Source organism: Microcaecilia unicolor, chromosome 11, assembly GCF_901765095.1.
Source record: "Microcaecilia unicolor chromosome 11, aMicUni1.1, whole genome shotgun sequence".
NCBI classification, from domain to species: Eukaryota; Metazoa; Chordata; class Amphibia; order Gymnophiona; family Siphonopidae; genus Microcaecilia; species Microcaecilia unicolor.
Genome location: NC_044041.1, coordinates 116809873 through 116954051, shown reverse-complemented (window position 1 = coordinate 116954051; position 144179 = coordinate 116809873). Strand labels below are relative to the sequence as shown.

At 44.4% G+C, this 144179-nt stretch overlaps 2 protein-coding genes across 3 annotated transcripts; both read right to left on the bottom strand.

The window, feature by feature from the left end:
- Positions 1 to 9923: 9923 nt before the first annotated feature.
- On the bottom strand, positions 9924 to 14393 carry LOC115479650. The gene is made up of 3 exons (XM_030217708.1): positions 14181 to 14393; positions 13387 to 13461; positions 9924 to 10558 (listed from the first exon to the last, which is right to left on the bottom strand). The coding sequence occupies exons 2-3, from the start codon at positions 13421 to 13423 to the stop codon at positions 9993 to 9995; spliced, it is 603 nt and encodes a 200-aa protein (XP_030073568.1). The 5' UTR covers positions 13424 to 13461; positions 14181 to 14393; the 3' UTR covers positions 9924 to 9992.
- Positions 14394 to 75434: 61041 nt separating this feature from the next.
- ATL3 (atlastin GTPase 3) lies at positions 75435 to 135439 on the bottom strand. Of its 2 annotated transcripts, none has more exons than XM_030217897.1 (13): positions 135351 to 135439; positions 131487 to 131704; positions 130766 to 130915; positions 126356 to 126460; positions 126094 to 126144; positions 124313 to 124369; positions 124080 to 124172; positions 123807 to 123945; positions 87611 to 87738; positions 86997 to 87053; positions 81960 to 82031; positions 81226 to 81657; positions 75435 to 77572 (listed from the first exon to the last, which is right to left on the bottom strand). In XM_030217897.1, exons 2-13 carry the CDS (start codon positions 131691 to 131693, stop codon positions 77483 to 77485), a joined length of 1581 nt encoding a protein of 526 aa, XP_030073757.1. In that variant the 5' UTR covers positions 131694 to 131704; positions 135351 to 135439; the 3' UTR covers positions 75435 to 77482. The 2 variants fall into 2 exon arrangements, with proteins under 2 accessions (XP_030073757.1, XP_030073758.1); XM_030217898.1 differs by lacking the exon at positions 135351 to 135439 and adding an exon at positions 135249 to 135344.
- Positions 135440 to 144179: the final 8740 nt, after the last annotated feature.

The following is a 144179-nucleotide window of genomic DNA, read 5'->3' as shown; positions in this document are numbered from 1 at the left end:
TAGATAAATGTATAAAAGGAATGGTTTATTACTACAGAAACAGGAATCTTGCTAGCACTGTGTAGCGCTTTTGCTCCAGGCTGATAATTCCTCCACAGGAACATAAAAGGAAAAAGACTTTTTGTATGTACTACTTATGAATTGTAATTGGCAGAGCAGCAATTAGATGTCTATTTTCCTATTTGTAATAAATAAGCTTCTATGATAAATTATGATTGGCTAATGGTGTATCTCTTCCTGTGTTCTTTAATTCAAATTATTTTATCCAGGGAATAAATGTCTGAAAGTTTAGCCTTGCATCTTGCAGCCTGTCTGATAAGGAGTCATAGGTATAAGGCTAAACACAGCCAAATAGTTTTTCTCCAAGCAAGGAGAACTTCTCTAAGGCTGAAGTGTATTCCCCCTCCCAAGGGGCAGGGGTCAGGATTACACTGTCAACTTAAATCATATATTTTTTTTTAATGGTGAAAGAGACCTCAGATACCCATTCGCAAAGCAAGAGTCATGCCAGAAATTTGAATACTGGAACTTTTTCTCTTTCATTGGTCTCAAAAACTCCAATTTTTTAAAAGGTGCTTTCCCATTCTTGTGCATCAAATATAATATCTCAAAAAATATTCTTCAAAGATACTTTGAATTTCAAGTGGTAAATCAGCACTTCTCTTTTATGTCCAACTGGGCCACCATTTCACTCAGTCAAGCTTCCTCAGGGGTTCCGTGCTGCTTTCAATCTCACCACTTGTTCTCAAACTGATAGTGGGGGACCTTTTGGGGGGTGGGGGTTTAAGCAGGAGCAGAGGGAAGCGATAAGGGGGTAGGGGGATGCCACAGGCCCTGCAGACTCCAACCTGGGAACATTAGTTCACAGCTTTGAGGCCCAATGCTCCCAGCATGGTAAAATAACCCTAGCTTTTGGCTGATGTTATGTTATCATCATTTTATGGCCATAATGTGACTTGCAGTGTGCCTCTGTTTCACACTGCAAGTTGTGTTATGGTTTTTACATAGTAATGAGCTGTTTTATGTACATTTGCATGTTTTGTATCTCATTACTATGTAATCAGTAGAGCAAGACAAGCTCTGTTTTAGCCCTTTGAGTTAAGGTACAAATAAGGGGGTCATTTTACTAAGCTGCGGGAAAAAGGACCCTGCAGTAGCATTGGGGGCTGTTTTTCCAATACACCAGGGCCCTTTTTACCACAGTGGGTAAAACCACCAGAACCTATTCAAAAACTTCACATGAGTTTGTCCAGGGTGGAAAGGAGACTGTAGTCCACAGTATTAACTATTAAGTGGAAGAAAGGCTAATGTATAACATCCAAAACATGTCCTTGCGACCCCACAATAAATATCCATGAGATAACTTTGCATGCATTGGAATTACATTGTATGCAAACTTTTCTCATCAATATTCATGATGGTTGTCCTAACTGGCTGTAGGTTTGGAAGCCCTCATTAACACACATGGAGGGGCATAATCGAACGGGGACGACCATCTCTAAGGGTGTCCATCTCTAAGGACGTTCCAGCGAAGGGGCGGGGTAACTCGTATTATCAAAATAAGATGGGCGTCCATCTTTTGTTTCGATAATATGGTCAGGGACACGCAAATCTCAACATTTACGTCGACCTTAGAGATGGTCATCCCCGGTTTTCGGCCATAATGGAAACCGAGGACCCCATCTCAAAAATGACCAAATTCAAGGCATTTGGTCGTGGGAAGAGCCAGCATTTGTAGTGCATCAACCGGGCACCCTAGGGGGCACTGCAGTGGACTTTACAAATTGCTCCCAGGTGCATAGCTCCCTTACCTTGGGTGCTTAGCCCCCAACCCCCCCCCCCAAACCCACTCCCCACATCTGTACACCACTACCATGGCCCTTAGGGATGAAGGGGGCACCTAGATGTGGGTACAGTGGGTTTTGGGTGGGTTTTGGAGGGCTCACATTTACCACCACAAGTGTAACAGGTGGGGGGATGGGCCTGGGTCTGCCTGCCTGAAGTGCACTGCACCCACTAAAAACTGCTCCTGGGACCTGCATACTGCTGTCATGGAGCTGGGTATGACATTTGAGGCTGGCATAGAGGCTGGAAAAAATGTTTTTTAATATTTTTTAGGGTGGGAGGGGGTTGGTGACTACTGGGGGAGTAAGGGGAGGTCATCCCCGATTCCCTCCGGTGGTCATCTGGTCAGTTCGGGCATCTTTTCGAGGCTTGGTCGTGAAAAAAAAGGGACATAAGCACATAAGCACTGCCACGCTGGGAAAAGACCAAAGATCCATCAAGCCCAGCACTCTGTCTCCGACAGAGGCCAATCCAGGCCCCAAGAACCTGGCAAAAACCCAAAATTTAATAACGATCAATGGACTTTTCCTTCAGTAATCTGTCCAGACCCCCTTTAAACTCAGCAAGGCCAGCTACCGTCACTACCTTCTCCGGCAATGAGTTCCAGAGTCTAAGCACACGCTGAATAAAGAAAAACTTTCTCCGATTTGTTTTAAACCTACCACATTCTAATTTCATCTTGTGTCCCCTGGTTCTATTATTGTTAGAAAACGTAAACAAATGCTTCACATCTGTCCGCTCTACCCCACTCATCATTTTGTAGACCTCTATCATATCACCCCTCAGCCGCCTTTTCTCCAGGCTAAATAGTCCTAGCCTTCTTAACCTCGCATCATAAGGTAGTCGTCCCATCCCTTTTATCATTTTCATTGCCCTTCTCTGCACCTTCTCCAATTTATATCTTTATATCTTTTTTAAGATGAGGCGACCAGAACTGAACACAATACTCCAGGTGCGGACGCACCATGGAGCGATGTAACGGCATTATAACATCCTCATGCTTGTTTTCCATCCCTTCCTATATATTAATTCTCACTTCCAACGTTCTGACTTGCTGCCTGGGACCGTGGCTCATTCCGAGTTGGTCAGGATGGCTCCGTAGATCAGGCTGACATCACTGTAGTCATTATGATGTCAACTTCAGAACCTGGGGGGGGGGGGGGGGAAAGAACATGCCTCACAGCTGATCCATGTCCAGAGGAGGGTCGCTGGACATGGGTGGCTGGAGGGGGAGCAGGGGAGAGAGGAGAGTCGCTGGACATGGGTGGCTGGAGGGGGTGCAGGGGAGAGAGGAGGGTCGCTGGACATGGTTGGCTGGAGGGGGGACAGAGGAGAGAGGAGGGTCGCTGGACATGGGTGGCTGGAGGGGGGGCAGGGGAGAGAGGAGGGTTGCTGGACATGGGTGGCTAGAGGGAGGCAGGGGAGAGAGGAGGGTCGCTGGACATGGGTGGCTGGAGGGGGGCAGGGGAGAGAGGAGGATCACTGGACATGGGTGGCTGCAGGGGGGGCAGGGGGAGAGGAGGGTCGCTGGACATGGGTAGCTGCAGGGGAGCCGAGGAAAACCTTGCTAGCGCCCGTTTCATTTGTGTCAGAAACGGGCCTTTTTTACTAGTTTCTAATAATACTCAACATTCTGTTCGCCTTCTTAGCCGCCGCAGCACATTGAGCTGAAGATTTCAACGTCCTATCCACGATGACTCCCAGATCCCTTTCTTGGTCCGTAACTCCTAAAGCAGAACCTTGCATGACATAGCCGTAATTCGGGTTCCTCCTCTCACATGCATCAAGTAAAGTCGGCCAAATGCTCATGAGGGACGGCCTTCTTTTTTCCATTATCGGCCAAGGACGCCCATCTCTTAACCACGCCCCTGTCCCACCTTTGGTACACTGCCGACATGCCCCCAGGAACTTTGGTTGTCCCTGCGACGGAAAGCAGTTGAGGACTCCCAAAATCGGCTTTTGATTATGCCGATTTGGGCGACCCTGTGAGAAGGACACCCATCTCCCGATTTGTGTCGGAAGGTGGGCGTCCTTCTTTTCCGAAAATGCCCCTGTAAATCTGAACAACAGGAAGGGAAAATCTACAACTGATTCTCCTTACTTCTTGTAAGGAAACAAACAGAAAGGGTTTATAATAGTGGATTAATATTAGATATTTAGTTAGACTTCAGGATTTCTGTTCTAGATTTTACTTTCTCATGCATTGCCCTGTTATTTCTGCAAACACATTCTGCTGCCTGTAACAGCTGCTGTTGCTAACTTATTTAAGCTGAGCCTTCCTTCCATTGGGTCCCTTCTGCTCTCCACAATTCTGCACCACACTTTATCCTTGCAGATCTCATGTTGTAAGGGTAGGGATTCTTCTCTCCCACTTACCCCTGTGTATGGAGAAGTAGCCTAGTGATTAGTGCAGTGGACTTTGATCCCGGGGAACTAGGTTCAGTTCCCACTGCAGCTTCTTGTGACTCTGGGAAATCACGTAACCCTCCATTGCCCCAGGTACAAATAAGTACCTATATATACTATGTAAACCACTTTGAATGTAGTTGCATAAACCACAGAAAGGTGGTATATCAAGTCCCATTCCTTTTCCCTTTCTTCAATCCTCCTACCCAGTGGCATACCGAAGGCAGGGCGGTAGGGGCGGTCTGCCCCGGGTGCACACTGTAAGAGGGGGGTGCAAGGATCAGCTGCATAGCTGTTGGCTCTGCTGGTTCCCTGCTCCCTCTGATGTTACTTCCTGTTCCAGGGCATAGGAAGGAGGAAGCCGACAGCCGCACGACTGTTCCCAGCACTCCAGGAGGTAAGAGCAATGCACCCTGGGGGGTGTTTGGAGGCAATGCACCATGTAGCACGATGCTGCAACTTGAGGATGATGAAGCTGCATTGGGGAGTGCACAGCAGCGATCCACCCTGGGTGCCAGCCGACTAAGGAACACCATTGCTCCTACCTCTTGTGTCAGATGGCACAAGTCAGATCTTGGAAGGGAGAGAGGTGGAGGATTGATGCTTTTTGGGTCCACTTGCTCAGTGCATCGGGTATTGCCTTAGTTTCTGCCCTTTGAGAAGGTTCATCTTGGACTGGTTGCTGGTCTCCAGAATTTGAAGCACACATAGCCTGGGATGACCTAGAGGGGCATAATCGAATGGTGCCGGCCATCTCTATGGGCGGCCATCTCTGGCACTAGCGCCGCAAGCGGGCAGAGCCAACCGTATTTTCAAAAAAGATGGCCGGCCATCTTTTTCTTCAATAATACAGTTGGGCCCGGCCAAATGCCTTGGAGTTTACCGGGTTTGAGATGGCCGGCATCGGTTTTCAGCCATAATGGAAAATAATGCCGGTGATCTCAAACCTGGCAAAATCCAAGGCATTTGGTCATGGGAGGATCCAGCATTTGTAGTGCACTGGTCCCCCTGACTTGCCAGAACACCAACCGGGCACTCTAGGGAGCACTTCTAAAAATGTTTAAAAAAAATAAAAAATAGCTCCCAGCTGCATAGCTCCCTTACCTTGAGTGCTGAGCCCCCCAAATCCCCCCCAAAACCCACTCCCCTCAACTCTACACCATTACCATAGCCCTTATTGGTGAAGGGGGGCACCTAGATGTGGGTACAGTAGGTTTTGGGTGCTTTTGGAGGGCTCCTATTTACCACCACAAGTGTAACAGGTAGGGGGGTAGGCCTGGGTCCACCTGTCTGAAGTGTACTGCACCCAATAAAAACTGCTCCAGGGACTTGCATACTGCTACCAGGGAGCTGGGTATGACATTTGAGGCTGTCATAAAGGCTGGCAAAAAGGGTTTTTTTTGTTCTTTTTTGGGTGAGAGGGGGTTGGTGACCACTGGGGGAGTAAGGGGAGGTGATCCCCGATTCCCTCCGGTGGTCATTTGGTCAGTTGGAGCTCCTTATTGAAGCTTGGTCGTGAAAAAAAAGGGACCAAGTAAAACCGGCGAAATGCTCCTCAAACCTCGCTTTTTTTTCCATTATCAGGCGAAGCCGGCCATCTCATGAGCACGCCCATGTTCCACCCCGTCCCATCTTCACTACCCTGCCGACACGTCCCCTTGATGTTTTGCCAGCTCCACGACGGAAAGCAGTTGAACCTGGCCAAAATCGGCTTTCGATTATACCAATTTGGCCGGGTTCAGGAGATCACCGGCCATCTCCTGATTTGTGTCGGAAGATAGCCGGGGATCTCTTTGGAAAATGAGCTTGCTGGTTTCAGCACCATGGACAAGGACTACAAGCGTTTCCCCCTTCCTGACTGTAAATCCTGAGGCTGAAATATTCAGCAGCTTTGAATCCAGGTAAAGTTAACTAGAATAGACATCCAATTAGCTTTAGCCAGATAATCAAAGGTAGAACCTGTTCTGTCTTTTGACAGCCTTGCCTAACTTACAGTGGAACCCTGGAATGGGTTAATATTTGTTATTATTTCACTGCTAGGTCATGTGAGCTAGGCATTGTGTGTAATCTAGTTTATGGTAATGCAACCACTCTTGCTACCTCATTGACAAGCTCTGTTTCTATTGGTCTTTACCTTCTCCTCTGGGCTTGTGTGTGCCCTACTTTCTGGCCCTCTTTCTTTCTCTCTCTCTATGATTCTGTCTCCATTTCACTTTGAGTCAGCTCATGTCCTGTTAAACGCTCTGAAGAGAACTTGTTTTTTTTACTTTGGACATATCTTTATGTTAAGATATAACATTTCCAGCAGACCATCTCTGATCCTCTCCTGTAAACCCAGCTATGTTTTTTCACCTGTTCAGCAAAGCTGGGTTTCTCAGATTTCTGTCTCCATCCACTGAAGCAACTGTCAGAATCACGAAGTCTCTGTGCCATGAGGCAATCCTTCTGAGCTACTGACTGAGAGTACATTCTTGTGTTTTTCAATAAAGAAAATACCAGAAAAGAAAGAGACTTCAGGTGTGCTGGTATGTCAAGGTTAACTGCAAGATACTGAGACTTTCAGGTAACAGGTCTTAGGAGACTTGTACAGAACCAGCTAAATCAATGCCAATGAAGGTAACCAGGTAAAGTTAGCCATATATCTTATCTGATTATTTAAACCTGCAAATTTGTGGTCTGATTTAAACTATTTTCTTGAACCATATTGCACTGAGTCTTCTCAATTCCCAGTATAAAGGAAACAACATCCCAGTTTATTCAGTTAATTCTCAACGTTAATAGGATAAATATATTTGAATACAGACTCCATGGGAATGTCTGTTTGTGTGATAGATAGATAGATAGATAGATAGATAGATAGATAGATAGATAGATAGATAGATAGATAGATAGATAGATAGATAGATAGATAGATAGATAGATAGATAGATAGATAGATAGATGGAAGGGCCCCATGGAAACTCTATGAATGAATGTGGCCATACCTGGGAACTTTTGAGTCTATTTCTGGTTAGGACTGAGGATGAAGCTGTCAGTCCCATCCAGAAACTGACATCTTAAATTTATCCACCTAGTGAAATTTATGAAACTAAATTTAACTGCTTAGCCCATCTAATTTTCAAAGGCCTTGATATCACCACTTAGGCTTTTTACTGAGTTGTATTATTTATTGCCATTAGACAGATCTGGGATAAGGTCGCTTGCACCAGATTTGGTTGAATGCCTATCTTCTGAGGTTGCCAATTTTGCATTTTTTAAATGAATCTTAATTGCACTCTTATGATAGGGGAGGTTTAAATTGTATTTAAGTTTTATGAAAGTTATTATTGAAATGTGTGATTTACTGATTATAAGATGTCTGCTATTTTTTTGTATATTATATAAATCACCTTGAGCTATCTGGTACAATATGGTATATAAATAAAAATTGTTATTATTATTATCCCATTAAATAATGAACAATAGTGATCACTCACTAATACAAAGCTGGCCTGGTCCATTGCAGTATCTTCCAGTAGGGGGTGCTGTGGAAACATGACACACTTTTCTAGCTTACTGTGCTCAGCAAAGCCCTTCCACAGGGAAACGCTGACACCTGGGAACTCTCCCTGTTTGATCTAGGGTGAGCTCAAACAACAGGGACTACATTTGGTAGCCACCGCACCTCTCAACATTTAAAAAGTCTCTGGTTGTTTGATACTCTTCTCCCTCCCACCTTGCATGCAAAATACACAGTGGTCCAGGCTCCAAATCTCCCCCACCCAATCTCCCTTTAAAAAAAAATGTACTGCAGCCTCCCTCTCATTCCCCTAGTTTCCTTTTTCAAAAAACTATTGTCAATCCAGAGTCCCTCCTGATCCCTCATTTTCTTTCTTTGAAATACATATCACTGCTCAAAAGATTCCCTTTAAAAAAAAGCCTTGCATCCTTCAGAGCTTCCCCCACCCCAAACCCCAAGCTCTAGAGCTCTCTAGGCCAAACTGAGGGGTCCTTTTACTAAGGTGCGCTGAAAAATGGCTTGCGGTAGTGTAGGCGTGGGTTTTGGGCGATCACTGATCCATTTTTCAGTGTGCCTGTAAAAAAGGCCTTTTAAAAATTTTTCCTGAAAATGGACATGCGGCAAAATCAAAATTGCCGCACATCCATTTTGGGTCTGCGACCTTACTACCAGCCATTGACCTAGTGGTAAAGACTCACATGGTAACTGGGTGGGAATGACCTATGTGCGTCAAATGCCACTTGGGGCACATCCGATTTGCGCATCTGAAAATAAAAATTATTTTTCAGATGCGCATATTGGACACACACAAAAAATGAAATTACAGCAAAAGCCACTTGGTAGCCTGGTGGTAACTCCATTTTGGCGTGTGTTGGGCACAAGTAGATGCTTTCGTGGCTTAGTAAAAGGGCTCCTGAGTGAGAGGCACTCACAGTCTCCTGATGCTGAGTATTTCTGTCATTTAATCACTGGCTGAGTTTGAGATGTCTATAGAGTACCTGTAGAGGTGGGACAGTTCACACATGAGTTTTGACTAGATTTTGGATACTGGAATCTCTTCCTGTCTGTCTACATTCAGGGTTGCCCAGGTATAGGATGGTTCTCTAGCTCTGTTTGGTTACTTAAAAATACAAATGAGTTTATTTTGTTGCAGATTACATCTATGTTTTATTATATAGAGAACATGCCATTTGCTGGAATACAGAAAAAGAATAAAGCACATGATTATATGGAAGAAGAGATACTGAACTGCAAGACTTGAAACAATACCAAACACAGCACTGATGATTTGTCTGAATTTCTCACAGGAAAATTACAGTTGTTAATTCCAAGTGACTTTAATAGTTCTGGTACTGGCAAACAGGATTTCAAGCCAAATGTGTATTTGCTCTGTACAGTACATTATTTCAGAAATGAATGAAGCGGCATATATACCTTTAACACACAGTTACGCACACAGATGCAAAAACACACACACTTTAAGCACACACATTCACACACTCATACATTAAGCACATACACACACACAAAGCTCAATTTTACATAGGTTGCCTAGAGCTGAAAGGGGACGTCTGTGTTGGGAAACTGAAAATTTGTTCTCTGTTTAACAAAAGGGTCACTGACTGTGGAGCCTTTTCTAAAATACATATCAGGACATTGAAAACGAAATGTATTTGGTGGCAAGTACAGCAGGAACAGCCATTATACAAGAAAATGTATTCAAAAGATGAGGGACATCTCTTGAGGCTTTAGCCATGTACATAGCAGCAGTTACACAGGTAGATGTGGATTCCCTAAAGTTATATACAGAGAGAGAGACAATTAAGGAATCAAGCTCTAAAAATTCAATTTTTGGCATTTTGAAGTGGTTTTCAAGATCTAAGAGGGGTGAACACAGTCTTCCACAAGTTCTCCCCCCAAAACCCAGTCCCAAAGGAGAAGTTAGTCCACAGATATGCAGAGTTGAAGCAGGTATAAATGTCCATGGGGACATTTTTGAAAATATATATGCCTTACCATTGCTAAGTATGAAATATAAGTACATTTTCAATCTTCACTCAAACCAGATCCAGAACACGTCCCTTTGAAATCCATCTGTGCCACTACATACACACATATATAGCATGTGTTCTAAAACCTCTATCATACATGCCAGCAGTGACTTTTTTTCACATGTAGACCTCCTAAAATCAGCTCTATGATCTCACACACACACAGATACACACTCTCCTAAGGGTGGCTCCTAACACACCAACCAGTAGTTGCAGTATCTGGTCTTCATTGTATTCAATAAGGAGTTCAGATTCTTCAGAACTGCAGCCGGGGCTTGTACCACAGCCAACACCTTCACCCTCTTTGGGTCCCAGACACAGTTCTCTGTCAGTCCACTGGCCACCATGCCTGAATTTGGAGGTACCCAGGCTGTATCGTAGCCATGAGCGTGCCATGTTCTCTGCAGGGGGTGGCCCTGCCTGTCAATCTTTTTCACTTTGCCCACACGAACCCGGACCTTGAGAATGACACGGTTTGCAGGGCTCAGGTTTAGTGGATACCGCTGAGCTTTCCGAATGTCCCTGCTCACATAGACTCCAGGTCCCAGCATGCCATCCTTGGAAGGTCTGAAGCCCGTCCGAATGATGGAATCTGCAGCTTGCGCAGTGGTCCCATGGTACATGTCATAGACCTTGCTTCCTGGAGCCCAGCGTTTCACAATATGGACAGGATCATGAACTTCATCAGAGGTCTCAACATTTGAGAGCTCTGGGACTACAGCCTGGGGGACTTCAGCAAAGGTAGAGGAGAGAAGCACTGCACAAGGAAAAAGAGAGAAGAAAGAGCGAGAGAAATAAACATGTGTATTTAATAATAAAGATATTTTGCTCTCCCTGTTATAATGAGTAACTGTCACAGGCCTTTCAAAGAAATTCTACACCTTTATTAAGAGAAATATTGGACTGGGTTGATGACTAAGTAAAAATACTGTGCCCCATTGTGAAGAGGGCCTGCATTCAGTTCATAAGTCCAACTTCTGCTCCCTGGGTGGGCCAGGAATGGGATGCTGACCGGGCAATGCTAAAATCCCCTTGGAGTTTCAACCACGGCTCACTGGGGACACTAAGGGACCCTTTTACTAAGGTGCAGGAGGGCTAACACGTGGGTAGCATGCACCAAATCAGCCCTACTGATGGGCTAGCAGGTGCGCACATCAGTAATTCTGAATTTGGCGTACACCAATTTTCTACTAAGGGGGTCACTCCTGGCCGTAATCAGCAGTTGGGCCGTGTCAGTGGGTGATGGTAAGGGCTCAGGCCGTAAATAGGCACATGCTAGTTTTAATTTCAGTGCACACCCATTTCCCAGCCCATTAAAAAAAAGCTCTTTTTTCCTATCACAGCAAAAAATGGCTCAGTGCATGCCCAAAACACACCCACACTACCTCAGGCCACTTTTTACTGCCGCTTAGTAAAAGGACTCCTTAGTGGCAAGAACTGCTGCACAAGTACCAGGCTCTGGACAGAATGATTGTCTGTGGACTGAGGCCTAGGAACATCAATACAATGGCAGAGTTAGGTAGGGGGGGGGAGGGCGAAGATAGGCTGTACAAATAGAAGGAAAGCCCATATCTAATATAATAATTTGCACTTCCAACGTTCTGAAGCTGACTCCGTGGCAGCGTGGCAGTGAAGCCGTGTAGTGTTCATAGGGGTCGTAATCGTCCCGCCCTCGAGGGAACTCTGTATAGTTGCCAGCCCCCGCGCCTCTCTGCCCTCCAAGCACGACCTGTCCTCTGGCAACCCCTCGCCTTCCTAAATGCTGGCTGTATTTTAAAAATTCTTACCTTGGGGTGCGGCGTCCACAGTGAAGGCGAGCAGCGCTTCACACTGCCTTCGCAAGTGTCTCAGCTCTGCCTCTGGTCCCCCCCTACATGTGAAGGCAGTGTGAAGCGCCGCTCGCCTTCACTGTGGACGCTGCACCCCAAGGTAAGAATTTTTAAAATACAGCCAGCACTTAGGAAGGCGAGGGGCTGCCGGAGGACAGGTCGTGCTTGGAGGGCAGAGAGAGAGAGGGAGGGAGGCGCGGGGGCATGGAAGTCGGAGGACGGGGGGGGGCGTAGACCTCGGAGGGAGGGAGGGGGCATCCTGCAAGTCAAAGGGGAGGGGGGTCACCCTGGAACTCGAAGGGAAGGAGGGGTCGTCCTGGAACTTGAAGGGGAGGGAGGCGCAGGGGTGTGGAACTCGAACCAGAAAGGGGGGCATGGAACTCAGAGGGGAGGGAGGGGGTCCTGGAACTCAAAGGGGAGGGGGGCCTGGAACTCAGAGGGCACACAGAGAGGTAGGGAGGGGGCCTGGAACTCAGAGGGGAGAGAGATGGAGGGAGGGGGGCCCTGGATATGGGTGGATGGAGAAGAGGCCAGGGGAGAATGCAGAGTTGATGCACATGTAGGGGGGGCAAGGGACAGAGGAGAATTGCTGCACCACGATGGATGGAGGGGGCAGGGGAGAGATGCTGCACATGGATGGATGAAGGGGGCAGGGCACAGAGGACGTTTGCTGCATATGGATGAATGCAGGGGAGAGAGCATAATTGGTGCACATGGGGGGACACACTACACTCTCTCACTCACACAGACAGACACACACATTCCCTCAATCACACTCTCTTTCTCACACATACTCTGACACATACTCATTCACTGTCTCACACATACTCACTCTCACACACACATACTCTCTCCTAACAGTTTCCTTAAAAACATAATTGCCATTAGAGGACAACCTTGCTGGCACTCGTTTCATTTCTTTCAAAAACGGGCTTTTTTTACTAGTATTACAGAAGACACTATTGCCCTGTAGAGGCTGGTTTTGATTATTCTGGGAGCCCAAAGGAGCAGGAAGAAGGTGACATGTCACAAAATAAAAAGTCAGAGCCAAAGTTAAACCTAGCTGGAAGATTCCTTATGACAGAACAGAACCTGGGCAAAGACTTTAAAGCTTTCCCTCCAGCAATGCAAGAACCCAGGGTGTAAAAGAAACCTAGGTGTGGCCACTCTGTGACCCCTATCTCCAGGTTCTTCACTTCCACACTAAAAATTAGGATATTCCTGTGTGGGAAAGCTGGAGAGCTGGGAGGTTCAGTAGAAGTTAGTATCATTTTAAGGTTGGGGGGAAACACTGAAAATTTGAAAAAAAATGAAGTGCTGTTAAAGAGACTGTATGAGTTTGAGACAAAAATGTTAAGGATTAGGCAACACTTTTCTACAAGAGTAAACACTGGACGTATAAGAGGAACTGTGTAAATTGCTATGTTGCAAATTCTCTGAAAATGTTTTTAAAAAAGGACACTTTTTCATGCGCTCTTCAATTTTGTACTATAATAACCTACAGCAAAGCCCATAATGAACTTTTACCCCATAAAACAGATGCTGAGAGACTTCAATGGAATGAAAAAACACCCTGGGCATTGGGTTCCATTTCCACACAGCAGTACACTGAGCATATGTAGAAAAATCATCTAACAACCCTCTCAAAGATATAAATAAATAATGTAAAGCAATTGACAGGTGATTTTTTTAACCAATGAAATGAAAACAAAAATCTGAACTGAATGTTTGCTTAGATTCTGAAATATTAACCTACCAAACAGTGCAAGGACTGTGGCAGTCAGGGATGCCATCTTCACACTTGTGCTTCTGTCCGTGAGAGCAAAGGGACCTGGGACAAAGTGAGAAAGACATCAACAAATGTGAAGCAACTAATGGCAATAAATGGAGGACTTTTCTTTTATAGTGGTATTTTAAATAGCCCTCATGAAAAAAACAATACAATGGTTCCTCATTATTATATTTATATACTGCTTAAATCCATAGTGCTTTCACCACTGAGATTCCTCTGTGTTTACTACAGACTTTAAATCCCCACCACTGAGACTCCTCTGTACTTTTCCCACGCTTTACCCTTTACTTCCGCACCACTGAGGATCCTCTACGCTTATTTCAGGCTTTACTGCTCAGTTTCCCACTACTGAAGATCCTCTGTGTTTGTCCCAGGCTTTGCCCCTTGTCCCTCACCACAAAGGATCCTCTGTGATTATTCCAGTTTTTCCACTCACTCTCCCGCTGCAGAGGATCTTTCATGCTTATCTCAGGCTTTACCACCCATTTGTCAATCTCTGAGGATCCTCTGTACTTATCCTAGGTTTTACCCCTCACTCTCCATACTGAAAATCCTCTAGGTCTGTTATGGGCTTTTCTTGAGTTCTGATACTCTCTCTGATTCTGCCTTTTCCTTGGGATGTTGTTTCATGCACTCACCACCCTTTAACATATAGTTTGTCTTTCTAAAGCTGCCTTGCATGTCAGCTCCCAGCTTTTTACACTGAGATCTCACTGTTCCTACAGTGTGTGAGAGAAGAAGCATCCAGTTGGACTCACCCTGCTGAACTGGACTTCAGTTGAGAAGTTAGCAGATACCTGTAGTTTCACCTTTGGAGGTCACCTGTCCAGAGAGGCACTGAGAAGGAAGTAGATTAGCTCCAGACTTGGATTCCTGGGTCCTTTTATATGTACCTTCCACTCACACACTTCCCTTTTCCACAGAACAGAGGGGTAGATGCATCAACAATACGTAGAACCGAAGAGTGATTACAGTCAGAGGAAGGGAGTTGACCAATACAACATCTGTGGGACGATAAGTGTTTCTGCAGGGGATGGACTATTGACTCAGCCCTAGACAAATATATGTTTAAAATAAATAAGGCTTCAACTGAAAGACTTAGCTCTCATATGTCTACGGTCCCACCTGTTCCCATTAGTACATAAGTATTGCCATACTAGGAAAAGCCAAAGGTCCATCAAGCCCAGCATCCTGTTTCCAACAGTGGCCAATCCAGGTCACAAATACCTGGCAAGATCCCAAAAAGTACAAAACATTTTATACTGCTTATCCCAGAAATAGTGGATTTTCCCCAAGTTCATTTAATAATGGTCTATGGACTTTTCCTTTAGGAAGTCGTCCAAAGCTTTTTTAAACTCCGCAAAGCTAACCACCTTTACCACATTCTCTGGCAATGAATTCCAGAGTTTAATTACACGTTGAGTGAAGAAAAAGTTTCTTTGATTCGTTTTAAATTTACTACATTGTAGCTTCATTGCATACCCCCTAGTCCTAGTATTTTTGGAAAGCATAAACAGACGCTTCACATCTACCCGTTCAACTCCACTCATTATTTTATAGACCTCTATCATATCTCCCCTCAGCCGCCTTTTCTCCAAGCTGAAGAGCCCTAGCTGCTTTAGCCTTTCCTCATAGGGAAGTCGTCCCATCCCCTTTATCATTTTCGTCGCCCTTCTCTGTACCTTTTCTAATTCCACTATATCTTTTTTGAGATGCGGTGACCAGAATTGAACACAATATTTGAGGTGACAAAACAATTAAATAAAAAGGGTTTTAATTTCCAAGCCCTGACATTTATTAATATGGGGCTCCATCAGCTGCGTAACTTATTTTAATATTCTCCAGCTTTCTTTCATTTCTTTTTCTCTCTCCTTGTTTTTTGCAGGTGTGTCTCATGTTTTAGGTCTTGAGGATTTGTCACAACTTATCATTCACTATTTAAAACCACAATCTTTATTTTTTTTTTTTTTGTTACATTTGTACCCTGCGCTTTCCCACTCATGGCAGGCTCAATGCGGCTTACATGGGGCAGTGGAGGGTTAAGTGACTTGCCTAGAGTCACAAGGAGCTGCCTGTGCCTGAAGTGGGAATTGAACTCAGTTCCTCAGGACCAAAGTCCACCACTCTAACCACTAGGCCACTCCTCCACTCCCATCTTTATTACAATATAATCCCAAACAATCAATTTAAAACTGCACCCCTTCCCAGCAGCAATTATGCTCATACAAGTAGTCCATATATCGATAAGGTTCTTCTTCAAACTGTTATTGAATAGTCTTTAATAGTCTTGAAATCTTCCAAAGTTCGGTAGTCAATCAATACTAAGACTGCCAGTCCCTTCAAAATAGAAGTCAAAACTTGCAATCTGGCATACAGCTCAGAAGAACCTTATGCCGCATGGCTTTGTGCTTTAGGAACTTAAAGATTGGGGTTTAAAGGAGGAATAGTAGGTTAGTGTTAGGCAAAATAAAAATATAAAAAAGCAAATTTTATCAACTAATCTCCATAGTCCTTTCCCCTTAGTTTTAAAAACTTTGTACTACAGCATTAATAGATAGACTCTAGCAGGCACTGCAGAATCTAGTTTAGTATTAAGGGGGAATAGAAAGAGAAGGAAAAGCAAGCAGGACCTAGTTTAGTATTAAGGGGGAATAAAATGAGAGAGAGAGAAAAGCAAGCATTATTAACTAGTTGCCGTTGAGGGGCATAATCAAACGGGGCACCCAAGTTTTCCTGGGGCCGTCCTCGCAGGACGTCCCTGCAAAGGGGTGGGGAAACCCGTATTATCGAAACAAGATGGGTGGCCATCTTTTGTTTCGATAATACGACCAGGGACGCCCAAATCTCCACATTTAGGTTGACCTTAGAGATGGTCGTCCCTAGAGATGGTTGTGGGAGGAGCCAGCATTCATAGTGCACTGGTTCCCCTCATATGCCAGGACACCAACCGGGCACCCTAGGGGGCACTGCAGTGGACTTCAGAAATTGCTCCCAGGTGCAAAGCTCCCTTACCTTGAGTGCTGAGCCCCCCAGACCCCCCCCCTAAAATAAACCACTCCCCACAACTGTACACCACTACCATAGCCCTAAGGGGTGAAGGGGAGCACCTACATGTGGGTACAGTGGGTTTGTGGTGGGTTTTGAAGGGCTCACATTTACCACCACAAGTGTAACAGGTGAGGGGGGCCTGGGTCCGCCTGCCTGAAGTGCACTGCACCCACTAAAACTGCTCCAGGGACCTGCATACTGCTGTCATGGAGCTGGGTATGCCGAACAAACAGTGGATCCAATAAAAGTCCTCTCACAATGAGTGTCTTCCTGAACAAGGTCTTTTTTCCTGTGGAGAGATCGCCTTCTGTGGGTGTTTGCTTCGATGGAGCTGGGTATAACATTTGAGGTTGGCAAAAAATGTTTTTAAAGTTTTTTTTTTAGGGTGGGAGGGGGTTAGTGACCACTGGGGGAGTAAGGGGAGGTCATCCTCGATTCCCTCCAGTGGTCATCTGGTCAGTTCAGGCACCTTTTTGAGGCTTGGTTGCAAGAAATAATGGACCAAGTAAAGTCGTCCAAGTGCTCATCAGGGACGCCCTTCTTTTTTTCATTATTGGCCGAGGATGCCCATGTGTTAGGCACGCCCCAGTCCCGCCTCCGCTATGCTGCCGACATGCCCCCGTGAACTTTGGTCATCCCTGCGACGGAAAGCAGTTGAGGGCGCCCAAAATCGGCTTTCGATTATGCCGATTTGGGCGCCCCTGAGAGAAGGACGCCCATCTCCCGATTTGTGTCGGAAGATGGGCGCCCCTCTCTTTCAAAAATAAGCCTGATAGTGTACAACCCTTTCCCAATAGTTTTAAACTGAAACCTTTTCTAGAGGTAGAAACTTAACAGCCAAAAACTTTCTAAAAGGCAGTTATTTTCTGTTTTTTGGCTACTGGAGAGGTAGCAAGTCCAGCGACCTCAATTAGGTGCTAACTAAGGTGTGGGGAAGTAGAATATTTGCATAGGTTGCTGAGTTAGCTTCAAAGAGCCTGTTTAAAAAAGGCCCCTTAGATTCAAAACTATATAAAGAGGAAAGGTCCCACTGTACTTTCTTTCTGAGAAGTTCTGAGAGAAGAGGACTTTGTGCTTTGGGAACTTAAATATTGGGGTTTAAAGGAGGACTTGTAGGTTAGTTATCAACTAATCTCCATAGTCTTTTCCCCTTAATTTTAGAAACTTTGTAACAGCACTAACAGATAGACTCTAGCAGGCAATGCAGGATCTAATTTAGTATTCCCGCCCACCCTAGGACAACTCTTCATTTATAGTCAGTTATTGTAATTAGGGTAATAAACAAGGAGTGCTCTTACAGAGTTTTAAATACATTTCATTACCATCTAACAAGGAAACACTAAATAAATCATACAACATACCGTAGCCAGGACCTGCCCACCAGGGGATGTACTATCCTCTCACACCAAGTGCTGCCCGGGAGGGAAGAGTTAGGACAGCTGTTGTAGCTGGTGATTCGATCATTAGGCCTATAGATAGCTGGGTGGCTGGTGGACGTGAGGATCGCCTGGTGACTTGCCTGCCTGGTGCGAAGCTGGCGGACCTCACCCATCACCTAGATTGGATTTTAGATAGTGCTGGGGAGGAGCCGGCTGTCTTGGTACATGTGGGTACCAATGACATAGGAAGATGTGGGAGAGAGGTTCTGGAAGTCAAATTTAGGCTCTTAGGTAGAAAGCTCAAATCCAGAACCTCTAGGGTAGCATTTTCTGAAATGCTACCCGTTCCACGCGCAGGGCCCAAGAGACGAGCAGAACTCCGGAGTCTCAATGCATGGATGAGACGATGGTGCAGGGAGGAGGGTTTAGTATTGCCATTGTGGGAATGTCATTAGCATTGGCTACAGTGACATCTACATCATACCCGGAGGAGAGTCCCGTCCAGATTTTGGCATCTGTCAGTGGAGAGGCTATGGAAAGATCATTGACCAAAGTCTTCCCTGCCAAGTTTGACCCCACTGCAGCTACTGAATAGACCAAAGGTGGTTCCTTTGTGGTCAGCCCTGGAATCTCTTCATAAGATTTGCTCTTCATTTGTGACTATTTCTTTGTCTTCTATGATTAAGATGTAGGATTTTGAGTTATCAACATAGGCAACCATTAAGACATGTTATTTTACCACTAACGTGCTATTTTAGTCTAGGTCCCATTTTAGGCAACGATACTTAATTACTAATAACTGGGATTAACAGTAAAATAACACATCTTTTAAAAGAAGCCCACATTGATAACGTCCCCCCTAAACTGCAGTCTCAAGTCTCCAGAGTAGATAAGCTGGCAAAAGTTATGGAGGAAGTGAAAAGTATTCAAGTAGCTCTTAATTCAATTTAGAGCTTTGTTATATAGAAAATTAGAAAACTTGGAAAATGCTAATAGGAATCTGAATTTAAGACTTCTAAATTCATTGATTTCATCTCAAGATGTATTCCATAGATTTTTTGAAAGAAATACTTAAGTATCCAGAAACTGGATGCCCCCTCTTCAAAAGATCTATTTTTGCCTTAAGCTGCCAAACCTGAATCAGAAAGGTCAGTAGCACTGGATGTTTCTGCTATTTTGGAAGTGACTGTCTGAAGTATGCTTTTGACTTCCTTTGTATTTTTACAAGATAAGGTGGCAGTTTGGAGGCTGCATTGCAGATTCACTGACTCTTCCTTCTTAGGAGGCAAAGTACAGGTTTTTCCAGATGGTTCTAAATGGACACAGTCTAGAAAGAAAACATTTCTTGAGAAGCGTCAGGAGGTTTTGGTGCTGGGAATAACCTTTCAGTTGGCCAAGTTTGGACAAGTTCCTAGAGAAAAAAGTCCATAGTCTGTTATTGAGATAGACACAGGAAAGCCACTGCTTGCCCTGGGATTGGTAGCATGGAATGTTGCTACTAATTGGGTTTCTGCCTGGTACTTGTGACCTGGATTGGCCACTGTTGGAAAGAGGATACTGGGTTAGATGGACCATTGGTCTGACCCATTATGGCTATTCTTATGTGCTTCCTTTGTTTTGAGAATGTGTTGTGTATTTTATGAGACATCTTAGCTGGGATTTTTTTCTGAAGGCAAAAGGGGCTCTTTAAGTGACTGAGCACGCATTTCTCTAGTGTGTCTGGCCATTTAGGGCTGCTTTTACCAAGCGGCGGTAAAAAGGGCCCTGCAGTGGCATCAGCACACGGGTTTGCCATGCACCGAGGCTCCCCTTTTACCGCCACCCAGAAAAAGGAAATTCCAGGCGGGGGACAGAAATGGCCATGCGATAAGTGAAACACTTGCTGCGCGGCCATTTTCTGGTGGAGACCTTACCGTCTCCTATTTAGGAGGCAGTAGGAGATCCGGCAGAAACCCACCGTTAGCCAGGCAGCACTGATTACCACTGGACACACCCCCAGCACTGGAAAATATAAAGTATTTTCTAGCACCCTAGTTGCCACGCACCAGAAGCCGGAACTACTGCCAGGTTCCTGAGAGGTACTGCTGCTTTGTAAAAGAGTCCCTTAGTTTATGGGTTGTGGGGTCACTACTCCTTTTTTCCTTTTTCTTTTTTCCCTTCTAGTTTCATCTTCCTATGGACAGTGAATTCTTGGCCTCCCATAAAAATATGTGGACTTATTACAGAATTATTATTTCCTAGTTTACTTTTGAAATGGTTTATTACTTCAAATTTTTTTTTCAAAGTGCATATTTTGATTTGGGAATATTTCAAAATGCAATAAAAAATAGCACACATAGACCATCTTATGTTCTTGCGGTATCCAGTCCCCTGGTACCTTAAATTGTGTTTTTCCATGTTTAACACCTTAATTAATCCCTCCAATCTAACAGTCAGCTTTCAGGAGTGGAAATATTGTACAGATTCCACTGGAGTCAGCTGCCCTTCCTATACCACTAAAGGAAAGAGATTGGCCCCCTTGCTGTCTGCAGAGTTTAAAGAACATAAGATCTGCTAAACTGAGTCACACCAGAGGACCGTCTCACCCAGCATCCTGTCCCCAGCAGTGATGAGTTAAAAGTACAAGGTGCCATGACTTAGGAAAGAATGTCCCCGAGAGCTCTGTTCAATACCCATGAAAGCATCATATTCCTTTCTCTGTTTTCTATTTGATTCTATTTGAGTCTTATATACAGTGGTTAACAGGTGAAGAGACTTTCAATATTAGAGGAATTACCATATAAATGTATTTATTTATTTGTTACATTTGTATCCTCATTTTCCCACCTATTTCCAGGCTCAATGTGGCTTACATAGTTCCGTAGAGATGTTCGTCAACTCTGGCAGAGAAAACAAATACATAGAGTTATTGTGGTCGGATAAGGTTATAAAGGTTCATGTGTTATAGACACATTGGGGAATCGTAGAGAGGAGGAGTTGTGCAGTGTCAGTTCAGGCTTTGTTTCGTTATGTTGCAAGGTTTAGGCACTTAGGTTGGGTCGTTGAACAGGTTGGTTTTTAGTGATTTCCGGACGTTTAGGCAGTCATACGTTGTTTTCACAGCTTTTGGTAGTGTGTTCCAAAGTTGTGTGCTGGAGAAGCTGGATGCATATGTTGATGTGTATTTGAGTCCTTTGCAGTTTGGGTAGTGGAGAATTTAGGTATGTTCGTGCTGATCTGGTTGTGTTCCTTGTAGGTAAGTCTATGAGGTCTGTCATGTAGTCCGGGGCTTCTCCTTAGATAATTTTATGGACCAGGGTGCAGATTTGGTATACATACTTTTAGATCCCTTTAAATACATACCCCCGATATTCAAAACTATTCAACTGGCCAGGAATGGCTCCTGGCCAGTTAAATAGTTCTTAACTGCCTAATTGTGGATATTCAGCGGGAGACAACCAGTTATCTCCAGTGGAATATCCCAATTAGCAGCTAGCCGCTAACCAGATATATTGCACGACATAGCTGGTTAGGTATGTTGAACAGTCAAAATACGCCACTTAAATACCAGACTTAGCCCTGACTGTCAAAATGTTAACTTTTTAGCAGCCAAAATAAGCCTGGACGTTCAATGCTGGTCACCGGATATGGATTGGCATTGTATATCTGGGTTTAATGCCAGCAGTGGACATCAAATGTGCTGCCCGCCTCCAGCTGAATATCGGGCCCATATACCCCACTTCCACAGTACCCATCTAATAAACTATGAGGTCTGGTTCAGGGGATGGGATTTGATACACTGCCTTTCTGTGGTTACAATCAAAGTAGTTTACATATTATATACAGGTATGTATTTTGTACCTGGGGCAATGGAGGGTTAAGTGACTTGCCCAGAGTCACAAGAAGCTGCAGTGGGAATTGAACCCAGTTCTTCTGGTTTGAAGGCCACTGCACTAACCACTAGGCTACTCCTGCACTAACCATTCTACACCCCTATTCTATACACTTAGCACCTAATTTCTATGGTGTGCTACTCCAAGGGAGCATGGACAAGTCAGGGGCATGCCAAGGAATTAGGCGCTAAGTTAGAGAATGAAACAGAGAAAAATGTAGGCAAATAAAGACCTCATGTCCTATCCAGTCTGTCCATCTATGCCGTCTACTCTCCCTATTACTACCTTAGAGATCCTATGTACTTGTCCCAAGCTCTCTTGAATTCAGATACTGTTTTTGCCTCTACTACTTCCACTGGGAGGCCATTCTACTACCCTTTCCATGAAGTATTTCCTCAGGTTACTTCTGAGTCTATCCCCTTTCACCTTCATCCTAGGCTCCCTTGTTCCAGAGCTTCCTTTCAATTGAAAGAGACTCGCCTCCTGTGCACTTATGCCACATAGGTATTTAAATGTCTTTATCATATCTCCCTTCTCCCGCCTTTCTTCCAAAGTATACATATTGAGATCTTTAAGTCTGGCTGTATGATGAAGACCACTGACCATTTTAGTAGCTGCCCTCTGGACCGATCCTATCCTGTTCATATCTTTTTGACGTTTGCGGTCTCCAGAATTGTACACAATATTCTAAATGAGGTCTCACCAGAGTCTTATACAGGGGCATCATCCCCTCCTTTTTCCGACGGGCCATTCCTACTCCCTATGCACCCAAACATAACTACGTGTAACTGCCAGTATTTGGGCGCAACCAGCTTTTGACATGGCATAAGATTGGGAACTACACACAATATTGCAGTTATAGAACTGGCATTCAGCACCCAAATTTTTTACGCCTAAGTTATAGCACCCTTTACTGAATTGAACCCTTTGGGCTCGATATTCGGGCCACGGGAAGCAGCCTGCATAAGTGCTGCAGTTGGTGCTTACCCTGGATATTCAATGCTGGGCTGTTTCTGGTGATCAGCATTGCATATCTGGGGGGGGGGGGGTTGACCAACTCAAACTTAGGGGCCCTTTTACTAAGCCACATAAGTGCCCACGTGCACTCAATGCCTGCCAGTTCTGAGTTACCACCTGGCTACTGTGTGGCCCAGGCGGTAACTTAATTTTTGACGTGCATCCACTACGTGCGCCAGAAAAAGTACAATATAAACCAAAATAAAACAAAAATACAATAGAAGCCAGACTAAATTCTTTTAAACCAAATAACCTATTATTTGCTAAAAATAATAATAATAATAAAATAATAATTAAAATAAATAAGTTTTTAACCCCTTATGAAATGATAAGTAGGATAATGAACCTTTCAATGATATTAGCAATTCATTCCAAATCCACGTCCCATAGAAAGGGAAAGAACCCATATAAATTGACTTTAACCTAACGTTTCTTAAAGAAGGAAACCCCAATTGCAATGTTTGAAGAAAGCAGAAACTGTCCAATAACTCACACAGTCTAACTCTGGGGCAAGGGAGTAAATATTGATAGTTTTGAAGAAGTTGAGTATAAGTGTTTCTTTATATTAGCTTATCTTTTATTTACTTTTACCAGAAGGCGTAGCTGATATCCCTGCAAAATAAACTAGGTGAGGAAAGGACTGAATCAGATACAGAATGATTCTAGCTCAGAAAGACAGCTGAGTTCCACATAGGTGTGTGGGGGGGGGGGAGGGGTAATGACTACAGATTTCTTTATTAATTTATCTTTTTCTCACTCTCAGCTCTGTCCTGAACAGCTGCAAGGCATGAGCTCTGCGGGCAGGCAGACAGGCACACCTAGAGCTGTGGAAACTTCCTCCTGTGCAAGAGCTTGCCCCATCTCCCTGTATGCAGCAGAAATTAATAATAACAAAAGCAGCACTATTCTTTCCCCTGTTTTCACCTCTTATGTTGAAGTATTTCTGCAGGCTCTAGCACCAGAAATCCTTTGCCCCCCCCCCCCCTTCCACTATCCGCTATGCACCCCCAAGGTGGCTGCATGCCTGATTTCCAAACCTCCATAATTGCTAAGTGAATTTTGAGCATCCCATGTGCATGGAAAGGTAGTGTGTCATGGCTCATGCCATCTGAATCCCATCCTACATAAGAACATAAGAGTAGCCATACTGGGTCAGAACAATGATCCATCTAGCCCAGTATTCTGTTTCCAGAGTGGCCAAGCTAGGTCACAAATACCTGGCAGAAACCCAAATCGTGGCAACATTCCATGCTACAACTCCCAGGGCAATCAGTTGCTTGGTTTTTTTTTTTTTTTTTTACATTTGTACCTCGTGCTTTCCCATTCATGGCAGGCTCAATGCGGTTTACATGGGGCAGTGGAGGGTTAAGTGACTTGCCCAGAGTCACAAGGAGCTGCCTGTGCCTGAAGTGGGAATCGAACTCAGTTCCTCAGGACCAAAGTCCACCACCCTAACCACTAGGCCACTCCTCTTTACCATGTCTGTCTCAATAGCGGACTATGGACTTTTCCTCTGTTCACGCTTTCCAAAAATACTAGGACTAGGGGGCATGCGATTAAACTACAGTGTAGTAAATTTAAAACAAATCGGAGAAAATCTTTCTTCACCTAACATGTAATTAAACTCTGGAATTCATTGCTGGAAAATGTGGTGAAGGCAGTTAGCTTAGCAGAGTTTAAAAAGGGGTTGGACGGTTTCCTAAAGGACAAGTCCATAAACCGCTACTAAACGGACTTGGAAAAATCCAAAATCCCAGGAATAACATGTATATAATGTTTGTACGTTTGGGAAGCTTGCCAGGTGCCCTTGGCCTGGATTGGCCGCTGTCGTGGACAAGATGCTGGGCTCGATGGACCCTTGGTCTTTTCCCAGTATGGCATTACTTATGTACTCAACTTCTCCAAACCTTTTTTAAACCCAGATACGCTAAGCACTGTTAACACATCCTCCAGCAAAGAGTTCCAGAACTTAACTATTTGCTGAGTGAAAAAATATTTTCTCCTTATTTGTTTTAAAAGTGTTTCCTTGTAACTTCCTTGAGTGTCCCCTAGTCTTTGTACTTTTGGAACAAGTAAAAAATTGACTTACTTCTACTCATTCTACACCACTCAGGATTTTGTAGACCTCAGTCATATCTCCCCTCGTCTCTTTTCCAAACTGAAGAGCACTAACCTCTTCAGCCTTTCCTCATACGAGAGATGTTCCATCCCCTTTATCATTTTGGTCACTGTTCTTTGAACCTTTTCTAATTCCGCTATATTTTTTTCGAGATATAGTGACCAGAACTGAACGCAATATTGAAAGTGCTGTCGCACCATGGAGCAATACAGAAGCATTATATTATTTTCGGTCTTATTCACCATCTCTTTCATAATAATTCCTAGCATCCTATTTGCTTTTTTGGCTGCTGCCACACACTGAGAAGATTTCAGCGTATTATCTACAACGACACCTAGATCTTTTTCTTGAGTGCTGACTCCCAAGGTGGACCCTAGCATCAGATAACTATGATTCGGATTATTCTTTCCAATGTGCATCACATCTTGCATTTGTCCACATTAAATTTCATCTGCCATTTGGATGCCCAGTCTTCCAATTTCCTAAGGTCTTCCTGTAAAACTTCACAGTCCACTCGTGTTTTAACAGCCTCGAACAGTTTTGTGTCATCTGCAACTGAAATCACCTCACTAGTCATTCTGATTTCCTTATCATTTATAAATATATTAAATAGCACCAATCCCAGTACTGATCCCTGTTCACCCTCCTCTATTGAGAGAAATGACCATTTAACCCTACCCTCTGTTTTCTGTCCAATAACCAATTCCTAATCCACACCAGAACCTTGCCTTCTATTCCATGATTCTAATTTTCTCAGGAGTGTCTCATGAGGAACTTTATGAAAATCTTTCTGAAAATCTAGATACACCGGCTCACCTTTATCCACACGTTTAGCTCATGTGCTAGGAAGATTGTCTAAGGAAGATACAGTAAACAGGAGAGGTAGGGGTCCCTTTACAGATCAGAGGGTGTTTTCAGAATCCTCATGTGTAGTAGATTTTGATGCATTCTGTATTTTATTTTGAGCTTTATTAGGCCACATCTAGCTTCATGATGGCATCTGTGGTGCTGTGGCCTAGTGGTTAGACCACCAGTCTTACAATCCTTGTGATCTTGGGCAAGTCACTTAACCCTCCATTGCCTCAAGTACAAACTTAGATTGTGAGCCCTGCTGGGACAGAGAAATATCCAGTGAACCTGAATGTAACTCACGTTGAGCTACTACTGAAAAAGTGTGAGCAAAATCCAAATAAATAAATGGTGCTGCTCATAAACTTGTAGCAAAAGCTGGAGTAAATTAATCTATAGTATGAGTTCTTAAATCATGTCCCTGGTTGGTGGCTTCAAGTACCCTTAGCTTAGAAAAAAGCAGAACTTTGACTTAAGAAGATTCTACTGCTAACACCAACCATGTGCTGCAATTTCAGTGTGACAGTGATGCCCTGCACCTTGTCCAAAAGTTGTGGCCATGATACATTTTTCAATGGCAGCAAACCCCTGCTTCTTTCTCTAACAAGAGAGTCGGGGGCAAAGTATGCATTTTCAACCATCTGACGACTGGGATGTGTGCTATTTTCACTGGAGAGTCATCCTGCCAGAGAGTGTTAACAGGAGCAAAATTATCTCAGTTTTGTTCTGTTACCAGCAGGAAGACTATGAACAGGTTCATGCTCAAAGGGGTGTAGGGGCTCACCCCACACCATCATTCCTGATAAAACCAATCCTATATACAAAAAAGACACATGAAACTAGTTTACAACATTACTCAAGAAAGATAACTTTATTATGCTATTAAAATAACATTTAAACACATAAATAGATAGAGGTCAGTTTTTGTTTTTGGCTCTGAAACTTTGGAATGACCTTCCACCCTTATTTTGCTCAGAAAAATCTTTTAGAAAATGTAAGGCTCTTCTTAAAACGTTTCTTTTTTAAATTCAGCTTTCAAACTCTCATTTTTCAGACAATGGTGTGTAGCTGTGAAAAGCTAATGTTCTTTGTTGACTGTATATGTTCTATCCTATTTATTTAATGGCATTCCTTTCTAATTTTTACTGATTTTAGAAATTGTTGAGGTTGGGTCAGCTCAGGTGCTGATGTTCTCCCGGTTGCCCAACACAAGCTCAAGGAAACAACTTGGACAACACAAATTTTATTATACTGTCCCATAGCAAAACAGTCTTATCTTGAGCTGCTGAGTTAACTCTGCAGTATCCTAGCTAGTGCTGAGAACACTTTGCCCATGTAGGCCCCTCCTCCCAGCTGTACCTTCCCACCATACGGTCTAGGAGGGCTAGTCACTTTTCAAAACCCCAAAAGTGCATTAATATTTTCCAAAAACAAACTCAGTCTCAGCTTCCAGAGATAGTTCTTCCTGCAGTACTCAGGTCTCAAAAGGCCCTCACCATGTTCCCCGGTCACTTATCCCTGGGTTCCCTTCCCCTCAGGGACCCTCTGCCGGATGATTGCATTAACGCGATATCCCGGGTCACCCCAATAGTGTTAGGGGGGTGTCACCCCCTTTTTTCACTTCTCTTGTGGATTAGTAGTGCCTTAGCAGTTTACAAAGTCCAAAATCATCTAGGGTCCACTGAGCTATTGCTATGGCATGACTCTGCTGCAACTCGTTTATTTGAGTTTCTTGCTCTTGTTGAGCCCTCCTTAGATCCTCTGTCTTCTCTTTAGCTTGCAGCAACTCCCTATAGAATTGGGTCACTAACTGGGTGATCGCCAGTTACAACTATCTCTATCTCTGATTTTGACTTTGTGTTATTTTCAGTGCTCCAGTAGTATCATATGCTCAATAGAACATCAGCATATCGACCCCTGATGAAGGCTTTATAGCCGAAACACGGACCGTGTAGGGTCCTAATAAAATCTATTTGGAGTTCTCATTCTGTGAGTTCTGACTGGTTTCTTGGATTGGATTTTCTTCCACTCTGCATTTGTTTTCCTTGTTTTTAATTCCCACCATAAGCAATTCCCTTATCCTTTCTTTGTTCTGTTTGTCTGTCTTGATTGGATTGTAAGCTCTGTCGAGCAGGGACTGTCTCTTATATAGTAACATAATAACATAGTAACACAGTAGATGATGGCAGAAAAAGACCTGCATGGTCCATCCAGTCTGCTCAACAAGATAACTCATATGTGCTACTTTTTGTGTATACCTTACCTTGATTTGTACCTGTCTTTTCAGGGCACAGACCGTATAAGTCTGCCCAGCACTAGCCTCGCCTCCCAACCACCAGCCCCTTGATTTGTATCTGTCTTTTTCAGGGCACAGACTGTATAAGTCTGCCCAGCAATAGCCCCGCCTCCCAACCACCAGCCCTGCCATCCAATCTCCGCTAAGCTCCTGAGGATCCCTTCCTTCTGAACAGGATTCCTTTATGATTATTCCACGCATTTTTTAATTCAGTTACCGTTTTCATCTCCACCACCTCCCGTGGGAGGGCATTCCAAGCATCCACTACTCTCTCCGTGAAAAAATACTTCCTGACATTTTTCTTGAGTCTGCCCCCCTTCAATCTCATTTCATGTCCTCTAGTTCTACCGCCTTCCCATCTCCGGAAAAGGTTCGTTTGCGAACTAATACCTTTCAAATATTTGAACGTCTGTATCATATCACCCCTGTTTCTCCTTTCCTCCAGGGTATACATGTTCAGGTCAGCAAGTCTCTCCTCATATGTCATAAGTACATAAGTACATAAGTAGTGCCATACTGGGAAAGACCAAAGGTCCATCTAGCCCAGCATCCTGTCACCGACAGTGGCCAATCCAGGTCAAGGGCACCTGGCACGCTCCCCAAACGTAAAAACATTCCAGACAAGTTATACCTAAAAATGCGGAATTTTTCCAAGTCCATTTAATAGCGGTCTATGGACTTGTCTTTTAGGAATCTATCTAACCCCTTTTTAAACTCCGTCAAGCTAACCGCCCGTACCACGTTCTCCGGCAACGAATTCCAGAGTCTAATTACACGTTGGGTGAAGAAAAATGTTCTCCGATTCGTTTTAAATTTACCACACTGTAGCTTCAACTCATGCCCTCTAGTCCTAGTATTTTTGGATAGCGTGAACAGTCGCTTCACATCCACCCGATCCATTCCACTCATTATTTTATACACTTCTATCATATCTCCCCTCAGCCGTCTCTTCTCCAAGCTGAAAAGCCCTAGCCTTCTCAGCCTCTCTTCGTAGGAAAGTCGTCCCATCCCCACTATCATTTTCGTCGCCCTTCGCTGTACCTTTTCCAATTCTACTATATCTTTTTTGAGATACGGAGACCAGTACTGAACACAATACTCCAGGTGCGGTCGCACCATGGAGCGATACAACGGCATTATAACATCCGCACACCTGGACTCCATACCCTTCCTAATAACACCCAACATTCTATTCGCTTTCCTAGCCGCAGCAGCACACTGAGCAGAAGGTTTCAGCGTATCATCGACGACGACACCCAGATCCCTTTCTTGATCCGTAACTCCTAACGCGGAACCTTGCAAGACGTAGCTATAATTCGGGTTCCTCTTACCCACATGCATCACTTTGCACTTGTCAACATTGAACTTCATCTGCCACTTGCACGCCCATTCTCCCAGTCTCGCAAGGTCCTCCTGTAATCGTTCACATTCCTCCTGCGACTTGACGACCCTGAATAATTTTGTGTCATCGGCGAATTTAATTACCTCACTAGTTATTCCCATCTCTAGGTCATTTATAAATACATTAAAAGCAACGGACCCAGCACAGACCCCTGCGGGACCCCACTAACTACCCTCCTCCACTGAGAATACTGGCCACGCAATCCTACTCTCTGCTTCCTATCTTTCAACCAGTTCTTAATCCATAATAATACCCTACCTCCGATTCCATGACTCTGCAATTTCTTCAGGAGTCTTTCGTGTGGCACTTTGTCAAACGCCTTCTGAAAATCCAGATATACAATATCAACCGGCTCCCCATTGTCCACATGTTTGCTTACCCCCTCAAAAAAATGCATTAGATTGGTGAGGCAAGACTTCCCTTCACTAAATCCGTGCTGACTTTGTCTCATCAGTCCATGTTTTTGTATATGCTCTGCAATTTTATTCTTAATAATAGCCTCCACCATCTTGCCCGGCACCGACGTCAGACTCACCGGTCTATAATTTCCCGGATCTCCTCTGGAACCCTTCTTAAAAATCGGAGTAACATTGGCTACCCTCCAGTCTTCCGGTACTACACTCGATTTTAGGGACAGATTGCATATTTCTAACAGTAGCTCCGCAAGTTCATTTTTAGTTCTATTAATACTCTGGGATGAATACCATCAGGTCCCGGTGATTTACTACTCTTCAGCTTGCTGAACTGACCCATTACATCCTCCAAGGTTACAGAGAATTTGTTTAGTTTCTCCGACTCCCCCGCTTCAAATATTCTTTCCGGCACCGGTGTCCCCCCCAAATCCTCCTCGGTGAAGACCGAAGCAAAGAATTCATTTAATTTCTCCGCTACGGCTTTGTCCTCCTTGATCGCCCCTTTAACACCATTTTCGTCCAGCGGCCCAACCGACTCTTTGGCCGGTTTCCTGCTTTTAATGTATCTAAAAAAATTTTTACTATGTATTTTTGCTTCCAACGCTAATTTCTTCTCAAAGTCCTTTTTTGCCCTCCTTATCTCCGCTTTGCATTTGGCTTGGCATTCCTTATGATCTATCCTGTTACTTTCAGTTGGTTCTCTTCTCCACTTTCTGAAGGATTGTTTTTTGGCTCTAATGATTTCCTTTATCTTACTGTTTAGCCACGCCGGCTGACGTTTAGTCTTTTTTCCCTTTTTTCTAATACGTGGAATATATTTGTCCTGAACCTCCAGGATGGTGTTTTTAAACAGCATCCACGCCTGATGCAAGTTTTTTACTCTGCGAGCTGCTCCTTTCAGTCTTTTTTTCACCATTTTTCTCATTTTGTCGTAATCACCTTTTCTATAGTTAAACGCTAGCGTACTTGATTTCCTAGTTTCACTTCCTTCAATGCCAATATCAAAACCGATCATATTATGATCACTGTTATCAAGCGGCCCTCGTATCGTTACCCCCCTGCACTAGATCATGAGCACCACTAAGGACTAAGTCTAGTATTTTTCCTTCTCTTGTCGGCTCCTGAACTAGCTGTGTCGGCTCCTGAACTAGTCTTGTAACACAAATCCCATACCATTCTCACAGCTTTTCTTTGCACCGCTTCAATTCTTTTTACATCCTTAGCAAGATGCTGCCTCCAAAACTGAACACAATACTCCAGGTGGGGCCTCACCAATGACTTATACAGGGGCATTAAAACTTCTTTTTTTCTGCTGGTCACACCTCTCTCTATACAGCCTAGCAACCTTCTAGTTACAGACACCGCCTTGTCACACTGTTTCATCGCCTTCAGATCCTCAGATACTATCACCCCAAGATCCCTCTCCCCGTCCATACCTATCAGACTCTCCCCGCCTAACACATACATCTCCCGTGGATTTCTACTTCCTAAGTGCATCACTTTGCATTTCTTTGCATTGAATTTTAATTGCCAAACCTTAGACCATTCTGCTAGCTTCCTCAGATCCTTTTTCATGTTTTCCACTCCCTCCCGGGTGTCCACTCTTTTACAGATCTTAGTATCATCCGCAAATAGGCAAACTTTACCTTCTAACCCTTCGGCAATGTCACTCACAAATATCTTGAATAGAATCGGCCCCAGCACCGATCCCTGAGGCACTCCATTACTCACCTTTCCCTCATCCGAGCGAATTCCATTAACCACCACCCTCTGGTGTCTGTCCATCAACCAGTTCCTAATCCAGTTCACCACTTCGGGTCCTATCTTCAGCCCGTCCAGTTTATTTAAGAGCTTCCTGTGGGGAACTGTGTCAAAACCTTTGCTGAAATCTAAGTAGATTACGTCTATAGCTCGTCCCTGATTCAGTTCTCCGGTCACCTAATTAAAGAATTCAATGAGATTCGTTTGGCACGATTTCCCTTTGGTAAAACCATGTTGTCTCAGATCTTGCAACTTATTGGTTTCCAGGAAATTCACTATCCTTTCCTTCAGCATCGCTTCCATTACTTTTCCAATAACTGAATTGAGGCTTACCGGCCTGTAGTTTCCAGCTTCTTCCCTATCGCCACTTTTGTGAAGAGGGACCACATCTGCCATTCTCCAATCCCTCAGAACCTCTCCCCTCTACAAGGATTTATTAAACAAATCTTTAAGAGGACCCGCCAGAACCTCTCTGAGCTCCCTCAATATCCTGGGGTGGATCCCGTCCGGTCCCATGGCTTTGTCCACCTTTAGATTTTCAAGTTGTTCATATACACTCTCTTCTGTGAATGGTGCTATATCCACTCCATTCTCATTTGTACTTTTGCCAGTCAATCGCGGTCCTTCCCCATGATTTTCTTCTGTGAAAACAGAACAAAAGTATCTATTTAGCAAATTTGCTTTTTCTTCATCATTATCCACATAGCGATTCGCAGTATCTTTTAGTCTCACAATTCCCTTTTTAGTCAATCTCCTTTCACTAATATACCTGAAGAAATTTTTGTCACCCCTCCTTACATTTCTAGCCATTATTTCTTCCACTTTTGCCAGACGTATCTCTCTCTTGGCTTCTTTCAGTTTCATCCGGTATTCCTCCCATTGTTCTTCTTCTTGAGTTTTTCTGTATTTCTGGAACGCCAACTCTTTAGCCTTTAGCGCTCTAGAAATGTTAAGTAGTAGTAGTAGTAGTATTTTCTCAGTCACTTGCTTGGAGAACCATATCGGTTTCCTTTTTCTCTTGCTTTTATTTACTCTCCTTACATAAAGGTTTGTGGCCCTATTTATAGTTTCTTTCAGCCTGGACCACTGCCTTCCACTTCTGGTATGTCCTCCCAGCCCATCAGCTCCTTCCTCAAGTATTCCCCCATTTTACTAAAGTCAGCATGCTTGAAGTCCAGGACTTTGAGTTTTGAATGGCCCCCCTCCACTTCAGCCGTCATATCAAACCAAACTGTTTGATGGTCACTGCTGCCAAGGTGGGCACCCACTCGGACATTTGACATGCTATCCCCATTTGTGAGCACCAGATCCAGCGTCGCTCCCTCCCTCGTGGGTTCCATCACCATTTGTCTGAGCAAATCTCTCTACTCTCTATGTTTAGTGTACAGCGCTGCATATGTCCAGTAGTGTTACAGAAATTAAGTAGTAGTAGACAGATTCTCCCTGCAGTACTCAGCTCAGTTCCCCAGTCACTTATCCCCAGGTTCCCTTCTCTCAGGGACCCTCTGCCATGGGGACTTCACTCCAATAGTGTTGGGGTGGGTATATCACCCCCTTCTTTCCCCTCTCTTGTGGATTAGTAGTGCCTTAGCAGTTTACAAAGTCCAAAACCGTCCAGCTTAACAGTTCCTTAGCATTTAAACAGTCCCACAATTATTTCTCCATGCATTTCAAGCAAAAATCACCAACAAAACAGCATCCAGCTCTGTGCTTTTATATCACCAGCAGAAAAGTAGGGACGGACAGTGTTCTTCCTCAAGTCAATAGAGAATTTATTGACAAAGCACCACATCTACTGAGACACGACAGTGGACCGTGTTTCAGTGGGAGGAACCACCTGCCTTAGGGATCACACAATCTATTGGAAATGATGAAAATATCTCATTCGAGTGATGGTGCATAAGAGCAGTAGAAACTGGTAATAGTTCAATAAATGTAGCCACACACAATTTTCTTAGAAGCAACAGCTTTGCTCCTCCATAAGCTAACTCTACCTAAAAAGTCACATCCAACAGATTGTGTGACCCCTACTTCCTTTCTGCTTGTGGTTTTCTGTCTAGGGATTTCTGTTCTGGCTTCTTCTTTTTGTTGTGGACTTTTATATCACTGCCACCAGAGCTAGGACGCCACCTCCTTTGCAGTGTCCAGTGCTTACGGCCATTTTCATTCTCTCTCCATATTACAAGATAGAAATCAAGTGTTATCTTTGGATGATCTTTGGAAAATCTAAATTCAAATCTGCCAAGCCCCTTCAAGAAAAATTATTTTGGCTTCCCATCAAGGAACGTATTGCCTTTAAAATTTGCACCCTGATTCATAGGATCATTTATGGTGAAGTTCCTGGATACATGTTAAATCTTATAGATCTACCACACAGAAATAGTTCCAGTGTTTCCCGATCCTATTTAATTTTACATTATCCAGATTGCAACAGCCTCAAATACAAATCTACCTACGCATCAAGCTTCTCCTTCATAGGAACTCAGCTATGGAATGCACTGCCTAAACCCATAAGCTCAACGCAGAATCATCTAAACTTCAGAAAATTATTGAAGACCACCCTGTTCAAGAAGGCATACCATCCAGATGTTACTTAGTTTCTTTCTTATCTGCTCAGCAAAATTTATGGACCCTAACGTTCTTCCATCATCTTTTATTATCTTTGTTGTCTCAGACGATATGTTAGTGATTCATTTTTTACTATGACATTGTTTAATGATTTTTACTGAATTGTAGCCTACTCATGTTATTGTGTAAGCCACATTGAGCCTGCAACTAGTGGGAAAATGTGGGGTATAAATGTGTTAAATAAATAAATAAATAATCTACAGCCAATTAGCTTAAATCCTTACCTGGACCAATCACAAACCTTAAAGCAAACTCAGTTGAATTCCTTAGCACAATGACTGACCTAGGTTTAGATCAGCATGTTGGTTTCCATATCCACACCATAGGACATACCCTAGACATAGTCTTCTCCCGCTTAATAGTGTGATATCCCCTCGTGAGTTCTGTTCCTTTTCTCTTTCCCAGACTGTCCATTTTTGTCACCTTTTCTGCCCCTCATCTCTCTTATCCCTGCACCCATGTTAAGATCTTTAGTCCACCTGGACTTAGAAGCATTAAGCAACACACTTGACAACTTTGCTACACTTTCTCCAAATGCCTTCTCGAACCAGCGCTCTCTTCCCTTTCTGCTTCCCTCCCTAATGTTCTGAAACAGATTGCTCCCCTCTGGGAGGTCAGTGCCTGTTCTCCATCTAATATCCACTGGTATCATGTTCTTTGCTCCTCTTTAAACAAGAAGTACATAAGTATTGTCACACTGGGACAGACCAAAGGTCCATCAAGCCCAGCCTGTTTCCAACAGTGGCCAATCCAGGTCACAAATACCTGGCAAGATCTTGCTTATCCCAGAAATAGGCAGTGGATTTTCCCCAATTCATTTTAATAATGGTATATTACTTTTCCTTTAGGAAGCTGTCCAAACTTTTTTAAATCCCGCTAAGTTAACCACCTTTACCACATTCTCTGGCAACGAAATCAGGCATCTAGAGCGCCTCTGGCATAAACATTACTCCCTGCTTTACAATCTGCCTTTAAGCTTAAATTCTCTGCAATCAGAGTGGCTAAATGAATCTATTATTCTCTTCTAATGACTAAAGCTACTGAGAAGCCTAAAACTCTTTTTTGCATTTTCAATAACATATCTCAGTCACTGCCCCTGACCTTGCCACTTCCTCATACTCTCTCCCTCCAGATCACCTAGCCAGGATATAGCATACCAAATTTGAGACCCTGCAGTGCTCTGTAACTACACCTCTGCCATCAGGTGTTATTGATCATGCTTTCACTTGACTGCCCACTAATACCTCGGAAGAGTTCCATGTTCCAACTGTATTTTTCAGTTACTAAATTCTCTTCCACCTTAAATCACTCATCCTTTTCCATTGATCCTGGCCACCTCCTCTTGTATCCCTTTATTCCTCCTACTATTCCAAACTAATCCTTCCCAAGACTATGTTTCTTCTGTTCGGAAACATGCAATCATGACACCAGTTCTCAAAAAAAAATTCCACAGAACTTAAAATTTAACTGTAAATACTGCAACACTCCCCCCACCACCACCACACACACACAATTTCTTATCAGTGATACTCTTTTAGTTCAATAGTAAGTGACTCAGAGGTAGATGCACTAAACGTTTTTCATCGTTAAATGAGCCCTCAGGGAAGAATTTCCTATCCTTTCCATGCACTTAAGCCTATTTTCCGACGACAGTAGCAGCTAACGAAAACGGAATGGAGATGAGCAATTAGTGTGAAAACCCCATTGAAACGACATGCACTAACCTTTTCCGATTGCCTTTACGCAGGAAAAAGGCAGGAAAACTAACGAGAGGTCTGGACCTCTCGTTAGGACAGCTCCGTGGCAGGAAAAAGTGTTAAGTGAAAAAATAAACAAACTTTGAGCCAATCCCAGCGCATTAGCAGAGCTAAAAGCGCTGTGATTGGTCCAAAGGACCTCAGAAAACACATAAAAAAATAAAAATAAAAATAAAAAAAGGATCGGGAGGGGGCAAGGGCGCTCATCAGGAGCGTCCTGTACGGACGGCCTTGCCCCCCCCCCCCCCCGCTGCTCCCCACTTTCCGCCGCTCCCCCCACCCCGAAAAAGCAAACTTCTAGAAGCCCCTGCCCCCCTCCCTTCCTCACTACTCTCTCACCTCAGCTCCGCCTCCCGACATCCTCCATCCGTGCCCCGCCCCCTTTTGGGGTCGTCGCCGCCATTCCCCTCCTCCATCGGGCCCCCCTTCCTCTTACCGGGCCCGTGCAGCGCCTCTCTCCTCTGTCCGAAGGCGCTGCACGGGCAAGAAGAAAGCTGAATCAGCTGATGCCTGCCTTCGCGATGGCGCGTCTTTCTTCTGCTGCGCCCGCCCCTGTCTGACGTCAGTAACCTACGTAGGTTACTGACGTCAGACAGGGGCGGGCCCAGGAGGAGAAAGACGCTCTATCGAAGCTAGGCGAAGGCAGGCATCAGCTGATTCAGCTTTCTTCTTGCCCGTGCAGCGCCTTCGGACAGAGGAGAGAGGCGCTGCACGGGCCCGGTAAGAGGAAGGGGGGCCCGATGGAGGAGGGGAATGGCGGCGACGACCCCAAAAGGGGGCGGGGCACGGACGGAGGATGTCGGGAGGCGGAGCTGAGGTGAGAGAGTAGTGAGGAAGGGAGGAGGGCAGGGGCTTCTAGAAGTTTGCTTTTTCGGGGTGGGGGGAGCGGCGGAAAGTGGGGAGGGGGCAGGGGCTGCTAGAATTTTGCTTTTTCGGGGTGGGAGGAGCGGCGGAAAGTGGGGAGCAGCGGGGGGGGGCAAGGCCGTCTGTACAGGACGCTCCTGATGAGCGCCCTTGCCCCCTCCCGACCCTTTTTTTAATTTTTGTTTTTATTTGGGAGCCATGTGCTTGCGATTTGACTGTGTTTTGACTGTTTGTGGCATGCGCAGAGCAGCTAACATAACGCTTGGCTGCTCTGCGCATGATTTGGGGGCCGATTAACGATGTGTATTGTGATTCTTTGATACATTGTACGTTTCACTACCGATCTCAGCATGTGTGACTTTTTTTTTTGGTGCATTTTTCGTTATTTTAAAATCGTTAGGGACTTTAACGATTTAGATTTTTTTACGTTTGGTTGCTGCATCTGCCTCTCAGTCTGAGAAAGGATATTTCCCAAACCCCTGTGAAGACTTTGCAAGTCATTTCTCAGATAAGCTCTCTAAGATAAGGAATCAGCTTGATGTGTAACATGACATAGGCCTCACTGAACTTCATGAATCCAGAGAGCACTTGCTAATGAATGTCAAGAAATATCTTCCCAATCTAGGTTTTGCTCTTTTAACGAGGCTGGGTCTTGAAGAAACTGAAATGGTTCTTAAGACTATGCATTGTGCAGGTATAAAATCTTCATTTCGAATAAACAAACTTTATTGATAAGGTAGACACCTCAATAGAAAATGCCCGACACAGACTGTGTTTCGCCCAACGGGGGCTGCGTCAGGGGCTCTACAACAATAAATAATATAAAAATTTTAATCATATACATAAAAATATAAATAAAACCATTAACAATATATACACATATAAAGACACCATGACAAATATAAATCAAAACATATTGTAAATATTTTAAAATAATACAAACCAGAGCTATAATTAGTACTAATAACTAATACAAAATAAATAATAAATATATATTATATATTGGAGCAGAAAACATACTATAAAGATAGCAAATCCCAAATATAATTTTGACATATAGAATAGAAACTGTATAAGTTGGACACATACCTATGAGGGCTTATGTATCTTAGTTGCCACCAAAGGTAACTGCAAAACAGAAGCAACAAAAGCACTGAATATGTGTAATTGAAAAACCAAAGTGGAAAGAAAAGTAAAAGAAAATGGCACTTATTAATTGGGCAAAAATCTAAGACACAGTTGCAGGTTAAAAAAAACAGCATATGACGAATAAGACAGTATTTGAAAATGCACATCTCTGATATCTTCAGATTAGCAACCCTGCAGGGGTCCAAGTGCATTTTCTTAAGTCATTTTGGATGTACTGCAGCACAGATTTTGATGGTTAGAATCAGGGACTGCAAATCCCACATGAATATGGGATAAGAGTTCACACTTGGACTGGTTGAAAAATCTCCCTTCTGGAACTGGATCACTTGGGAGCTCTATACATAGCTATTTGATAGTGGGGATATAAAACGAAAGATCAGTGCCAAATAGATGTAGAGAAGGAAAAGAAAAAGACAAGAGGAGAGAGAAGAAATGGAAAGGCCAGCCTGGAAAAGAATTTGTAAGGATGGCTCATGGAACATGGAAAAAAAGACTGGGACCAGCCAAATTCCCAAACAGCAAAGGTAGAAAAAACATCACTTTTATTTAATACTTTGTAAGGACTGAGATGTACCTGCTTTGTAAAATGTATATTTTTTCTATGTTTATTTTGCAAAGTACAGGAGAAAATGCTTTTCTGTTTCTTTTTACCAGTATTGCACTGTTTATAGAGTCTGGTTTGCTTGGGCAGAGAGGAGGGGGTCTCTATTTCAACTTTTGTTGTTGTTGTTGTTGTTGTTTTTGTGGTTCCCTATTCTGTATTAGATTGGTAGGATGGAATGTTGTCACAGTTTGGGTTTCTGCCAGGTGCTTGTGACCTGGGATGGCCACTGTTGGAAACAGGATACTGGGCTAGATGGACCTTTGGTCTGACCCAGTATGGCTACTCATGTTATCAGGGGCGTATCTGGACTCCGGCGGTAGGGGGGGCCAGAGCCAGAGGGAGGGGGCACATTTTAGCCCCCCCCCCCCACCGCCACCGACCCCCCCCCCACCCCGCCATTGTCAGAGCCCCCACCGCCACCAATGACTCTCTCCACCCCCTCCCGCCGCCAACCCTCCCCCGCTGCCGTTGCTTACCTTTGCTGGCGGGGGGCCCCAACCCCCGCCAGCCGAGGTCCGCTTCCACCTGCCGCTGCCTTAAAAACTACTTCTTCAGCCGGCGGGGGACCCCAAACCCCCGCCAGCCGCCCCACGGTGTTTAAAGTTCATCTTCGGCCTCCGTGGCCGTGCTGCTGTTGATAGGAGCTGTTGAATCCACTTCGGAGTCTGACGTCGTTGTACGTTGTACGTGCTGCGACGTCAGACTCCGAAGTGTATTCAACAGCGCCTCCTATCAACAGCAGCACGGCCACAGAGGCCGAAGATGAACTTTAAACACCGCGGGGCGGCTGGCGGGGGTTTGGGGTCCCCCGCCGGCTGAAGAAGTAGTTTTTAAGGCATCGGCAGGGGGAAGCGGACCTCGGCTGGCGGGGGTTGGGGTCCCCCGCCATCAAAAGTAAGCAACGGCAGCGGGGGAGGGTTGATGGCGGTAGGAGGGTCCAGGGCAAAATCTGCGGGGGCCCAGGCCCCTGAGGCCCCACGCAGATACGCCCCTGCAAGTTATATAGATGAGGGTCTGTCCATGTTCTGCATATGTGACTGAGGTGAAGGATTCTGCTAGCATGTAGTGTCTGTGTAGGAATGTGTAACAGTGCAGCTTGTTCCAGTTTCCCAATAGTAGGCATACTGGTGCTCGAGAAGCCAGTGTAATATATATAGCACTGTCTTTTCATGGGTAGGTTGGGGCTGTTATGGGGTGGTAAGTTTTGTATTCTAGGGCAGTGTTTCCCAAGTTGGTCCTGGAGTACCCCCTTGCCAGTCAGGTTTTGGTGGCCCTTGTCAACTAAAATAAAAATCCTAAAGACTAGTGGTCTCCACATCCTGTAGCGTCACCACACAAACAAAAGCCCATCTGATTTAAACAAGGTGTCTAGCAGTGGAAGGAATGTGTGTGCTATTCCTGGGGTGATGGTCACAATTTGAATATTTTTACTTTGTAGTTAAGAACACAAGTTGCCTGCTCTGGCCAGTCCAGGGACCTGTTCTGCGTCCTGCCTCCTGATGTAACTTACTGTTTCCTTGTAGGCAGGACACAACAGAGACAGTCTGTATTAATCAGTGCCCGCCACAGTCCTTCAGCAACAACACAGACACTGCTGTCTAGCTGACACCAACCGGCGCCTATTTTATAAAAGTCTGCTCCCCCTAAGATCAAAACCTGGCTACGCCTCTGCTTCTAAGTTCCCATCCTCCAGGTATTCACTCTTGTTCCTTTCTTTGAGTTACCAGCCTGTCCACATATACTCTCGCCTCTTCCACACAGTCAAAATATTGTGCCTGGCCTTTATCCACAACTTTAAGCCTCGCTGGGTAAAGTAGACTGAAGCGGAGTTTCAAGACAAACTAGTTTAGAACATAATGGCACAAAAGCTTTCCGAGCTGCTGACACCTTTGTGGAATAGTCTTGAAAGCAAAGAATACGGACATTTTGATACTGCAGCAGAGCACCCCCCGCATTACCTGTAAAATCAGCATTTTGTGAGCATAGTTAAGTGCCCTGAAAATTACCACTCTGGGGCGATCTTCTCCCTCCTTGAGCTGCCCCAATCGGTGCGCCCTCTCCACACGAAATACACCAGCAAGGTCTGGAAGGGATAACGCTTTTGGGAGCCAGTCCTCCAAAAATTTCCTTAAGTCTTTCTCTAATAGCAACTGCGGCAGTCCTACCAGCCTTAAATTATTTCTGCGAGAGCGGTTTTCTAGGTCTTCTATCTTCTCTTCTAGTTCCGATAGGCACTTTTAATAACTGTGGCCGCCCCTCCGTCACCTTTTGCACTGCATCCTCAATGTTCCCAACTCGCTGCTGCACTGTTTGGAACTCCGCTGTCATTGCCACATACCTTTCCTCCATCCAATCCAATTTGTCCAGGATCATCTGAAACTTTCTATCTACCATCTGCTCCACCGCCGACTTCACCTCCGCAGTTATTTCTGCTGCCCACTGCGAGCTCGGCGTCGGGGATGGCGACATGCTTTTCTCCACCATCTTGGAGTCTGTTAACCGGCCCTTCTCCCAATTTTCTTTCCTAGTGGATTTGGCGGCCATCCGAACTTATAACTAGAATAAAAGAAGTCGTGTCAGACCCGCAACCATCTTAGAGTATTACGTGCACTCCTTTCAGGAGGAAAATGCTGTTTCAGAAAGCAGATTATAACGAGTGTTCCGGAGCAGCGATCCACCACCGCCTCAATCCTACATGTCCCCTCTGATTCATTTTAAAATTTACTAGTTTGTAACTTTATTGAGTGCCCCCTAGTCCTAGTATTCTTGGAAAGAGTAAACAAGTGATTCACGTCTACCTGTTCCACTCCACTCAGTATTTTATATACCTCTATCATATCTCCCATCAGCTGTCTTTTCTCCAAGCTGAAGAACCCAAGCCATTTCAGCCTTTCCTCATAGGCAAGTCATCATAACCTCTTCATCATTTTCGTCACCCTTCTCTGTACCTTTTCTAATTCCACTATATCTTTTTGAGATGCAGTGCCCAGAATTGCACACAGTATTCAAGGTGCGGTCGCACCATGGAGTGATACAAAGACATTATAACATCCTCATTTTTATTTTCCATTCATTTCCTAATAATACCTAACATTCTATTTGCTTTCTTTGCTGCTGCAGCACACTGAGCAGAGGGTTTCAAAGTATCATCAATGATGACTCCTAGATCCTTTTCCTGGTCAGTGACTCCTAACGTGGAACCTTGCATCATATAGCTATAGTTTGGGTTCCTCTTTCCCACATAAATCGCTTTGCACTTCCTCACATTAAACATCATCTGCCATTTGGATGCCCAGTCTCCCAGTCTCGTAAGATTGTCTTGCAAATTTTCACAATACTCTTGCGATTTAACAACTTTGAATAACTTACAGAATAGGCTCCCCCTTCCTCAGAATGTTGCCCAGTTCCTAACAAATCTAAAACCCTTCTCCCTACACCATTGTCTCATCCATGCATTAAGACTCCAGAGTTCTGCCTGTCTCTTGGGCCCTACAAGCGGAAAATTCTCTCTCTTCATATTTTTCAGGTTTCCCAAATCAAATCAAGTAAGTATCTCTTAAAGTCTCTTTTCCTCTCTTTATATGTTTCTTTTTTCTTCCTTCGGTCTCCTTTTCTATGCTAATTTTGTCTTTCTTTTCTCCCAAGACTATAAAATATTCATTTATTTTATTTATTGGGATTTATTAACCACCTTTACAAAGATTTGGTTATTGTTATTGTTCCATTACATAGTCACGTAGGGGCTCTTTTACTAAAGGTTTGCCATATGGCAACAGGCTTGCCACGTGCAAATCCGGAACTACTACCGGGCTACCACAGGAGACTCACGGTAGTTCCTACCCCCAATGCATGCCATTTCCGGCGCTACAAAAATATTTCTATTTTTGTAGAACTGGTGCTTACCTGGTGGTAATCGCTGCCTGGTTACCACTGGGTTAGTGCAATGGGTGGTGGTAAGGGCTCCCCCCCCCCCCCCCAAAATGCCCACACAGCAAGTGGTTCACTTACTGCATGGTCATTTCTTTTCTAGCAAAAATGACAGCCTTTTACCCGATGTGGTTAAATGAGGCTTCAGCACATGTCAAAAATATGCGCTGATGCTAGCGTAGGCCCCCTTTTACTGCAGCTTGGTGAAAGGACCCCTTAGTTCTTTCTGCTCTTCCTATGGCTTTCTTGTTGTTGGGTACTTTTCCTTCAAATTATGAACTCCAGCAATGATCTCCCTCAAGTAAATGAGACTTCTGTTCTTCCTTTCTTCACCCTACTAACTTTTTTTGTTGTTGTTACATTTGTACCCCGCGCTTTCCCACTCATGGCAGGCTCAATGCAGCTTAAATGGGGCAATGGAGGGTTAAGTGACTTGCCCAGAGTCACAAGGAGCTGCCTGTGCTTGAAGTGGGAATTGAACTCAGTTCCCCAGGACCAAAGTCCACCACCCTAACCACTAGGCCACTCCTCCACTCCACTTGACTTTAACTATATCAATAAAGGAAATCCTGATTCCCTAAATGAGTGAGCTCTTATGCGCATTTTACAAATTAGTACAGGTTTGTTAGGAACAACCAAGGCAAGCAGTTTTTACTTTATGATACTAACTAGACCCCAGAAATAAAATTTACTGGAAATTTTCCCCATCTGGTTCCTTCCCAGCTTCAATTCCATTTCACCATCAAACACTCACATCACACAAAACATTAAAAATTGTTCCTATAACTTTAATTTTCATTTATCACCATTTATATTCCGCTATTATCCAGAACAGAACACAATATCCCCATTAAGCATCCAGCCACTCAGCTGATTTCCTTCCAATCAGTTCTCCCAGCAGTTTCCTCAGTCTCTCAATCAAAAATGTACATTGCTGGGTTAGCAAGACATCTTAGTTACTCTTTAAATAAATTATTTCCATCTGGTCATCGCTTACACAGTCTTGGAGCCCCATCACCCTGTATTAGCTCCCTGTTAATAAACTATAATGTATACTTCACACTATGTTCCGTACACAATTGCCGCTACTAATTAGTCATTTCTCTCAACCTGCAGTCCTCCAAAATGCAACAAAACATATCACCACACAGACACATACTTAATGCATCCTTTCTCCATCTCACTTACCCATCAGCTACCTGAATCAGCAGTTTAGAATGTTAGGCAGCCTGTGTCTGCCTCACAGCAGCATGAGAGAACTGAAGCCCCATGCCCACCAGCTCACTGCTGAGCATTTCCTAATTAAAAGACTACTTAAAATAAAATTCCCTTATCAATAAACCCCTTAGCATGCTTGGGTCTCCAACAAAGTTTTCCTCCTCTCTTTCGCTGCTCTGCTCCTGCATGCTTTCTGCTAAGCAGCTCTGCATGCTGAGCCGGCTCACAGTTCACAGTTCAACTTTATTTAATATACTGCAAATAATAAAATATCTAAGCGTGTTACATTCCAAAAGTAGATCAAGGGTAAGAAATTAGGTGGAAACATAAGGTAAGAATAAAAAGTACATGGGGGTCTTATAAAACTATAAAACTCCAAAAGGAGAAAGAGGTAGCTAAAATTTAAAATAACAGGAAAATAGAGTAGGGAAAACATAAGGTGGGAAGAGAAGTGAAAAGAAGACAATTAACATAATAGGGACAAACCTGCTACTTGGCAACGAAGAAATACTAATTAGAGTTTAAAATCATTGCAAGAAAGAGAATTATGATCACTGGGACAATGAAGGAAAAGCTTTATAGAAAAAATGAGCCTTAAAGACAGCCTTAAATCTTAAAAGTGAGAGTTCAAATCAGAGGTGAAACGGAATATCATTCCATAGTATGGGCGAAATTACTGGGAAAGATGTGGTTCTAGCAAGATATGAACATACCTGAAGGAAAGAAGGAACAACCAAAAGGTGCTGCTGAGAAGAACATAGTGTACGCAATGGTGAATAAGGTATGAGGTGTATGTACAAGAATATCGGAAAACCAGAATGATAATTTTGAAAATCGGTATTGAATTGGAAGGCAGTGTTCTGCATGAAAAGTGGAGAGACATAGAGGGGCATAATCAAAAGGGACACCCAAGTTTTGCTGAGCACGTCCTCGCAAAATGTCCCGATGGAGGGGTGGGGAAATCCATATTATCGAAACAAGATGGACGTCCATCTTTCGTTTCGATAATATGGTCGGGAACGCCCAAATCTGGAAATTTAGGTCATTACTAGAGATGGTCGTTTCTGATTTTCGGCAATAATGGAAACCAAGGATGCCCATCTCAGAAACAACCAAATGCAAGCCCTTTGGTCATGGGAGGAGCCAGCATTCATAGTGCACTGGTCCCCCTGACATGCCAGGACACCAACCAAGTACCCTAGGGAGCACTGCAGTGGACTTCAGAAATTGCTCCCAGGAACATAGCTCCCTTACCTTATGTGCTGAGCCCCCCAAATCTCCCCCAAAACCCACTCCCCACAACTATACACCACTACCATAGCCCTTACAGGTGAAGGGGGGCACCTAGATGTGGGTACAGTGGGTTTGTGGTGGGTTTTGGAGGGCTCACATTTACCACCACAAGTGTAACAGGTAAGGGGGGATGGGCCTGGGTCCGCCTGCCTGAAGTGCACTGCAGCCACTAAAACTGCTCCAGGGACCTGCATACTGCTGTGATGGACCTGAGTATGACATTTGAGGCTGGCAAAAAATATTTTTAAAGAATTTTTTTGAGGGTGGGATGGGGTTAGTGACCACTGGGGGAGTAAGGGGAGGTCATCCCCGATTCCCTCCGGTGGTCATCTGGTCAGTTCGGGCACCTTTTCGTGGCTTGGTCGTAACAAAAAAAGGACCAAGTAAAGTCGTCCAAGTGCTCGTCAGGGACGCCCTTCTTTTTTCGATTATGGGTCGAGGACGCCCATGCGTTAGGCATGCCCAAGTCCCGCCTTCGCTAAGCCTCCGACTCGCCCCAGGAACTTTGGTCGTCCCCATGACGGTAAGCAGTTGGGGATGCCCAAAATCGGCTTTCGATTATACCGATTTGGACAACCCTGTGAGAAGGACGCCCATCTTCTGATTTGTGTCAAAAGATGGACGTCCTTCTCTTTCGAAAATAAGCCTGATAGTCAATTTTTTTGGCACTATGTATCAATTTAACTGCTATGTTTTGGACCAGCTCTAACTACGGAGCTGATATAACAGAAGGCCATGAAGAAGAGAATTGCAATCATGTCGAGAGATAACCAAGGATTGAACCAGAAGTCGCAAAGAGGACTTGTCAAAAAGTGATCTAGCAAGACATATTTGACGGAGCACAAAAGAAAGACTTCTTGACCATTGAAGAGATATGCGAGTTAAAGCTGAGATGATTATCGCGAAGAATCCCAAGGATCTTAATTTCTTCTTTAACAGGAATAAGTAATCCTGAGATTGTAAGAGTCAAAATGAGACAAGAGGAACGTAGTGAGGAGAAAAACAAAGCAGTATTTTTTGAGGGGTTTAGCTTCATCCAATGAGAGAAAAACCAAGTGGCTCCACCTCGGGATCATAAGCCTCCCCTTGTCCCCAGCATCAGGCCGAGCTTCCCCTGACCCTCCTGAATTAGAATGCTGGCTGCTGAAGTTTCTCAGGCCACTTAAAAATTAAACTTCCTGGCTTTTAATGCAAGCCAGAATATCAGGCAGGGAGTTTGCACTCGTATGCTGGCATCTGTACACACAGCCCCAGGTAAGCCCATTTTTTACACCCCTTTATATTAATGCGTTAATCACCGCATTAACTGCAATTAATGTGCAGCCCTAGTTCAAACATGTGGCTCACCATCCTGAGGACTGGGTTGGCTGGAGCCAGGACAGGAAAATAAATCATGCCATACTGTGGAACACTGTCACCTCTAGGACAGGACCCACAAAAGGTTGTATGGCTATTGCTTTATTTGCCTTTTGGCTTCGGATCAGTTAAATGAGTTCCCTTTGGTTCTGAAAGTGTGAGTCAGGTTTGAATACCTTGGTTTAGGTTTCATTAGAGGAAATGTATTAATTGTAATAAGATTTTGTAACAAAACTACTGCTTAGAAATCAGATCTAGCTCATGCTTTTCTTCATTGTTTCCCCATGTCAGAATACATCATGTAAGGGCATTTCTATAAGCTAGGCCCCTACATTTTTACATGATGTGCCCAGTTATAGAATTGCAAAGACCTTCTCACTCTCTGCCTTCTTACTGGGACAGGTGTAAACATTTCCTACGCATAGCCGCACCTCTCTACAGTCTATCTACATCTGAATTATTAGACTTTATATCCTCAATGAAAAAAAAAAACGATCAGCAGAACCAAACAAATACCCAAGAACAATCTGTTAATGGACCACCTTGAAAAAGAAAATAACAGAACACCTATGGTTGTTGCATAGAGCTCCCAGCTCAACTATTAAAATGCATCATCAAGAATCTACAGACCATCCTGGACAATGATGCCACCCTCTCACAAGCCTTGGGTGACAGTCCTATCCTGACATACTGATGGCCCCCTGATCTCAGATATTCACCAGCAACCACACAATGTATAACAATGACACCCACTCAAGGACTAGAGTCTAGTCAGTAGACCAATGATTCCCACACCTGGTCCTTGAGGCACCGCAGCCAGTCAAGTTTTCAAGCAATCCACAATGAATATTCATGAGAGATATTTGCATGCAGTGGTGGTAGTACATGCAGATATCTCTCATGAATATTCATTGTGGATAGCCTGAAAACTTGACTGGTTGGGGTGCCTCCAGGACTGGGAATCACTGCATTAGATCCTACCAGAAACCCAGATGCTAACTCTATCTCCACATTTACCCAGGTGACAGTACCACAGGCCCTAAAATTATCAACTACAACATCAAGGGCTGCTCTTCCCCAAATGTAACATCATCTGCTGGCAATGTCACTCTGCAGTCTACATAAGAACAAATAAGTTAGTCCCTAAGAATAAGAATAAATGGTCAAAAATCTGATATTAGAAACGGCAACATTCAGAACCGGTAGGAGAACATTTTAACCTTCCAAAACACTCCAATTGCAATCCAGAGGTGGCTGGTTCAAATCCCACTGCTGCTCCTTGTGATCTTGGGCAAGTCACTTAACCCTCCATTGCCTCAGGTACAAACTTAGATTGTGAGCCCTCCTGGGACAGAGAAATATCCAGAGTACCTGAATGTAACTCACCTTGAGCTACTACTGAAAAAGGTATGAGCAAAATCTAAATAAATAAATAAATAATTGACTTTAAGGTTGCCATACTCCTACAAAGGAACTTTAAAAGGAATCTCCAGTGTGAAACTGCTGTGGTATGGGAAAATAAGCTCTGTGAACCTAGGGTCAACAGAAGGAGGAAATAGGCCTTAATGCCTCCAGATGCCTTATCAATGTATTAGTGGTGTAGCCAAGGGTGGGCTTGGGTGGGCCCAGGCCCACCCACTTTGAGCTCAGGCTCACCAGTAGCAGCACACCTATGATGTGGCCAGCAGAGATTCCCAAGCTGAAAACTCCCAACAACTTTCCCTGCTGCATACCTTATAAATAGCAGATCTTCGCTTGCAGGAAGCAGTGACTGATACATACTGCTTACCCACAGCCTTCCCTCTGACGTATTCCCGCCTATGCAGAAACAGGAAGCTGCATCAGTGGGAAGGATGTGGGGCCTACATGAGTAGTGTGTATTAGTTGCTCTTCACTGCCGGTGAAAATCTGAAATTTAAAAGGTGTGCAGGAGAGGGGGGATATTTGAGAGACCATATGGCATGCAGGCGAGAGGAGAAACCAAATCACCTATGGGATGGGATGGGGTGGGGTTCTTCTGTGCACCCATTTTAGGCCCAGGCCCACCCAAAATTGGGTGTCTGGCTACGCCCCTGCAATGTATGGAATAGCAAAATGAACTTTACTTGTATTCAAGACCACAGGGAGGGGAGATGGACTTCAGATAATCCTATCAGCTGTCTTATCAGTGTAGAGTGTAAAATAAGAATTACACAATACAGGATGTATGGAGCCTAGTCAATTAATTAGTACTGTTAGAAAGATTGTGTAAATAAAATAACTGAAACTGAAAGAGACCAAATTGTAGTTACTAACATCAAAGAGATAAAGTGTATAAAAATGCAAGGTTTGCCTTATGTGGCAGAGCATTTGGGAGAAATTCCTGAGCACTTTCACACAGCTTGTATTAAGATAGGCTGCAGACTTAAAAGAGTTTGTCTCTGTAACTTTGCTGGCTCATGACTAACCAAGATTAATAAAGAATTCTCATTGCTAACAACTGTGATTTGAACCTGTGATATTTTAGCCGGTGCCTTCGTTGAGGACTTGTGGTGTCATAGCACTGGCGTCAGCTGTAAGTACCAGTTTTTAACTTTATCCTTATTTGCTGTTTCACCCGTATATGATCTATAACATAAACCACAAGACGACAGTGGAGTAGAGTACAGATATAGAGGCAGGTGGGTTGAAAAATTTTCTGATTGAACAGAACCAGCATAGGGCAGGGAACATGATTTGGAGACATCAGTTGCTGGTCCAAATACACACCAAGGCAGTGGAAGGACTTGATCAGTGGAATGGCTGAATTAGAAAGGGAGATACGCTAGCAAAGAAGGGTCACCAGTAAGCCAGTAAGCATTCGTTTTGAATGGGTTAAGAATCATTTAGTTGTTTTGGAGCCAAGAAGAGACTGTCCAGACAGGACTGAGTGTGAGAGAGGTCTAAGTGGTCAAGGTAATGGAAGGAGAGGAGGAGAATGTTGTCTGCATAATTGTAGATGGAAATATTATGGCTCTGAATCAAAGTAAAGATGGGCTTAAGAAAATGGATAGGGTTGAGAACAAAACTGTGGGACTCTACAAAGGAGAGAGAAAACAGCAGAAGTGATACAGGATGCATTTGCTCTGTAAAGATAGTCTGATAGGAATGACTGAAACCATTTAAGAACAGTTCTAGAGAGGCAATGGAGGCAAGGTTGTGGAGGAGAAGATCATGATCAACGAAATCAAATGTGGGACTGAGGTCAAGAGATATGGCCAAGGCTACCTAACCTTGCTTGAAGCCCACGTGTAAGGCGTTAATGAGGGCAGTAAGTAGAGTCTCAGTACTGTGAAATGGCCTGAAACCAGACTGAGATGTGTGTAGGAAATGGGTTTGAAGATTTTTAAAAGCACCAACGAGAACTTAATGAAATATGGTCAGAATGTGAAGCACTAGTAACTAAATTGAGTTTTCATGTGTGAACAACTGAGGGTTTACACACATAGATGCAGCAGTTAGTTACTTTTCAGGAATATGAACAGTTTAGGAATACATGGCTTTCTTTTCTAACCACTTCTGAGGACTCGTTTGAAACCAGAGACAAAAGAGCTTTAAAAAATAAAAAAAGATATTATGTATGCTTGTGTCTCCGGATCTCAGGGGAGAGGAGGTATTTCATTTGGCCACTGCATGGTCCTTTGTGGATCTGCTGACCATCGCTAGAGATTTCCCATCCCCGGGAGAATATTGGTAAATGGCATTTAAATTGGCAGACTGTGTTGAGTGAATTTGATCCTGGAGCAATGTGAATAGCTTATTGGGCACTTTATTATGTAATACTTTAGATATTAAAGCTGTAACAGAGAAAGTAGGGTGTCCAAATGCAGATCCTATTTAAGATCTCCGTGCTGCAGGACAATACGAGTATAAAGGAAAGGTAAAAGGTCTGAGTGCAGAGATCTTTACACCTCATGCAGATTGGTCCAAAATTAATAATTGTAAATAAGAAACTAATGAATTGCATGCCAGGTGCATGCACACTTTTTAACAATTTGCTGATATAGATAAGCCTGAAGATTCAACTAAGCAGGGCATGACAGCAGTCTGTGTAAATGGACACTTGCCTGACATACAGCACAAGGTGCACTCTACCTGCCTTTTCTGATTAAAAATAAAAACCACCCACAGCAATCCTGACTATTGCTCACTAATATAAACATCAGATAAATGACCGGAAGGGCAGCGGCCCGCACCCAGGGCTCCACTGAGGGCAATGTAGCAATGGCTTTCCCAGTTCCACAATGCTTACAGGATCTAGTGTGAAGTGTTTCTGAACTGACTAGACAATGTGCAGTGCAATCCGCTTAAGAAGGGTCTGGGACCAAAGAAATACATGCAGTTAACCGAAGCGTGCACTTAACCGTTGTGACCCAAACAAGCTTGACATCTGATAAACATATGTACAGGACTGTTTATTATACGTACAGTATACAGTCTCCGTTAACTGACGTTAGGCTTACTTGAAGTAATCAGTCATAGTCCTCTGTACACTATTGTGTCTGTGAGTTCCGTAGACTACATCTGCCAGACAGTAAAAACTATCATAGCACTGACATCCAGTGGCCTCCAGATAGACTTGCACGGTGTTGAGACTCTCCAGCGCACTTGCAAAAGTGAGAGCAGGTTGTTGAATTTCGTCAGCATGTGCCTCGCTGCTCATTTCATCATCTGTTTCATCATCAGCCGTTGCCTGCATATAGGCGCATATCTCGATATCAATGCTGTTGTCAGCTGTTTGTAGAGCCTAATCAACAGCTACGTAGTGATGAAACTCCTCTTTAGTAACACCGGCTGGGATGTCAATAGCCTGTTCATCTGACGCATTTGCAACAGCTGCATCTGTTTCGTCCCTCTCCCCATCCCTAACAAAGCTTGCTCGCTTGTAGCAGTTCACAATGGTTGCCTGTGTAATATGATTCCAGGCTTCTTTCTGCATATGTAGGGAATCCAACATTGATAGATTACGAGCCAGTTCAACAGCATGTTTATCCTTGCCAGTCTGGTCATCTATAATGCTCATCAGGCGACGTAGCACAAGAGCCTGATAATGTTGGAGGAGTGGCCTAGTGGTTAGGGTGGTGGACTTTGGTCCTGGGGAACTGAGGAACTGAGTTCAATTCCCAGCACAGGCAGCTCCTTGTGACTCTGGGCAAGTCACTTAACCCTCCATTGCCTGCCGCATTGAGCCTGCCATGAGTGGGAAAGCGCGGGGTACAAATGTAATAAAAAAAAAAATTATGCCCTGATCCATAGGCAGGAAGACCACCTTGATGCTAGACAGCCTGACATCATCACTGTGTGCAGCACAATTATCACAAAGCAACAAAATCTGACGCTTTTGTGCCCGCATTCTAGTGTCTAACTTCTTTAGCCACTGCTTCCAAATTTCCCAAGTCATCCATGATTTGCATTAGCCTCATATGATACAGGAAGTCGCTTAACATTCTTGAAGCTACGGGGCTGTTTGCTCTTTCCAAGGACAAGTGGTTCCAACTTCTCACTCCCATCCATATTGCAGCAAAGGAGGATCGTCAGTCAGTCCTTCAACATTTTACTTCCTGTAGTTTTGGCTTGTTTGAATGCAAGTGTTCCATCAGGAATCGCTCGCCAGTAGAGACCGTTTTCGTCAGCATTGAAAATGTCACGAGGTGCAAACTCGTTCAAGATGGTAGGAAGAACTGAAACAACCCAATTTTCAGCACCAAAGTCATCAGTGTCTTGTTTTTCACCATGCTGTTTCTTGAATTTTATGTTGTTCCTCTCCTTCCATCTTTCCAACCATCCAACAGTGGTTTTGAATTCAGTTAGTCCAAGACTTTCAGCTAGCTGATTAGCTTTCTCCATAAGCAGTGGACCACTGACAGGAAACTGTCTGCTCCTGACTTGAGAAAAACACCAAAGAAGAGCATCTTCTACATCCTCAGCTTTTTCCGCCCATTTACATTTCCTGTGTGGATTTGCATTGTTTTGCCAGTCTTCCAGAAGCTGATCTTTCTGCTTCAAGATACATGAAATTTGACTGGGACTGATACCATATTCTTTAGCAATAGATGCTTGACTTTGTTTTCAAATTTTTTAAGAACTTCTATTTGTTTAGCTGGTGTTAAAGTCTTACAGTTGCGCGATGACAACGACGACTCCAGTGTACACTCTAACAACTTTCTTTCGCTTATCCTGCCTGTGGCAGTTAACCAATGAGATTTCAAATTTATCGCCCCTTTGTCACGTGCCAATCGGCTTCCATATTCCGTGCATGTGCTTATGCGGAGTCTTTCCTGCAGAGGAGCGGTCTTAAACCATGCATATAAGCAAATTTTGCACTTATCAGTGGTGCGGTAAACCAAAGTTTGTCCCCATAGAAATTGATGGCGCCAAAAACGGGACCGAAGTACAGCACACAGTTAAACAGAGCATGCGCTTACCCAACGTGCACTTAAATGGAGTGCACTGTATTTATTTATTACATTTATATCCCTCTTTTATCCAAGGCGGGTAACAATATTCACATACATAATTTTGCATATATGTCACATACATAGTCTTTGACAATCGTCACATACATAGTTTTAGCCTGGTGGCAGTTACAATTATATGGAGAGGACACATAGAGGCATATTTTCAAAGCACTTTGGGAGGCTAAGTTCCATAGGTTTCTATGGAACTTTGGGAGGCTAAGTGCTTTGAAAATGAGCCTGATAGTCGCCTGTGTCATATATAGAGTCTTCACTTATATGGACATGTAGTCACATATATAGTCTTTGATGGGTTGCAGTTGTAATTATGTGGTGAGGAAACATTATCAGTAGAATGGGTGTGGTTGAAAATAAACACAAAACTAGGAACGGAGCTAACCAGATAGGTCCTCATGTGGTTGGAAAAGCTTTCACAAACAGATGCATTTTTAGTAACCGCTTGAATTGTTGAGTGTCTTCACATGCTCTCAGGTATCCTGGTAGAGCATTCCACAAGGATGGGGTGGTGATGGAGAAGGCTCATTGTTTTGTCTCTACGTAGTTATATGATTTCACAACAGGTAGACATAGTTGATGTGACGTCTCGGATCTTAGCGCTCATTCCAATTTATATGATGGCATAATGTTTCGGAAGTAGTCCAAGACTGTCCCAAATATACATTGATGTATCAGTACAAGAGTCTTGAATTCCACTCTGTACTGTACAGGAAGCCAGTGCAGTTTCTTTAGTGTTGGCGTGATGTGTTCGGATTTTGGTATTCCAGTGATCAATTGTGTGGCTGCATTTTGGATGACCTGTAGAACTTGGATTCATGATGCTGGTATACACAGAAATAGTGAGTTATAATAATCAATTTTAACTAGTATTAGGCTCTGTACAATTGTTCAGAAGTCATACAATGTGACCATGTCTTTCAACTTGCTCAACACGCGTATTTGAAAGAACAAAGCTGAAATCACATAGTCTATATGTTTTTGCATTGTCAAATTGGTGTCTAGGAAAATTCCCAGGCTATAGACATTGGACTTCATGATCACTTTCTCACCTTGATATTCAAGTATTGTTGGTAGGGATAAGTTAGGAGTCTTACCAGCATAAATTATTTCTGTCTTTGCAACCTTTAGAGCCATTTTTTCCTCTTTCATCCACTCAATAATTTGGTCAAAAATGTTCTTCAGTCGTAAGGATAAATCCTTCTCATGGTTTGTGACAGGGCAGGGGTGTAGCCACGGGCGGGCCTGGATGGGCTCGTGCCAAGCCACTTTTGCTCGAGGCCTGCCCTAACTAGCCCCAACCCAACATCCCTCGCTGCCTTTTCTCCCGCGGCTCCGGGTCCGGCCATCCGGGAGCATTGCCTGCCTCAAATTCTGCTCCTCCCCGCCGCTGCCTCGGTCCCTGCAGCACTGCAATTCACACAGGCAGGTCCGCTCCCCTCTTCCGCATCCATCTGGCCCTCTCTGATGTACTTCCTGTTTACGTAGGGCCAGATGGATGCGGCAAAGGGGAGCGGAGCTGCCTGTGTGAATTGCAGTGCTGCCGGCGATGGGCCAAAAAAGAATGCTGCAGGGACCTAGGCAGCGGTGGGGAGGAGCAGAATTTGAAGCAGGCAATGCTCCCGGACAGCCGGACCTGGAGCCGTGGGAGAAAAGGCAGCGAGGGTGTTGGATTGGGGCAGGATGATTGGAGGAAGGCAGAAGTGCTGGACTTGGGGGGGGGGGGAATAGTGCTGCCGAACTTGTGGGAGGAAGAGGAGGAGGGGACTAAATGGAAGGAAGAGAGTTGCTTGAGGTGGGAGGAAAAGGAGGAGGGGATCTGGATGGAAGCTTCTGGCCAGGTGAGGGAGAGGAGGAAGGGGCTGGAGAGAAGGGAGAGAGCTGCTGGACATGGGAGGAAGAGGAGGAGGGGACTGGATGGAAGGGAGATATCTGGTGACTTCAGAGGAAGAAGGGGCTAGAGGGAATGAAGACAGCTGCTGGACTGGGAGAAATAGGAGGAGGAGACTGGATGGAAGGGAGAGAACTGCTGGAAGAAGAGGAGGAGGGGATCTGAATGGAAGGGAGAGAGCTGCTGGACTGGGAGAAAGAGGAGGAGGAGATTGGAAAAAAGGGAGAGAGCTGCTGGAGGAAGAGGAGGAGGGGATCTGGATGGATGGAAGGGAGAGAGCTGCTGGATGTGGGAGCAAGAGGGGGCTGGAGGGAAGGGAGACAGCTGCTGGACATGGGAGAAAGAGGGGGAGGAGAACTGGAGGGAAGGGAGAGAACTGCTGGTACAGCACAAGGAGGGAGGGAAGGGAAATAGAGATATTAGACCAAGGAGATGAAGGAAAAGGGAACAAATACTAAACCTACAGTGTGAGGGAGGAAGGGAGGGCAGGGTGGGTGGGTGGGCGGGCAGGCAGGCAGGTAATCAAGTAACCAAACCAGATGCTGGAAAGGGAAGGGAGTAAGAGGAAGCTGGATGGGGTAGGGTCAGAGAGGGTAGAGATATATTGGCACTGGGGACAAAGAGAAGGGAGAAGCTGGACAGAGAAATATAGGGACACAGAGAAAGGGAGATACTAAACATGGAGGAAGATAGAGGTACAGAGATGGAAGAAGATGAATAGTGGACATGGAAAGAGAGAGTAGAACTATCAAATGGACATGAGACCTTGGTGAGTGAGTTAAGAGAAAGATGTAGAAACCAGAGCCTGGGACCAACATGACCTGAAAAATAAAATGAGCAGACAACAAAAGGTAGAAAAAAGAATTTTATTTTTCTATTTTGTGACTAGAATATGTCAGATTTGAAATGTACATCCTGCTAGATATGGCTGGGGTCCAAGGCAGAAATTTGGGAGGGGACACATAAGCTTACTAACAGGCTGCACCTTCTTCAGCTTCCAGCTGGCCTGGGGTTCTCTCTAGCTAGGGGGCCAAACGCAGTTGCCCTAGTTGTACCTCCCCTAACACTGTCTCTTGCATGTGATTTTGCACAGTATAGGAGAAAATGCATCTCTTTGTATTTCTCTGTGTTGTGCTAAATGCAAGGTCTGGCCTCTTGGGATTTTGATTTAATTTGTTTATGGTTTGTGGTCACTTATTCTGTATTTGTGTTCTGTGTGTGTGACCAACGTATTCTCTGAGCATCAATTTTCTATGTAGTATTTTATAGTACTTTGGCTTCTTCGGTTTTCTTGATAGATGTATTGATATTTTAGGGCCCCACTGTAATATTTAGGGCATATTTAAGGGAAGCATATGTGTGTTGGTGGACCGTGGCTCAGTGGAGGATGAAGAGTGCACCCTCTTATATTTCCCCTAGCTCTCACTGTGGCCTGCAGCCACTGAGGCCAGCACTGCTACTCCCATTGAAGTTATTGGGAGTGGGGTAGGTGTGCGGTAGGAGTAGGGGCGTGGGCAGGACATATCAGGTGGCAGGTGTTTCTCTAGTGCCCATCCACCGAACCTGTTGGCCCACCCAAAAATTGCCTTCTGGCTATGCCACTGTGACAGGGATAATGAATTGGACATCGTTTGCGTATATTCTATACGAGATGTGTAAGTCTTGAAAGACATTTCCCAGAGACACCATAAATTAGTTAAACAGTAAACAGTACTGCCGATAGGGCTGAACCTTGTGGTATGCAATGCGTGATTGAGAAGCTGTTGGAAACTGAATCCTGCACTCTAACATGAAATTTTCTTCTCTGTAGGTATGAGAGAAACCAGGATAAGACTTGACCCCAATGCCAAAATCTGCTAGCATGTTAATTAGGAGTTGATGGTAAATGGTGTCAAAAGCTGATGCAATGTCAAGTGTGACAACATAAAAGTTAGTGTTCTGGTCCATTCTGATCCTTAGTTCATCTAGCATTGACAGCAGTAAAAATTTGATGCTATAGTTGGTTCTAAACCCATATTGAAAATCATTTAGCAAGTGATTTTCCTCCACAAACTCCATTAGTTGGTGTAAGACTGCATTTTCAATGATTTTTGCCAAGAATAGGAGCACAAAGATTGGTCTGTAGTTATTCATTATTTTTGGATTAAATGTTGCTTTTTTTAGTAGTGGCATAGGCGCCCGGTATAAGAGGTTTGGGGAGGCTACGCCTCCCCAGCCACAGCAGGATGGATCAGCTGTTTCTATAGAAATGCTAAACAGTAGTAGTAGTAGTTCTCCTGTGAGTCCTAATTGCAGCAGCTGCAGTGAAAGCCGTCTCTAGCCTTATGTATAACCAATTGTAATTTGATTACTTTCCTGCTGGAGAGCAGAGCAGGGGGGTTGGCTGGAAGCAGTTCACACCAAAGAGACTTGCACTGACCCCTGAAATTTTAAAAGTGCTAAAAATAAGTTTTAAAAGTATTTGCATTAAATCTAATTGCAGAATTTAGGTGCTAGGAAGTGGGATTGGTATGCTATCCTGCTTATAATCGAACGAGAAAAACGCCCAAGTTCCGACCTAAATCGGGAGATGGACATTTATCTCACAAAAACGAATAACGCAGTATAATCGAAAGCCGAACTTGGATGTTTTCAACTGCACTCCATCGCGGAAGCGTACAAAGTTGACGGGGTCGTGTCGGAGGCGTGGTGAAGGCGGGATTGGGGCATGGTTATCACCCGAACAGAGATGGTGTAGACTTGTGGGTAGTGGGTTTTGAGGGGGATTTGGGGGACTCAACACACAAGGGAAGGGTGCTATGCACCTGGGAGCTCTTTTACCTTTTTTTTGTTTTTGTAAAAGTGCCCCCTAGGGTGCCCGGTTGGTGTCCTGGCATGTGAGGGGGACCAGTGCACTACGAATCCTGGCCCCTCCCACGAACAAATGCCTTGGATTTATTCGTTTTTGAGCTGGGCGCTTTCATTTTCCATTATCGCTGAAAAACAAAAACGCCCAGCTCACAAATTGTCGAATAAAACATGGACGTGTAACAGGGGGGAGGAATATTAGAGGGGTAAGGAAGGGCAGAAGGGGGGTTGCGGGGAGGGATATAGAAATATGGATAAAAGAGAAATAGCTGGGAGTAGGGAGGGAGGAAGCTAAAGAGAAAAGTGATGGCTACCTCTATGTTATGATTACAAGTTGTTCATTTGTTTCCTGATGTATCTTGAACATAGCGTATGAATATTGTATTGTCTGTGATAGGTCATCAATAAAATTGTTTAAAACTAAAACATGGACGTCTATTTTTTTTCGAAAATACGGTTCGATCCGCCCCTTCACGGACCCGTTCTCGGAGATAAACGCCCATGGAGATAGACGTTTTCGTTCGATTATGCCCCTCCATGTACTCAAATTTGATCAAGCCATATGCAAATTAGTCCATTTTTGGGAGGTTCTCATTTGCATATTTATGGGTAAAAATTGTTGGAAATGTTTACAGCCTTAATGTTAGGGCATGGCTCTGATCAAAAATGTGAACTTTGATCCAAAAATGAAGGGTTTAGCTAGTGTTTTTGACTAAAAATTCCCGAGTGTCTGTATGTTAATCTGCATTCAAATAGAGCTCTCTGATTGGATGAGCAGCTCCTGTTAGAAAATCTGCACAGGAACAGAGAGGAGAGGAGAGAATCAATGGGTGGGTGGGTGTGGATGGCTGGAGGGGGGGAAGGGGAGAGGAGAGAATCAATGGGTGGGGTATGGATGGCTGGAGGGGGGGCAGGGGAGCGAGGACAAGAAATGAAGAAGAAAGGCAGAAAGTAAAGAAATAAATGGAAAGGAAGCCCTGGAAACGGAGTTAGCAGCAGAATCGGATACTGGGCCAGCATGATCAGAAAAACAAAGGCACCAGACAACAAAGGTAGAAAAGATCATTTTATTTTCATTATAGTGTTTGGAATATGTCCACATTGAGAATCAGGTGCTCAACATTAAATGTTTATATTTATTTACTTATGTATGGCATTTTATCCCACATTAAACATGAATTAGGATGTTTTGTGGCTGTACATGAGAATTGTGATATTATGATCCTTGTTTCATATTGTTGACGGTCTGCATTTTCCGTATGGGTGGTACATTGGTGTATTAGGTTCCGCCCAGTGTAATATTTATGGTACAGTAAGGTTCTGAGTGTGTTTTTGCACAAAGTTGTGCATAGTGTTTTGTAGTTGAGCGATTGTGGTTAGTATATGCTTTGAGCAACCACTTTATTCTTTGACATATGATACATATCTAATATCTAAATTTAATAAAACGTATTCATTGTGACTTTATTTGTATTTATTTTTTCTGTGTGTTATCAGATAATTATGGATTTAAGCTCCACCCCTGGCCCCACCCCTAACCCCGCCCCTTTTAGCCTCCCCAAACAGTTGGGCCACCGACCGCCTATGAGTAGTGGTTTAACAGTTGCCTCTTTGAGCAAGTCCACTAACGTGCCTTCCTGTAGCGATTTGTTCACTAGATTTTTTAAAAATGGGCCAATTATCCCTGGCATTGACCTCAGTATTATCGAAGAGAGGGATCTGCTTGCAATTCTGGTTGAAGATAGGCTCTTCACCAATTTTTCTATCATGTTCTCATCCACCAAGTGGAAGGAGGTCCAGGCTTGGTTCCCTGCTTCTTGTTTCCAATTGGGTATAACCAAGCTCTCAAATTCTAAGCTTGATACTTTGAAATTCATTTTCTGATGTAACCAATGTGCATATTCATCCTTCCTTCCCTCGATTAAGTAGGTTACTAAATGAAATAGCTCTCTGGGCTTGATTATGGATTTTTTAATCTTGTCTTTGAAGTATGTATTTCTTTCTTCTCCCCATAATTTCTTGTAGTCTACCATTTTGGTTCTATATGTACATAAGTACATAAGTATTACCATACTGGGAAAGACCAAAGGTCCATCAAGCCCAGCATCCTGTTTCCAACAGTGGCCAATCCAGGTCACAAATACCTGGCAAGAATCCCAAAAAAGTACAAAACATTTTATACTGCTTATCCCAGAAATCGTGGATTTTCCCCAAGTCCATTTAATAATGATCTATGGATTTTTCCTTTAGGAAGCCGTCCAAACCTTTTTTAAACTCCACTAAGCTAACCGCCTTTACCACATTCTCTGGCAACGAATTCCAGAGTTTAATTACACGTTGAGTGAAGAAACATTTTCTCCGATTTGTTTTAAATTTACTACATTGTAGCTTCATCATATGCCCCCTAGTCCTAGTATTTTTGGAAAGTGTAAACAGATGCTTCACATCTACCTGTTCAATTCCACTTCAGGTTCTTGTTGATTTTTGTGATCTTCTACAGTGGTGGAAATAAGTATTTGATCCCTTGCTGATTTTGTAAGTTTGCCCACTGACAAAGACATGAGCAGCCCATAATTGAAGGGTAGGTTATTGGTAACAGTGAGAGATAGCACATCACAAATTAAATCCGGAAAATCACATTGTGGAAAGTATATGAATTTATTTGCATTCTGCAGAGGGAAATAAGTATTTAATCCCTCTGGCAAACAAGACCTAATACTTGGTGGCAAAATCCTTGTTGGCAAGCACAGCGGTCAGACGTCTTCTGTAGTTGATGATGAGGTTTGCACACATGTCAGGAGGAATTTTGGTCCACTCCTCTTTGCAGATCATCTCTAAATCATTAAGAGTTCTGGGCTGTCACTTGGCAACTCGCAGCTTCAGCTCCCTCCATAAGTTTTCAATGGGATTAAGGTCTGGTGACTGGCTAGGCCACTCCATGACCCTAATATGCTTCTTCCTGAGCCACTCCTTGTTGCCTTGGCTGTATGTTTTGGGTCATTGTCGTGCTGGAAGACCCAGCCACGACCCATTTTTAAGGCCCTGGCGGAGGGAAGGAGGTTGTCACTCAGAATTGTACGGTACATGGCCCCATCCATTCTCCCATTGATGCGGTGAAGTAGTCCTGTGCCCTTAGCAGAGAAACACCCCCAAAACATAACATTTCCACCTCCATGCTTGACAGTGGGGACGGTGTTCTTTGGGTCATAGGCAGCATTTCTCTTCCTCCAAACACGGCGAGTTGAGTTCATGCCAAAGAGCTCAATTTTTGTCTCATCTGACCACAGCACCTTCTCCCAATCACTCTCGGCATCATCCAGGTGTTCACTGGCAAACTTCAGACGGGCCGTCACATGTGCCTTCCGGAGCAGGGGGACCTTGCGGGCACTGCAGGATTGCAATCCGTTATGTCGTAATGTGTTACCAATGGTTTTCGTGGTGACAGTGGTCCCAGCTGCCTTGAGATCATTGACAAGTTCCCCCCTTGTAGTTGTAGGCTGATTTCTAACCTTCCTCATGATCAAGGATACCCCACGAGGTGAGATTTTGCGTGGAGCCCCAGATCTTTGTCGATTGCAAGTCATTTTGTACTTCTTCCATTTTCTTACTATGGCACCAACAGTTGTCTCCTTCTCGCCCAGCGTCTTACTGATGGTTTTGTAGCCCATTCCAGCCTTGTGCAGGTGTATGATCTTGTCCCTGACATCCTTAGACAGCTCCTTGCTCTTGGCCATTTTGTAGAGGTTAGAGTCTGACTGATTCACTGAGTCTGTGGACAGGTGTCTTTCATACAGGTGACCATTGCCGACAGCTGTCTGTCATGCAGGTAACGAGTTGATTTGGAGCATCTACCTGGTCTGTAGGGGCCAGATCTCTTACTGGTTGGTGGGGGATCAAATACTTATTTCCCTCTGCAGAATGCAAATAAATTCATATACTTTCCACAATGTGATTTTCCGGATTTAATTTGTGATGTGCTATCTCTCACTGTTACCAATAACCTACCCTTCAATTATGGGCTGCTCATGTCTTTGTCAGTGGGCAAACTTACAAAATCAGCAAGGGATCAAATACTTATTTCCACCACTGTATATTCTTTCTACAGTTCTTAGGTCTTTCCTTACTTGTTTAAGTGCTGGTGTCAACTAACGGCAGGTCTCCCTTGAGCTCTTCATTTTTATTGTCTTTTTCGGTGCTATCTTGTCTAAGCTGTTTTGTTTTGGGGGGGGGGGGGTTTGTTACATTTGTACTCCACGCTTTCCCACTCATGGCAGGCTCAATGCGGCTTACATATTATATTCAGGTACTTATTTGTACCTGGGGCAATGGAGGGTTAAGTGACTTGCGAGGAGTCACAAGGAGCTGCCTGTGCCTGAAGTGGGAATCAAACTCAGTTCCTCAGTTCCCCAGGACCAAAGTCCACCACCCTAACCACTAGGCCACTCCTCCACTCCTGTTAGTGATTTTGTCCAGTACTCGACTATGCAGTTTTGACTTACCTAAATCAACTGCTAGTTTACTTGCCAGACAAGCCCTTAGGTCTGCCAGTTCGAATTTGGACCTTGTCTATAGTGTGTTGACTCCTCTTTCTTCCCTTTAAGTCTTTCATTGAGAGTTCAAACATTACTAAAGCATCGTCAGGCCAATAATACTGGTGTCCCTATATCCTCTTGTTTCTTTTCCCAGCTCCTTAATGATTATTGCGAACTGACTGCCCTGGTAGGGAGCAAACCTGTCAACTTTTGTTGTAGAGTCTAGAGTGACTCTTCCTGCCATTTGAATTTGTGATCTGCCAGCAGAAGTGACATTTCAACCAATGCAAGTAAAGTTGCAAGAAGCCACTGGAGGTACGAGGTCAAATCAAAATCACCAATTCCATGGAAGTATATGTAGGACCCATGGTTTATTCTCTGACATTTCTCTCACATCCTGCCTTACTTGCAAACTCACTGGGCAGGGATTTCCTGAACACTGAGAGCTAACCATAGCCTTCCAAAATAGCAAAGAACCACTTACTCCCACCCTTCCACAATACCTGCAAATACTTTTGCCCCTGAACTGATTTACCAGACTCTTTGGGCAGTACCCTGTAATGATGTAGGCTGCATGAATATAACCTCTACGGATTCTGTTGCAAGATGCAGTTCCTGAACCTTAACCTGCTGGCACACCCTTCAGTGCTTCTTTTGATAACTTGAAGTCTGCACCTGCCCTTGCCCTGCTGGATTGCTCCATTCCTTCTCACCTGTTTGTTCATTCCTGCAATGATGTGGTTTCAGCTGTCTTTACACAGCTATCTGCTGTGTAAAGTCTTTTATCCTGTTGCCAAAGGTATGTTTGCATGTTGTAAAGCCATAATAGCCACAATCTTTGCTACTGAAACAACCAACCCCATTGCATTATAACCCACACTCACTGGGTATGTCCCTTATGCTGTGCAGTATTGCTTCACAATACCAAAAAACCCTTCACACTTCTTCTGCCAGACTGCTGTGTGTAGGAAAATTGTTTTCTCAGTCCCACATTACTTTGAAATAATGTACATTTTCAATCCTGCAACCTTGCTTCCTCTGACTGAGTCTTTTGATGTACTTCAAAACCAAATATTACCCTGATTTATTTTCTGTACCTCTGTTAAATTCTGACCTTGTTCTATTTACTGACGATTCTGCCATTTTTCAAGTGCAGCCGCCCCTGACCCCAACGACCCCACTAGGACCACCAGGAAGAGAGGTAGGCCTGGGGGGGGGGCTACCTAGACCTCAGAGGGGTTGGGGGGCTTGTTCAGGGGGAGGGGAGGTGCTCAGATGCTTGCAGGCTTGAGGGGAGGGGTAAAAAGGGAGGAGGCAGTTTCAGAGGCCGAGAGGGGGATCGGAAGGACTTTTAAAGACAAAAATAATTCTGGCTTTGATTGAATTTGGAAGTGAAAGGAAGCAACTGGAAGCCTCCAAGTGCTGGGAGTGAGAAACACAGGTGTGAGTCCAAGCAAAGCTGAAAATGAAAGCACACGGCGCCTGTTTTTTGTGCTTAGTGAAAAAAAAAATTTTTGAAAGGCTTATATTTAAAGGAAACACTTTTAAAATGAAGAACAGGATGGAGACCACGTGATGAGTTGAGGAGAGCAGACACGTTTCTGTTTTCCTCCAGGCCCCCCTGGCCCCTCCTTGCACATGCCCACCGTGGAATAACCAGCTAAAGAGACCCCTTTCGTGAGAGAGTTTATAATCTAATGGTATATGGACCTCTTTGTTACCAGGTCAGAGGCGACCATGCCAAGTAAAACTGGTAAGAAGGAATTGGAGAAAACCCGAGCAGTGAACGAATCCAAGATGGTGTGGAGCCCAACTGCAGGCCAGACATTGTTTACCACACCACAACTGCAACAATTAACAGAAGCAGTTAAAAACGCTATGGAACCACAATTACTGCAGTTATTGGACCAACTTACGAGTTTGGAGGCTTCACTAGAAGATACTACTCGATGTACAGGGGATTTGGAGCAGAGACTGGCAGTAGTGGAGGACAAGGACACCGAGATGGCAACGACGGTGGAGTCACTGCAGAAATTACTGCGAGTTCAGGCACTGCAAATTGATGATCTAGAAAATAGATCGAGGAGATCAAACATTCATATTGTGCGGCTTCCCGGAGTCCGTTTCAGACCAAGTCCTCCCCACAATGTTGGAACGATGGATGGCTGCAGAGTTTGCTCTTTCAGATAACGCAGGCCCATTGTGTTTAGAATGAGCACATAGATTGAGCCGAAAGCAAGAAGGAGGACAGAGGCCTCGGGCAGTGATTGCTAAAGTGCACAATTTTGTCCATAAAGTGGAAATTATGAGAGGATCGCGGCAAAAACGAGACACTTTACAATATGATGGTCACCAAGTGAAGATTTTCCAGGATTATTCTCCCGCACTCCAAGAACGGTGACGCTTATTCACCCCTATATGCAAAACACTATTTGAAGCAAAGCAGAAATTCATGCTAGTTTACCCTTCACTTCTAAAGATTTTGCATAATGGTTCCTGGTATATCTTTGGCACACCGGCAGAAGCAAAAAAAATTTATGGATGCAATAAAACTGGCAAGCGAGGAGGCTAAATAACATTACAGGGAAAGTCCAAGGACTCTGGTAACTGAACGGCAGGCTTTGGGAGGGCCAGTCATATCCTTGCAATACCCGGCAGAAAATATTTCAGTTTGAATCATAATGTTTAAGACAGAATTGTTATGAATAGAAATGTGTAGGATATGCTATGTGAGGTCTGTGGAATGAGAGGGCTGTTGAGTAGAATGGGGAACAGTTGAGAATGGTGGTGAATGCGGGGGGCGAGGTGGAGGGGGGGGTCTGTTATCACAGTTGTCTCTTTTTCCCTACAAGGCGTGGGGATCAATATGGTGTTAAAAGAGGTTGTTATGGAAGGGTTTGGGGGAAGGGAAGGGAAGGGGTGGGGGAGGGGGGAAGTTTGAAGGGGGAGGGGTTAGGATGGGTGGGTAGAAAGGGGGTGTTTGAGTAGTTGTCTGCCCCATAAAAATTATAGCGAAGCTGGCGCTGATGACGACTGAGGGGGAGAATCCTGGAGACAGCCTATGTAAGGGCAAAACATGTATGTCAGACGTGTTCAACCCCCAGTCTGACACACGTAAAAGATAAGTGCCTATTAATTGAAAAAATTAAAATTAGGAAAATTAGGGTTAAAGTATTTTATGGTAATCGGGTGTGCTGATGAGGAGGTGGGTGCTGGATCCATTGCTATTCCTATGCACTAGCAATGAGCACCGCTGAGGTCACCATTAAAATCGATTAAGGTTATAAGTGATTAAGAGCTTTGATATATGTAAATTGAATAATCAAGAACCTGTTCTAGTCAGACGGATTTTAATTGTGGTTCTACTAAGACTTACTTAAGAGAATTGCCAGTGGAATTGGTATTATTTTCACACCGACAGACCCTCACCAAATACAGAACAAGGAATCACAAATTAGAAATAAAAATATTTAGAGAAAATTTGAACTGGGAACCCCAACAAGTTAAACTTAGTATGTATTACAACAGTGGAGAAATAAAAACAGAAACGCATTTCCTTTTCTATTGAACACAATACAAAGACATTTGCTTTGCACATTTCCCAAAGCTAACATACTCCATTTAAAACATTCACAATAAAATGCTTTTTTCTACCTTTGTGGTATGGACTATATTTTTCCATCATGTTGGTTCCAGTTTCTCTTTTCTGCTTTCCAGTCTGTCATCTGCTAATTCTCCTTTAAGCGGCTGCTGTCCATTTGTCTTTTTTTACCCTCACTAAACCTCCCTCTGATATATTGATCATTCCTCTTTAGCTCTTTCCTCTGTTTTCTGCCTCTCTGTCACTCACATTTCACCTTTTCTCACCCTTCTTTTTACTTTACAGCTCCTATCAAATTTCCTACTCTAACTTGCCAGCTCTCCCATTCCCCATCTCACTCTTTATCCAGTCCTCCATTCCCTTTCATCTTTAGTCTATTCCCTATTACCATATTTCTACCCTCTGGAATCACTATCCTCTCATTCATTTCCTTGCCACCCCCTACCTCCCCCTCCTGGCCTCTCACATATGGTTCCACCATTCCCAGCATCTTCCTCCCTCCACCCTTCTAGCCCAGCTTCTGCTTCTTCTTTCTCCCCTACTCACTCTTGTAGCCTGATATCTCCCTGTCCCTTTTCTCTTCCCTCTTGCCCTCTCCCCCATGGTCCTATCTTTCTCCCTCTCTCTTCCACTGTCCATCCTCACTCCATCACTCCCTTCTGCTCCTTGATCCAACATCTCCTTCTTTCTCCCCTCTCTACCTCCTCTGTATCTCTCCCTCCCTTTCATCCACCCCCACGTCCAACATCTATCCCTCTCTCCCATTGTCCACCATCTCTCTCCCTCTCTTGTGCCTTGGGTCCAACATCTCTCTTCCCCTCCCCCATGCAGCATTCTCTTCAATCCTCCCTTTAACTGCCATATCCAACATTTCTGCCTTTCTCCCACTGTCCACCATGTCTCTCTCTACCTCCCTTGTACCCCATCCATGTCTCTCACTTCCCCCTCTCATGCATTTCTCCCTTCCTCCCCTTCCATCATGTCCAACATTTCACCATCTCTCCTTCCCCCCCACCCTTATGTCCAACATTTCTCCTTCTCCAGTCCCTCTCCACACAGATCTCTCCCTCCCCTCCACCCCCATATGCAAGATTTTTCCCTTTCTTGCTCCTCTCCACCCCTTTGCTGCATTTCTCCCTTCCTCGCCCTCAATCGCATGTCCAACAATCCTCCCTCTCCCCCCCCCCCCCCCCCAGTGCAGTATCTCTTTTTTGGAAACAATCCGCCCTCCAACTCTCCTCACTTCAATGGGGCAGTGGCAGTGATTCCCACATGCTACTTGCCGCTAACCCGGAAGCCTTCCCTCTGCCACATCCTGCCCCACCTGTAACAGGAAGTTGCAACATGGGGGGGGGCAGAATATGGCACAGGAGATGCTTCTGGGTTAGCAGCAGGCAGTATGTGGGAATTGCTGCTGCTACCAACACTAGGGAGAGAGGGAGATAAAGGACTGTGAGAGCCCAGCCTGCTCCCCCCAACTCTGGCACTGTTAAGAGTGTTCCACTAGACTCCTGTCCTCCATCCTCATGTTCAACATCATTCCTTTCTTTTTCCTTTTCCCTCTCTCCCATTGTCCACCATCTCTCTCTCTCTCTTGCATCCCAAATATAACTCCCCCCCCCTCCAAATCACTCCACCCCCACCATTTCTCCCTCATCCCTTTCTCCCCTATGCATCAGATCTCCCTCCGTGGTCCAACATTTCTTCATCTCTTATCCTTCACCCCTCCTGTACAGCATCTCTCCTTCCCTCCCCATCCACACTACATCCAACAAGTATCCCTCTCCCCCAATTGTAGAATTTCTCCCTCTCATGTCAATTATCCTTCTCCTCTACCCACCTCATGCATCTCTCCTTCTCTCCCTCCCCTCCACCTCCATGCCCAACAATTTTCCCATTCTCCAACCCCCCCCCCCCCCCCCCCAATGCAGCATCTTTCAAAGGGTTGCCAGCAGCATGTAAGAATTGCTGCCACTGCTGCCAGCTGACCTGGAAGCCTTCCCTCTGCTGCTTTCCTCCCAGGGTGCAAACAGAAAATTGCATCAGAGTTAGGGCAGGACGCAGCAGAAGGAAGGAGTCCAGGTCAGCCAGCAGCAGCAGCGATTATTTTGAACAGATGTGGAGATGCAATACTGTAGCAGGAGCCTAGCTTGCTCCCTAATGCCAGCGCTGGCAAGGGTGCACCACTACTGGGTAGTCCTGAGTCCAAACTAGGTGGGCCCAGGCTCACCCGCAGCTACGCCCCTGATGTGACAGTATTTCTTTTTTATATGATTTTTGGTGTTCCTTTCATTTTTTCGGATTTTATTGTATTTTGTTTTACTGTAAGTTCTAGGATATTCATAGGAACGAGCAGAACACCTACAGCATGTCTTCTCAAGATAAGTAATTGATATTTTCTAATGCTTTTTGGTGATTGCTTTGGCGCTGATGGGGCAATAATTCTCATCAGAGCACCATAATTTCCCAGAAACCAATCATGGAGATGTACTGAGCACCTTTACACTTTATAAGCATCTTTATTGTATTATATTATGCATTGATTAAAGGTAGATAATAATAAACAAAATTTGTTAACTTATTAACATTAATTGCTGATATCTAGCAGAAAACATTTTAGCCCAGTTGTTGGAGAGAGATTTGCATCTAACAGAGGTGGCAACCATGCAAGTCTCACTCATGCATATTCATTAGGGATATCCTGAAAACTCAACTGGCTGGTGGGTACCCAAGACAGGTATGAGAACCACTGTGGGCCTCTTTTATCAAGCCACGTTAGCGGCTCCCAGTGCAGTAATACTGAATGGGCTCCATCAGCATTGCCAAGCAGCTTGATAAAAGAGACCCTGAGTTAGAAGGCTTAGGAATAAGACAAAGTTGTATATTGGCTGAGTGGCAGGATACCGAGACTGGTAGTCAGTCCACACTTTTGAAGGTAAAGTAACCGGCGGGTATCAGAGTTCTACATTGGCTCCTATTCTTTTTAATGTCTTTATATTGTGTAGTAATCCCTCTGCAGTATTTTTTAATAATCTATCTGCTTCCATAGGATAAAAATAATTTCTAACAGGGTGCACAAACCAAACACGGGGATAGAAGGGTATGAAAGAGGCCTTGCTAGTATGGGAAGAATAGCCAAGGTTTGCATTAGCAGACGTATGAACACCATTAGGCACCATAAGTGGTGAAACTAAGCTGAAGGTCCTGACATGCAAATTGGTTTCTTAAAATCAGTATGGGGTGTGGGACTGAGCAAGTCATTGAGGGGTCCTTTTACTAAGGTGTGCTGAAAAATGGCCTGCGGTAGTGCAGATGCATGTTTTGGGTGCACGCAGAATTATTTTTTAGCGCACCTACAAAAAGTCTTTTTAAAATTTTTGCCAAAAATGGACGTGCGGCAAAATGAAAATTGTCGCACGTCCATTTTGGGTCTGAGACCTTACCGCAAGCCACTGACCTAGCGGTAAGGTCTCACACGGTAACCAGGTGGTAATGGTCTAATTGGGTCAAATTCCACTTGACGTGCATAGCTACCATGGATCAGAAAATAAAAAATATTTTTCAGATGTTCGCCAAAATTGAAATTACCACAAGGGCCATGCGGTAACCAGGCAGTAACTCCAATTTGGCGGGCGTTGGTGCTTACACAGCTTAGTAAAAGGGCCCCACAGTAGCCAAAAGATGGAGATCCTCAGTAGTATTAGCTGAGTAGTATTTGAATGGATACAGTTTATCCCTGGAAGGGAGCTACAAGGAATGGATTTATTTTTTGTAATCTACAGGTATTTCCTAGCGACCCAGATTGGCCATGGTCAGAGACAGGATGCTGGGCTTGATGGACCTTTGGCCAGACCCAGTCTAGCATGGTATTTTTTTTTTATAGAACCTTGACCAACACAAGTTAGAAGCTTTGAGTGGAACACGAGGCAGCCTCTCAATTAGTACCAATATCCTGGTACACTCCATGTAAGTACTAGACAATTTAGATTTTGCAACCCTTCTCACTCAAGTGAAATCTGGCAGCAGTTGTCATGGAGGCTGAGGGTTCTTCATTATTCTCCTTTAGGAAGTAGATTCGGGGTGTCCCACCTACTTACCTACCCAACTCTTCCCCCCCCCCCCCCCCCCCCCCCCCCATGAAATTTATCTCCATGTTTTGGTAAGTGCATCCTATGTTGATTCTGTAATTGAGAGATTGTTAATGTGTATTTGGAAATTATGACAAACAACTGATTAAAAAAAGTGCAATTTTCCAGACAGAAGGAACTTTAAGTAAGATCTGTTTAAGAGAAAAAAAGTTCAGAGCAGGAGCATCCACACGTTCTCAAAAGTGGGCCAAGTGATCAGAAATCAGACTGCAGGCCTACTTTTGCTTGCTATACTATGATTTATTCTCAACATCTGTGAATTTCTTCTGAAACTGTGACTTCATATTTACCACACAGCTCCGCAATACATTAAAAATAACAAATGCTAATTGGGTGGGGGGGGGGGTTGTTTTTTGTTAAAAAAAATCTCTACTGTGCCACACATAGGACACCCCTGGTTCAGAGGAACGATCAGAATTTTTTTTTTTTTTTTTTTTTTTTAACTGAGATGGCAGCAGATTTAACAAAAATGAAATATACTCTGGACACATACAGAGGGTAGCTGAAGGAACATGGATGGAAAAGCCCCTCCTCCCCAGTAATGGATTAATGTACACTGGGCTACCCAAACCAGTAGAGGGAAAGCAGCAAGCCCAATTAACTTGGAGAGAGAACCAGGACTGTGGAGTCACAGTACAACAAAACCCTTGACTCCAACTCTGACTCCTCTATTTTTCTACTATCCGACTCTGACTCTTACTGAGTACCAGTACTTTATATCCAGGACAAAGATACAAAAACATAGGCAAATAAAGATCATATGGCCTATCCAGTCTACTCATCCATGCCATCTACTCTCCTTATCACTCCATTAGAGATCCTTATATACATAGAGGCTTATTTTCAAAGCACTTAGCCTCCCAAAGTTCCATAGAAACCTATGGAACTTAGCCTCCCAAAGTGCTTTGAAAATATGCCTCATAGTAACATAGTAGATGACGGCAGAAAAAGACCTGTACGGTCCATCCAGTCTGCCCAACAAGACAACTCATATGTGCTACTTTTTGTGTATACCCTACTTTGATTTGTACCTGTGCTCTTCAGGGCACAGACTGTATAAGTCTGCCCAGCACTATCCCTGCCTCTCAACCACCGGCTCTGGCACAGACCGTATAAGTTTGCCCAGCACTATCCCCGCCTCCCACCACTGGCTCTGGCACAGACCGTATAAGTCTGCCCAGCACTATCCCCGCCTCCCAACCACCAGCCCCACCTCCCGATCTCGACTAAGCTCCTGAGGATCCATTCCTTCTGCATAGGATTCCTTTATCCTTATACTTGTCCCAAGCTCTCTTGGATTCAGATACTCTTCTCAACTCCACCACTTCCAGCGGGAGCCCATTCCATGAAATCACCACCCTTTCCATGAAGAAGTATTTCCTCAGGTTACTTCTGAGCTTGTTCCCTTTCATGGTTATCCTATGCCCCCTCTTTCCAGAGCTTCCTTTCAATTTAAAGAGACCTGCTGTGCATTTATGCTGCATAAGTACTTAAATGTCTCTACCATATCTCCCCTCTCCCACCTTTCTTCCAAAGAATACATATTGAGATCTTTAAGTCTGTCCTCATATGCTCTATAACAAAGATCACTAACCACTTTAGTAGCCACCCTCTGGACCAACTCCATCCTATTTATATCTTTTTGAAGGTATGCCTGGAATAAACTTCCTGAGCCCCTACGTCTTGCCCCATCCTTGGCCACCTTTAAATCTGGACTGAAAGCCCACCTCTTTAACATTGCTTTTGACTCGTAACCACTTGCCTCCGCCTACCCTCCTCTCCTCCTTCCTGTACACAATAATTGATTTGATTACTTTATTTTTTGTCTATTAGATTGTAAGCTCTTTGAGCAGGGACTGTCCTTCTATGTTTGTGCAGCGCTGCATACACCTTGTAGCGCTATAAAAATGCTAAACAGTAGTAGTAGTAATTGTACACAATATTCTAAATGAGGTCTCACCAGAGTCTTAAACAGGGGAATCATCACCTCTTTTTTTCCTACTGGCCATTCCTCTCCCTATTTACCCACGCATCCTTCTAGCTTTCACCATCACATTTCTCTGTTTGGCCACCTTAAGATCATCACATATGATCACACCCAAGTCCCGCTCATTTTTCGTACACAAAAGTTGTTCCATTCCCTTGGGGGTTTGCAACCCAAATGCATGACCCTGCATTTTTTTTTAGCATTAAATCTAAGATGCCAAATTCCAGACCATTCCTCTAGCTTCATTAAGTCCTTCCTCATGTTATCCACACCATCAGAAGTGTCTACCCTATTGCAGATTTTGCTATCATCTGCAAAGAGTCTAACCTCAACAGACAGCCCTTCAGTAATATCACTTACGTGTTAAAAAGAGCCAGCCCAAGAACCGAACCTTGTGGAACATCACTGGTAACATTCTTTTCCTCAGAACGAGCTCCATTTACCACTAGCCCCTGTTGCCTTTCACTCAACCAGTTCCTAACCCAGTCACTTTAGGGCCCATACCGAAGGCACTCAGTTTATTTATTAGTCGTCTATGCAGAACCGTATCAAAGGCTTTGCTAAAATCTAATACACCACATCTAGCACTCTCCCTCAATCCAACTCTCTGGTCACCCAGTCAAAGAAATTAATCAGACTGTCTGACAAGACCTGCCTCTAGTGAAACCATGTTGCCTTGGGTCCTGTAATCCACTGGATTCCAAAAACTTTACTATTCTCTGTTTTAAAAGCATTTCCATTGATTTACTTACAAAAGTCATCAGAATTACCAGCCTGTAGTTCCCTACCTCTTCCTGTTAAGCAACTCTATCTTATTTTTATCAGCTTCTACATACTCCTCCCCTTTATCTTTGAGTCTCACACTTTTGTACGTCCTCCTATCACTAACATATCCAAAAAAATGTATTCCCCCCCCCCCCCCCCCCCCCCATTTTACTGTACTGGCTATTTTTTTCTTCCATTTGCACCTTTGCTTTTCTGATTACTCTACCAGCTTCTCTTAGCTTTTCTAGATACTGTCGCCGGTTTTCCTCCTTCTGTGGTCTCTTCTAGTTTCTAAAGGCTAATCTCCTTTTCCTTTTTGAGAATCAAAGTGGCCTCTTTTTCCTCTTAATTTACTTTCCATGCAAAAAGGTTTGTTGCCTTTATAATAAATAGCTCCTCAGTTTTGCCCACTGCTTTGCTGGAGGAGTGGCCTAGTGATTAGGGTGGTGGACTCTGGTCCTGGGGAACTGAGTTCGATTCCCACTTCAGGCACAGGCAGCTTCCTTGTGACTCTGGGCAAGTCACTTAACCCTCCACTGCCCCAGGTACAAATAAGTACCTGTATATGTAAGCCGCATTGAGCCTGCCATGAGTGGGAAAGCGCGGGGTACAAATGTAACAAAAAAAAAAAAAATTCCAAATGCTACCATCCAGACAGCAAGTCCTTGAGGCAATCCCCCATCTGAATAAAGTTAGTTTTTTAAGGTCTAGAACATTCACTTTTTAATGAACCCTCTCTACATCTGTCTTAATATTAAACTACACCATCTGGTGATCACCTTCTATAGCATCAGAAACACTCTGTTATCATTTGTGCCAACATGGATGAGCAGCATTGGATAATAGTCATTAGGTCTGATGAGTCTCGACAAGCTCTCTGTAACATCTTGAATTTTGGCACCTGGCAGATGGCACACCTCCTGGGACATGGTTTGCGGTCTGCAGATGGATGCCTCTATACCCCTCAGAAGAGAACTGCCAACTACCACTACCTTTCACCTCTTAGTGGTCACTGATCCAGCAACTTTGAGGATATAGAGTTCCGATTCCTCCTCTCTCACCTCCTCCACTTCCAGGGCTATATATCGGTTCTTTGGTTCAAGGGCAGGTGGAGTTATGGTATCGATCCTGCAGAGTGTTGTGATCCAAGTCCAGTTGTCCTCTTACAGAACAGCTTCTTCCCCATTGCTGGAAATCTCTGATGCTTCGTGAAGCAATTCATTGATGTATTTCTTGTTTTTACGGATGCTTCTCAACCTTGCCACCTCCCCTCTCACTTCTTTTATGAGGGATTCAAGCTAAAGATATATTGCACATGGAACCAGCCACTCTCCTGGGATCGTATTTTCTGTCTGCACAGAGGAAGAAGCTGTAACTGGGTCAACAGCTTTGGTGACATGATGTTTCCCAGCCATACTGCAGCTGCAGAAGTATTTGCACCTGTAGAAAGAAAACACCCTACCAAAGTCCCTAACTTTTCCTCAGCTGTCCTGTATATATAAGTATAAAATGATAAAGTTACCATATATTATGTTTTTTTATTTTGAAGCTGGAGTCAAAGTCGGTACATTTAACTCTAACTCATCAGACCTGGAGAGAATGACAGCCTGCACTGGTGTCAAACTTCAACAGTTGATAGCAGGGTGAGCTCCTTAACTACAGCCTTCTCTGTCATCAAGTATAATGTTATGTTTAATGTTTATTTCGGAATTTAATGAATCACCAATGCCAAATCCAGGTGTCACAAACTTAACAATAAAGGACATGAATTCTATTCTAGTACAGGAAAGAAACAGCATCAACCATTCATCCAGCAAAAACAGCAAAACACAACACAATACAGTTTAAGCAAGCTAGTGTCACCCATAACCCTGTCTTCAATATCACTGAACCCCAAAGGTCTCCAAAAATAAATGGGTCTTTAAATTAGTCTTAAATATTTTGAAAATGAGTCCTGCTGGATCTCTACAGGCACATTATATCAAAGACTGAGGGGTGGGAGAGACCGAGGGGGGGGGGGCACAAATAAGAAAAAAGTGTCATCACGTGTGGATTCCCAGCAAGCCCAAGAAGGGCCCATGGTTGTTGAGAGCGAGCAGGATTCGAAGGAGAGCATAAGGAACCACCAGAACACCTAAAAAATCAGGTAATCTGTCATCTATTGCCTTAAAGGCCAAAATACGGATCTTAAACTGTATCCACAATTTAACGATAAGCCAGTGAAACTTCAAGAATATAGGGGGTCACATGATCTCGATGCGTCGCTTGACAAAGAAAGTGAGCTGCTGTATTCTGCAATGACTGTAAGTGTTTAAGAGTACTCTGATGAGCCCCTGCATAGACCACATTACAGTAATCCAAGAGGGAGGTCAGATGAGCATGGCAGAGTGCAAGTAAAAGCTCCACATCCACAAACCTATGAATATTACTACACAGTTGTTGCAATATGAAAAAAAAAAAAAAAAACCTTTTTTAAAACCAAGGAAATATGTCGACAGAAAGTCAAGTATGAGTCTATTATTAACCCCAGATAACGAATGAATAAACAGGAGACATCTGTTTACCAAATAGGATAAGATGCAAGGTCGGGAGGGGGCCATAATCACCCACCTTCTGTTATCCTTTGTTAGACGTTATATTGATGCCCTGCTGCTTCCAAGTAGGATGAGATGTGTTATCACAGCCGACATCAAACGGCTGAAGATTGACGAGGGGTGTCGCCAACTCACCACTCACACACAAGCAGCTTCGATCATATTGATTTCCACTCTTGACATTCTCATTCTTTTATAAGCCAGGAATATAGTTTATTGCATTTTTTATAACATTAAAGTACATAATAGTGTAGAAAAGCAAAAGAAAGCTGTTCCATGTTGTGCTCATACGAATGCAGATGCTTTGCACTGGTAGAAGGGGATAGGGACAAAGAGGTGAGAGGGGTACAATGAGAAAAAGGCACAAACTTAAAAAAATGTATATAAAAATAAATAAAATGTTTCCAATCACCAACAAAAAACCATCCAAAGGTAGTGTGGGGTACCTGTCAGCCCCTCTTATCTAGCACAGAAATTTGCTCATCACTGAAGATGAATCTTCCTCTCCTTGGTGTAGAGAAGGCAACCTTGAAACAGCATAAGAAACTGGCTCACCACAGCCAGAATTGTTCATATGCAGTTCAGGCCTCCACCCCAAGTCTTCTCCAGAAGTGCAGCTGGCAAAGTCTCTTTTATGCCATAAGAGAAAGACTACTAATAATTCATAACACCTTATAACACACACAAGGTCCTTCTGGCACTGCCTACGGACAAAGATGCAAGTCTCTCTGAACAATGTCCCTGATACTTTCCTCACCCAGGTCTGTTTTCTTTGGGCTGGGGAGGAGGGGGCAAATAGTAGAGGAGCTGGCTATCTGTACCAAGGTCATAAGCCCTGCTTCCCTCATGTTAAGGACTTAACCCCCACCTCCAATATTAACAAAATTTGGTCTGCAAATAAATCAAATATTAACAATATTTGGTCTGCAAATAAATCAATATTGGTCCACTAGTTAAAAAAAATAAAGAAACACTACAGATAATACACCAAGTGCAGTGCTGCAGTAAAACGTGAAAAACAATTGTATAACCAAGTACAGAGTCCCTTTAAACATCTTTGGTCCATACAGCTCTGGAACCCACATCCTGCCCACCTTGTTATGAAAGGCCCCTTTTTCTGTCCCTCCCTTATTGCACTGATGTTTAAAAAAAACCTATCATGGAATCACTGATGTTGCCACTCCAGAGAATCTTTCTGGCCATCTAGACTAGGCCTATGGTGGCTTTGCTTCCTATGACAAAATGGCTGCTGCCACTCCTAGACTGGACTCTCTCAGTGTGGACAAACATCTTTCCTTCCCCCCATCCCCCAAACTAAGGGCACAACTTTAGATCTTACATGAAAGAAAGAAAAATGCAGAAAAAGAGAAGACAATTAGCTGTAATACCCCCCCCCCCACCCTCAATCCAATCTCCACCCAACCACAGAAAAATGGGTCCAGAGGTTGTGCCTTGGTTTAAAACCCAATTTGCTAACATGTATACATACTATGACATCGTGGCATAACTGGCAGCAACACAAACACAGGATTCTATGTAAGATATAAAGCCTGGTCTGAACAACAGTGCAACGAAGCTAGAATGTGTCTCTCCATTAAAGACATAAAATGGTTGGAGGATATCAGGCTCAGCGAGCCAGGCCTAGTTTTACCTTCCCCTCCATTGCATGCTGGGATTAGTAGTTCAAGCGGGCAAAGTGGAGAGGGGAGGCGGGGAAAGAGGATGGCAAAACCAGGCCCAGATTCAGCCTGTGCCCTCAACCCTAGTGTTTACCTCCTTCTGAGACACCTGCATAGTTCATGGCCTGCACTCTTCTCATCCCTCACAGCCAAAATCCTCACCTTTCTTCCGGTCCCCATACAGTACATCTTTACTTCTGGTCTTAAGGCACTCACTTCTGGGATTTTGGACCAACAAATTTCTGAAGCTGCATTTTTTCCATTGTCATATTGTTTGAAGGTTTTCTCCTTTAGCCTAACTGATCACCTTTCAAATGTTTATAAAGTGCAAAAAACAAGGCATGTAGATATCTAAATATACATATATATATATATATATAAAATAGAAAAATGTGAGGAAAGCAGATATCTTTTAAAGGCAGAACTCAAGGGGCGGGAGGAATGGATCGATACCAGGGAGAGGGACACCAGCATGGCCTGGAGTGGTGGCTGCTCCAGAGCATTTCCTTGGTTCCTGTGTAGCCATGGCAGGTCCACTCTCTCACTCTCTTTCTTTCTTTCTTCCCCCCACAAATGTCATTTAGATTTTTTTCTCTCAGCAGGGGCTCCCACCGCCGTGGCATCCCTCACTGCTCGTCGAGTGGAGTTCCCCATGCGGGCTGTGGCCTGTGAAAGATTGTGAAAAGAGAAAGAACAGGTCATTGGCAAATTCACAAGAGCTTCACAGCAGTGCATCTAGCTAGGAAAAGAAAATCTGTTCTCTTAAATTCAACCTCTCTCTCCCGCCTTCCCCTCAACCTCAGCAAACATCACCAAGATGCGGTAAGCTTTTATGAGAATGCAGATATGTGGGAGGAGGCAACTTGGTGGCATATGGTTATCTGGTGAGCTGAATTTCCCACTGACTACAATGAAGGAATGTGGAGACCAGCGGTGGCATTCTGGTGTCCCTTCCCATCAAGCACCGTTGTGGACGATCCCTTATGTCATATCAAGGACATTCCCTTACGCTATTAGAGGCCACAGCCTTTGCGGCACGTGGCCACAGGGCATCCACAAAGGGGTACGCCCTTGCCCCTTGGAGCACTGAGGAGCGCTTATTTGCTGGTACTCTGATCAATTGATTGTCATTATGTGAGGAAGTGTAAGGGCATAATTAAGCCGAAGGTCTCCACGCCTTGGGCCTAAGGAAACATCTGGAGTACAGGTACTCTCTCCTATAGAAGTCTCCTTTAGCTCTCCAGAAAGAACTCCTCCCTCTCCACTAGTTCCTCCGTTAGCAGGGATATCCCAAGAGATTTCCCCATCTCCTCAGGGGCTACAAAAGAAGGTAACGACTGGAATTCAAATTGTTACTTTTGCAAAACTCCCAAAAACGATTCGAATGGCAGATTCTCAGACAGAAGCCTACTAGTTGGAAACAGCTAAGGAAGTTATTTTAAAAGACATTTGGCTTTTAAACTCTCATATGAAGGGGATGCTTAAATTAGTCATTACTCGGTATCCTTCTCTAAACAACTGGTAGACAAGTTGGTTAATGTGGATTTTAATTTAGCTATTTTGGATAAACAAATTTCAAGCTGCCACTGTCTCTTCTATAAAACTAGAAATAATGGAAAATGCTCATAAGGTATGCAACCTGCACTTTTTGAATTTTCCTTCAATTTACTTATTATCGCCTGAGATTCTTCTAAGCAAATACCCTCAGGGAGACCTTGGGATTAGTGAATTCTGAAACTATACCGTTGTTAACAGTTATTTGCCATCTAAGAAAAACTCCAAGTTAACCAGAAGAAAGTGGATCAATTAGTACCATCTGAGGTGGAATTAACTGCTTTTTTGGAAGATACACACGATGTTATGACTCCTAGATCTACCCTTCTGGAAAGTTATTTCTCAAAGAAAGATGTGAGCTTTTGTGGTGAAAAAAATTTATGTTTTCAGCAAGCCGCTAAGGGGAGAAAGTCCATGGCGAGCCGTATCTTTGCGGATGAAGCCACCATGATCCTCCTACATGCTGCCATGAAGGAACCATCCACTGACCAAGCCCTGGCAGAACCTGGACCCCAGAAGGACCTCTCACAAGAAAACAGCACAGCGAAAAGGTACCTTTATGCTCTCTATATTTTGTGTGGGGGGGGGGGTTGCTATTCTAAGTCTGCTGGGGAAGCTTTAATGAACTCCTCTCAAAGAAGGAGAGAGGGGGCCGAAGCAGTCATGACCCAGAGTTAGGACGGGGGGAGGGGCACATTTTGCCCCACATCCCTGCCACAACTCCACATACCTGGGCTGGCTGGGTCCCCAAGTCCCTCCAGCAGAAGCCTTCCTGTGGCGATACTCAGTGCCGCGCTTTCTGCCCTGGCGTGCATGCTCATTAAAATGAGCATGTGCGCAAGGGAGGGTGAAGCAGGGCAGGCAGTGCGGTGACGAATATCACTGCAGGAAAGCTTCTACTGGAGGGGCTTGGGGACCCTCACCAGCCAAACCAGCAGACTTTGGGCGCCTGAACCCAAATCGGGAGGGCTATGCCACTGTGAGGGATGCTGCCTAGTTTTGTAAGCACAACAGCGTGTTTATGGATACAATGATGCATACATAGGGGGGGCAGCTGTATTAGACAAAATGATTAAAACAAAATTTTGGCAGTCTTAAACCATACAACCATCTGGAAAAAAAACCATACACACAAAACATTAAAGGGTAGATATTCAGTCCACGGCAGTCAACAGTTTTTAAGCCGCAGGCTCAAATAACCCTGGATATTAAATGCTGGGCTATGTCGGGGCCTTCAGCACTGAATATTCGAGTATGTGCCATCACACGGAGGTTAACCAAGCACCAGCTAATATTCAGATCAGTGACCGGTTAGCTTGGCAGATAAAGTTTGGGCAACCTTTGTCTTCACCAACGTGTAATTAAACTTTGAAATTCGTTGCCAGAGAATGTAGTAAAAGCAGTTAGCTTAGCGGGATTTTAAAAAGGCTTCCTAAAGGAAAAGTCCACAGACCATTATTAAAATGGATTTGGGCCACAGGAAGAATGGCAGCTACATGTGTAATAGCATGGAATGTTTGTCATTATACTGTGTGTGTGTTTTATGGATTCCTATTAATAAAAAAGATTTAAACATAAAATGGATTTGGGGAAAATCCACTGCTTTTTTCTAGGATAAGCAGTATAAAATGTTTTATACTTTTTTGGGATCTTGCTAGTTATTTGTGTCCTGGATTGGCCACTGTTGGAAACAAGATGCTGGGCTTGATGGACCTTTGGTCTTTCCCAGTATGCACTTATGTCCTAACTTTTTCCGTTACTTAGCCGCTTGGGACTAGATTCTATATATCATGCCTAAAAGTTTCACGCCAAAATGAAATTCACCTATGTGAAATTCACTTAAGTGCATTCTACAAAGTACACCTTAATTTAGACATACTTTGCAGAATAAGCTTAATTTCCACGCAGTATACCGAATACTCCAAGCGTCCATACAGCGCCTAACTCTAGGTGCAGCCATTTACGCCAAGTAAAACTTGATGTAATTACTGGCACCTAAGTTAGGCGTAGAACAGATGTATTCTATAACCCTGCGCGTAGTTTTCTGGCATGCCCACGACCCACCCAATGTATGCCCCATAGCCACGCCCCCTTTAAAGCAGCGCGCATTCAAATTTACACACACCGCTTTGCAGAATACGCTTAGAGAGTAGTGCGCTTAAATTCTAATTAATGCTGATTAGTGCTGATAATTGCTGGTTAGCATCCAATTATCAGCACCGATTAGCTTGCTAACTAATTAAGTTATGCACATTGTTATAGAATATGTTTCAATTTCTGTGCAGAAATCTCGGCGCGATATATAGAATCTGGGGGTTAATGGTTAAGTTTCAGCTCTGCACCCAGACCACCGCAGCACTAACCTGACAGTGCCTTGATGGTCACAGCAAATATTCAGTAGTATTAACCAATAAAGTACCACTGAATATTGCATCGGATGGCCAGCTCAGTGGTGTTTAACTGGGCAAGAGCCTCTCCTGCCCCATTAAACCCTTTTGAACATTGGGCCCTAAGACTTCTGTCACACAGCCTACAAGCAGTTCTGGGTTTCACCCTGTCCAACCCCTGAACAGTCACAGCAGAGGACATTTCAACTTCTCTAGTGCAACCAGAAAAGTTTGAGACCATTGACAGAAGCTTTAGTGCATCTTCTGCTCTCAACCCAAGGAAAAAAGTATCACACCGATCACATCCTCAACATGCAAGAGATCCCCTCCTTCACCATCCCCTGCCAGAACCACATCCCGCCCTCCCCAAGATCCTACCTGATCCAGGATGTAATCTGCACTGGAGTCGATAACGCCTCCGAGGTCCCGATACTGGCCTGAATACTTAATGTAGCCCCAGGTGAGTAGAGCGATGAGGAGCAGCCCCACGACACAGTTGCAAAGTTGGGCCACCACATCCAGGCCCACGAAACCAGCCACGCCAGAGATCATGTAGAGGGCCGCCACAGCGGCAAACAGGACTGCCGGTGTGCGGAACGCGCTGAAGATGTTCTTGCTCTCGTTATGCTTGCTAAAGTTGGCGAACTGCTCAGCAATCTCACGCTCAAGTTCCTCTTGGTAGCGCTGGCTGTATTCCTTCCCACCCATCTTCTTGATCTTCCGGAAATGCTCCAGGGCTGCCTCACAATACTGATTGTGCCGCTCTTCCAGGATTTCCGGGGAAACGTAAGGCTTGTCCCCTCCACAGGTCTGTAGTGCCAGTGAGGGAGAAAGGGAACAGGTCAGGGATCTATCCCATCATCAAAGTGACTCTGGAGGCTTCAGGCAGGGGGTAGGACTCAATTATTCTCAAGGAAAGAGAAATCAGATTGAATGGAAGCTTTGGTTCCAAGAGTAGAGGGCTGGACATGTCTTGTGCACACATTCAGACCTTCCCCCTCCAACACACCCTTTCACTGGATAAGGTCAGAGGAAATGCACTTTGTGGCTAGGGTGACAGGTAATTCTGCCTTGAAGGATTGCTTTACGGTCATTTTACCTGTGTCACATACCTGTTCCATGCTGTTATAATACAGATCTCTGGCTGATGCCACGGCTGCAAGGTTATTGGCTTCTGCAGTGGCCTGGGGAGATATGAAAGAATCACAATATAGAGAGAGAGAATATAATGTACAGGAAGAATACGAGACATTGGAAAACAACATGTATTATGCAGCCTTGAATAAACCGATTAAAGAATGGGCTAAACACAACACACTTTGCTTGAACCCAAATAAAACCGAGCTTCTCTGCGTCCCTAACACAAGTGGATATGATACCCAACATAAAAATCTCTTTTGGGAAGTACGAACTCCCCCTCAAATCACAAGTCAGGAACCTTGGAATAAAATTAGAATCAACACTTACTCTGATTCCCAAATCCAAGCAACCTTCAAAAGCTGCTTCTACTATTTGCAACAGCTACGCTGCCTCTCTCCTTACATCGAGAAGGTAAATCTTATCCCAGTTGTGCATGCCATGATAACATCAAGATTGGATTACTCTAATGCACTCTACAACAGTCTGCACCAGCTTCAATTTATTCAGAATGCTGCAGCAAGACTCATAGAAGGTTGCAAGCGATGTGACCACATCACACCATTTTTGCAAAAATTTCATTGGCTACCAGTACAATACAGGGCTAAATTTAAAACTCTACATCTGATCTTCAAAGCCCTTAAAGGAAATGACCCAGAGTACTTGAAGAACATGATGACCCTCTACACACCACCAAGGACACTAAGGTCATCTCAAGGACTATCAATAACCACACCCTCTCCAAAAGACATTACACGATGTGATACCTGCAAGCGAGCCTTCTCCGGAATAGCCCCCATACTCTGGAATGCACTGCCAGAAAGGCTGCGCTTAACACAAGACTATCTCTACTTCAGGAAGCAGGTGAAAACTTGGCTCTTCAACCAGGCCTTTAATGGAAGAAGTAGCTAACTTGTTAGTCTTACTCACACACACAAGGAATGACATGGGCTGCAGGACATGTTTATCCACTCCTACCCTAGCTGAGATAATATTTAACCATCTCTCTGACCTCATGTTGCACCTTTCTTTAAACGGTTGCCTTACTCTCTAACTCTTCTTACTCTCTTACGTATCTATATATTCCATCTTTGCTTATATCCTTTACTGTCAATTAAAATGTTCTCTTACATATTGTGTTCACGTAAGTAGTATACCAAGCCATACTTTGTATTATTTGAATATTTTTACTGCTGTAATTGCCTATTGCTCATGTTTGATTTATTCTCACTGTACACCGCCTTGAGTGAATTCCTTCAAAAAGGCAGTAAATAAATCCTAATAATTAATTATTCACCCTTAATTGGAGGAGTGGCCTAGTGGTTAGGGTGGTGGACTTTGGTCCTGGGGAACTGAGGAACTGAGTTCGATTCCCACTTCAGGCACAGGCAGCTCCTTGTGACTCTGGGCAAGTCACTTAACCCTCCATTGCCCCATGTAAGCCGCATTGAGCCTGCCATGAGTGGGAAAGCGCGGGGTACAAATGTAACAAAACTAAAATAAAAAATTAATTTAAAACTAGAGGATAAATCAGTTAAAGCCAAAACCCAAGCACGGAAGCATTTGTCAATTATGGCATCCTAAAAATAATGAACATGAAAATAGGCTCAAGGCGATGGTGAGGACCCCAATGCCCTCCACTCTGCCTTTTTTTTTTTTTTAATACAATGCCAGGGTCCTCAGCTGATCCCTGGTTTTCTTCTCATTTCTTGCAATCAGGGATCCTCTCTACTTATTCCAGCTCTGCAAGTTCACCACCAACCCCTCCAGAATGGCACACCGGACATCCATCACCCTTTCTGTGAATTCACACTGCCTTATGTTACATCCCAGTCCTCCCCCTCCTTCCAGAGCTTTATGTATCATAGCCTCTTGTTCTTGAACTTACTTTCTTGTTCATTATTGGCATCTTTAGAGAATAATTGCTCAGAACTCTGCCTACAGGCTTTGGCCCTGTCCAAAAGTTTCACCCATGGATTTTGCTCTAGTTCTTAAAGGAAAACGTACACACATACTTTCCCTTTAAAATCCACCCAAAGGAAAGGGACCTGAGGAGATCTGTGTCCACTCTTTCTGCAGGTATTTTTTTTCTATGGAAAAAAAATACCGCACTGTCAGCTAGGTGCACTAACAATCGTTAGAGCCCTTCCCTTACCGATTCCCTTTGCGAATCGGTAAGGAATGGGCATACATTAAGGAAAGGGAATGCAAACGGGCTGCTTGTTGTAGCTCACTAGCATTCTTTATTCCATCATTAAACAGTCGGTCAATCGGCCAGTCGAGCATGCGCAGAGCAGCCAAGCGTTATGCTGGCTGTTCTGCACATGCCAAATACACCTCCCTGTGCCGCCCGAAGATGCCGCGTCGCTCACCCCCTCTGATGCAGCTCGACAGTGCAGTTGAGGACGGCCATCCCCCCCCCCCAAAAAAAGTCCATTTTAGCCGTCATTCCCCTCCCTCCCCCCGAAGACGCCGCGCTGCTCACCCCCTTTGATGCGGCTCAATCCAGAGGACAGTGCAGTTGAGGACGCCGATCCAAAAAAAACGTCCATTTTGGCTGTCATTCCTCCCCCCCCCCCCCCCCCCAATAATAAAAACGTCTTTTTTGGTAGTGCTTCACTCAGCTGAGAGACCTGGAAGTCTCTGAGCCAATCACAGTGCGTTTAGCTCAGCTGAGCTTCCAGGTCTCTCAGCTGAGTGAAGCACTGCCAAAAAAGACGTTTTTATTATTGCGGGGGGGGGGGGGGGGGGGGGGGATGACGGCCAAAATGGACGTTTTTTTTGGATGGCCGTCCTCAACTGCACTGTCAAGCCGCATCGGAGGGGGTGAGTGGCGCGACGTCTTGTGGGGGGGGGGGGGGGATGACGGCCAAAATAGACGTCTTTTTTGAAGCGGAGCACTATTTTTTTTGTTTGTTTTTGATGAGTGAAGGACATCCATAAAAGACGTCCCTGACGAGCACTTGACTTTTTTTTTCCCAAAATTTTTTGCTTTGTAACTTTTGTAGCAGTTTTTCAATCCCGCGCAGCCCCAACAAGAGGTACAGACCTCTCGTTAGATTTTCCAGCATTAAGGCAATGAGAAAAGGTTAGTGCATCTCATTACAATAGGGTTTCTACACAATTTGCTCATCTGCATTCCGTTTTCGTTAGCTGCTACCGTCGTCGGAAAAAAGTCTTTAGTGCATGCCAGGATTTACTACTTGCTCGTTAATGGCTCGTTACGTTTAGTGCATCTGGCCCTGAGTTTTAAAAAATGCAAATGTATATGCTTTCTTTTCACTGTGGGTAAACAATGCACAAGCTGCTGAATTCCATGCCCACTGACCCAGGGAAAGGGTTGGCCATTTTTAGATACCATTTTACTTGGACAGAGTCATTTACCAGGATCAATGTTTCTTCCCACCCACAAGACATTTCACCCACAATAAGTAACTTATTTCTGCATTGCTTTCTGCCAAGTTGCTGGATAAATTTGCATCTTTTTCTGTTTACATTTTTAACCTGGCAGTTTCATGCTGCCCCTTTGGAATTCCAGCTCAACTGGAATCAGGCTGAGATAGAAGGGAGAAAGGGAATGGGATTTGATATACCACCTTTCTGTGGTTACAATCAAAGCGGTTTCCATTTTATATACAGGTACTTATTTTGTACCTGAGGCAACGGAGGGTTAAGCGACTTGCCCAGAGTCACATGGAACTGCAGTGGGAATTGAACCCAGTTCCCCTGGTTCTCAGACCACTGCACTAACTATTATGCTACTCCTCCATGAGCCTTCACTCATTATCCAAAGGTTTTTCTCTTGTTTTACATTTATTCCCCACCCCCAACATACCACTCCTGTGCAAGGGGCAATGGGGCTCTAAAATCCCAAATCCAGCTGCTAGAAAGGCTACAGAGGAAATTGGAGGGTCATGGGATAGGAGGAAATATCCTATTGTAGATTAAAAACTGGTTGAAGGATAGGAAACAGAGAGTGGGGTTAAATGGGCAGTATTCACAATGGAGAAGGGTAGTTAGTGGGGTTCCTCAGGGGTCTGTGCTAGGACCGCTGCTTTTTAATATATTTATAAATGATTTAGAGATGGGAGTAACTAGCGAGGTAATTAAATTTGCTGATGATACAAAGTTATTCAAAGTCGTTAACTCGCGACAGGATTGTGAAAAATTACAGAAGGACCTTTCGAGACTGGGAGACTGGGCGGCTAAATGGCAGATGACGTTTAATGTGAGCAAGTGCAAGGTGATGCATGTGGGAAAAAAGAACCCGAATTATAGCTACGTCATGCAAGGTTCCACGTTAGGAGTTATGGACCAAGAAAGGGATCTGGGTGTCGTCGTCGATAATACACTGAAACCTTCTGCTCAGTGTGTTGCTGCAGCTAGAAAGCGAATAGAATGTTGGGTATTATTTGGAAAGGTATGGAAAACTATAATGGCAAGCACTCTGAATGCTGTATGATGATTTCAATCATATGCAGTTGACGGTCAGCACAGCAAAAAAAAAAAATGTTAAATGCTTCCAGCTTTCAATTAGGTTGAAAGCTGGAAACAATTAGGTTGAAAGCTGGAAGCATTTAACATCTTTTTTCCTGTGCATATATCAAAAGAAAAAGATGCCCTGCCATTTGAAAATAGAGAGCGTGCTGGCTTTTTATCCTTTTGGTGTCATGTTCTGCTGACCACCAACTGCATATGATTGAAATCATCATACAGCATTCAGAGTGCTTGCCATTATGGTTCACAAAATAGCCCCTGACGCAGCCCCTTTGGGTGAAACACAGCCTGTGTCAGGCATCTTATTTGGCTAATACTCTGCAATAAAGAATATTTTGGACTGCTCATTGATCTGCTGTGTTCTTTTCCACATTGGAGTTTGCAGATCGTTTGACTTGTTGTTTCCTGGGACCCTGAAATCATCATTCCATCCCTTTCTATTGGGCTTCTGAACACCCACATTAAAAAAAAAAACCAACAACATAGCAATCTTTAGAAAGATAAAACTCTCTCACCTGAAGCATAGACTTGGGATGGGGTAAATCCTCTCCTTGATATATTTTAATATAAGCCTTAAAAACAAAACATAAAACAAAATTAGTGCACAGACAGTTGAAGACCAGTGGCTAATACTGCCATCTGATGGCAAATCCAAGCACCAGCAAGCAGTTTATTCCCTGAATATCAGAGACAAGCATCAGAGACTGACAGTGGCATCTGATTGGACTCTTGCTACTCTTAATCAACTGATGAAAATATTGGCACTGACCAATCAGATGTCATGGCTCTTCATTAGATCATCACTGACATTTCCTGCCCACACAGTGTTGCCAACCTTGTTTATTTCCCATGAGCTCGGGCTTGTTTCTTTTTTAAATAACTCACGGGTTGCGCTTGTTTGTTTGTTTGTTTTTTTTTTTGGGGGGGGGGCATTGCTCACTTGTTTTTGGGCTTGTTGCTGCTAGTGGGAAATAAGCGAGGTTGGCAACACTGTGCCCAAATGGCTGGCCTCTTGGGGACACAAAGAAATCCCCAGTCAGGGTTGTTTAATGGCATCTGAATAATCTTTTCAGGTTTTATGAGACAAGCTCTACATCTCTCCTTCTAAGACATGGCTCATGTCACATACCTTAAAATACTCCAGCAGCCCCCGGCAGGTGACCTTTGAGCCATTGATCTCCTTCTCCATCAGGCTCCCGGGGTCCAGCACACTGGGGATCAGATCCAGTAGCTGCTCCTTGAACTCAGCTGCAATGTCTGTCAGTGAGACAGAAGACATGAGCAGGGTGGTATCAACCCCTTAGTGGGCCCTAAACAAACAAATACATTGCCTGTCCCCTCCCCCACAATCATCGTAATAGAGTCGATATTCAAAGTGATTTAAATGGCCAGAAATGGCTTCTGGCCAGTTAAGTCACTTGTTTGGGGCTGTCATTTTCAGTGGCACTTTACTGGTTAGCACTTAAGACAAAACAGGCAATTTTTAGGGCATTCTGGGGGCAGAGTTGGCACTTGGCCAGTTAAGTGCAAGGTAACTGCATAAATTGGACAGCATAAAAGTTAGTCCTATCTTTATGCGGTGCTCCATAGCAGAGAATGACACAGGAACAAAGTCTGTCCACACCCCCACCCCGTCAACACAAGCTTTGACCCTATCCCCACCCTATTCCTACAAATTCAAACTCCACTTTACTAAATAAGAGTAGCCATAATGGGTCAGACCAATGGTCCATCTAGTGGCCAACCCAGGTCGCAAGTACCTGGCAGAAACCCAAATTGTGGCAACATTCCATGTAACCACTCCCAGGGCAAGCAGTGGCTTCCTGCATGTCTATCTCAATAGCAGACTATGAACTTTTCCTCCAGGAACTTGACCAAACCTTTTTTAAACTCAGCAACGCTAACCACCGCTACCACATCCTACAGCAGTGAGTTCCAGAGCTTAACTTTGAGTGAAAATATATTTCCTTTGTTTTAAAATTATTTCCATGTAATTTCATTGAGTGTCACTTGATCTTTGTGCTTTTTGAAGAATGAAAAATCGATTCACTTTTAACCGTTCTACACCACTCAGGATTTGATAGACCTCAATCATATCCCCCTCAGCTGTCTCTTTTCCAAACTGAAAAGCCCTAACCTCTTTAGACTTTCCTCATATGGGAGGCGTTCCATCCCGTTTACCATTTTAGTCGTTCTTCTTTGAACCTTTTCTAATTCCGCTATATCTTTTTTGAGATACGGTGACCAGAACTGAACACAATACTCAAGGGGAGGTCGCACCATGAAGCAATACAGAGGCATTATAGTATTTTCAGTCTTATTCACTATCCCTTTCCTAATAATTCCTAGCATCCTGTTTGCTTTTTTGGCTGCCACCACACACTGAGCAGAAAATGTCAGCGTATTGTCTACAATGTCAACTAGATATTTTCTTGGTTGCTAACCCCCAAGGTGGACCCTAGCATCAGGTAACTATGATTCGGATTATTTTTCCAATGTGCATCACCTTGCATTTGTCCACATTAAATTTCATCTGCCATTTGGATGCCCAGTCTTCCAGTTTCTAAGGTCTTCCTTTCGATGTCTCACAATCCGCATGTGTTTTGACAACCCTGAATAGTTTTGTATCATCTGCAAATTTAATCACCTCACTCGTTATTCCGATTTCCTATCATTTATAAATATGTTAAACAGCACCAGTCCCAGACCTGATCCCTGCGGCACCCCACACGCCTCCATTGAAAGAAATGACCATTTAACCCTCTGTTTTCTGTCCAATAACCAATTCCTAATCCACACAATTGGGGTGATTTACTGCTTTTTCTGGTGGGGTGTATTAGTTTGATTGACATGGTTATATATATATATTTTTTGTTACATTTGTACCCCGCGCTTTCCCACTCATGGCAGGCTCAATGCAGCTTACATGGGGCAATGGAGGGTTAAGTGACTTGCCCAGAGTCACAAGGAACTGCCTGTGCCTGAAGTGGGAATCGAACTCAGCTCCTCAGTTCCCCAGGACCAAAGTCCACCACCCTAACCACTAGACCACTCCTCAGAGGCTCTACATAATGCAAACATTGCCAATATGTTTACTACAAAAAGATCTGAGATGTTTCAATCAAATGATCACTACATTTTGCTGGGCAAAGAGAAAGCCCAAAGTGTGACTGCAAATATCTGATGGGCAATTGCGGCCAGGGAGGGCTGGGGCTGCCAAATCTGAAAATTTATAATACTGCATGTTTACTGAATCATATAAGAAATGGGTTCCTTCAGCAACATCACTTTACATCACTGACGTTAGAAGCAGCATATTATGCATCATACCATTTTAACTCTCTTGTGCAAAGTTATTAACCAAATTCTGTTGGGGAGGGGCCAAACCGAAGTTACCATTCAAAATGCTGCTGGGTGCTTGGAGGGTGGGAGGAATGGGACTCCTGGACCTTAAAAAATATAACCAAGCATGTTTATTCCGACACCTGGCAGATTGGCTACTAGATAGCCAGGATTATTTGCCTTTGGTACTGGAAAGATAATATATTGCTCCCTGACATCTCCTTTTTTTGCTGCAGACACCAATTTCTCAGATTCTATTGGAAGTACGGTGAAGCATTCTGCTGCGAACTCTAAGAGACCTTTGACACGAGATAACATGCTGCTTGTCTCTTTCCTCTCGCTGTGTGGTAACCCCCAATTTAGCCCTGGCATGGAGAACAGAGTTTTTGGAGAGTGAGGTGATAAAGGAATAGAATTATTAAGTCACGTATTGGACAATGAAGGTAAGTTGAGACCCCCTCGAACAGCTGGGGGACAGCACACTGGATCAGCCTTGTGACATTTTTGCTTACCAACAACTATCCCATTATATTACATCTTTGGGCCAGAGTGCTTTTGAGAAATCTCATAATGAGCAATTGCATGAAATGGTAGCTCAGGCAGGAGAGGACCAATTATCAATCACCCAATCGCATAAATTATTGCTTCAAATGTCCCCACAGTGAGATTTATCTCACTTGACCCAACATTGGAGTGTGGACCTGAAGTGTCCACCAGATACATCTTCTTTCAGCTATCCGACGAATCCCCTCTTTTACCTCAAATGAAGCTTTTACAGAATGTCAGTTTCGTATAATCCACAGAGCATATCACATATGAGAAAAATTCTTTAAAATGCGCAGGGCAGATGTTCCGGTATGCCAGAAATGCAACAGGGCAGATCACACATTTTACCATGCCTTTTGGACATGTCCTCAGATTCAAACCTTGTGGGGTAATACAGTCTCATATCTCATGAAGATCCTTCAGACCCAAGTCACCATACCTCCCCTAGGGTTTTTGTTAGATCATTCTGGACACTTAGGACGCTACCGGAGAGGGGAGAAGCAACTTATTAGGAAAGCTAGCCTGGTGGGCAAGAAAGTAATTTGGGGAGTTTGGGTGGGGATGGAGTCACCATCGTACTGGGCATGGCGGAACCAACTACACTCCTTGATGTTATTTGAAAAAAGATCAGTGCAATTTTCACCCAATCGGAGGAAGGCATTCTTAACAATCTGGGAACCATATATTCAATGTTTGTCAATGCGGGTCCGCAGCAGGATATTAAACACTTTATGAGGTTGGGCAGGAACTCAGGCAGCATCTTCTTTAGCCCCCCCTTTTTTTCTCTCTCTCTTATCTTTTCTTCCTTTCCTGAAAGGGGAAAGCTGAACAGCAAACTTTGTCTGTCTCACGCTTACATGTGGGATACGGAGGCCATAAGAACCCAGGCTCTCCTTGTCGTCTCTGGGGATCCTTTGGGGATTCATAAAATAATAGTTCCAGTCCCTCTCAAAACTGTAGGTACTATTAGTATTAGTATGCTTCCTGACTGCTCTTCCACAGTCCCATGAAAGACCTAGGGCTGGAAGGCATCTTCAAAGAGAGAGGTCTACTTCTATATATTATAAAGTATTTTTCCTTTACATTCAATTACCTTATCTACTGATTTTTATATTTATTAAAAATTTGCTATACCACCTTAGCTGCCAAGCAGGACAAAGTGTTTTATAGGTCCATAATAATCAGAATAGGAAAGAAATGCCATCTGGTACTGACAGCACAGAAGCATATCAAATGTTAATAACACTTGGCAACTTAGAAACCGTGAGGGGATCATGAAGGGTGGGGGTGGTAAGAGGTAGTGGTCTCAGTGTCACTACCACCATTGCAACTTTGGCTTGTTGGTTGCATCTGGCTCTTACACTCTTCAGCCAGCTGCATAAGGACTGGCCCATTCTATGCAACATCCACGTTTTTCAGCCCATACAGCAGCATAGCAACAGACCGGGGATCCTGAATTTAAACAGAACATCAAACATGCCAAACTGCGAGATCCAGAAACATTTTGTTTTATTCAGGAAACTGAATTCTCTTTAACAAAACTACAATAAACAATTTAACCTCAGATAACTTGATAACTTCTACTAGGGTTTTCTTGGGAATATGCTGAGGCCGGATCTGAGGATACTGTCTGGACTGGACTTGCTGACTATGACTGTTTCTCTGTTTTTTTCTTCCCTAGGTATTTAGAGGGTTGGAGAAGATGCTGTAGTGCTGAAGGCATCGGTCTCTTTTCATGGGGCATAAATAAAATGAGGAAAAAATATTGAAGAATGATGAGGGGTTTGGATGGGTAGCGACACTGTAATCCCCTGGGGTGAAGGTGGCTGTTGGATACTGTTGAGGTACACCTGATGAAGGGGAGGCCTGGGGTGGGCTTTAATTTATGTCCCATTCTTATGGGAGAGGAAGGAGAGAGAACCCAAGGACTGGGACAAAACATTCCTTTTTTTTTTGCAGAGGGGAGGAACCAGATGGGATAGGAATACTGAATGGCTTTTGGTGGGGCTATTTTGAAATAAAGGAAACATTACTTTAAAGTAGATTTACTTTTAAATCTATTATGTGATTTTGCAGCTAAACTATATTTCTTAGTTTTTTAAGTTGCCTCAGAAAAGCAGGGTACGTTAAAACTATAATCCAGGAATGACAAACTGCAATCCCAGCCCAGGTTTTCAGGATATTCCTAATGAATATGCATTAAAAAGATTTGCATACACATAGATGAGTTAATAGTTTGATGTTAACAGAGTTACGAAGGAGGGGAGGGGAGGGACATATAATAAAATGCTGATGATAATGCTGAATGTTAGCTTTTCGAGATGCGGATATGTTAACTAATATGGTACACGTTGAGTTTCTTGGTTGTATTGTACTTATATCATCAATAAAAATTGTTGAAACATAAAAAAAGATTTGCATACAGTGGAAGAAAGCAGAGAGCTTGATGATTCCAAGGATACAACCTCTTCTTCTACGTCGTCTGATGGGCCTTATGGACGGACAGACTGGTGATAATAAACGTGCCATTGAACTGGCTCGTTCTCTGTCCGTGTTGGATTCCCTACACCTGCAGAAAGAAGCCTGGAATCGGGTCACACAGGCAACCATTATCAAATGCTACAGGCGGGCACGCTTTGTCAAGGATGTGGAACCCAAAAATAATCTCCAAAAAGACTGCCTTTCCCCTCAAAACACCTAGGGAAAACCTACTGCAGTACAATGAAATGAAAAAGCACAGAGACAGTGCCCTTTGTAATCACACACAATAAAGAGCTGGAGAAACTGAAAATTCATAAACAATTTACAGCCACTGCTTCAGGAAGATGAATTATTGAAAGATATATTCTCAACTCCACCTATGCTAGGCTTCTGACAACCACCAAATCTGAAACAAAAATTGGTGAAAAGCAAACTCCCAATAGAAACTGAAAAAGAGAATGGCACACATCCCTGCAACATAGAAAGCTGTAAACTGAGCCAGCACATATCACAAGACCCCACAGTCACTCATCATGGGGAAAACACAGCAGCGTACCGAGGGTAGGACGGTGGGGGCAGTCCACCCCCTGCAGAGAGAAGCGCAGAGAGCAGCCGAGCGGCTGTCGGCTCCGTGGGTTCCCTGCTCCCTCTGATGTTACTTCCTGTTCTGGGGCAGAGGGAGCAGGGAAATGGCGGAGCCAACAGCTACGCAACTGCTCCCAGCACCCCAGGAGGTAAGAACAATGCACCGGGGGGAGGGGGGAGACAGCGTTGCACACGGTGGGGGGGGCTTAAGTACATAAGTATTGCCATACTGGGAAAGACCAAAAGGTCCATCAAGCCCAGCACTGTTTCCAACAGTGGCCAATCCAGGTCACAATATACCTGGCAAGATCCCAAAAAAGTACAAAGCATTTTATACTGCTTATCCCAGAAATAGTGAATTTTCCCCAAGTCCATTTAATAATGGTCTATGGACTTTTCCTTTAGGAAGTCATCCAAACCTTTTTTAAACTCCACTAAGCTAACCGCCTTTACCATATTCTCTGGCAACGAATTCCATAGTTTAACTACACGTTGAGTGAAGAAAAATTTCTCCAATTCGTTTTAAATTTACTACATTGTAGCTTCATCGCATGCGCCCTAGTCCTATTTTTGGAAAGCATAAACAGATGCTTCACATCTACCCGTTCAACTCCACTCATTATTTTATAGACCTCTATCATATCTCCATCCGCAGTGCCACCTCCGCAAGGAGCTCTGCTCCATCCCCAGGCTGTTCCACTGCCTGTTGCAACCAAGTGAGGCAGGCTCGAGCAGCATGACAACTGCACACAGATGCCCGTAAGGCTAGGCCTGAAATCTCAAAGAACCGTTTGACTGCTGATTTCAGACGTCGGTCCTGCATGTCCTTCAGGGCAACCCTCTCCCTCTACTGGGAGGGTAGTCTTTTTCGTCACAGCCATGACTAGGGCATCCACTTTAGGCACAGCCAAGCATGCCAAGTGCTCCTCACTGAGAGGGTATAAGTGCCCCATTGCCCTGGCAACTTTCAAAGGCCCCTCAGGGTCAGCCCATTGAGCAGAAATAAGCTCTTGGATGGAGTCATGCAAAGGAAAGGCTCGAGCAGGCTTCTTAGTACTTGCCATCCTTGGATTACCAGAGGAGGCTTCGCCCATCACAGGATCATCAATAGAGAGGGCCTGTAAGGCATCAGAAATAAGCGCTGGCAGCTCCTCACGGTGGAAAATCCTAACCGCAGTGGGATCATCTGGATCCAGTGGCAATCCTACACCTTCCTGTGGATCTTCGGACCACGAAGGCCTGCCAGACCCCTCAGAATCCCCACAGCCCAACCACGAGGGGGGGGGGTGCGCCACTCTCTGAAGGGGAATTTACCCGTCTGCGTTTGTCTTGCGGCCGTCTGGGGAAAAAACACCTGACGGCAATCCCGGGCTGGTCTCCACCGGAGGGGAACCAGGTAGCAACGCAGAGACAGACATCTGCGGCAGAGCTCTTTTTAACATGAATACTTTATGTAAAAGCAACACAAACGCAGGGGAGAAAGGCTCACCCTGGCCTCCCGGTTCCAATCCGGGGTAAGCAGCTCCTCTGGTAGCCTCCATCCGAGGCTCCCCTCCGGCCTCAGACCCCTCAGCTCCTGCGGGGGTCGAGCCATGCGGCGCATCCAAGATGGCGCTCGCTGCCAGCTCCACCGAGCGGGAAGAAACATCGCTCGCCATGCTCGGGCCAGCCCTGACGTCTGAAGAGCACGATTTACAGAGCCCCGCTGCGGATCTGCGCTTGCCACAACGTGAACAGCGCTTAACAACCTCCGCAGCCATCGCCGAAAATGGCGGTAAAATTCAAAATGCGGATTCGCGCCAAAAACATCCCGATATCGGGCCCTCCCTGGAGGAGCTACAAGACTCTTTTACCTCACCAGACCGAGTCCCAGAGCTCCGGTCACACTGCACAGACAGAAGGAAGCCTCAGAATCGCAGCGCTAAAAAGTGCGTCGCATTTTTTTTTTTAACGCTGTGAGGAAAGTTAGGGGCAACAGCTACAGAGGCACTCCGGAGGTTCAGGAGAGTGGGAAAGGCAGGGAAAGGACGAACCAATGTGCCTGCATCCACATAGAAGAGTGTGGGAAAGGCAGGGAAAGGGCAAACCTATATGCCTGCATCCACATAGGGGGCCGGGTAAGGCAGGGAAAGGGTGAACCTATGTGCCTTTAAAGTGGGCACCACCAGCCACAACACCCCTGCTACAACTGGCCAAAGCACAGGAGCCACCCCAGACAGATTTCTGAAGGAGCTGAATAAGCTGCGTCCACCCTGCTAGGGAGATAGAGAATACTGAGAGCAGATGGAGCTAGTAGCCAAGAGGCACTATGGTTTTCAGTACTCTCTATCTCCCCCTGCTGGTAGGTGGACACAACCCATTCGTAATGGATTCATCTGCTTGATGATAAGGAAGAGAGGGTTTTAGATTTGTTAGGAACTGGGCAACATCCTGAGGAAGCAGGAGCCTACTGAAAGGATGGGCTCCACCTTAATCAGGGACGGACCAGGCTGCAGGCATCAGCATTTAAAAAGGAGATAGAGCAGCTTTGAAACTAGAAACTGGGGGAAGGCCAACAGTCACTCAAAAGCGCATGGTTCGGAATACGGTATCTTTCAAAGATATCACTAAAACAGGAAAGATAGGGCATCCCGATAGCAAGGCTGCAATAGAGTCCATAGTAGACCAGTATTTAAATAAAAAGGCAGACAAGAGTTTCAAGATTGCGCATTATCACTGTCAACTGCTAAGCAAAATGTAAACAGGAACAAAAAACACAGTTTGAAATGTCTATATGCAAATGTCAGAAGCCTAAGACATAAGATGGGAGAGTTAGAATATACTGCACTAACTGAAAAAATAGGCATCTCTGAGATCTGGAGGAAGGAGGATAACCAGTGGGATACTGTCATACCAGGATACAAATTATAATTGCAGTGATAGGATAGATCTAATTGGTGGAGGGGTAGCATTATATGTTAAGGAGGGCCTTGAATCAAACAGACCAAATATTCTGTAGGACTCAAAACACATCTTGGAATTCCTATGGATTGAAATTCCATATGTAAAGGGCAAAATGAAAGTGATAGGAGTGTACTATCATTCACCTGGCCAGGAAAAACAGACAGATGTAGAAATGTTATCAGAAATCAGGGAGGCTAACAAACTAGGGAACACAATAGTAATGGGTGATTTCAATTACCCCGATATTGACTGGGTAAATGTAACATCAAGGCATGATAGAAAGGTAAAATTCCTTGATGAAATCAAGGACTGCTTTATGGAGCAGCTGGTTCAGGAGCCAAGAAGAGGAACAATCCTAGACCTAGTCCTTAGTGGAGCGCATGATCTGGTGCAGGAAGTAATGGTGCTGGGGCCTCTTGATAACAGTGATCATAACACCATCAGATTTGATATAAGCTCTGGAGTAAGTACACATAGGAAATCCAATACGTTAGCATTTAAGTTTAAAAAAGGAGACTATAATAAAATGAGAACGGTGAAAAAAAATTAAAGGGACAGCTGCAAAGGTCAAAAATTTACATCAGGTGTGGATTCAAAACTCTATAGAGAAAAGGTCCCACTGAACTTTCTTTCTGAGAAGTTCCGAGAGAAGAAGACATTTCTCTGGTAAGTGTACGCTATTTTGCTTTGTGCTTTGGGAACTTAAAGATTGGGGTTTAAAGGAGGAATTGTAGGTTAGTGTTAGGCAAAATAAAAATATAAAAAGCAATTGTAACAACTAATCTCCATAATCTTTTTCACTTAGTTTTAAAAACTTTATACCACAGCATTAACACATAGAATCTAGCAGGCACTGCAGGATCTAGTTTAGTATTAAGGGGGGAATAAAAAGAGAGAGAGGAAAAAGCAAGCAGGACCTAGTTTAGTATTAAGGGGGGAATAAAAAGAGAGAGAGAGAGAGAGAGAGAGAAAAGCAAGCATCATTAACATATGCAAACAACCCACGCGAAGGGTCACACACTCAACCTCATCTCATACAAACTGTCCACTGATCAGAACCTAACCATAACACAAACTAGATGGACAGAAACACCATGGACTGACCATTACAAGCTAAACCTATCCCTAAAATGTCAAAAAAAGGGGTTCTCTCCACACACGAGAACACACAACCTATACCACGAGAGGCCAAATAGACCCGGTTACTTTCTGGCAACAGATATACAGTACAACAACGACTGGACAACACAAACGGAATCCATATATTACCTCTCAGAATGGGACAAAAGATGCAGACACATACTAGACGAAATAGCACCCTTACAAATAAGAACTTCATGCAGACATAACTTGACACCATGGTTCAACGAAGAACTGAAAAAACTAAAAACACAATCTAGGAAACTGGAACGCACATGGAAAAAAACAAAAGACAAACACATACTGAACGCATGGAAACAGCTACAAAGGAAATAAAAATATGCAATAAGGCAGACCAAAAGGTCATACTACAAAAATCAAATCGGGCCGGACTACAAAAACACGAAGAAACTATACCATTTCGTGAACAAACTACTAGACACAACGCCGGTCACCACAACCAACACTGACATTCCATCTGCAGACAATCTTGCTAAATATTTCAATGAAAAAATCGTAAACCTACGCAAAACACTAACTCAGAACAACATGGACATAGAAAACTTCATTAATGGTCTAGACCCAACCCCTGATGAATAACCTGCTGACCGAATATGGTCCAATGTTGCTGTCCTCAACCCCGACACAGTTACCCAGGCGATAAAACAATACTCCAACAGCCATTGTCAACTGGACACCTGCCCCAGCTACCTAATACGATCTGCCCCCCACTGCTTCATAATAGATCTCACATCCCACTTAAACTTCATGCTTCAACAGGGTATCTACCCTAAAGAAAAAGGCAACATCCTGCTCACCCCAATACCAAAAGACACCAAGAAAAAAAACGAACGATATTACCAACTACCGCCCAGTAGCATCTATCCCATTAGTAGTCAAATTAATGGAAGGCCTGGTGACCAAACAACTCTATGACTACATACACAAATTCATTATACTACGAGTCACAATCAGGATTTCGACCCCTACACAGCACCGAAACAGTACTACTCACTCTCCTAAACAAATTCAAGCAGGAAATAGCAATAGGCAAGAGCATTCTCCTCCTCCAATTTGACACGTCAAGTGCGTTCAACATGGTTAACCATAACATATTGCTAAGACTCCCAGACTACTTCGGAATCAGTGGTGGCACTCTCAATTGGATTAAGGGTTTCCTAACCACAAGAACATATCAAGTGAAATCAAAAACAAACATATCGTCACCATGGAAACCAGGCTGCGGAGTACCGCAAGGATCACCACTATCACCGATCCTTTTCAACCTCATGATGACTCCACTAGCCAAGACCTTATCCACCCAAGGCCTTAACCCATTTATGTACGCTGACGATGTCACATTATACATCCCCTTCAAACATGATCTGGCGGAAATCACCAACGAAATCAAGCTAAGCTTAAACATCATGAACTCATGGGCAAATGCATTCCAACTAAAACTCAATACTGAAAAAACAAACTGTCTCATCATCTCATCCCAATACAATACATACAAGCCCACAAATATTAACACCCCAGGATACACCCTCCCTATCTCAGATAGTCTGAAAATTCTCGGAGTAACAATCGACCGTAACCTATCACTAGAGACCCAAGCAAATTCCACCATAAAGAAAATGTTTTTCTCAATGTGGAAACTCAAACGCGTGAAACCATTCTTCCCGAGGGAAATATTTCGTAACATGGTACAGTCAATGGTACTAAGCCACGCAGATTACTGTAATCTATGCAGGATGCAAGGAACAAATCATAAAGAAACTTCAGACCGCCCATAACACAGCAGCCAGGTTTGTATTTGGAAAAACACGTTTTGACAGCGCCAAACCCACTCCGAGAAAAACTGCGTTGGCTACCAATCAAAGAAAGTATCACTTTCAAAATCTGCACAACTGTCCATAAAATTATCTACGGCGAGGCACCGGGATACATGACAGACCTTATCGACCTGCCAACCAACCAGAAGCACCACAAAATCTGCACGATCATACCTAAACCTCCACTACCCAATCAGCAAAGGACTCAAATACAAATCCACCTATGCATCCAGCTTTTCCTACCTAAGCGCACAACTATGGAATGCATTACCAAAAGCAGTAAAAACCACGCTCGACCACCTATAGTTTCAGAAAGCACTAAAGACAGACCTGTTCAGAAGAGCATACCCCACGACCCAAGATAAAAATACCTCGACACTTGCGACACAATGTAACCAAAGACCGTAACAGACATTACCTGACTCTTCTTCCCCCTTTCCCTCCCTAAGTTCCCCCCAATTGTACCAAGCACACATGTACCTCATTCTACCACAATATCACTTTGTATTCATTCATACTATGTATTTGTTCAGACCGGAATCGGCTAACGCCGTTAACGGTTATATGTAAGCCACATTGAGCCTGCAAAAAGGTGGGAAAATGTGGGATACAAATGTAACAAATAATAATAATAGTGTACAAACCTTTTTCCCATAGTTTTAAACTGAAATTTTCTCTAGAGGTAGAAACTAAACAGCCAAAAGCTCTTGTTCTAAAAGGCAGTTATTTTCTGTTCCTTGGCTGCTGGAGAGGTAGCTCATCCAGCAACCTCAATTAAGTGTTAATTAAGGTGTGGGGAAGTGGAATACTTGCATACGTTGCTGAGTCAGCTTCAAAGAGCCTGTTTATGTTTAAACTTTTTTTATTATCAAAAGGCACAATACAATGCAACTTGGAGGCTTCATACAACAAAGTTCAGTTTTCCAATCAGCATTGCAATAACATTATATCTGCTTCATTCACTGATTCCCATTTTTCTGTTCCCCCCTCCCCCTCAACCCCCTCCCCTCCTTATATCATTATTATCCACAATTGTTATAAGAAAGTCATAACACATTAACAATATAACACAACTTTTGCTTTGGCAAATATACAATTGTTAATCTACCATTGTTATACCGTGATGTAAAGTGATCCGCTTATCACACTAATGTAATTCAAAACCTCTTATTCCTCTATCCCCTTCCCTACCCCCTCCTCCCACTCTTCCCTATTAACCCCCCCCCACCCCCCTTGACTAACTCAAATTAATATATCCCAATATTGTAGTGATGTGTGGTTCTTTTATAAAGTATTAATTACCAAACTTCGGCCTCTCTGTGTCATTTTTTCCAGGTAGCTACCCCATATTTTAAGAAACCTTATTTTCCTTTTGTATTGTCCTTTAACTTCTTTCGCCTCCCACACTAACAACTGATGCACCCTGTTACGCCAATGCCAGTAAGGTGGTGAACTGGCTACAGTCCAATATTGCATAATACATTTTTTCGCCACCAGACATAACTTTCGATATAATAATGTTTTGTCAGCATTGAGTCTTAAAGGTTCATCCTTCAAATCTAATATCAACTGTCGTGGATTCATGGCTATTCTACTACCCAAAACATGTGACAGGTAAGTAACTATTTGTCTCCAATATCTCTGTAGTACTACACACCCCCACATCGCATGGTATAAAGTATTGTCATGTCTATTACATTTCAAACAGAGCGCTGTCTCTATACCCCCTGATTTATATAGTTGTACCTGCGTAAAATAAGCTCTGTAAATTATTCGATACGCGCATTCCCTGTAATCTGCGCCCCCAATTATTCTTGGTATATTTTTTATCTGCGCAATAATATCCCATGATTCCAAATTACAACTCATATCTTTTTCCCATCTCTGTCTAATCGTGGCTATCTCCTTCAATGGAGCCAGCTCCCACAACTTCCGATGTATCTGGGATATAGATGGGGCGTTGTCAGATATCTCATCAAAGAATTTTTTGATTTTGTTGCCCAGTTTACACTGCAATGCTGTTTTATCTAATGTTTGTATATAATGTTTAAGTTGACAATGCGCGTATACATCACCCCAGACCTGCTCCCTCTGAGCCAATAGTTGTGACAGTGGCAGTATGTCCCCTCTCTCTCCCAGTACATCAGCTATACAAGTAACACCTGCCTGTGCCCACCTATCAAATGTTTTATTTTCCAGCCCGGGAACGAAAGACGGATTCCCCCTAATGTTTAAATACTCAGTTACTCTTGAATCTCCCCCCAATAGTTCCCCTAAGAATCTCCACGCTGCTCTAAGTGATAATATCAGAACATTTTGTCTAAGTCTATACGGTATCTCCTTTTTCTGTAAATGTGCTAATGTTATCCCATGATATGGACTATATAACGCTTCCTCCATCTCTAGAGGTGTGTGCTCCTGGGTTTGGTATAGCCAATCTCGTGTTTGGCGCAGGAGGCATGCCATATTATAAAACTTTATATTAGGTATTCCCAGGCCCCCTTGCCTCCATCCCCCCAACATATGTTTCAACTGCATCTTAGCCCGTTTTTTTGCCCAGCAGAATCTAGATATCAATCGATATAAGCGCTTGATATCTTTTTGCAATAACACTATGGGCAGTACCTGTAATGTGTATAGCCATCTTGGCAATATCACCATTTTGATAAGACTAATCCTCCCCATCAAAGACAGTGTTAAACTGCCCCATGAATCCAACTGTTGAGTTGTCTGTTCCAACATGTTTGTAACATTTAAAGTATAAAGCTCCTTCAATTTAGCCGGTAGTTGAATCCCTAAATATGTAAAAGACTTGCACGTACGTTTCAAAGGAAATCCTTCCGGCCAATAGGCCCGAATGTCTAAGTTTATCCCAAGAGCTTCAGATTTGTCTATGTTTAATTTAAAGCCCGAGTAATCTCCATATTCTTGAATTAACTCTAGTAGATTGTACAGGGTCTCCTTCGGTTTTGTAATAACCATCATTAGGTCATCCGCAAACGCGGCAAGCTTAAATTCCTGATTTTTAAGTTGTACCCCAGGAATCGCCGCACAATCATATATGTCTCTAATTAAGGGGTCCAACTGCAGTGCAAAAAGTAGAGGTGAGAGCGGACACCCCTGTCTAGTACCTCTACTAATCTGGATCTCCTCCGATATATTCCCATTCACCATCACCTGTGCTCTAGGTTAGTGATACAATGCCCTGATCGCCTGTACAAATCCACCCTGAAAACCATATCTTTCCAGCACAGAGTACAGGAAGGGCCACTCCACTCTATCAAATGCTTTCTCAGCATCGAAGCTTATCATTAATGCTTGTGCCTGGGAGTGGCCCAAACCTTCTAATGCTGCCAGTATACTCCTCAAATTTTTGGAAACTGATCTACCTTGTACAAACCCCACCTGAGCTGTGTGGATAAGATGAGGTAGCACTCGCCCCAGTCTATTTGCTAGAATTTTTGCAAATAATTTTGCTTCCTGGTTAATTAATGAAATAGGTCTATAGGAGGTTACCAATTTTTCATCTCTTTTAGGCTTAGGAAACACAACTATCCTAGCCAAATTTAATTGGTCTGGCATCCTACCATTCTCCATCCATTCATTAAACACCTTGACCAGTGTTGGGACCACCGAGTCACCCATCAATTTATAAAATTCTGCTTTATACCCATCCGGGCCCGGGGCCTTACCCATTTTACTTTGCGTTATTACCCATGTCACCTCATCAGCATTAATTTTTGCATTTAATCGAGTACTATCCCCATCTTGTAATTTAGGGGTCTGAACCCCATCTAAAAATAGCTCTCCCGGAAGTCCTTCTTGTTCCGACGCCTTATAAAGGCTTTGGTAATATGTCTGGAACGCTGATCTAATCTCTTTATTAGTGTGGAGATATTTCCCCTCTTTATTTTTAATAGCTGTTACATTTTTAGATGAATATTTAGATGCTATAAGTCTAGCTAGAAATTTGCCTCCTTTATTTCCATGCTTATATAGCTGAAAGCGATAATAGGCTTGAGATTTCACTTCTCTATCATGTATCAGGGAGTTCAAAGTTGTTTGTAGTTCTATCACCTCTTGTCTAATCTGACTACATGGGGTTAGACCATATTGTCTATTCAACTTAATTAGTCTCTTTTCTAGCCGCACAATTTCCCTATCACGGGCACGTTTATATTGTGACACATAACTTATTATCTCCCCTCTTAATACTGCTTTCGCGGCTTCCCAAAAGCTGGTGGAACTGTCTACCGTACCCTCGTTAAAGTGCTTATATTCAGTCCATTTAGCCCGTAAATATTCCCCAAATCGTGGGTCTTTAAACAAGTAGCTTGGAAATGTCCAACTATTTAATTTCTCTTCCTCCCCTCCTCCTTTCCAGCACATTCTAATCACTGAATGATCCGATATAACACAAGGTTCTATATGTGCCTCAGTAATATCTGTTAATAAAGTGTGGGAAGCTAGCAAATAGTCAATTCTAGCCGAGGTGCCATGTGCTCTAGATTGATGGGTATATTCTTTGTCTAGTGGATGCAGTGTCCTCCATATATCTATGAGCCCGAGTGTTGTGCATAGATCCGGCAGACCTCTGGTACTAATCCGCCTTAAATCAGCCGGGGGATGTGATCTGTCCATTATAGGGTCCCAAGTCATATTAAAATCACCTCCCAGCAATAAGGGCAATGGTTCCAGTTGAGTGATCTGCCTAAGCAATCTTTTATAAAATTTTAAATCCAATGTATTAGGAGCGTAAATACTACCCAAGATTATTTTTTGTCTATTTATTGTGGCAATGCAGAGTACAAACCGGCCTTCTACATCTTTAATCGTTTTATGCACTTGGACAGCTATACCTTTTCTAAAAAGTATTGCCACCCCCCCTTTCCGGCCCAAGGCCGCCGTTGCCACACAGTCCGCAACCCACCACTTAGCCAATTTGGTGTGCTCAGCATCTGACAAGTGCGTTTCTTGTAACAGCGCTATATCTGTTCCAAGACGTTTAAGCTGTCGCAGAATCTTGGAGCGCTTAATAGGGGAGTGTATACCTCCTACATTCCATGAGGCTACCTTAGTTGTTTACCCTCCAAAGTCCCGCCAATCTGTATCAGATTCATCTTCTCCTTTTGAGAGAGGCCAGCCCAGCCTCCAGCCTCCCTCTCGTAAATTTCGGTCCTCTACAAGTTGTGAGAATTTCACTTTTAATACAACTTGAGTTAGTCCCCCCCCCCTCCCCTTTCCCAACCCCATGTTCTCCCTCTTCCCGTTCCCTCCCAGTTCCCCTTCTCTACCCCTTCTGTTCCCTAAGGAAATGGATCACTTCCGACACCCCTTCTCCTCTCTTAATAATATTCTTCTATATGATTCTTATCTCTTGACATTTCAACATTACAGTTTTTCATTCCTCTTCTAACCATATAGGTCTATATATCAATCGTGCTATCACATCCATTCTATCATATATTTCTTTACCGCATTTAAGCTTTCTTATCAATTAAATTGTCTATCTTTTCTCTTCAGTATGTCTCATATCAGTTGCTATCTGGGAGATTATTTCCCCTTCTTTATACGATACCTGAAGCATTGATAAACAGTTCACTTTTACTTCTGTCTATGTTTACCAGGTTGACAAGTTATAATGCCTTCTTCAATTATTAAGGTTTACCAAAATAGTCCAGTTTCCAACGACATTTATCATCAACTGTCTTAGTCTCTATGATCTTCTCCTTGACTATTTGATATAGCCTCATCTTTTAATTTACTCTTCCCGCTGAGTTTCCCCAGTGGAACATATCTTAAGGGTCTATATGCAGACTTTTTATGATTTCTTGGTGCGTTTTTTATCCGTAATCAGTCCCCTTACAAATTATTCTCAATCTCAGATTTTATTGCATCGCATCATTTCACCGCATTATTGTCCGTTTTCCATCTGTTGTACAAAAAGTTTTGCTGTTTCCACTGAGTCAAATATTTTTATTCCCGAGTGATGATTAATTCTCAATTTCGCCGGGTATAGCAGCGCAAATTTAGCTTTCCGGTTGACGAGTTCAGAACAGATTGGTGAAAACTTTTTCCTTTGCGCTGCCACTGCTGCTGAGTAATCTTGAAAACATAATACTTTGCGATTTCCACTGTGCAGTTCTTTCCCATTCCTTAAGGCCTGCAAAATCGCGTTTTTATGGGCAAAGTTTAAAATTTTGCAAATGACTACACGTGGTCTACCTTCTGCCGTCTGCTTTGGGCCTAGACGGTGAGCTCGTTCAATTTTCAGCGGGCCCAAAGATTCCGGTAGTTCAAGTTCCTCTGCCAACCATGTTTCCAAGTATCTGCTTAAGTCTCGATCTCCTTGTCCCTCCGCCAGACCCACCATCCGAAGATTATTTCGTCTTGACCTGTTTTCTAAGTCCTCAAGCTTTTCTTCATAAGAGGCAAGTGTTTTTTTCAGCTGGTTTACTTCTGACTCTAAAGTACCAACGCGATCTTCAGTATCACTGGCTCGCTGTTGGTAAGTCACCATTTCTAGCTGAATTTGGTTTACACTGTTATGCAGCGATTCTAACTTAGTGTCTAGTGAGCTGAGTTTTTTCTCCAAAATAGCTTCCAAAGCTTGCGTGACTTCGCCCACTATCTCGGCGGCCCATGCGGATCCAACCGCTGAAGTTCCCGGGCTCGCCAGCGCCGCCATTTTGTCCTCAGCTTGCCGGTTCTTATCTTTCTCTTTTCTGGTTGATTTGGTCGCCATTAGCTTTTGAATCGATAGTAAGTAAATCCTCTAACGTTTCCCAAAGCTTCCTCTTGCCGATAACAATCAAACAAACGCTTTTAGATTGAGTTTTTCAACTCGATTCTTGAGGAGAAGGCAGGAGCAATTCGACTAGCGTCCGCTCCTGTGCATAGCGTCACGTGATCCTCAAAGAGCCTGTTTAAAAAAGGGCCCTTAGATTCAAAACTATATAAAGAGGAAAGGTCCCACTGAACTTTCTTTCTGAGAAGTTCCAAGAGAAGAGGACATTTCTCTGGTAAGTGAACGCTATTTTGCTTTGTGCTTTTGGGATCTTAAAGATTGGGGTTTAAAGGAGGAATTGTAGGTAGGTTAGTGTTAGGCAAAATAAAAAAAGCAATTTTATCAACTAATCTCCATAGTCTCTTCCACTTAGTTTTAAAAACTTTGTACCACAGCATTAACAGAAAGACTCTAGCAGGCACTGCAGGATCTAGTTTAGTCTTCCCGCCCACCCCTAGGACAACTCTTCATTTATAGTCAGTTACTAGCCGTTGAGCCCGTAAAAACGGGCTACTTTTGGAATGGGGGGGTTTCCGAGCCCCCCCCCCCCGGAGTCCCGCCGCCGCCCCTCCACCCGGCCCGAGCAGCACTGTAAACTTACATCAGCATGCAGCAGCAGGCACATCAGCAAAGCTGCCGTCGGGGCGGGCTTCCTTCTCTGCCTGTGTCCCGCCCTCGTGCGACGTAACGTCGGCGAGGGCGGGACAAAGGCAGAGAAGGAAGCCCGCCCCGACGGCAGCTTTGCTGATGTGCCTGCTGCTGCGTGGTGATGTAAGTTCACAATGCTCGGGCCAGATGGAGGGGCGGCGGCGACTCGGGGGGAGGGGGAGCGGTTCCGACGTCTGCAGCATGCCAGTAGAGACTTCTCTCTCTGTCCCGCCCCCATCATCACGTATTGAAGCGAGGGCGGGGCAGAGAGGGAAGTCTCTACTGCGCATTTGCGAGTGAGTACGGTCACTCGCCATTTATATGTTTGATTGTAATTAGGGTAACAAGCAAGGAGTTCATTACCATCTAAGAAGGAAACACTAAATATATCATACAATATACTATATAAACTAAAAGACACTTTTATATTAGGCTAATATCCTTAATACTAAGCAAGTTTTAAATTATTGAAAAACTCAAAAACACTAAGATTGAGTCAGCAGTCCAGCAGCGAGAGGGGTGCTATCCAGTCTTTTGCACTGAGTGTCACAAGTACTCCAACATCCAAGGCTCTGAAGAGCGCCTCCCTGAGGTCCTCGAAAAATTCACAACATGAAGAACCGTCAGGAACCATTTTCCCTTGAACATCAGCTCACTGGAACTGAGGGATCAGGGAGTGTATTTTTGTGCCAACAGTAGCGGCACAGTGCTTCTTACCCTATGGCTGCCCCAGCAAAAAGCCAGCACTGCACTGACCAGGACTGCCACAAGGTGGCAGTGTCACAGCAGGAATGAGGGGTAGCATTGCAGTTCTCCCAGATGAACAGCAATAGGACAGATCTGGGGTCTTGAAGAAAAAGTCCTCCCATGCTTTTTCCACAACGTTTTGCTTTTGTGTTTTGTTTTCCCTATGGAATTATTCCCCCAGCTAAAGGTAGAAGTAAATTAAATTATTGAGCAAAACAAAGCTGCAGCTGTTTAAAAACACAGAAATTCTATCACTGGACTATTTTTAAATTCAGTGTTTGTCCTGATTCTTATGTCTGGACCCAGGAGATATTAAAGTAAGGGCATTATTTAGAAAGCCCCCTTTTTGACACTATTTTATGATCCCTGACTTTATTTTTGATGAATGCCTGGACAGTGGAAGCAGTCTACCAGTCAAATTAGTATATTGTAACAATTTTAGGCCTGTGACTGCGTGTGGGGGTCTATGGATCCCACCCACATTACATATAGAATGAGGGCCAAAGTGAACAAGGCGGATCACAGGCTGAGCTGCAGCTACAGGAATCAGGACGTTTTCAGACATTGAAGCCTCAAAAATCTACAATGTGAGAATTCTTGTAAAATAAAGCATTTAAAAAAACAAAAAACTGAGCGGTGTTCTTGTCGGTGGGGAGGAACTGATGCTCTCAGACTGGGCCCTGAGGTAAGACCTCCAGCAACACCCAAGACTGAGCTGACTGCCTCAGATTTATTTATTTTTATTTAACAAAATTTATAGCCCGCACATCGTAACATCTGAGCGGGTTACAACAAAACAAACATAATCAAGATTAGAAACATCATTTAACAAATAGACTTTAACGCTACAACACTATATCTCTGATCCTGATAATGAACTCTTTATAATCTGCTTTCCTCTTATGAACATTTAATGCATTACCAACTTGTATTTCCTCATACCGGAAATGGCGATCGCCATTACAGAATAATGTAAGCCACATTGAGCCTGCAAATAGGTAGGAAAATGTGGGATACAAATGCAACAAATAAATAAATGTATGATTATCTCCCAGTTGGTGAGATGTCATATGTGTGTGCCCGATGCAAAGAGCTCCTAGCTCTCAGAGAACATGTCTGTTCTCTTGAGGCTAGAGTAGCAGACTTGGTGGAGCTGAGGGAGACAGAGAGGTATATAGGGATGTCGTAGAGAAGTCCCACCTCCAGTCTGGTAGCCCCTGTGCTACTTTGGAGGAGGGAGGTCTCCTAGAAGGAAAGCATAACCCTGGTGAAGTAGAAAGTACTCCTGTAGCCAGGACCTGCCCACCAGGGGATGTACTATCCTCTCGCACCAAGGATGTCTCCAAGGGCTGCCTGGGAGGGAAAGGTTAGGACAGCTGTTGTAATTGGTGATTCGATCATTAGGCATATAGCTAGGTGGCTGGCAGATGTGAGGATCGCCTGGTGACTTGCCTGCCTGGTGCAAAGGTGGCGGACCTCACGCGTCACCTAGATAGGATTTTAGATAGTGCTGGAGAGGAGCCAGCTGTCTTGGTACATGTGGGTACCAATGACATAGGAAAACGTGAGAGAGAGGTTCTGGAAGCCAAATTTAGGCTCTTAGGTAGAAAGCTCAAATCCAGATCCTCTAGGGTAGCATTATCTGAAATGCTACCCGTTCCACACGCAGGGCCCAAGAGACAGGCAGAGCTCCAGAGTCTTAATGCATAGACGAGACGATGGTGCAGGGAGGAGGGTTTTAGATTTGATAGGAACTGGGCAACATTCCGGGGAAGGGGGAGCCAATTCCGAAAGGATGGACTCCACCTTAACCAGGGTGGGACCAGGCTGCTGGCATCGGCATTTAAAAAGGAGATAGAGCAGCTTTTAAACTAGAAATGGGGGGGAAGGCCGACAGTCGCTCAAAAGCGAATGGTTCGAGATATGGTATCTTTCAAAGATATCACCAAAACAGGGAAGATAGGGTATCCTGATAGTGAGGTTGCAAAAGAGACTGTAGTAGTGTCCTTAAATAAAAATAAAAATCAGACAAAAGATTGCAAATTAATACTGTCATGTACTAAGCATGATGTAAATAGGAACAACAAACATAGTTTGAAATGTCTATATGCGAATACCAGGAGCCTAAGAAATAAGATGGGAGAGTTAGAATATATTGCACTAAAGGAAAAATTAGATTTAATAGGCATCTCTGAGATATGGTGGAGGGAGGATAACCAGTGGGACACTGTCATACTGGGGTACAAATTATATTGTAGTGATAGGGTGGATCAAATTGGTGGAGGGGTAGCATTGTATATTAACGAGAGCCTTGAATCAAAAAGATTGAAAATTCTGCAGGAAACAAAATACTTCTTGGAATCACTGTGGATTGAAATTCCATGTGTAAAGGGGAAAAGGATAGTGATAGGAGTGTACTACCATTCGCCTGGCCAGGATGAACAGATGGATGCAGAAATGTTAAAGGAAATTAGGGACGCAAACAAACTGGACAACACAATAATAATTGGTGATGTCAATTACCCCGATATTGACTGGGTAAATGTAACATCGGGGCACGTTATGGAGGTAAAATTCCTTGATGAAATCGAAGACAGCTTTATGGAGCAGCTGGTACAGGAGCCGACGAGAGAAGGAAACATTCTAGACCTAGTCCTTAGTGGCGCGCATGATCTGGTGCGGGAGGTAATGGTGCTGGGGCCGCTTGATAACAGTGATCATAATATGAATGGATTTGATATTAGCTTTGAAGTATACATAGGAAATCAAATACGTTAGCGTTTAACTTTAAGAAATGAGACTATGATAAAATGAGAAGAACAGTGAAAAGGAAACTTAGAGGAGCGACTGCGAGGGTCAAAAATTTACATCAGGCGTGGATGCTGTTCAAAAACACCATCCTGGAAGCCCAGGCCAAATATATTCCGAGTATTAAAAAAATGAGGACAGTGGAGGAAGTGACGTCACGCAACTGAATGGCTGCTTAGCCCCGCAGCTCCATGCCAACTCACCTTCAATAAGCTGCCATCCGACTTCAAAAACTACCTCCCAGAGTTTAAAGTGACTGTAAGGTCTGGCGTTCGACCCGGAGCCGCAACATGAGTAAAAAAAGCGGCGCCCTGCAGCGCGAAAGCGAACAGCCCTCCACGAGACAGACGGATCGGGGCCTGGTTCGCCATGCTTCTCCGAAGGCGCGGAAAGTGTCGGAATCGGGGTCAGCATCTTCCCGTGAGGAGCGGAGTGAGTCTGCTTCTGTGCAGGACCTCCCTCCCGCAGGACTTCACAAAATGTTTCGAGGTAATGAGGGCCGAGATTCGTGCGTCTAAAGAAGAGATTTTGGAGCACGTGGATGCTCTCAGTGTGGACTTGAGAGAGCTGGGAGGCAGGGTGGAGGCCCTAGAAGAGCGGGCAGACGAGCAGCAAGAGAAAAACGAGGAGGTAGAGCAACTCCTTAAAAAATTGGGTGAGCAGGCTGAAGACTTTCACTATAAGCTGGATGACCTTGAGAATCGGGGGCGCAGACAAAACCTTCGATTCCAGGGCATCCCGGAGAATGGAGACAAAGAAGATGTCCCAACAGTGGTGCGTGCTCTCTGTGCCCATATGATGGGCCCTGAATTTAACTCCAACGAGATGGGCATAGAAAGAGCTCATAGAGCGCTGGGCCAACCACGTGAAAATAGGCCAAGAGACATAGTGGTGCACTCTGCTTCATACACGTGTAAGGATCAGATCTGGCAAATGGCGTGTCAGACCTCTGGTTTGGAATTTAATGGAGCCCGAGTGGCGATATATCAAGATCTTTCACTGTTCACCCTAAGTCTGAGACGAGCAATGAAGCCGGTCATAGAAGTGCTGACCAAAGAGAAAATCTCCTACAGATAGGCTTTCCCGTTTGCTATATGTTTTATCCTCAACGGAGAGCAGCTCAGATGCCGCAGCGTGGGTGACACGTGGAAACGACTGCATGAAGCAGGACTGATCCAGACGGCATCTTTACCGACGGAGATAGCGCCTGCAACGAAAGCTCGGTTCCAGCGGTGGAAGCGTGTGGAGAAAACTGCAAAGGCTGCAAGATCCAAGACCTGAAAGACTGGTGGGATGCAATGGTTGGTGGTTTCTCGGGCTCCGGAGACAATTTTCTTGTTAAGAATTTCAGTGAACAGATGTCGGGGGGAGAGGAGATTTTGAATGCCTTACTGGTCGGGTGGTCAGAGTCATCTATGTGAATGTTTATGCAGGATGGGTTGTGGAGTTGGGGGGTCTGAGTGGTCATCCTTCTTTATGTTATAGTTTGTATTGTTATTATAAATTCGGTTAAGGAGGTCACATTCCTCTGGGTCCCAGGTAGCGGTGGCTGGTGGTTGGTGGATTTTCAGTGGAGGGGGGGGGGAGAAGGGTGGGAGGGTCAGGAGGGAGGTAGGGAGGGATCGGGGGACTGGGTGGGGGTGGGGCAGATGGGGAGTAATTGGGGTCTTCCTTCAAAGCTCAGTGTAGATCAGAGTTTGACATATGGCGGATCTTAAGTTCCTTACTTATAATATAAAGGGTCTGAACTCTCCTTATAAAAGACACGTCCTACAGCGGGAATTGCGGCTGATGAACCCGCATGTAGTATTTTTGCAAGAAACCCATCTGCTAAAGAAATATGAAGGGTTACTGATATCTAAGAAGTACCCGCATGTGGTGTGTGCCTCAGATGAATCGGGTGCAAAAAAGAGGGGGGTGGCTATATTAGTCCATAAGGATGTCCAGATGCAGGTTCTGCACCGGAAAAGGGACAGGGAGGGTAGATTTCTTTTTCTGCATGTATTGCTGGAGCAGGAAGAATATACTTTGGCTAACATTTACGCTCCAAATGAAGGGCAGGAGGGTTTTTTCTTGTGCCTCCTGAGAAAGTTGCAATCCTTTGCCGCAGGTAAAGTGTTAGTGGCGGGAGACTTTAACGCTACTATGCAACCAAGTCTGGATAGATCGGCACCGCCTGCTTCGGTGGATTGTACGAACTCTCGAGGGTTGCAAAATTTTGTAGAAGAAATGGGTATGTATGATGTGTGGAGACAAGGGCATTCTAGAGGACGTAACTATACCTATTACTCCCCTGTACACCTTTCTTACTCAAGATTGGATTATATTTTCCTTGATAAAACATTGTCAGAGGGGGGAGGGAATTCGGGTATAGGCTCCATCACTATTTCTGATCATGCCCCTGCCTGGATGGTGCTCCCCTCCTTGCGAGAGGAGGAGAGAGAAAAAACATGGACATTTAATAATAGCTTGTTACGAGACCCGGAAATTGTGGCTGGATTTATCCCTGTTACGTTAGAATATTTCGACCTCAATCTGGACTCGGGACCGTCCCTAGGAACAGTGAGGGACACCTTTAAGGCAGTATCTAGGGGATATTTTATGAAATGTGCAGGTCAGAAAGCTCGGGCCCATAAAGCACGATTGATTCAATGTATGGGCAGGGTGAGGGCCTTGGAGACCAGATATCGGGCCACAGGATCGGCGTCCGACTACCGAAAGCTTCAAGACACGAGGCTTGAGATTGCCTCGTTGCACGAAGACAGTTTGAAGTTTGTACATGCAAGGGTAAAGCAAATTTATTATGAGGGTACCAATAAGCCAGGCAGACTGTTAGCTGCCAAATTAAGAAAGTTGAGGTCAGACCGGCAAATCATGAGAGTTAAGGACGGTAAGGGAGGGATGCTCCATAGATCCGCACAGATCAGGAAATGCTTTGCCCAATACTATGAGACTTTATATAAGGAGGATGCTGCCGTACAGACTGAGAAAATAGAGGACTACCTGGCGGACAGGGGTCTGCCGACCTTGTCCGACTCTTAGAGACAGGAACTTGAGGAGCCAGTGGGGGTGGACGAGATTAAAGAGATTAAGCGGGTTGTAAAGGAACTTCTGACAGGGAAGGTGCCGGGACTAGATGGCTTCACGAACGAGTTTTACAAAGCGTACGTGGGAGTACTGGCACCTTACTTGGCAATGATCATGAACTCGGTGACAGAGGGAGCGCCTCTTCCTAAGACAATGCTGGAGGCGTGGGTGGCCGTGATACCAAAACCAGGTAAAGACAAAACTGACTGTGCCTCGTATCGCCCAATTTCGATACTTAACTCTGACGTGAAAATACTGGCTAAAGTGATGGCGAATCGCCTGGGTAGAGTGCTTCCTAGCTTAATACATCCGGATCAGATGGGTTTTATAGCCCAACACCAAGCTATGGATAACATCAGAAGGAGAGTGGACCTACTTTACGCCGCGCAGACAAAAGCTAGACCAGTGGTACTGCTCGGGTTGGATGCTGAAAAAGCGTTTGATCGGGTCCAATGGGGATACCTGGATAAGGTCATGCATAGAGCAGAGATTGGTCAGCAATATCGAGCCTGGGTTCAGGCATTATATTCATCGCTGACGGCCTGTGTCAGAGTGAACGGAGGGCACTCTGCGGCATTTCCACTTGGGCGTGGGACGCGGCAAGGGTGCCCATTATCCCCGTTACTGTTCGCCCTGGCGATGGAACCTCTGGCGGCGGCGATCCGAGATAATGATGATATTGCTGGAGTTAGAGTGGGTGCCCGAGAATACAAAATTACTCTATTTGCTGACGACGTTCTCCTGACCTTAACGAAACCGCTGACCTCTCTCCCTAATCTCATGAGAGCGATAGAAGATTATGCGAGGGTGTCGGGATATAAATTGAATGCCAGCAAATCAACGGGACTGGCGGTTGCAATTCCCCCGAACCTGATGGACACCTTGAGGTCGTCCTTCGCTTTCAAGTGGGAGAATAATGCAATGAGGTATCTTGGGGTGCAGATCACAGGCAAGTTATCCGAGCTGTTTGCTGCCAATTACCCGGTCCTCAAGAGGGAAGTGCAGAGAGATCTGGATAGATGGAAGGCTATGGGTCTCTCCTGGTTTGGGAGGATAGCGGCGATAAAAATGAATGTTTTACCACGGCTCCTGTATTTATTTCAGGTACTCTGCGGGTATCTAGAGCCTTTCTGTCTGGGATGCAAGATATTTTGATTAGATTCGTATGGAATCAGCAACGACCATGGCTGCCTCAAGCCCTGTTATACAAGAGTAGACGGGAGGGAGGGTTGGGGGTGCCCAACCTTCAATGGTATTATTGTGCAGCACAGTCCAGGGCGGCAGTAGATTGGTTTAGACGAGAGGACTACAAGCTGTGGGTTGACATTGAACAAAATCTGGAGGGTTCTCGTAAGTTGGGACACCTAATGTGGATCGCAGGTAATCATAGAGGTAGGGTGGATAAATTCCCACCTACAGTACAAGCTACTTTTTACTATTGGGACCTTCTGTTTCCTCAGCAGCAACCTTTGGTGTCAGGACTGGCCCCGATAGTGGATAATCCTCTGTTTACCCCAGGTATAGGAAACACTACATTCTGTAAATGGGCGGAGGCGGGTTTGGACATGTTGGGACAATTACATGTAGGGGAGACAATTGTACCCTTCAAGACCCTTGCGATTGACTTTAGTCTTTCATGGGGGGACCGATACGCCCACTTGCAACTACAACATTTTTTGAAAGGGAAGGCGTACATGGGATGCCTGAAACGGGATACTCACCCGTTGGAGGAGGTGTGTGTGGACCCCAAGGGCACGAAAGGATTGATTTCTAAACTGTACACTTACTTAGTGAAAGGCTCCAAAATGTCCCTATTGCATAGAAAACGGTGGGAACAGGAGCTACAGTTTTCATTACCAGAGACTTGGCTGACCTTAGAGAGGAGTCTGTTGCGGGTCTCTCGTGCAGTGGACATGCAGGAGAATGCTGTAAAGGTATTCTATAGATGGTACCTGACCCCAGTTAGATTAGACCATATGTTTACACAGGTTTCAAAGGGCTGCTGGAGGAATTGTGGGGGGGAGGGGACTATGGGACACATCTGGTGGCTATGTCCTAAGGCACAGGCCTATTGTAGGGGTGTGCAATCCCGACTTCAGGTATGGCTCGGCAGTTCTGTGCGGTGGCATCCTTTGATCTTTTTATTAGGACAGAGACCTGAGGGCATTACATCTGATCAGTGGGGATTGGTAAGATATTCCCTGGTGGCGGCCCGAGTCCACTTGGCCCGAAATTGGAAAATGCCACAAGTACCCTCAATGAGTGGTTGGCTTACTAAAGTGAGTTACATATGTGAGATGGAGAGACTGACTGCGGTGAAAGGGAGAAATTTGCCAAAATGGCAAAAGATATGGGCCCCCTTTTTAAAGCACACAAAAGGAACTGGATAACAAATGTAGTTTTAGCAGTCTTTACTGATAAGGATGGGAAGACGGGGGGTAGAGGGGGGTGGGGGGGAGGGTCAAGGCGGGTGAAGGGAGGGAGGAACTGTTGTATAAAATTAAAAATGTTGGAAGTAACATAAGCTACTGTTAAAGCATTGCGTTGGTGATGGTGCGTTCTTTTGCAAGATACCCAATGTTAGATTCATACTGTGTTACGAAAGTGTACTTTCTCTCATTGAGTTTGGACTGGTTATCCTATGCAATGATTAATAAAATCTTCTATAAATTAAAAAAAAAATGAGGACAGTGTTGCTGGGGAGTGGCAAGATGGCGGCACGCAGAGATCACGTTTGAGCTCTCTTGAGTAGAGTTGCGATTATACAATATTATTCCTCTATATTTTTGATATGCCTCATACCAAAAGGAAAGGTATGGTCAAGGCTGGGGCCTTGGCATCCAGAACCTCTTCCCCTTTGCAACTGACTATCGAGAGGTTCGCCGTGAGAATGCCTGACCAAATTGCCGGGAGGAGCCCCGCTGTCTCAGAAGGAGGAGACCTTTGTGACTTGGGGCTTGATGTTACTCTTTCTCCCCCAGTACTCAATCCGCCGCCTCCGCCCGAAGGATTTCTCTCGTAATGCTGCTGCTGTGCGAGTTTCGCATTACATTTTATTCGAAGGAGGAATATATCATACAAAATTTTGGAAAGAATTAGTATATTGAAGCCTCCTTTGTCATTGGTGTGACCCCTGACGCAGGTGCGGTAGCACCGGAACACGGCCCTTGTCGGGTCTCTCTTCAATCAAAGTTTACCATTAAAGGATTATTTTAATGAAAAAACTGTGTTCCCTTCTGTTTTTAAAGGCCCTTTGTGCTCTTTTTTTTTTACTTGGTTCCCTCTCTTTGTTACACAATAAAATAATTGAAACATAAAAAAGGAGGAAGGAAGGCCAAATTACAGCAAGCATGGTTAAAAAGTGAGGTGAAGGAAACTACTAGAGCTAAAAGAAAATCCTTCAGAATATGGAAGAAGGATCCAACTGAACACAATAGGAAACAGCATAAGGAATGGCAAATGAAATGCAAAGCGCCGATAAGGAAGGCAAAGACAGACTTTGAAAAGAAGACTACGTTGGAGGCAAAAACACATAGTAAAACCTTGTTTAGGTATATTTAAAGCAAGAAGCTGGCAAACAGATCAGTTGGACAGATAGATAGATGACCGAGGGGTAAATGAAGTGCTCAGGGAAGACAAGGCCACAGCGGAGAGATTAAATGAATTTTTTGCTTCAGTCTTCACCGAGAAAGATTTGGGAGAGATACCAGTGCCAGAAATGGTATTCAATGCTGACGAGTCAGAGAAACTGAATCAAATCTCTGTAAATCTGGAAGATGTAATGGGGCAATTTGACAAATTGAAGAGTAGCAAATCGCTTGGACCGGATGGTATACATCCCAGAGAATTGATAGAATTGAAAAATGAACTTACAGAACTATTGTTAGTAATATGTAATTTATCTTTAAAATCAAGTATGGTACCAGAAGACTGGAGGGTGGCCAATGTAACTCCAATTTTTAAAAAGGGTTCCAGAGATGATCTGGGAAATTATAGCCAGGCAAAATGGTAGCGACTATTATAAAGAACAAATTTACAAAGCATATACATAAGCATGTATTAATGAGACAAAGCCAATATGGATTTAATAAAGGGAAATCATGCCTCACCAATCTACTATATTTCTTTGAAGAGGTGAACAAACGTGGATAAAAGTGAGCCGGTCGATATTATGTATCTGAATTTTCTTGGACAAAAGTACCTCCTGAAAGACTCCAGAGGAAATTGAAAAGTCATGGGATAGGAGGTAGAGTTTTATTGTGGAATAAAAACTGGTTAAAAGATAGAAAACAGAGAGTAGGGTAGGGTTAAATGGTCAGTATTCTCAATGGAGAAGGGTTGATAGTGGGGTTCCAGCTGGCTGCACAGGTTCCAACAGGGGTCTGTGCTGGGACCGCTGCTTTTTAACATATTTATAAATGATCTAGATATAGGAATAACTAGTGAAGTAATTAAATTTGCTTAAGACACAAAGTTATTCAAAGTCGTTAAATCGAAAGAGGATTGTGAAAAATTGCAAGATGACCTTATGAGACTGGGAGACTGGCAATCCAAATGGCAGATAACGTTTAATGTGAGCAAGTGCAAAGTGATGCATGTGGGAAACAGGAACCCGAATTATAGCTATGTGATGCAAGGCTCTGCATTAGGAGTCACCGACCAGGAAAAGAATCTAGGTGGGGCCAGATGCACTAAACTTAACATAAGTACATAAGTAATGCCATACTGGGAAAAGACCAAGGGTCCATCGAGCCCAGCATCCTGTCCACAACAGCGGCCAATCCAGGCCAAGGGCACCTGGCAAGCTTCCCAAATGTACAAACATTCTATACATGTTATTCCTGGAATTTTGGAGTTTTCCAAGTCCGTTTAGTAGCGGTTTATGGACTTGTCCTTTAGGAAACCGTCCAACCCCTTTTTAAACTCTGCTAAGCTAACCGCCTTCACCACTTTCTCCGGCAACGAATTCCAGAGTTTAATTACACGTTGGGTGAAGAAAAATTTTCTCCGATTTGTTTTAAATTTACTACACTGTAGTTTCATCGCATGCCCCCTAGTCCTAGTATTTTTGGAAAGCGTGAACAGACGCTTCACATCCACCTGTTCCACTCCACTCATTATTTTATATACCTCTATCATGTCTCCCCTCAGCCGTCTCTTCTCCAAGCTGTATAGCCCTAGCCTCCTTAGTCTTTCTTCATAGGGAAGTCGTCCCATCCCCGCTATCATTTTAGTCGCCCTTCGCTGCACCTTTTCCAATTCTACTATATCTTTCTTGAGATGCGGCGACCAGAATTGAACACAATACTCAAGGTGCGGTCGCACCATGGAGCGATACAACGGCATTATAACATCCTCACACCTGTTTTCCATACCTTTCCTGATAATACCCAACATTCTATTCGCTTTCTTAGCCGCAGCAGCACACTGAGCAGAAGGTTTCAGTGTGTTATCGACGACGACACCCAGATCCCTTTCTTGGTCCGTAACTCCTAACGTGGAACCTTGCATGACGTAGCTATAATTCGGGTTCTTTTTTCCCACGTGCATCACCTTGCACTTGCTCACATTAAACATCATCTGCCATTTAGCCGTCCAGTCTCCCAGTCTCGTAAGGTCCTCTTGTAATTTTTCACAATCCTGTCGCGATTTAATGACTTTGAATAACAAGCCATTAAAGAGCAATTAGTAAACCGTGGCATGCATAAAGGGCTTCTCCGAGCCATTTTCCGATCACGGTAGCAGCTAACGTAAACGGAATGCAGATGAGCAAATCAGTATTATAATGTGTAGAAATCGTATTGTAATGAGATGCACTACCGTTTTCCGATTGCCTAACCGTGGAAAATCTAACGGGAGGTCTGTACCTCTCGTTGGAGCTGCGCGGGATTGAAAAACTTCTATAAATTTAATTTAAAAAAAAAAATCCGGAAAAAAAAACGTCCAAAGGCTCGTCAGGGATATCCTTTATGGACGTCCTTCACTCAAAACATGAGAAAAAAAAAGCAACTAGCCAGAAACTTTTGCCTAGCCACATCCAAGTGCTCGTCAGGGCCGTCCTTCTCTAGTGCCTAACATGGACGTCCTTCACTAAAAAAAAAAAAAGAATATCCCTGACGAGCAAATAAAAAAAAAACTATTTGGACATCTTTTGATCATGCCACTCCTCCAGGTCTCTCTCAGTCAATCACAGCACATTTAGCTGACACCAGTGACAGCTAAACGCGCTGTGATTGGCTGAGAGAGACCAGGAGGAGGGGCATCGGACGTGCTTCGCTCTGTTCCAGAAAAACTGAAGCCACCCGAGTTCTCATCTCTGTTTAGCAGAAAAACTGAAGCCACCCGAGTTCTCATCTCCGTTTAGTTTAGTTTTCCAAGGTCACTCATGAAAGCATACCTAATTACATACCGTGTTTGTGTAAATTCCAAATATCCAAATAAACTCTAATACATGCATACGTGTCAGAAGAGCGAGAGAATCCTGCGCAGTTGTGTCCAATCTATTACCTGTCCCGATCCCCTGCCTTTGCCGGGTGAACAGTGCTGCTAACAACCCTCCGGTCCTATGCCAGCCGCTCCAATTTCAGAAGCTGAGTACTACCTTTAGTACCGGAGTCTCGCTTGCAGTGCCGAACCCGCAGAAAAAGACTGGCAGGAAGGAGAAGTCGGGATACCCCTGCTGCCTACAAGCAGCCGCCCAAGGCATACCGCAAGGAGAAGAATTCCAAGACTTAGCCGAGCGGGAGACGGGAGGAGGCACCCCCCAGCTGTATGGCGGAACTAGCATTGCCGCCGCCACCACCATCTCCTCCTCCCACCACAGTCCCTCCAGATACGGGGCTCTTTGGGACTGCAGCCCTTATTGCCAGCGCTCCCCCAGCCCGTCCTACAACCGCCAGCTCTCACCTAGCTACAGCCACCACAGCTCGAATGAGCTAGAAGTTTGGTTTGTAATCCTTTTTTTTTTGTTTTTGTTGTTTTTTGAGTGGACGTCCACCTTGGCATGCGCAGAGCAGCCAGCATAACGCTTGGCTGCTCTGCGCATACTCAGCTGGCCGACTGGTTACCGATGGAATAGAGAATGCAAGTGAGCTACAACGAGCAGCTCATTTGCATTCCTTTTCCTTGATGCATGCCCGTTCCTTACCGATTCACTAAGGGAATCGGTAAGGAAAGGGCTTTAATGATTTTTTAGTGCATTTTCCCCTAGGTGTTATCAGATATGTTGAAACCCTCTGCTCAGTGTGCAGCGGCAGTGAAGAAAGCAAATAGAATGTTAGGTATTATTAGGAAAGGAATGGAAAACAAAAACATGAGGATATTATAATGCTCCACAGTGCAAGTATTGCCATACTGGGAAAGATCAAAGGTCCATCAAGCCCAGCATCCTGTTTCGAACAAATTCCTGGCAAGATCTCAAAAAAGTACAAAACATTCTATACTGCTTATCCCAGAAATAGTGAATTTTCCCCAAGTCCATTTAGTAATGGTCTATGGATTTTTTCTTTAGGAAGTCATCCAAACCTTTTTTAAACTCCGCTAAGCTAACCGCCTTTACTACACTTTGAATACTGTGTGCATTTCTGGTTACCACATCTCTAAAAAGATATAGTGGAATTAGAAAAGGTAAAGTGAAGGGCGACAAAAATGATAAAGGGCATGAGTTAAGGTTCCATTCCAAGACAAATTGTTTGAAGGGGAGGGCATAAGCAATCAACACCCTTCAAGATACGGACAACATACGGATGAGCAGCCAAGGAGGATTTTTAAAGACCACCCCTAAAACAATCCAGAGCTTCTACCTGGACCTTCAAGGAGCCCAAGACCAGGAGTAGCCTAATAGTTAATGCAGTGGGCTGAAACCCTGGGGAACTTGGTTCAATTCCCACTGCAGCTCCTTGTGATCCTGGGCCAGTCACTTAACCCTCCATTGTCCCAGGCACAAAACTTAGATTGTGAGCCCACTAGGGACAGGGAAAGTACCAGCATCCAATAAAAATGTAAACCACTTTGGTTGTACCCAGGGGCGTATCTGAACTGCGGCGGTAGGGGGGGCCAGGGCCAGAGTGAGGGGGCACATTATAGCCCCCCCCCCGCCGCTGCCGCCACCATTGCCGATCCCCTCCCCCCAGCCACTGCCATTACCAACCTCCCCCCGCCGTTGCTGTCGCCTACCTTCGCTGGCGGGGGACCCCAACCCCCGCCAGCCGAGGTCCACTTCCTCCTGCCGCTGCCGGCTGCCTTTAAAAGAATTCCTTTAGCTGGCGCCAGCTTTGCAGACTGCAGTGGAAGAAATGAAAGGACCTTGGCTTAGCAGGCGGGGGTTGGGGGTCCCCCGCCAGCTGAAGGAATTCTTTTAAAGGCAGCTGGCAGCGGCAGGAGGAAGCGGACATCGGCTGACGGGGGTTGGGGTCCCCCACCAGTGAAGGTAGGCGACAGCAACGGCGGGGGAGGTTTGGCGGCGGTAGGGGGGTCCAGGGCGAAATCTGCGGGGGCCCAGGCCCCTGTGGCCCCTCGCAGATACGCCCCTGGTTGTACCACAGAAAGGCAGTATATCAAATCCACTACCTTTTACACTGTTGCCACTTACCAAACAAACTTCGTGATTTCCACTACGTGTGCACAATATGTATCAAATAAGTGTCAATTTCTTCTGCTCTCGAGGACCTGTCTCAGACAGACAGGTCCACAACACCTCTTCCACAGCTCATCACTGGAAACAAAGGAATATTCTCACCAGTGGTCTCTGGGAGGGAAAAACAAGATTTTCCCTTGTCTGCAGGGAGCTACAAGGGTCTATTATGACCCTTGTAGCGCCCTGCAGACAAGGGAAAATCTTGTTTTTCCCTCCCAGAGACCACTGGTGAGAATATTAATGAGGATCTACATTTCTGCAGTTCTAATCATCCAAGGATGGGAAACTCTGTTATCGAGTCTATGTATCTACGCTATCTCCAATTTCCATAATTCACAAAAGAAGAATATTTACTTTATCAAGGAAACCCTCAACCCGGAAGCCCAATGCCTCCAACTGGACAAGACTGTGAGCCCACTAGGGACTGAATATACTATGTAAAATCGCTTTGGTTGTACCACAGAAAGGCGATATATCAAGTCCATGACCCTTGACCCCTTTACCCTTTGGTGTTTGACCATGAGTCCAATCCCTTCCAATTGCCAACAGGAAAATCCCTCTGCATAGCCTTATCATCTGCCCCACGAAAAATGAAAGCCCATCCCAGTCACACACAGGGGTGAAAGCCATCGCAAAACAGTGGGTCTAAAGCTCCTCTGACTGATCAGTCCTTCATACTGCGTTCTCACTACAGGCGTATCAGCGGTCTTGCTGACTCTGGGCCTCCAGTAGATACTTTATTTCAAAGATCCAAGTACATTGACTCCATCAATTACTCATCAGCCTTACTGCCCGCAACCAGGCATACCTATTATACATGCCCTGCAAGGTTCCCTTTTATTTCTTCCTCCACTTTCTCAGTTGAGATTACCACCTGTTGGAGGCAGCAAAGGAGGCCTCTGCACGGAGACCTAGTTAATTATGAATTTTGTTGCCTTGACACAACTTCATCCTACCACAACATACATCACGTGTTGTAAAGGGTAAACACACACACTCATCTACATATCACTCTTTCACTGCCCTCTACTTGGGGGTCACCAGTACATGACTGACTCATCCTGTTTGTCCATGGAGCAAATTAGGTTACTTACCTGCATTGGGGGTTTCTCCATGGACTGCAGGATAAGTTAGCTATACAATCCCTTCTGCCTCCCCTCTAGGATCTGTCCACCAGATGCAGAACGCTCCAAGGTGGAGATAGGCAGAGCTAGCACATTCTCAGAAAGGCTTTCTAGACATTTCTGACCTCTAGGAGAGCTAATCCATGCACTGTACTGTCAGATGATGTCACCAGTGTGTGGCTGACTTACCCTGCTGTCCACAGAGAGCCCCTGTTACAAGTAACCAACCTCACTGTTCAACTAATTTTGGAAGTTAACCAACCAACTCTTTGGGGCTGAAATCTGTCTTCTTCCCTTCAACTAGCAGACAAAGTTTGTGCTCCCCACTCATTGGGCATACAAACTTTAGCTGCATTAAAAAAAAAAAAAAAAAGAGAGAGAGACAGGGCTGAAGGTGTTCCCAGGATGCGATTAAGCATTACGCACTCTACATCGACATTCAGCCCTGGGCAGAGAAATAGTCAGGTCAGGGTGAAAAGCCATCTTAAAGTCAGACGGATAAAGTGATGCACATAGCATTCGCTTTTAGCAGCTTATGGAATATTTCTCTCCCAGTATACTTGTATATGTGTGTGTGCATATCCTAGTATTTGACTCTGGGGGAATTTAACCCATACCTGTGAGCCTTCCATCAAAGTTGGGACTAGTAGCAACTTTTAGGCCTGGGTGCGGAATGAGAAAGCAGCTAACATTGGTGAAACACGAGTGGATGTGGCGACGAACATTTTGAATTTCTTCATGTTGGTGCTCCTTTACCTGGATATAAGCAGATACGTATTGCCAGTTATAAGCTATTTGCACCAGGCAGTGTGTCAAATTACAAGTTACTCATTCCCAACACACATGAGCAAGAAAGCACCACACCCTTTCCTCCACATCCCAGCTCCTACCTTCAGGCGTTTCTCTAGGAATTTGGTCCCTCCTGATTCTCCGTAGCCATATTCATATGGAAAACTCCAATCCCTCACTAGGAACATGAGCGTCTGCTCAAACAACCCAGGGTGTGGAGAGAGAATGGGATAGACAGAGAAAAGAAAAAACAATAAAGCCACTGCATGTGCTAAAAATAAAAAGGTAGTCACAAAGTGAAACCAAGGGAAATACAAAGCAACAGCACTCATACCTGGAATGGCTTCAGAAAAATCTCATCCATAGCTAGGCGCCCGTACTCTGTGAAGAGCTGGGAGAGTGAATATAAGGCAAAGTTAGAGACAGCTTGTGAAACCCTCCATTCCCCAGCAGGGTTAGAAACTGCCTGCGAGACACTCCATTCCCCAGCATGTGACCCCTGCAAGGTTTAGAAATTGCCCGTGAGACCCTCCATTTCCCAGGCTACAGTATCAAGTACTTCCCCCAAGTCAGGGATCATAGCACTATGTGCAAACCACACATGCCATATTGTCCAAACTTAAAAATGAACAGTCTGAGCACAGGAGGGAAAAAAAGATTTTATAGATATGTTAGTGAAAGATGACCATCTCACTGTAGCCTTCTGTCTATTATCAGTAACAACAGTGGCCAACAAAATGGCCACTTTAGCATCAAGCAGACCTCATGGAAAAACATCAAGCCCAAAACCCTTCATGAACTGGAAAGTTAAGGGCAGATCATCTAAAGGGTTTAACTGGGCAGAAAAGGCCCCTGCCTGGGTAAACCCCGCTGAGCTAGCCATCCACCAATATTCATCTGCCCTTGAGTGAGTAGTGCTACTGAATATTGCCTCTGCCCACTGTGGCACTCTCCGGTTAGTGCCGGGTTGGTGCTGGCATTTAACCGGTTAGCAGTGATAATCAGTCCACTATCTGGTTAAGTAAATGGATAAAGTCAGGATAGCAAAAAGGCTATCCTAACTAGCTGCCAAGCTGAGCACCGGTCTGAATATCGGTCTGTGCGGGAGAGAGTAGAGTAAACACAGTTCCCCTTAAGAGCACTCCCTCACTAGGTCACCTTAAAGCAATGTTAGCCAGTCTGCTGAATCAGGAGGACAAGGCTCAGGCAGAGGACAGGTTAAAATCCCTACTGTGGGAACAGAACAGGGAAAATGGTGCTCCCAGAGAGATTCCAAGCACAGGCAACAGTGTTTGAAGATGGGTCAAGGTAGGAGGTTTATACTGAGAAGTATTTACCCAGTCTGTGACAGCAGTGTTTGAAGATGGGTCAAGGTAAGTACTGAAGTTGGGTCTCCTAGGAGCGGTCAATGTGAGTGTTAAAAAGTATGAGTTAATGAAGCTGGGCTTGGGGAATCCAAGAGAGTAAAGTTCCTTTTTGTATAAATGAAGTTCCATTTGAATCCTGTCTACGTTAGCATGCCAGATCTCTGATAACAACACATTTCTGGTTCATAATAAAAACTTTTCTTCTGGTTTACACCGTCTGCTGCCTGTATCTGTGAAAGCTCCATTCCTGGCTGCCACCCACACTACCACATGGCCAATGCCCAGTTAACGTCCCGTGGGGTCTCTCTGAGCCTTTGTCTATGAAGGAAAGAGAGAATATGGGCCTGGTATGTTGTCAGGCTTAACAACTAGGAGCTTGATATTCAGCCTGTGGAGATCAGTGGTTTTTAAGTTGCTGATGGTCATTGGCTGATTTTATCCCGGATATTCGGTGCTAGGTCATGTTTGGGCTCTAGCTCAGAATATCCAGGTAAGTGCAGGTATTCAGTGCCGGAGCCCAGACATGGCCCAGCACTTAATATCTGAGACAAATTCAGCCAATGACCATCGGCAACTTAAAAACAACTGATCTCCACAGGCTGATTATTGAGCCCCTCCATTTTTAAGCATATCAGGCCCATGTTCCCTCTTTCCTTCAAAAAGGAAGACCCAGAGAGACCTCACAGAAACAGGATGGACAAAGCAAACAGTGCCCATGGATTGCACCACATAAAAATTCCAAGTTCACCTGCAGCTGCTGCAAGTCATCCTCCTGAATGTTCTGTGACAGGTTGTAAATCTGTAAAGGAAGAAAAAGTCAAGAAAATATATAAATGATGCTGAAAATGTACCCAGGCTCTGAAGAAATGCCACCTGGAATATGAGAAACAGCCCACTTGTCTGGGAATGCAAAGCTTAAGGGGTGTGGGGAAGATATTAATTTGAAAAGAATAGACTTTGGTTTTACCCCACCATTCTCCCATTCTCATATACCCAGCTTCCCCATGTACCTGGATTGAGCTTGTCATGGTACTGAGAGCAAAGATGGTGGCACAATCCTTCACTGTGGACTGGCTGTCGAAGGCTCCCTGGGTATCCATGAGAATAACGGCAACCTGCATGAAAATATGAGTCATATATGGAGTTCAAACAAAGCATTCACTAGCAGCAAAGAAACGCTAAAGCCAGGCCCCCATTGGAGGGCTGGTGACAGGGATGGGACACAAAGTCAGACACTAGAGGGCTACCAAAACCAGGGTGCTTGGTTTCGGCCAAAACCAAATCAGCAGCCGAAATCTGCTGTCGCAACTGAAGACAAAAACAGCGCCTAACCCCATCTGGCAGGGATGGATCCTCCAGGACCCTCACCTGGCAGACAATGGGTCTTCGCAGGTCCTCCTAATCCCCCCTCTGGCAAAGAGTAGGTCCTCGCAGGTCCTCCCTCTGGCAAAGAGCGGCTCCTCCCTCCCTCTGTCAAAGAGCAGGTCCTCACAAGTCCTCCCAGGCCCCCCTGACCACAACCCCTAACGACATCCCACCACCAAGGCCCTCCCAGGGCCTACCTTTAAATGCCCTGGTGGTCTAATGGCCTCTTCTGGGCAGGAACAATCCCCAGTTGCTCCTGCCCCCTCCAGTTCTTTAGTCAAAATGGCTGCTAAGACTGCCATGGGAGATCCTGGAAGCTATTTTGAGATTGGAACCAACATGGGCAGGAGTTACTGGGAATTGCTCCTGCACATGCCAGTTCCAATCTCAAAATGGCTGACAGGACCTACCGCAGCAGTCTCAGGAGGCAGCCATGGGAAGTCTTGGCAGCCATTTTGACTGAGGGCAGGCGTGACTGGAGATCACTTCTGCCCAGAAGACAAACAGTAGACCACCAGGGTATATAAAGGTAGGCTGGAGAGGGCCTCTGGGTGGTGGCATGGGACCCGTGGCATTTTCAGCTGAAACTGAAAGACTGAACATGGATTTTGAGCCAATTTTAGTGCCAAAACCAAATTTGGTCGGCCTCCATCAGGCATGCACAGGGATGAATGGTGGCAGGAATGGGACGCTTCTACCACTGCTATCTCCTGGATCAATCATGTACTCGTCATCTGCATTTCAAATTCTCTACCTGTTAGCCTTAATTCACTCTTACTGTCCTTACTGCCACTGAACCATCTTATGCTCACATTCCACTCATCTCTGGTCATAGGAGTCTCACATCCCGTACGCAGCCTCGCTCCGCCCCCCCCCCCCCCCCCCCCCCCCCCCAGTTTGACCTACTGGCTGCTCCAGTTGCACCTAAGTCCCATCTTAACATGCAATATCATCATACGCTTGTTCCTCTCGTGCGAGCAAAACCGGCACAATTCCAATCATTCCGAGTGGGATACATAAACGCAAGATCCGTAGTAAATAAACCTGAGCTGATTTCTGATTGGATCTCCTCTGATGCTCTTGATATGCTGTTCATCACGGAAACCTGAAAAGACCTCATCGTGCTAGATCTCTGCCCGAAAGGTTACAAGATCATCCACTGGGACAGAACAGACAAAAGAGGTGGAGGGCTGGCACTCATCTATCGTTCCTACCTCACGGTAGACACAAGTTCGGATTTGATATTTTCGTCGCTGGAAATCGCAGCATTCAAGATTCATCACTCCTCCCTTCATGGCCACTTAGTCTGTGTGCTGTTCTACAGACCTCTGATTACCTGGTCTAGCAGTCAATCTGAGCTACTGGATTTCATCTTGCATATCTGCTTGAATAGCTCGAATACACTCCTATTGGGTGACCTCAACCTTCATTTAGATGATCCCGCTTCTCCGAATACATCACAGTTCCTGGATTTTCCCCCGCCTCTGCGACCTTGAATGCCCTATTACTGGTCCATCTCACTGTATAGGCCATTCTCTAAATCTCCTCTCACTTAAATTCTTGGACGGTAAGAATTTTTCCCTTCATGATATTGGCTGGCAAGAAACGACTTGGTCGGACCACTTTAAGTTGCAGTTCTCTTTGCGTTGGCAAACCCCAGGTCTCCCCCAGCCCTATAAACTTTGTCAATATTACTCTAGAGGTATCATTGACCCCAGCCTATTCTGGAAGTCCCTTTATAGTTGCAGCATGGATTTGCAACCAACCACGCCCACCTACCTCTCTGACTGGAAAAACCATTGCAAGGTTGTGCTGGATTATATTGCACCTATACAGCTCAAGACTTCCTATATCCGCAACTCTACACCCTGGTTCTCTGCTGATCTCAGAGCTTTAAAAACAGAGACAAGACGTCTGGAAAGAACTTGGCATAAACGGAAATCGGATCTTGCTCTGGGGGCTTGGAAAAGTTGTCACTGCAAGTATAAGTACGCCATCCGGCAAGCAAAGCAAACATACTTTTCCTCTAAGCTGCAGTCTGCTGGCCGGGACACCAAAAAGATATATCAGCTGCTAAACTCTTTTCTTGACACTCGTAATCTAGAATTCTCCAGTGCTGATCTTCCCTCTGCTTCCCAACTTGCAACTTATTTCAATGAGAAAGTCCTGACCTTGCGGTCTTCAACTGTTAGCTGCCTCTCTGATGTGGACGACTTCCTGGAATCTTTGACCATGCCAACAGGTGTCTGCCCAGCCGATTGCATTTGGACCAACTTCAACCGCCTATCACTTGACAAGGTATCCACTGCTTTACTTAAGTTCTCCAACAAATCCTGCAGATTGGATGTTTGTCCGACCCATCTCCTGAAAGTTGCACCAAAGTGTTTTGTTGAAGATCTGACTAGCTACATCAACTTCATGTTAAATGCTGGATCTTCTCTGCCAGGCCATGGTAACATCCTTCTCACCCCCATTCCGAAGAATCTCAAGATTAAGCCAGACATCATCTCCAACTATTGCCCAGTGGCTTCGATACCTCTAGTTACCAAGATAATGGAGAGTTTGGTCAAAGTCCAGCTCAACAAATTCCTGACTGCATTCGATACCCTCCATCACTCTCAGTCTGGTTTCCAAGCTCAATATAGCACCGAGACTATCCTGGTCACCCTCTTATCTAACTTTAAACGTGAGTTATTCATCGGACGGAAGGTTTTACTGCTTCAATTTGACATGTCTAGTGCTTTTGATATGGTGGACCATGAAATCTTACTTCATCTGCTGGACTCTTTCGGCATAGGAGGTCCTGTCTTACACTGGTTTGAGGGCTTTTTGACTACAAGAACGTACCAGGTCACAGTGAATTCCGCCACTTCTGATCCGTGGAAGGCCTCCTGCAGAGTTCCACAGGGCTCTCCACTTTCACTTGCCTTATTCAATATTATGAAGATGCCTTTAGCCTCCGCTCTCGCAAAACTGGACCTCAACCCTTTCATCTATGCTGACGATATTACAGTCTACATCCCCTTTCGCATCACCGTATCTGAAATTGCTAACCTCATTGATGCCTGCTTCTCCACCATACAGCATTGGGCTCAGGTATTCCGTTTGAAATTAAACAAGGACAAAACCCAGTGTCTCATCCTCTCCACCACCCACACCTCAGTAATTAACACAGTGCTCCCAGTAACGGGCTCTGTACTTCCGATTGCCAACAGCCTGCGGCTTTTAGGACTGCATCTGGACACACATCTCCAGTTGGACAATCATGTGCACTTGGTCTCCAAAAAAATGTTTCATGCCATGTGGAGGCTCCGGCGCGTAAGTTACTTCCTTACTAGAGATTTGTTCCGCACACTTGTCCACTGGCTTGTCCTCTCTCACCTGGACTATTGCAGCGGAATTTATGCCGGCTGTCAGGCCTCATTGTTGAAAATGTTCCAAACAGTTCAGAACACTGCCGTGAGACTCATCCTAAGAGAACGACGCTTTGTAAATGCCGAACCCTTGCGTTTCAAATTACACTGGCTGCCTGTACAGGAGCGCATTGCCTTTAAACTGTGCTCCTTGACCCATAAAATCATCTACGGGGCTGCCCCGGATTATATGCACCCCTTGATCGACCTTCCGCCCAGGAATGCCAATCCTGCTGCTCGGTCTTATCTTCATCTGCACTTCCCGAACTGTAAGGGTGTCAAGTACAAGAAGATCTTCTCCTCGTCCTTCTGCTATTGGAGTCATAAGCACTGGAATGTTCTCCTGCAACACCTTAAAACTCAAGCGGACCACACCCTCTTCAAGAAGTTGTTGAAGACCTACTTCTTTGCTAAGACCTATTCCCCACTCTACACCACGGACTGATGGACCCTCTCTGACCTTTACCCTGCTAGTTTCACCCTGTTAGATGCTTTATTTCCCCCCTGTCTACTCCTTGTATACTTTTCTAAGTTTCCTATTTTGTAATTTTATTTAACTTTTTGTAAGCCACATTGTGCCTGCATGAGTGGGAAAATGTGGGATATAAGCGAACCATAAATAAATAAATAAATAAATATCACCTTTTTCCCATCTGGCTTCTCCACAGTGAAGACCTCATTCCAGATCTGGATTCCAGTTGTCTCAGGGTCTGAGCCCCCTCTCCATGAGAATCCTGTAAGTGGCTCATCCTCTTCTCCCAGCCAGTTGGTGCTGCTGCTACCGCCCTCTTTCTGCATACAGAAGGTGTGGGGAGGAGGAATCAGTGTCAGAAGCAATCCTGCAGCCATGCAACACTTTAGGGGTGGCGGGGCAGAGAGTCAGCTGCAACCTTCAGCCATTCTTCATTACGCTTATATACTGCCTTCTTTGAATAAACGTTTGCTCTAAAGTAGTTTAGGTTAAACAGACTAATCCAATAATCAAATACATCAAAAATAAAAAAACGTTTCTAAAATGCAAATTCATCACCAATACAATGAGTTATTAATAGTCTAGGACCAAGCTTCCCAACCCTTTCCTGAAGGCATACCTACACATCAGGTTTGCATGAGAAAATTTGCATTCACTGGGTGTCCAATATGTACAAATTTACCTCATGCATATTCGTTATGAATATCCTAAAACCAGACAAGTTAGGTGAGCCTCAAAGGCAGGGTTTGGAAACACTGATCCAGACCCATGACTCACATTCCCCCATCAAAAGGCCAAAACAGGTTAATTTTGGTCTTCGGCAAAGGTTAATTTAAGATTCTCACTGTATATCACCTCATATATTACTCTAAACTGCAGTATCCTTGTTACCTGGCTGTACATGTAACGCAGCATGAAATCCAGCAGAAAGGACTTGCCCTTCCGGAAAGCCCCTGCCACCGACACCACTACAGCGTCCAAGTCACGCACGTGATCCTGCAGCAGTACACGCTGCAGCGCCTGTTCATCCAGCTCAAAGGAATGCTCCTCCTTGTGCACCTCCACGATCTGCACTGGGCCAGGCTTGGAGTTCGACATGGTGACACTCCCTGAGCAGACAAAGACACATATATCAGTCACTCATGATAAGAACTTGAAGCACCAGTTACTCCAGACATTTATTTAAAAAAGGAGACAGACTCAGGCCAAGGTCATCTCAAAGGGAAGCTCAGAATGCATGTAAAAATGGATTAGTGTGTGTGGGGGGGTTGTGGAGGGTGAGAGAAGGATTCTTTTTAACAAAACCAAACAGCATGAACCTTAAAGACACTTTAAGCAAACAGTTTGCAGCTCTGTAAACCACACTGGGGTGGATAAGCTAAGGTAAAGCTAGATACACTGGTTAACGCCCTGACATGCTCCCATCTTTTGAGTCATGTTTTACCCAGAAGAGCAGCTAGGTACCTTCAACAAGGATGATCTAAGCTAGAGACAGGAAAAGCAAGATAGAGGCCTAGCTGCAGGAGACTTCTCATCTTTCAAACCACTACCCAGCGAGAGCCTGTGAACACCCAGGAGAAAGGAGGCACGCCTAAAATCCACAGGCTCCTCCTGTACCACCTAATACCAGGCATAAAACCATCCCAAAATTACCTACCAACCAGCAGGCACACCATGTGACAGCAAGAGGTGAAAAAGATAAGAAACATGAACTTTGGGTTACTACTACTACTTCTTCTTAACATTTCTAAAGCACTACTAGGGTTACGCAGCGCTGTACAATTTAACATAGAAGGACAGTCCCTGCTCAAAGAGCTTACAATCTAAAGGACACGTGAACAGACTGTTCTAACATTACTCTGTTTTAAACAAGAAACCTACCAGTTAAAAACATTTTTGTACACATATATATATTTTTTTGGAGGGGGGGGGACATATTCAGCTGGTGGTGCTCGGCGTTTTGCTAACCGCCACTGGTGTTCTGCCCGGACATACAATGCCAGGCTATGTCCGTGATTCAGCACTGAATTTCTGGGTTTGTGGAGACAGCTAAAGGACCGCATAAAAGTCAATCCTATGTATGCGATTACCTCGGCCAATTAAGTGCTGAATACCGGCACTTAACCTGCCAAGTGCCGACTCCGCCCCTCGAACACCCCCAAAATAGCCAGTTTTGAACTGCACTAACCAGTTAAGTGCTGCTGAAAATGCCCGGTTAATGCCAAACAGGGGATTTAACCGGGCAGTAGCCATTTCTGGCTGGTTATATTGCTTTGAAGGAACCATCATTTCATCAAGTACAGGTATCATAGCAGCTGGTACAAGCCGTGACACAAATCTGAGAATGCTTAAAAACCTACCAACACACTGTCTGAGGTTCACACTGCCTTCAAATTCAAACTAACTCTGCACCCAGCAAGAAGTACTTAATAGGTAACACAATAAATTCTGGCAGATAAAAAGCAAAGTGGCCAAGCCAGTCGGCCCAGTAAGATAGGGTTACAGTACATGCAAGCAAACTCAAAATAAATAAGATCTGCCACTTTACTATAACATTAATTTCGCTCATCAGCTGCTCCATCGTTATGAAAAGAAAACCAGGGAACACTGCAGTGATGATCACAGAACCCACCCTCCCTCCTTAAAATATGGGCATAATACCAATACAGCCAATAACCACACAGTTCATTCACAGGCTTGCAAGACCCACAGGCTGAAATACTTGCTAACGACACCAAAAACCTATAAAGGGAAAAGATTAACATCTTAAAGCTTAGCTGAAATTAATCTGGAACTATTTTCAGGTCCTATTCATTTCTACAGTGCCACTAGACGTACACAGCCATGTAAGAGAAAGTCCCTGCTGGACAGAGCTTACAATCTATTTATGACAAACAGGACAAATAAGGAATTGGGAGTTACATTCATTATTGGAATGATTAAAACAACATGGGTGAATAAACAAAATCCCCAAACACGCCTGTATCAAGTCCTCCCTCAACATGTCCTCAAAATTTTCTATACACTAAATTCAGAAAAGTTATAGAGGTACCTGCACATCAAATTCCTTTGGACCAAAAAGATACTTTCAAAAAAATATTCCTCCAGATAGTAAAGTTAAAGCTTTCTTCTGAGAGAGAGGAATGTCAGCCTTCACAGGACAATCCAAGGAACTGTCAAGTACAAACTTACCCTCCGTTTACTGAGCTGCACTAGCAGCTGGCATACGCTAATGCGGACACAGCCCATTTACTCTGAATGGGCTGTGTCGGTATTGCCGCATGGCTTAGTTAACAGGGGGGTTAGTGTGCACCAAGTTTTAGTAAAAGAGCTAACAGACATTATCACGCGCTAAATGCTGCTTATCCTATTTTATACCTATGGGCCACGTAAGCTCATTTCCAGTAGAACACACTAAGCTTTAGTAAAAGGGTCCATTAGACAGTGGGCCCACCAGGTAAAGGAAAATGTAACTCGCCTTGGAAAAAGAATGAGCAAACAGCTTAAATAAACAAATGTTACAATCACTGTCCTAAATCATCAAAGGTGCCACAGAACTTTTCTTGTTAAAAGTTCCTTTGGTGTTTTAAAATCTACAGGCTAATATACGAGAAAATGAAAGCAGAACTTATTTGTAAAGGAGAAATTTATTTGCAGATGTTGGAGAACCAGCTACTCTATTAGGCATTAGCATATCTAGTATTGTTCACTAGAAATGGAAATTCTTTAATATTTTTACTAATGGGATTTCTATCTCATAATTAGTCAGCCAATACAGGTAATTTTTTTTTCAGATGAAAAGAGATCTCCATCAAAGGCCCAAGCTGTCATCATACTAATTTAAGATAGATGGAGCAAAAATATATGAATTAATATTTATTAATAAAGAAGGCTTACTCCTTCCCCCTCCCCCCCCCAAAAAAAAATTATTAGTGACATAAAATAAAATTAGGAATAAGACATAACAAGTGCACAGGAGAGATATGATAGCTTAGGGAAACTCTCTCTGGCACAACGCAAGCTCTACAGAGAGGGTTAGAAATAAATTTGAGAGGTCTGAGGTCATACCCCACATGACCCGGTTTAGGAGTGAGGTTCATTACTGTCATGGTATAGACAAAACTAATCCATCTGGAGACACTGCCCCATAAGAGGAGTCTGAGGAGGCAGCTAAGTGCTGCCACCTTGCCATGTGAGAAGCAGATTAACTGAAACTTCCCTGCCCTTTCCTTAAAAAAATCTGGATGACCGATTACGTATTTGGGTGGAGGAATATAATATTTTTTTATTTTATTCTTTGGAAGTACCAACAAAATTAATGCAGAGAATTAAAACACCCCCTCCCCCAACACACATTGAATTATTCTTGCAAAGTTAAAAAAAAAAAAAAAAACTGGCCAGCATCCTCCACAACCTAATCAGGAAAATGTGTGATTTCCCTCTCACATCTCCTCCTCCATTAAGGGGGGTGGGGGATTTTTTTTTCTTCTTTTGTCCATCCCGAAGTTTTCTATTTAAAGGCTCAAATGGTTCCATGCAAAGAAAACACAAGAAACTGTTTCTCCAGAGGTCCCGCTACCAGAAGTTACTTTATTACAGTAAGCACTCCCTAGCACCTAAGGCCCTGTCTCCACCTCCAACAACGCTCCTTACTACTGCGGTCTCTCTCCCATCACTTCCTCGCTTCGGACTTCTACTTGTGCATCCACTTCCACAACCATCGCCCGATCTCATGCATACATCGTCCTGGATTACCCGGGAGTCTTGTGGTACGATCGTAAACTTGCAAGATCCTCAGCGCCTCCTGCCTCGCTGCAACCACCTACACACACACCCTAGCAGCCCGGGAGCCTCCCGCTCAGGCGCTTCTGGGAAACGTAGTCCAGGCCAGGTTTCTGTTACTGATTGCCAATAGGGAGCGGAACTACAGTTCCCAAAGGGGTCGCGCGCCCATCTACTGCGGAAGCCCGCAGGAGCGGCAGGACTGGGTCTGCCTTTGCTGAGGCATCTAAAGAATGGAGTCAGCTGTTTAGCTCTTGCCTTTGCTGTCCTGTTACTGTTTAGGATCGCAGTTCTTGGGATTGTTCTTTAACAGATTTGCTCATCCGTTTTTACATGCATTTTATTAAAAAAAAAAAAAAAAACATTTTTGGTGCACTGCATGGTATGATGTAGTATTCTTGGGACGAGAAAGGGATTAGTTACTGCTCTCCATGTTTTGAACGTTTTAATAAAATGCCAAAGAGAAGTAGATTTTCTCTGTTTCTGAAAAAAAAAATACTCCTTATTTTGTTTCTAAAAGTCCAATGAGAATCTTGTATTTTTCTAGCCTGAAATCTTAGAATTTTTTTCATAGCCATTCATGATTGAATAGAACACGTTCTTTCTTTCTTTTTAAATATTTTTAATTGAGTTTTTGTACAAAAAACAGTGCAATAAGGTAAGCCGAATTGTAAACCTCAATGAAATAGCGTAGGTATGATGTGCTTCAAACGTGACACGTTCTTTAAAATTGAAAGCAAGTGCAAACGGCTAGAAAGGGCAGGGCAGTTAAGAAGAAGACGGACTGGGGAGTGGTAGGCATAAGCAGAGCTTTTTTTGAGGGGGTACTGAGTACAGGCACCTTTTCCATTGTCTGCTAAAATTGACCCATGGACCCCAAATTTTAATTAAAGAGCTCAAGCTGTACACAACAATTCTGCCTTCTCATAGATTCTGTGATTGGTTGCAGGGGGCCTGGCAATTATGGGGGTGGGTTCCTCAGTGATCACCCCACTCCTGAAGGGTGGCCTAGCATTTGAGTACTGACACCTTTTTTGCTAGAAAAAAAAAACACACTGGCATAAGAGAATAAGATGAAGTCTCTCCTGACCTCATTCACTTCCCTTTATCAGTGGTTTTGTGATCCGAAAATATTATGGCTAGCAGCATCTTCGGATGATACATGACTAACAATTTCTGGGCCGTCCAGTAAGAAGTAGGTACCATGCTGGTTCTGATCAAAGGTCTATACAGCCCAGCATCCTGACATTAGGAATGGAGCAGTAGATCCCTTATGACAACAAAGAGGAGGGTGGGTAGCCTAGAAGAGCAGTTTCTCATCCCTGAAAATAATCTTTTATCAGTCTACATACACAGGGTATTCAATTCCACTATAGCTGTATTGTCTATAACATACACACTACTATAAATAACTATGTGATGTTTCAAAAATTATTTTATTAATTATCACAATGAACCAAACATTTTTTAGAAATTACTACCGCATTACTAATATATGCCTACAACCACTCACACTCCTACATTGAAAACAACACTCATCACTCACATACCAACACCCACCTTACATACATCATAGTCATGAATAAACACATAATTATATAACATAATCTGTGACTAGGGGCCAGTTGTCGAACACTGGCATTTCAAAACAAAGTCCACCAGATCACCGTTGCTTTTGATGCTATAAATGATTGTTCAAGAATCAACCAGCTTTTCAAAACCGGCCACCCCTGTTCTTAATATACATCAGGTGTAGCCTCCTACTGAAAATAAACAAATTTGCAAAGGCACCACAACAACTGTAGATCGCCACCATCCAAACTGCTGTGCATATGTGGAATAAATCTTCTATGCTGTAGAAATGCTGGCACCCAGTCTGTCACGTACAAATCTGCTTGTAAACTCCAGTATTTCATCCATTACAATGGACCATTCATCTTGCAAGGAAGACGATTGTGTTGTACACTGACCCTACACGATTCATGTTTCGCTCGACCATAACGATGCTGGGCAGCGGACACGTAACACACAACGCCTGCACAGCGTGGGTGCATGAGTGTGATTTTGCTGCATACTTTACCACCAAAATTAAAAGTCTCCATCAGAATTTACAGGTAGTCTCACCCAGTTTCCAGTCAGTTAAACCACCCCTTCCTCACACATATATAATGGGACCTTTATCCCAATAACAGGGAAGGGCCTTGACAAAATTCTAAGAAACCTTCAACACACTACCTGCTCCCTTGACCTCTGTCCCTCAAAGATAGTGCAGCAGGCAAGCAGGGGCCTCACAGAAAGGGCCAGAAAAATCATGAAATTCTCTCTAATAGGCAACTAACAAAAACATTAAAAAGGGCAATGGTGATTTATTTCATAAAGAAGAACAACCTTGACCAGGAGATACTAGAAAACTACCAGCCTGTATCTAACATCCCATTTCTAGGAAAACTTATTGAACAAGTCTGTGCTCATCTCAGTGATTGCCTAGAAGAAAGAAACTGGTTAGATCCACATCAATCTGGATTCAAACATGATTATGGAACAGAAATGGTCCTTGTATCCCTGCTAGATGATCTTAAAGGAAACAGACAGAGGATTTGCCTCGGTGTTAGCATTGCTGGATTTCTCAGCAGCTTATGAGGCTGTGGAACACAATAGCAAGAATAATGTCAGGAAGTACATTTTCACAGAGGGTAGTAGCTACCTGGAATGCCCTCTCTCCTTCATATATATTTTTTTACACAAAGTGGCTCAGTTTGATTCTTCTCGGTTTTATAAACACATTATTTAGTGCTTGGTGTACTTTACCATGTTGTGAGCCAGTTCTCTTGCTTTCATTCTTCCACAGTTTTTTCATTGCGTTTTTGGGGATCTCAATGAGGGTTTGGTTTATGCTTCAACTTCACTCCCACACTTGCTATTTATGACCTTGTTTAGAAATTGTTGTTATTAGCTGTTTTGTGCAATCATCCACATTTGCAGCTTGTCTTCACAATTTGCTTCTGCTCCCCTGTCAATCACGGTGAGTCTGCTTTAGGCAGTTGTATTTTTTAAATAAGATATATGTTTATATACATATTCTTTGCCGCATTCTCTCTGCAATAATACACTAATGCATGTACACAAATGACAGGGGTATTTTTTTTTATTACAGCTATCACCATCGCTGCAGGTGCAGTTAACGATAGCCCTTGTGTTAGGAGCACTGAAAAAAAATATATTTGTTTAGTGCCGCTGACATTATTTTGTGACACATTCGTATTAGAAAATTGCAGGGGGCAGTGGTGTTCCTTGGTTGGCTGCGCACCCCCCTCCCCCGGGTGCAGCGTCATTCTCCCCACCCCCTGGGTGCATTCTTCTTACCTGCTGGGAGCAGTCGTGCGGCTTTTGGGTCTGCCAGTTCCCTGCTCCCTCTACTACTACTACTACTACTACTTAACATTTCTAGAGCACTACTAGGGTTACGCAGCGCTGTACAAATTAACAAAGAAGGACGGTCCCTGCTCAAAGGAGCTTACAATCTAAAGGACGAAATGTCAAGTTGGTGCAGTCTAGATTTCTTGAGTAGAGGTGTGGTGGTTAGGTGCCAAAGGCGACATTGAAGAGGTGGGCTTTCAGCAATGATTTGAAGATGGGCAGGGAGGGGGCCTGGTGTATGGGCTCAGGGAGTTTGTTCCATGTATGGGGTGAGGCGAGGCAGAAAGGGCGGAGCCTGGAGTTGGCGGTGGTGGAGAAGGGTACTGAAAGGAGGGATTTGTCTTGAGAGCGGAGGTTACAGGTAGCAATGTAAGGGGAGATGAGGGTAGAGAGGTAAGGAGGGGCTGCAGATCGAGTGCATTTGTAGGTTAGTAGGAGAAGCTTGAATTGTATGCGGTACCTGATCGGAAGCCAGTGAAGTGACTTGAGGAGAGGGGTGATATGAGTATATCGGTCCAGGCGGAAGATAAGACGTGCAGCAGAGTTCTGAATGGACTGAAGGGGGGATAGATGGCTAAGTGGGAGGCCAGTGAGGAGTAGGTTGCAGTAGTCAAGGCGAGAGGTAATGAGAGAGTGGATGAGAGATTGGGTGGTGTGCTCAGAGAGGAACAGGCAGTAACAGCAGAGAGAGCAGGGAACCGGCGAAGCCAACAGCTGCGCAGCTGCTCCCTGCACCCCCTCCTGCAGCGTGCACCTGGAGTGGACCACCCCCACCGTCCTGCCCTCGGTACGCCGCTGGCACAGGGACAGAAATCTAACCCGTCCCCACTCATCCCTGCAAGAATTTAATGGTACCTAAAAAAATTCTGGTTGGCACTCTGTCTCTCTCGAGGTTTGAGCCATGACACTGCAGGCAAGGAAGGAACAGAACTTGGAATGCTCTGGGGCACACAGGGCCGTGCTGACACGGTAAGCGAGGTAAGCAAGGCAGGGGGGCGCCGACCTCTAGAGGGCGCCACTCACTTGCAAAACCTTTTACCTGAAGTTGTGATTCTCCTCTCTCCCCTACCCTTCCCGCATTAGGAAGTGAAGGTAGCCCACCAGTGCTGAGACAGACACGCTGCTCTGCTAAAGCTGTTTCAAAGAGTACAACCAGCAGCTATTTATGGCTTTGGTGTGTGAACAACTTTCATTCAGGGTGAGCTGGAACAACATTCAAATTAAAGAGAACAGGTTTGGAGGCAGGTGTGCAAGTGAGACTGGGAGAAATAAAAAATAAATAGTGTAATTGTTATCTGTAAGTGGTTCAAAGTTTTTGTTTTTTGAGCATGTACACTGAGAGGAGGGCAAGGCATGACTGCAATGATGTGAACATAATTATCATAGCTACAGCTAAAATCCATTTAATTGGCTGAGCTTCAAAGAGGAAGTTTAGCTGACGTATAGTGTAGAATAGCTGGTAAGTAAAAATCTGATTGCTTTTTTTGTGTGTTTGTTTTTATATAAAACATTCTGCTTGGATAGGGAGAGTTTGTGATATTTGAAAATACATTTTGCTTTAATGAAATTGCTAAACTTTAGAGTCAGAGACTTATCAATGAGGGATACATACAGTGGAAAGGAAGCCCTGGAAACAGAGTTAAGAGGACAGATACCAGCAACAAAATCAGATACTGGGCCAGCATGATCAGAAAAAGAAAGTCACCAGCCTACAAAGGTAGAAAAAAATCGTTTTATTTTCATTTTAGTGTTTGGAATATGTCCACTTTGAGAATTTACATCTGCTATCTTATTTTGCAATGTATAGCAGTCTCCAAGAGACTGGGCTCCCAGTGAGCCATGGAGGTCAGACTGTGTAAATGAGATGAAGAGACCCCCCCCCCCCTGTAACAAAGACAGGAACATGCATAATCAAAGCTTAGGTCTCTGCAGTTACAAGGGCTGACCATTCCTAATTATGCTAATAGTTTTTAATAGGCTAAGTCCCACTGAAAAGCCTCTTTATAAAGGCAGTGCTTTCTCTGGAGAGCAGTGTTAAGAAACAGCAGGAATTGTGTTTATTTTTTTAAACTGCTTTCCTGTGTAAGCTAATTTACAGTCTTCTAGTATATGCTTGACATTGAAGGGTGTGGTAGACCCTTTTGTTAGGTCTGGCTGGGCCTGTAGTTTTCAGTCTAAAGGAAAGACAGGTAGCAATGGAGAAACATCTAATGAAGAAGTGAGACGGGGGGGGGGGGGGGCACCACCAACTGATAGTCTGCAGGGGGGCACCAGAGACCCTTGGCACGGCCCTGGGCGCACACATGGAAGACTAATCTCTGATTTGCTGGCACTGTGTGCTAAGAGGTCACCACATGCACATGCTAGTAGGTCAGGTGACCTCTCATGCTCATGCCTGTGTCAGAGCTGAGGCCTGTGCATTAGCCCAGGAGCAGAGAGGGTTAATGGAAGATTTCCCACATCTGCACTGTTAAAGCAAGAAGAAGGAGGAGGAGGCAGCAGCAGCAGAACTGAAAGAACTTGGTGAGAGTCTGACAAAGGTGCATCTTACACTTCCACGGGAACCCCACAGGAACTGCTTCCATACTCATGGAAGTCCTGCAGCCCCAGAGGGGATTCCCGCGAACCCCGTATTATTTATTTATTTATTTATTAGGATTTATTTAACACCTTTTTGAAGGAATTCACTCAAGGCGGTGTACACTAAGAATGGATCAAACATGAGCAATAGGCAATAACAGCAGTAAAAATATTCAAGTAAGTGTGTGTGTGTGTGTGTGAGAGAGAGAGAGAGAGAGAGAGAGAGAGACTAACTAGTTCTTCCATTAAAGGCTTGGTTGAAGAGCCAAGCTTTCACCTGCTTCCTGAAGTGTTAAGCGGAGCCTTTCAGGCAATGCATTCCAGAGTGTGGAGGCTACTCCGGAGAAGGCTCGCTTGCGGGTATCACGTCGTGTAATGTCTTTTGGAGAGGGTGTAGTTAGTGAAAGTCCTTGGGAGGACCTTAGTGTCCTTGGTGGTGTGTGGAGGATCATCCTATTCTTTGGATACTCGGGGCCATTTCCTTTCAGGGCCTGGAAGATCAGACATAGAATTTTAAATTTAGCCCTGTATTGTACTGGTAGCCAATTAAGTTTTTGCAAAAATGGTGTGATGTGTATCACGTCACTTGCAACCTTCTATGAGTCTTGCTGCTGCATTCTGAATCAACTGGAGCTGGTGCAGGCCCTTTGTAGTCAGACCATTGTATAGTGCATTGCAGTAATCCAGTCTTGATATTACCATGGCATGCACAACTGGCATGCAGCCCGTTGCTGTGCAGGTCTCTAACTCATATTACTCCATCTCTTTTTATGTTGAACATTCCAATTCATCCATTTGCTGAGCTACCTCTTGTTGCTTTCACGAAGGGTTGCTCATCCCTTTTATGTAAAATTTATTTTAGTCCCTTACCATAGGGTCTAACAGACAATTGATGTCAACCTCTCTTTTGTTGCTATACACAGGTGGTTATTTTGTTTCAGTATATTTCTGAAGGTTTTTTTTATGTCAGCTTGAAACCTTGATATGTCCTTTCTCTTTTATATATAACTAGCCGTTAAGCCTGTTAAAACGTGCAAGCTTTTTGTTTTCAAAAATGTAATGAAAAAGCGAAAGGAAGAAATGAAAGTTGAGGGGCGAGTTTTTTGTTGTTGTAAATTTAATAATTCTCACCTCCATCCATCCATGTCCAACAACCCTCCTCTCTCCCCTGCCCTCTCCTCCCCTCCATCGATCCCTGTCCAGCAACCCTGCTCTCTCCCCTGCCCATCCCCCATGTCCAGCAACCCTCCTCTTTCCCTTGGCCTCCCCCCATCCACCAACCAACCCTGCTCTCTCCCCTGCCCTCCCCCCATGTCCAGCAACCCTCCTCTCTCCCCTGCCCTCCCCCCATGTCCAGCAACCCTCCTCTTTCCCTTGGCCTCCCCCCATCCACCAACCCTGCTCTCTCCCCTGTCCTTCCCCCATGTCCAGCTACCCTCCTCACCGCTGTTCCCTCCCCCCTCCGTGCCGGGCCCCCTGCACTGACATGTCAATGCCTCTCACCTCCATGTGAAAGCGCTGCAGGCAGCAGAAGATCGATCTTCTGCTGCCTGCATCGCTTTCACACGGAGGTGAGAGGCGCTGTCATAGTGCACGGAAGGGTGCGGGAGCGGCGGCGGCAACGTCGGGGAGGGGTGTGGAGGTTAGTGCTTCGGTGACCTCGGGGAGGGTGGTGGAGGGGGTAGCGCCGGCGGCCTCGAGGTGGGAGCAGCGGCGTAGTTAGGCGGGCCCGGCACAGAGGGGAGCGGCGGCGACGTCGGGGAGGGGGGGGTGGAGGTTGGTGCACCAGCAACCTTGGGACGCCGGGCTCTCAAAGGCGGTTCCCACGGTGGACTCTGCAGCCATCCGGTTCTCAGAGAGGGGGGCTGCTGCTGCTCTTTCTGCTGTCTCCCTCCCCTTAGCAACGCACATAGTCTCAGTCGGTGGAAGGGGCGGGACAGCAGCGCCAGCAATGGATCACTGTGACCTGCTACGCATGTGTGGAACGTTGCTCTCTGAACGTTGGGCCTGTACTGCTGGTGGAGGTGGGGCTTATACTTTTGCTCTCTGAACGTTCGGGCTCTACTGCGCATTTGCGGGCGAGTTGGTCCAAGCTCATTTATATAGGTTGATTTGTTTTATATCATCTCTCTTTTTAATTGTATGTATTCAGTTTTCAAATATTACTCCCTTTGCAGTTTCATATATTTTTTTCATATTCATTCTTCATATCTAAGTTAGTTATATCTGTTATATATTGATAGTTTTAGCTATTTATCCATAATTTAAGTGATTTTATATTGACTCATGGTTTAAATATTTCTTGTAATTCATTGTTTTAATACTATTTATGTATGGCTATTTATATATAAGGTATTGTATCATTTACTTTTAAGAGGTTTCGTGTATTTAATGGTTATATTTATGTGTTGTTTTTAGACTCCTGATGCAGACCTGTTTCAGGTCTCGTTAATAAAAGCTGTTTGGATTTGCAAATCTTTTCATGTGTTTATACTCCACCCATTTGGCTGCTGATGCTTTCCTGTGGAGTTTCTTTTCTTGTTTTGCTATTAAATTTTAACTGCCAGACCTTTGACCATTCTGCTAATTTTGAGAGATCTCTTCTCATTGTTTCGACTCCCTCCAGGGTATCCACTCTATAGGCTCTCTTTCAGTCAGATGATCAAAAGCCCCACTCTGTTCCAAACAGCACTCTAAAAATAGCGTTGGAACAGCACGGGGCGTTACTGAACCTTTGATCAGAGATAATTGCATGTAAATTTAAGCACACAATTCTCTCTGATCATGGGGTAGACGTGCGGGAGG

Coding starts and splice junctions, on each gene's coding strand:
- LOC115479650 (XM_030217708.1), bottom strand. CDS start 13,423: ATGGCATCCCTGACTGCCACAGTCCTTGCACTGTTTG. Junction 10,559..13,386: donor CACAGTCCTTGCACTGTTTG/GTAGGTTAATAT, acceptor TTCCTTGTGCAG/TGCTTCTCTCCTCTACCTTT.
- ATL3 (XM_030217897.1), bottom strand. CDS start 131,693: ATGTCGAACTCCAAGCCTGGCCCAGTGCAGATCGTGGAGGTGCACAAG. Junction 82,032..86,996: donor ATCCCAAGTCTATGCTTCAG/GTGAGAGAGTTT, acceptor ATATCTCCCCAG/GCCACTGCAGAAGCCAATAA. Junction 77,573..81,225: donor CAGATTACATCCTGGATCAG/GTAGGATCTTGG, acceptor AATCTTTCACAG/GCCACAGCCCGCATGGGGAA.